The following is a 144,179-nucleotide window of genomic DNA, read 5'->3' on the forward strand; positions in this document are numbered from 1 at the left end:
TGTGATATGTTTTTGGAACCATGGTAACACTGAGGAAACAGTACAGTTTCTGGCACATAGTAGATACCCTTAAATGCCTTTGGGTGAATGAATTAATGTCTGAATGGCAGTATCAAGAAACTTGGGGCTAGGCTATTTATGAATTCTGTCTTCTTGGGGGTATCACTCAGCCTTTCTGGGCCTCAGTTTCCTAATATGAAAGGAGTTCAGTGTAAATGACCTCTTTCTATTTAAAAATGCAACAATTCTGACATGTTTCTAAGCAGAAAAGATGCTCTGGAGCATCGTGGTTGCAAACTAAATGTTTTCCCTAGCTCTCAGTAAGAATACGTTCAGCTGTGGATTCAGAGTAACAGAATCTTAGACTCAAATGGCCTAAAGGACATTTATTCTCTCACAGGGGTAGCGCAGGCTTTGTATTTCAGTGATTCAGCAGCTCAAAACTGTCATAGGAGCCTAGGAGCTTTCAGTCTCTCCGCTCTCTGATCTGCATCAGCTTCATATTTATGCTGGTTGTCTGGAGACTATATGTAAATTGAAGTATCACCTTTTTCACATCCAGTGAGAAAAAGAAATTTCCTAGCCAATACACAATATAATTCCTTCTCTTTAGTCTATAGGGGGCAGAAAAGACCTATGTCCCTCCTTGGACCAGCTGAGTCCCCAGGGGACTTTAATAAGGTGATAGGATTGGACTGATCATCTGAGGTAGAATAGACATGGGTGTCAACTGCAATTGTCTATTTATGTTATTAATCATTTCTGCATTGGATCTTGGGGTGCCAACCACAATATCTACTGTACATTACTAACCATTATGTATTTGGTCTTACAATGGTGACTAGAAGGCAAAATCTACTTTGAAAGCTTTATATACCTACTTATGTGGTAGGTGTTACATTTTCTGTCATTAACTGTGACATACCAAGATTCCGGTTTCAGGTAGATTACTGTATATAGGTGCTATGATATACTTCAATCCATTCCCTTCCCCCTTGATTTATTTATTTTAAATGGACAAAAACTTTATATATTTTTCATGTACAACATCGGTTCATTCTTGGAATCATATAGAAAATCCAGATGAAGTAAACAGTACAGTTCTTGCTGTTCAACAATTTAGGATTTAATTGGAGATGCAAGAAATAAATACCCTAAAAGGTATTATATTAGAATATAAGGAAAGTGCATGTCAAGTGACAAAGGAACCATGACAATAAATACAAATCTCTAGATTGCCATTGTTTACATAGCATTGTGTTAAAAGGTTTATATATGTGATCACATTTAATTCATTGCCTGCCCTGTTTGGAAGAATGTGATATCTCCACTTAGTGGAAGAGAAAAGTAAGGCTCAAATAGATTAAATACCATACCCCAAATCACTTAGAGGTGAGATTTGAATCCAGAGCTTTCCATTTTCAAATCCTGTGCTCATTCTACTATGTGATGCTTTGGAATAAGTGAAAGTAGGATGAGAAACTTCCAATCAATGAATCTTTTTTACCAACTGTTTGGGGGTATTAGGCTAAAGGGGGTGTGGTTAAGAGGAGTAAAAGTCATAGAACAAAAAAGAGGTGATAGTGACAGATTGGGTTCTCCAAGGGAAGAGGTTCAAATGGAGTTTGAGGTGCAAAATATATATTGGGCATCAATATCTGTGAAGGAGAAAAGCAAGAAAAATTGAGCAGAGTAAGAAGTTGAACTGTGATGCAGGCCCAACTAGCCTTGGACAGCCTGGCAGGGAGCACTGGAATAAGTGTTGTCCTGAAGTGCCATGCATCAGGCTGAAAAGCAAGGCCTGGGTAGGTTCACTTTGCTTAGCCACTGGTCACGGGCTACCCTGGGAAGGGCATGACCTCTATGTGCCGGCTCTCTGCAGCTGATGCAGGCCTTGCAGAAGCTGACAGCAGGAAGCTGTCTGCCAATTACGTTCCCTGCAGCTGGGAAGCAAGGCCTTGCTTCAAGGGGAATCTGGGTCATGCTTTTTTGTGTCTACCCCACAGTGATGCCAAGGGCAAATTCTTCCCATATCCTAATTCTGCCCATATTCTAGTTTGTGTCCACTGGGTGTTACTAAAAATTGTGACTGTAGACCTATTTGAGTGAAATGGGTAAGAGCCTGGGAATGATAAGCCCACAGATGTCATTTCCATGCTTGCCAAAATGCTTATAGAGGTCTCGCCCCATTTCTTTTAAACTAGGGTCTCATTTACTTTCTTGAAGAAGCAATTTCATAAATAGGCCACATTGTATTGAAAGACAGGAGGTTTTTTTTTTTTTTTTTTTTTTTTTAATCACATTAGTGACATTGGGTCAAACCAGGTCACCATATTTCACTGTTTTCCTGAAGCTGGTGGATTTCTAGGATTAGGCTCTGCTATGGTAATTACTAGATAGTTAACTGAAGGCTTCTTAAGATCAAAAGTTTACTCCTCTCCTTTGGGGACCCTGGCTGACTCCCTGACTCAGTTGTGAAGGCCTGGTTACCAAAGTGACCTGGAAATGTTTCCTCTCCCACACTGCCTGTCTACATTTTCATGTAATAATTAACAGATATGATAAATCTAAACCACATTAATGCACCCATAAAACAGGGCTGAGAGAGAAGCATAGCTTTTTCTTTCTCACTCAGATATCATGTATAATAACATTCTAAATTGTCTTGCAAAAGTCAGACAGATCTGGAGCCCTTCCTGGGTCTCTAAGGTGCTGGGGTAACTTTGAGTGAGAGGCAAACCCAGTGCAAGTTAGTAGAGATGTTTTCAAGCTGGCAGCATGCGCCTATGAAAGAATCCTCCCAAAGAGGCATTCCAATGGAGTTGCCAGTGGAAGTTATTTTTCACTTCTCCTCCTTTCCTGCCCAGAATATGTCCTTCTCCTTCATAGGCCCCATCAGGCTGCTGGGAATGCCAGGTGAGTGAGAGACCTAAATACAGGCGAAATGGGACCTCATCATCAAACCACATACAACTTCAGCTAGGGGAGGAGGGGAGCTGGCTTTTGGCAGTTTCCACACCAGCTCGATTGGAGTGATAATTGGAGGGGTTGTCATTAGGTACCTCTTAATGGCTTTTTTAAATGTGCCAACTTAAATTGATTTAGTTCCAGGGGTTCTCTGAGCAGTCATAACTATATTTTTAAATAGCGGTTTCTACAAATTGGAATTATCATTTTCTTCAGCCTAAGAATTCCAATGAATCAATTATTCAAAACCAAATTTAATCAAATGCATTTTTCCCCCTTAGGCAAGTATATTTCCCTGGGTCTGCAAAGAAACATGATGTTGCCACCCGATTGGTTGAACAGAACTGATAGATGGGGCTGTCAGAATTTATTGGTAATTTGGCTGCCAAGCCTTGAAAAAACTTGACACAGAACTTACATAATAATATTTAGTGTCAGGTCTTTTGTTTACTTCAGTTTTCCCAAGTGTTGGTAAACACATGGCTTTGCTCTGCTTTTGCAAGTACCCTCAACTTGGTTAATTTGCCTTGCTGGAGGGTGATTTACAGTTGGGGCAATTGTTTTAGTGCATTCGCTCTTTGTTCTCATCATGCCCTATGTACTATGACTTATGTGTATGATGTATGTCCATATGTATGCACACAAGCATTTAAAGTAACCTCTTCTAACTGTGACATTGACAACCTATTTTATTAGATAAGGGTACAATTCTGGCCAATGTAAAAGGACTGAAGGAAGACGCCAGAATATTGGGATATGGGATAAATTAGAAATTCTTTTTGTCGTATTTAGTGGTTCAAAATGTATTGAGAGTGCAACATCAGCCCAAGATTACCAGGATTCATCACTACTTACCAGTTTTGTGACTTTGGGTTAATGACTTCAGATCCTCAGTTTCCCCATCTGATTGATAACGGTGGTATTTTTTTCTTTCCTGGCTAATTGTATGAAGATTATCCATCATTGTCCATTGCCTGGTTATAAAGTGCTCTCTTCGTGTTGAGTATTTTTGCCATCAATTCAAAGTTTAAATGTGCTGTTGAATGATTGATTCACAGAATTCATAGACGGAGGTAACCTCCTATAACAAAGATAAGGCTTAGAGACTAATAAATGATTCTTTTCTCATTTCCACAAGCATTCATTGAGTTTAACATGTGTATAGCACTGTAATGGGATCTGTCTCTAGCCCTTCAAAAACTAAATAATAATAAAGAAGTAAGACCTTGTTCTTGAGGATTCCATAATCAAGATATGATTGGACTAAAAAATACACAAGATATTTTTCAGCATAAAAGTCTATGATTCAGGGTCTCTTCACCTTAAAAAATGGTGATTATTATCTTTTAATAGCTCCAAGGAGCCTAAGATGAATCTAATAGAGAAGTGTGTGGCTTGGAGTTTGAGGCCTATTTATGGAAGATTTTGGAAATACAGCCTGAGCCCATCCCCCTTCTTTACCTCAGGATGCCAGGACTATGCTGGCCCAGTGTACTGGAGTTGAACTGAAGGAGAGAAGATTTCCCCAGATATTAAGGCTGGCTCCTCAGCAGCATGATAGGATTTGTGTCTTAGGACAGATCTCTACCAATAATAATCATTCTAACAGCTAATAATTATAGCATTTGCTGTGTGCCAAGCATTATGCTAAGTACTTTCTATGTACATTGAATTGAAACCTTATATTCACCTTGTGATCTAGGCATCATTAGAATCCTTATTTTTTACATGGGAGGACATTGAAGCTAAGTGGAATAAAATAAATGGCAGATTTGGACCCTCACCCAAGATTGCCAAACTCCAAAGCTCTGTGTGGTACCACAATGGCAACAAAAACTAAGTCCTTTCCCGTCTCTTGTTTTTATCTTCCTCATCTGTAAATTGAGGGCACTTGGTTCAGTCTCTAAAGCTTTTCTAGTTTAACATTCTGTGACTTTATTTTATTTTAATTTTTAGTTATTATGGGCACATAATATTAATAGTTGTATATCTATATAAGGTACATGTGATGTTTTGATACAAATATACAGTGTGGATTAATCAAATCAGGATAATTGGGTTATGTAGCAGCCCATATAGCCTATGGCTAGGAGGAGTGAGAGTTGTAAGAAATACCGTATAGCTCAATAATGGAACACCTGTTTGGAAAGGGCATGGAGAGGGATTTAGCTCTCCTAACAAGCATGAGAGCTTGCGAGATGAGAGCAGTGGTGAATTGGTAGTCTGTACCCCTGTGGTGTTGAGAGGTACGAGATCAGGCTTACATTAGGCTGGAGGAGAAGGCAGTCAGGAGCATGCACATTCTATCACGGACTTGCTTACTCTGACTCTGTCTCCTCTTCTGCCTGCAGAATGCCAGCATGGCGTCTCTGCTGAAGATTACCAAGCTCTGCTAAAGACTAAGGTCTATCTTTCTAAGAAGACTGCTTTACTCTCTCTAAGACTCTCTCTCTCCAGCTAAAGTAGATAGCCCTCAGGCACCTAACAGACCTGAGCAAGGTAACTTAGTGGTCCGCATCCTGAACCTAGTTATGCTGGGCCGAGACCTGGCCAGTCTTGGGCCCTGACAAGTGGTATCAGGAATGAGATGTGACAGATGTCCATGTGATCACCTCATGCATTTATCATTTCTTTGTTTTAGGAACATTTCAATTTCACTCTTTTATTTATGTTAAGACTTGTTGACTATAGTAACTTTGTGGTATAGTCAAATATTGTTCATTCTATGCAATGGTGTCATCATAGCTCACTGCAACCTCAAACTCCTGAGCTTAAGCAATCCTCCTGCCTCAGCCTCCCAAGTAGCTGAGACTATAGGCATGCCAACATGCCCAGCTAATTTTCCTATTTTTTGTAGAAAAGGGGGCTGGACTTGAACTCCTGAGCTTACTCAGGCTGTACTTGAACTCCTGAACTCAAGTGACCACCTGCCTCAGCCTCCCAGAGTGCTAGGATTACATGTGTGAGCCATCTCACACCTGTAATGTGGCTGTGAACCCATAGTTCTTGACAATGCTTTCCAGATATTCAAAGAAATTGAGTGTTGTGATCTAAGTCTTTGGTTTCTATAGCCGTATCAGCCATGGAGGCACCCCAAGCTCAGTAATGCTGTGATTCTTGCTGACTCCTGGTGGTACTGCTGTGATGGTTTGGAGTAAGATATGGGAGAATTCTCTCTTCTTTCACTCTCTGTGCTGGGCTACTGGAGCTGGGGGAGGAGGAGTGATGTGGGTACTCCTCCCTCATGGCCATTGCAGCTAGGACTATTCCAGGTGACACCTGAAGCCAGCCCAGTCTCACCCAAAGCCTTATTGACTGATGCCTGGCTACCTCTAGTGTTTATTCCAAGCCCAGGGGCTTTTTGGTAAGCAGGTGGTAAATCCTGCCAGTACTGGGACCAGCCCTTCAGGGTAGCATGTTTCCTTCTGACCAAGGTAAGTCTAGAAATGTTATTCAGGAACTAAGGCCTTGCCTTAGGGGCTTTAGGAGTCTGCTTGGTACTTTGTTTTATTGTGGCTGAACTGGTATCCAAATCATAAAACAAAGCCCTCCCAACTTTATTTTCCGCAAGTGTAAGAAGACTTCCTAAGCCACATTGCTTAGTTAGGGTCCAGGTGACACAGGCCCTGGCTTTGCTGCCACCACTGGTGTCTCACTGGGTCACATGCATCCCAAGTCTGCTGATTCCATATCAATATAGTTGCAGGAATCTCTCAAGGACTGTATGCTCAAGGAAAGTTGCTTTATGAATTTATGTCAGGCCCCAGGCTGGTTTTTGTCAGTTATTAGTGGGGCTAGCTAGAACTCAGGTTTAAGGGTAGAGGATGTCCCTCTGGCCGGGATGGTTGAAATGATCCCTCCATGGGTGCTGGCAGTATTCTACCCTGTGCTGTTTTGTCTATGACAGGGTGGCCCTGAATTCCAATGCTATGTTCCACAGATACTTCACTCTTTCTGGGCACACAGATTACCTCTCCACTAGTTGCACCGGCTTGGCACTGCTAGGCAAGGGGGTAGAGACAGTGTAGGCAATGCAAGAGCATTTTTTTTCTGCCCTCTACTGTGCCTTTTTCTTTTACATAGTATTAAAACCAGATACTATGATGAGTACTCTGATTTTGGATCTTATGAAGGTGCTTCCTTGTGTGGATACTTGTTGTAAAGAGAGAAAATTGCTTGAGGTTTTTGTTTGGCCCTCTTTCTCTCTTCTATGACTTTAAATGTACAGACTGCTTTATATCAAGTCAAATATTGGTAGAATCCACAGTCACCTGACTCTTCTCCCTAACTACTTCTTCTATTCTTTGATTTTCCCTCAAATTACCTGAGGATAGATTGCAGAGCAGTATATATTTATTTTAATTTCTTTTGAAAATCTAAATTGACCCAAATAAGTTACACATTTTGGACTTTACTTGTTTCTGTGTCTGATTCTGGTCCTGCGCACCTATCCTTGCCTACACTAATATCTAAAAGCAGATCTCTAGGGGCATTTGACAAATAAGGTAAAGCAAGGTAATAGAGACAGTTGAGGCTGAAGCAAGGTAATGGCAAGGTAATGGTTGTACTCAATAGAATGTTTTCAACCAGATTAGAGCTGAAGCTTGAGGAAAAGAGGTAATAGCTAACCCTCTATCACCAGAATTATTTGAGAATTTGTTATTTCTTGGGAATGCATGTTAGTAAATATATTGTGTAATTTTATTCAGATTTAACTTGTCACCTCTTCAGGTTTGATTATTAATGAGGAAACTATGAACTTTGGAGAATGATAAAGCACTCCCTGCTCACTGATAAATGATATGTGAGATCAAATGAAGTGTAAGGACAAAGGAAAAAGAAAAGGAAGGTGATGTAGAAAAATTTCAAGTTCAGTCCATGGAAATGTTTACTGTGAACTTTTGTGATTTCACAGAGATTTTACTCTGTTCCTTAGAATAATACATAATGTAAATGTAAACTTACCCAATGACTGTGATATTTATAACTGAAATAGCATTACAGGAAGCTTTTGAGATCAACTCACTGATAAATATCTAAGAATGGGTCAGCAAGGAAGTTCCATCTTTTATTCATGTTTGTTTTTCAATTCAGTAATTTTAGAAAATTGCATGAAACTCAGCACTTTTATTTCATTATAACTGCGAAACCTCCTAATCATTGGTCTGCTTTCAGCTTAAATGTTGCTATCTGGCTGCTTCTACCTCTCAACTATGTTGATGCTCATGGTTTTAGATCCCAAAGTCATCCTGCACTTCTCTTATAATAGAATTGCTATGGTTAAGGTATTATTTGTTTGACCTACCAATCTCATGTTGAAATCTGATCACCAATTTTGAAGGTTGGACCTGCCAGACGGTATTTGGGTCATAGGAGTGGATCCCTCATGAACGGCTTGGTGCCATTCTTACTGGAGAGAATGAGTGCTCACTCTTAGTTTTTATGAGACCTGGTTGCTGAAAAGAGCCTGACATCTCCCTCCATTCTCTCTTGCTTCCTCTCTCGCTGTGTGATCTCTCCACATACCTACTACACTTTGCCTTTTACCACAAGTAAGAGCAACATGAAGCCAGCCTCACCAGAAGCAGATGCTGGCAATGTTTCTTGTATAGCCTGCAGAACCATCCATGAGCCAAATAAACTTTTTTTCTATAAATTACCCAGCCTCAGGTATTCCTTTATAGCAACACAAATGGACAGTGGCAATCATTTAACATATTCTGTTGTAATTATTTATTTCTTAGTCAGACCTTTTGGCATTTTGCTTGGGACAATTCTTCATTGTATTAAATTATCCCATGTGTTGCTCGCTAAATGTCAGTAGTTTGATTTTCCCAGTCATTTGACAACAAAAGATGCCATCATACACTTTCAAATGCTCTACATGGCTGAATATTTTTCTTAGTTGAGAACTAATTGAAGAATATAAATTCTAAGAAGGCATGCATGATACATATCTTGCTCAATATAATTTATACACCTAACATGCTGCCTGCAACACAAGCATTTCTCAATAAAAGAACATTTTATTGAATGAGTAAAGGTATCTGGCTCTTGGTTGGGGCTGGTGGGAAGAGAGAGAAGATAGCAAAACTGTTTAAAGTGCTAGTGAAGTGAGATGAACTCAGAATGTGCGATGCCTCCAACCAATAATTTTGCTGCTAATTGTGTTTCTCTAGGTCTTTTTTTCAGTTGATACAGTGGTAGAGGAGGGAGAGGGATGGAGAATAGTAAAGTGAAGTCTACATATGTACCTTATTAGGATAGGATGGAGGGCTTCTGGGTCTATATTTCCCTACTGAGTTAATTTTATTTACCTTTGAGGAATCTAGAGATGAAATTTATGAGATAGAGACATGAAGTTATTTTTAGGAGTCATACTAAAATTTTAGTATAGACAGATATTTTTCCCAAGTAAGAGCAACATGAAGCCAGCCTCCTGTTGAAGAGAGTAATTACTATGAAGAGAATAATATTGCTGCATGAGCCTTTGAAAAGCAAAAACAAAGCCTGATGACTTTGTAGCCACACATCTGTGCCTGGAGTCAGAATTGTTCATGTGGGATTGTGTTTGAACTTAGAAATTGGTAAAACCCAAAGACTACAACATTTGAAAGCTGCCATAATAATATTTGAGAAGACAGATTTTAGGAGGGTCCTCTAAGCTATATGTCTTGGTTTCATGGCCATCTGACCCTCCAAGGACTGAGAATCTAGTTTCAGGGAATTTCTGACACACACATACAGTTTATCATGACCAAAGGATGAAAGAAGAAGCAATATTAACCACTGAAGTTAATACATTTGCTAAATATAAGATTTTTCTAATAGCTTCCTAGTTGTCAGGACAAAAATGGAAACTCTAAATATTAAAAGATTCCATTTTAAAAACAGTTTCCTGGTGGCAAGAAAGAGATACATGTTTATTTCACTCCAGTTGATGAAGATTTTACTGTTAACATATTTTAGAAGGTAAGGAAACAGTGGAAACCCTGTCTATAACTGTGTTGTTTTGCTTCATTTAGAGCTTAAAATTTCACAGTGGTTTTAGTGACCCTTAAGGCAGCTGCCTTCATGGCTCAGATGTTTTCTCTCCCCATTTACTTCTATTTCCTTACTGTCAAATGTTGAAATGTCAAACATTGATTGACATTTCTCTATTTTATATTTTGCATTCCAATTTCCCAAGAGAGGGGAATTGTTTGGAATAGTTGGTCACTATGCAATATGGGACATTCTTATTGGTCATAGTTATCAAGGAAAGCCACCCTAGAGGTCACTTCCTAGCATGTAGAACTCCAATCCAACTTCATGTGGCTAATTTGGCTTATGCAAATGGAAACAAACATGCCAGCCCTGGGCAAGAATCTTTCTGTAATAATTACCTCTAAGATAGTGTAATCAACAGGAATTTTGAGGTTTCATGACCACAGGACCATTTGGTACATTCTTCTTACCAGAAGGAAAGAATCTAATGTTAACATTTTGTCCTCTATTCCCCACCTTAGACACACTATTCCTGGGAAGTGTGTGTCTTTATTTAGAGCACAGATGAGTGAATATTTATCCTTTTCTAGTCCCAGATTCCTGGGATTTCTTTTCAAGTAGCAAAACTAAACAGTAGAACAGGTGAGAGAGTCTGAATAAGCAATTACATTATTTTTTGCCTATGATGACTTGACCAGCATCAGTGAGAGAAGCAAAAGGTCTTCAGACTCTAGAAATTGACTAAATGGTATAATCTCAAGTTAACTTTTTTGTATATAACTAAATTCTTCCCATTCCTGGCAGTTTTTAAGTCTCCCAAAGTAGACATTAAAAAGAGAAATCTATCTATCTATCTATCTAGACATATTAGTTCATTTGCGGTGGCTCCACTTCTGGTTACTGTTTGCTTCATTTGCATGTGTTTTTTTTCCCTTAGTTTAATCCCTATTGAAGCAGGAGTGAAATATCTGGAGAGAAACCTTTAGAAAAACCACATTTTCACTTTTTCACCCTCCTACAATGTTCTTGGTTCCTTCTTAGCCTTTTAGTAAAAAAAAAAAACAATGCAAACTATCCCAAACTTGCTTGGATTTCTCTCACTGTATTATATCCCTCATTCATCATTATTTCTGACAAGAATTTATTTACTCTTTTATTTTTTATAAGCAATTTTGATACATTTCCATCTTTGTATAGAATTATTCCCATTTGATTATATTGTTGCTCATTAAATATGTAACACTTTTACAAAAGAAATAACATTTTTCCTGGAATCAACTTCAAAAATAAGGTTTCTATATGAACTCCTCTATAGGGGTTGAGTAGTACAATTAATGAACAATTGATAATGAGTTTTATAGAAAAACTAATATAGTTTAGCTTTTGTCAACATTAAGTATTGAGGAGTTGAGGATTCATGTGTTAGACTGCCTTGAACAGTCCACTTTTTACATTGGTATTCTTTGCCTCGTATTTCCTTTCTATGACGGGTTTGTCCTTTTGTTGTTCTTGTTAAGGATAGTTTCTCATCATGATAAATATCAAGTCAAATAGTGGGACAGGACTTGCTGAATGATTGAGTCAACTCTTGACCACCAATGGCATTGTCAACTATGGCTATCGAATTAATGAGGAGAATTAAAACTCATCTTTCAGAGGTCGAGAAGCTCACCTTTCGGATCTGACATAAGATGATTGATGATCATTTTTCCTCCCTTCATTTTAACATCTTTGATATTGAAAACCACCCACAACAAAACATCATTGAAGATCAGTGACCAGTGTCAGAAAGAAAGAGATACTGTTTAGATTTGCAAGGCAGCACCTTAGCGGAAACTGGGTGTGAGATTATATGCACTGGAATCTCAGCCTGTATGATTAGGTGTGTGATCTTGGACATATCACTAACCCTCTTAAAGCCTTTTTTTTTTTTAATCTATAAATTCAGTTAATCCTATTGCTTTATTTTAGTGATCAAATAACATGATAAACGTGAACATCTGTAAAATCTGTAAAGCACATCCTAAATCTATTATATATGACTATTAACTTTTTTGTTTAAATTTTTCTCTAAAAAATATTATTCTTGATCAAATTTTACTTAAAATAACTCAGTCAAAATTGAGTTGGGTCTGTTAAGGGATATTTCATAGGCAACAGGATACTTCTAAACAAAAGGCAAACAAATTTTTCTTTAAAAAAGGAATGGAATCTTCTCTAATGGTCAACACATAAAAAAATTCTCATTGTCTTTAATTATCAGAGAACTGCAAATCAAAACCACCATGAGATATCACCTACCCCCAATGAGAATAGCCTACATCACAAAATCCCAAAGCTGCAGAGGCTGGCATGGCTATGGAGAAAAGGGAACATTTCTATACTTTTGGTGGGATTGCAAATTAATATAGCCTTTATGGAAAGAAGTATGGAGAATCCTCAAAGAGCTAAATGTGGACCTTCCGCTTGATCCTCAAATCCCATTACTAGGTATCTACACAAAAGAAATAAAATCATTTTTACCGTAAGGACATTTGAACTAGAATGTTCATTATAGCTCAGTTCACAATTGCCAAGGTATGGAATCTACTCAAGGACCCATCAACCCATAAAGAGATTAATAAAGTATGGTACATGTATACCATGGAATACCATTTAGCCATAAAAAAGAGGAGACTTTAACTATCTGAGTTATCTCAAGAACTTTGTTTTCTACCTCTGAAATTCTTTCTTCTGCATGGTCTAATTTGTTGCTGATACTTTCCATTGATTCTTTAAGTTCCCTAATTGACTGCTTCAGTTCCTTCAGCTCTGCTATATCCTTTCTATATTCTTCGTATCATTCATCTCTCATTTGATTCTGTTTTTGGATTTCCTTTTGGTTATTTTCCACTTTATTAGCAGTTTCCTTCATTGTTTCCATCATTTCCTTTGTTTCATCATGTGTATTCTAAATTCCCTTTCTGTCATTCCTAACATCCTCTGCAGTAGCTACCTCATGGTCCCTTGGCGGGGTTGTTCTGGAGTGGTTCTTCATGTTGCCTGGAGTTTTCTGCTGATTCTTCCTCATGAGTGATTTCTTTTATCTGTTTCCTTGCCCTAATTTTCCTTTCATTTCCTCTTGCTCTTTAAGTTACCGTGCCTGTGGACTAAGGTTTTGATGAGTCATTTTGTTATAGGACCAGAAGGATGAGAAGGTTGAAGAGCAAGAAGGGATGAAAGAAAGAAGGAAAGAATGAAAAGAAAATAGAGAAAGGAGGGGGAGAGTGTGGGTAAAAGGAATATTGACAAAAAGAAGAGAGCCACAGAAAGAGGGAGACAGAGCAATATAGGTGACAGTAGGGTACTTTGACACAACCTTAAAAAAACCCCAACCTCTGAGGGTGCCCGGTTGGGTGGTTCCCTTGAGGTCAGCAGCTCTTTGCTAACCTGATCAGACACAATACCCCACCTCCACCAAGTAGAGAGGAAAGACAAAAATGCTATAAATCAAACCAAAACAAGCAAACAGAAAACTTTACAGGGGAAAGACTTCATGAAGAAGACTGCCATGGCAATTGCAACAACAACAAAAATAAACAAATGGGACTTCATTAAACTGAAAAGCTTCTGTACAGCTAAGGAGACAACAACCAAAGCAAAGAGACAACCTACACAATGGGAAAGGATATTTGTATATTTTCAATCAGACAAAAGCTTGATAACTAGGATCTATAGAGAACTCAAATTAATCTACATGAAAAAAAGCCAACAATCCCATATATCAATGGGCAAGAAACATGAATAGAACCTTCTCTAAAGAAGACACACAAATGGCTAACAAACATATGAAAAAATATTCATCATCCCTATACATTAGAGAAATGCAAATCAAAACCACCCTGAGATACCATCTAACCCCAGTGAGAATGGCCCACATCACAAAATCTCAAAACTGAAGATGCTGGAGTGGATGTGGATAGAAGGGAACACTTTTACACTGCTGGTGGGACTGCAAACTACCCCGTTTTCCCGAAAATAAGACATCCTCTGAAAATAAGACCTACCCACAGGAAAGATAAGACGTCCCCTGAAAATAAGACCTAGCGCATCTTTGGGAGCACAACTTAATATAAGACACTGTCTTATTTTCAGGGAAACAGGGTAGTACAACCTTTCTGGAAGGAAGTATGGAGAAACCTCAAAGCACTCAAGCTAGACCTCCCATTTGATCCTGCAATCCCATTACTGGGCATCTACCCAGAAGGAAAAAAATCCTTTTATCATAAGGACACTTGTACTGGACTGTTTATTGCAGCTCAAAATTTACAATCCCCAAAATGTGGAAACAGCCTAAATGCCCACCAACCCAGGAATGGATTAACAAGCTGTGGTATATGTATACCATGGAATACTATTCAGCTATTAAAAATAATGGAGACTTTACATCCTTTGTATTAACCTGGATGGAAGTGGAAGACATTATTCTTAGTAAAGCATCACAAGAATGGAGAAGCATGAATTCCATGTACTCAATTTTGATATGAGGACAATTAATGACAATTAAGGTTATGGGCGGTGAGGAAAAGCAGAGAGAGGGAAAGAGGGAAGGGGAGGGGCCTTGGTGCATGCCACACCTTCTGGAGGCAAGACATGATTGCAAGAGAGACTTTACCTAAGAAATGCAATCAGTGTAATCTGGCTTATTGTACCCTCAATGAATTCACCAACAATACAAAGAAAGAAAAAAAAAGAGGAGACTTTACATCTTTTGTATTAAGCTGGATGGAGTTGAAGAACATTCTTTTTAATGAAGTATCACAAAAATAGAAAAGTAAATATCCAATGTATGCAATACTAATATGAAACCAATAGTTAAACAACTATATTCCCATGTGAGAGAAAACACAGTTAAGTTTGGGGGATGGGGAGAGAAAGAAGAGAGGAGGGAGAGAGACTTGTAAGCTCTCACCTAACAGGCACCATGTAAAGGTATACAGCATACCCCTGGGTGAAGGGCTCAACTACAATTTGAACTCTACTTAACAGTGCAAACAAAGTAACCTAATCACTTTTTCCCTTATATTAATCTGAACTTTAAAAAAAAGAAAATATATTTTGATAGGAGTACTCTCCCAAAAGAAATAAATTTTAAAAAGACATTTTTTTCTTTGAACAATAAAGATTTATTATGCCAGAAAGACAGATCAGAATTCTGAATAGATGTACATATACTTAAGTAATATGGATATATTAGTTATTTCTTCCTACATAACAAATTATCCCCAAAGCTTAGCAGCTTAAACAACAGATGTTTATTTAGAATCTTACAGGTTCTCTGGGTCAGAAATTCTGTTTAGTTGGATGGTTTTGTGTCAGGGTCTCTCGTAAGGTTGTAGTCAAGATGTCAGCTTCGGTGACAGTTATCTAAGGACTTAAGAGTGGCTGTTGAAAAGAGGCCTCAGTTCTTTGCTGGTTATTTTTTAGAGGGCTCAGTTTTTTGCCATATGGCCCTCGCCATAGGATTGCTTGAATATCTTTATAAAATTGCTGTGAGTGATCCGAGAGAAAGAGGAAAGCAGAAGCTACAGTGCATTTTATGACTTAGTTTCTGAAATCACATGCTATTGCTTCCATTTAGGGTTCCCTGATACAATACAAAATACCTAGTTAAATTTGAATTTCAGATAAACAAAAATAACTTTTCAGCATAAGTATGTCTCATGCAATACTTATAATAAAAATATTTGTTATTTATCTGAAATTCTAACTTAACTGGGCATCTCATATTTTTATTTTCTAAATCCAATACTCTAACTTCCTCTTTATTTATTAGAGATTAGTCATTAAGTACAGCTTACATGCAAGGGGAGGGGAATTAAGTTCCAATTCTTAGATCAAGAAGTATCAAGTAATTGGAGGTATGTTTTTAAACTACCATAGTGGCACAGTGGAAAGAATGTGGACTTTTAAGTCTGGCAGACATTTGGTTCAAATTTTATCTTTTCTACTCATTAGCTGTGTCACCTTAGGCAAGTCACTTCGCCTTGCAGAACCTCTGTTTCCCCATGTGTAAACTGGGAATATTAATACCTGCCTGCTAAAGGCTTACACAAAAGCCATTCCCAACCTCCTCCTCCCTTGCTGGATCCCATGATAGAGGCTTAAATGTTTAATACTCATTCTTACCTTTCTTTGCAGCTAGGGATGGCCATGTACCCCAGTTCTGGTTCATAGAAGAGAACAGAAGTGTGCTAAAGTGAAAACTTCTGAAGGAAAGCTTGCACCTTTCTTAGAAAAAAGGGACAGATTTCAACGGACACCAGAATCTGGTGAGTTTAGGCCACATCCCAGTGCCCTGGTAGGAAACTAAGTAAAAGAATAACTAGCATTTCCAGCCTTCTACAGGGGAGATGATCTTTAACTTCTACCTGTACTCATTTGGTGAGTAGTATCACATCCTTCAAAAGAGTTTTGGATACTGAATAGTTAAAATGTGTAACGAATGTTTATTACATGCTCCTAATAAATGATATGGTATATATCAATTGCCAAATAGCTGGTATGCCTAGCTAGTAGCTACATGCAGTTGGTATGAAAATTTTAGAGCAGTTGATGTTTCCTTTTATATAAGAAAGAAGAAAGACAAGAATTTCCTTTCTAAAACTTCCCCAAATCAAGGTGTCTGCAGTGTTGTGGTGTTTTGGGTTTGTTGTTGTTGTTGTTTTGCTATGAGATGAGGTCCCTCTGCGTTGCTCAGGCTGACTTCAAACTCCTGGCTTAAATGGATCCTCCTGCATAGCTAGAACTACATGTGCCACGTGCATTCCACCAGGTACTATTATTGATTCCCACTTACATCTTTTATCCCTTTGCATCATCTAGCAGTGATGCTAAGATTTGAATTTAAAATGCAGAGAAACTTAGAGGCAGAGCAAACACACAGCCAACTACAAGAAAGATTACTCAAGTGTGGTTAATGTTTCCCAAGTGACTACAATTCTTTTTTTTTTTTTTTTATTTCAAGATACTTTATTCTTAAAACAGGTCACAACACTAAGCTTTTGGTCCATTCTGCCACTGTACAAGCTGCAAATGCTTGCTGAGCAGCAGAAGGGCGCTCTTCATAGCATGTCTGAAAAGTGAATAAAAATCCATATAAAACAAATATTCAAATAGTTTCCATAGGAACGCAGATAAGTGTGACCCCATCTCCTAATCTTACATATTGCTACATCAGTGCCAACCCTACTCTTACAAAGACATTTCAAAACTAGCAGTAATTAAGTTAAATGGTCCCTCCCAAATCCCTTAATTCAAGCTAAACTCACAGTGACTACAATTCTTGAAGGATAGTGCTATTATCAGACATCTCTATCCTGACCCCCGAATTCTATATATAGTGTAACTGCTCCCCAGTGGGGGAAAATACAGTTTGGAAGCATAGGCAAATGAACATAATGTTAAGGACCACTAAAATTGGTATATTTTATATATATGTAATTTTATGTTTTCAGACTTTATAGACATCTTGTAGTTAAATGTTGGACAATGTAAAGAGAGGGTAATAACAGTTAAGATGTAGAGATAATTAATGCCTGAAGAAAAAGCAATTCCCTTTGAATAGTATCCTGGGTGATAATGCATTTCTGCCAGATTATCCAATGTGAATAGTTTGCATTGATCACAGCAATGAAGTCATGGAGGCAGTTGTTATACTGTGGTTAAGAGTATAGCCTCTGTAGTTGCCATGCTGTTTGATTTTGAGAAAGTTTTATATCTCATACAGCCTTGATTTTTCTGTCTGTACAATGGAGCTTATAATAGTACCTATATCAAAGGGATTTTCATTTCTTAGGATCAAATAAATTAAATTTTATGTATAGGAAGAGCTCAAAACTATTGCTGATGATTATTCAGGAGTAACTGAAATACGGAAATTGGTAAGAATTATTTCCAGTGGAGGAAAAGGCTGTCTTTGAATAGCTAATTGAAAAGAGCCTGTGGCTTCTACATGTTCGAGCATTATGTGATATACCAGTGAGGCATCTAATTGGTTTGTCATTTGTGAAGTACTGGCAGATCATCAGATTATACCCCACAGCTTAGATGTCTGTGGTAAGCCATTAGAGGCCTAGTGATGAAGTGAACTACATTAGAAAACCTGGTTTAGAGTCATCTTGGCTAGTGGTATAATAATCCTGCATAAAAAATCACCTCAAAGTCAGTGGCTCATAATAATAGGCATCTATTTCTGATTTATATTTGTCTGGGTTAGCTGGGCTTGGCTGAGTTTAAGTCTGTGCCATATGTGTTTCCTGGGATCAGCTTCTAGTTACCTAAGACTTATTCTTCTCAGGGCAAAGAACAGGAGCACAAGAGCACAAACCCAACTGTGCAAGCACATTTCAAGCCATTGCTAGTATCCTGTCTGCTGACATCCTATTGGCCAAATCAAGTCACATGGTAAAGTCCAGGGCAGGGAGATAACTTCACCCACTAGGAGGCCACTATGGCAAGAGTGTAGATGTAAAACTACAAAGAAATGAATAATTGAAATCAATGACTAAATCTAACACAGAGGGGTAACTGTGTTGGAGGTATGGGCTGCATGTCAGTGATTTTCAACTGGTGTACCATGAAAAATTTTAAAGACTATTAACTAAATTATTTTCAAAATAAGTTCAATGTTGATTCTTCCCAGCCATGAGCATGGTATGTTTCTTCATTTGCTGACATCTTCAGCTACTTCTTTTTCTTTTTTTCTTTTTTTATTATTAAATCATAGCTGTGTACATTAATGCAATCATGGGGCACCATACACTTGTTTTATAGACCATTTGACACATTTTCATCACACTGGTTAACCTAGCCTTCCTGGCATTTTCTTAGTTATTGTGTTAAGACATTTATATTCTACATTTACTAAGTTTCACATGTACCCTTGTAAGAGGCACCGCAGGTGTAATCCCACCAATCACCCTCCCCCCGCTCATCCTCACCCTTCCCTTCCCCTCCCTCCCCCACTTCCCCATATTCTTAGGTTATAACTGGGTTATAGCTTTCATATGAAAGCCATAAATTAGTTTCATAGTAGGGATGAGTACATTGGATACTTTTTCTTCCATTCTTGAGATACTTTACTAAGAAGAATATGTTCCAGCTCCATCCATGTAAACATGGAAGAGGTAAAGTCTCCATCTGTATTTAAAGCTGCATAATATTCCATGGTGTACATATACCACAATTTATTAATCCATTCGTGGATCGATGGGCACTTGTGCTTTTTCCATGACTTAGCAATTATGAATTGGGCTGCAATAAACATTCTGGTACAAATATCTTTGCTATGATGTGATTTTTGGTCTTCTGGGTATATACCTAGTAGAGGAATTATAGGATTGAATGGCAGATCTATTTTTAGATCTCTAAGTGTTCTCCAAACATCTTTCCAAAAGGAATGTATTCAGCTATTTCTTTCTCAAAGTTACATAGTTCTCTTTATAGAGATCTTTCACGTCCTTTGTTAGGTATACTCCCAGATATTTCATTTTCTTTGGCACTACTGTAAAGGGAATAGAGTCCATGACTGTTTTTTCAGCTTGACTAGTATTGATATATATGAATGCTACTGATTTGTGAGTTATTGATTTTGTAGCCTGAGATGCTGCAGTATTCCTTGATCACTTCTAAGAGTTTTTTAGTTGAGTCCCTGGGGTTTTCCAGGCGTATGATCATATCATCTGTGAAAAGTGAAAGTTTAATCTCCTCTGACCCTATATGGATACCCTTGATTGCCTTCTCTTGCCTAATTTCAATGGCTAAGACTTCCATTACAATGTTAAATAGCAGTGGAGATAGTAGGCAACCTTGCCTGGTTCCTGATCTGAATGGAAATGTTTTCAATTTTACTCCATTCCATATAATATTGGCTGTAGGTTTGCTGTAGATGGCCTCTATCAGTTTAAGAAATGTCCCTTCTATACATATTTTCTTAAGTGTTCTTTCTGACCATAAAAGGATGCTGGATATTATCAAAAGCTTTTTCTGCATCAATTGAGAGGATCATTTGGTCTTTGTTTTTTAATTTGTTTATGTGATGTATTATATTTATAGATTTATGTATATTGGACCAGCCTTGAGACCCTGGGATAAAACCCACTTGGTCATGGTGTATAATTTGTTTGATGTGTTGCTGGATTCTGTTTGCTAGGATCTTATTGAATATTTTGCATCAATATTCATTAGAGATATTGGTCTGTAATTTTCTTTTCTTGTTGGGTCTTTTCCTGTTTTGGGGATCAGAGTGATATTTGCTTCAAAGAATGTGTTGGGAAGTAGTCCTTCTTTTTCTATGTTTTGGAAAAGGTTAAGTAATATGGGTACTAGTTCCTCTTTAAAGGTTTGGTAAAATTCTGATGTGAAGCTATCTGGTCCTGGGCTTTTCTTTTGGGGAAAATTTTGTATAGTGATGCTATTTCGGAAATTAATTTAGGTCTGTTCAACATTTCCAATTCTTTCTGGCTAAGTCTAGGAAGGTGGTATGATTCCAAGTATTGGTCAATTTCCTTCAGATTTTAATATTTATGAGAATAGAGTTTTTTGTAATATTCATTAAGTATTTTTTGAATTTCTGCAAAGTCTGTGGTTATCTCATTTCTGTCATTTCTGATTGATGAAATTAGATATTTTACTCTTTTATTTCTGGTTAGGTTAGCCAATGGTCTATATATTTTATTGACTTTTTCAAAAACCCAACTTTTTGATTCATTGATCTGTTGTATACCATGCTCATGGCTGGGAAGAATCAGCATTATTAAAATGTCCATACTACCCAAAGCAATCTACAGCTTTAATGCAATCCCCATTAAAGCACCTCTGTCATACTTTAAATATCTGGAAAAACTAGTACTTCATTTTATATGGAAACCAAAAAACCTGGAAAAGCCAAGACACTACTGAAAAATAAAATAAAATCAGGTGGAATCATGCTGCCAGACTTCAGAAGTGATCAAAACAGCATGGTATTGGCACAAAAATAGAGAGGTAGATGTGTGGAACAGAATTGAGAACCAAGAGATGAATCCAGACACTTATTGTCATTTGATCTTTGATAAGCCTATCAAAAACTTAAATGGGGGGAAAGACTCCCTATTTAACAAATGGTGCTGGGTGAATTGGCTGGTGACTTGTAGAAGACTGAAATTGAACCCACACCTTTAACATCTAACAAAAATTGACTCTCACTGGATAAAAGACTTAAAACCTAAGGCATGAAACTACAAAGATTCTTAGAAAGAGTGCAGGAGAAACACTTGAAGAAATTGGCCTGGGAGAGAACTTTATGAGGAGGACCCCCAGGGCAATTGAAGCCATAGCAAAAATACATTACTGGGATGTGATCAAACTAAAAAGCTTCTCTACTCTGCCAAGAACACAGTAAGTAAAGCAAATAGACATCCCTCAGAATGGGAGAGGATATTTGCAGGTTACATTTACGACAAAGTTCTGATAATCCGAATCTACAGAGAACTCAAACTTATTTTAATAAGAAAAGAACAAGTGATCTCATTTCACTATGGGCAAGAGACATGAATAGAATCTTCTCCAAAGAAGACAGGCACATGGTATACAGGCACATGAAAAAATCCTCGTCATCTTTAATCATCAGTGAAATGCAAATCAAAACCACTTTGACATACCATCTAACTCCAGTAAGAGTATCCCACATAACAAAATCCCCAAACTACAGATGTTGGCGTGGATGTGGAAAAAAGGGAACACTTCTTCATTGCTGGTGGGAATGCAAACTAATATGTTCCTTTTGGAAAGAAATTTGGAGAACACTCTGGGATCTAAAAATTGACCTGCCATTGGATCCTGCAATTCCTCTACTAGGAGTATATCCAAAAGAACAAAAATCAGTTTGCAAAAAAAAATATTTGTACCAGATTATTCATTGCAGCTCAATTTGTAATAGCCAAGTCATGGAAGAAGCCCAAGTGCCCATCAACCCATGAATGGATTAATAAAGCTTTAATGCAATCACCATGGAATACTATGCAGCATTAAAAAAGATGGAGTCTTTGCCTCTTTTATATTTACATGGAGAGACCTGGAACATATTCTCCTGAGTAAAGTATCTCAAGAATGGAGGAAAAAGTATCCAGTGTACTCAGTACTTCTATGAAACCAACTTATATTTACTCACACTTTCTTATGAAAGATAGAACACAACTATAGCCCAGGATGAAGGAGAGAAATGGAGTGGGAAGGGAGGGGAGAGAGGAGGTTTGATAGAGGAAGGGTAAAAGGCAGGACCACACCTATGGAGCATATTGCAAGGGTATAAGTCAAATCTGTCAAGTGTAGAACATAAATGTCTTAACACAATAATCGAGTAAATGAGGCGAAAGTTATGTTGATTGGTTTGATGTAACCACATCAGATGGTATAAAAAAAATCAACACATTGCACCCCACATATGCATAAATGTATTCATGATGTATGTGTATTTGACTTATTAAAAAAATAAATTCTACAAATAAATAAATAAAATAAAATAAAATAAAAATATTTACTAAATTAAAAAAAAAGAAGTTCAAAGTGCAGTAATTATATTCTTTTTTTAAAAACTCTTATTTTGGTCAACATAATTTAAATGTGCTACGGAAGTTTAATTATAGGTTCAAGTGTGCTGTGAGCTAAAAAAGGTTGAAAAACACTGCTGTATATTCATAGGTAGGTCACTATACCTTTGTGGGCCTTAGTTTCTTTATTTGTAAAATGACAAGGTTGAATTAGATCAACAGTTCTCAGCCCTGGATATATATTAGAGTCAGTTGGGGGAAGCTTTTCAAAAACACTGATTTTCGGACATCATCCAAGGACATTTATGCTGGAGAGGGATAAGGCTAAAGCATTGGTATGCTTACACAGCCTACTAGATGATCACAGGTACAGCAAAGATTGGGAATGGCTATTTTAGAGTATTTCTAATATTCTAAAACTAGTTTAGGTTTTAATAGGACTGCTTGGTTGGCCATCAAGTCTTGCTCAAGATTGACATGCTGATTGGTAGGGTAAAAAAGCTTGTGTCCTTCAATAATTGCTGAGTTTCCCTCCATAGTATCAACTATATTGTTTTCTCTCGATGTCTTTGTTCAAAGACATTCTTAGTTTCTCCCACATGTCTTCTTCCTCCTCTTCTTTCTCACCTATTGCTATTGCTGGGAAATTTTTCTGAAATAAATGAGAGCTCCAGTGACATTTATCTTCCAAATTTTGTCTAAATTGTACTTCAAATGCTACTTTCCCCTTTATCACTTAGAACTAGCGTCACCCACTTTCCCATTAAGGTTGACAGTGATGATTAACATAACCCCACATCCTGCTACCCTTTCTTCACCTAACCCAGCATCAGCCTGTGGAAGCAGATCTACATTTCCATAAGAGCAACTCTGAGACCCCTTGAAAGGAGACCTGGAATGAAATGCAACATATCATTGATGCATTTCAGAGATGCTGTGGAAGTGATACATGCTTTGGGTAACGACTGATAAGTTCTCATTCTGTGCAAGGACTCCATGAATATTATAGGAGATTTATCATAATTCACCCTGATCTTATTTTATGACTATTTGTTGGCTCCTTCTAGCAAGTTCCTTAATTTTTCTTGCTCACTAATAAGAATTATAACGTTAGGTATGTGAATGAAAGAAAAATTTGTAGATGGCTCTGAGGCCACTGAGAAATTAGTGTGATGAAAATTTTCTATTTTGCCTTTTCCTCCTCTCCCTCATCTTTTACCATTGTACTAGTTAATTAAAGCTATTATATTTCATTGATTCTAAGGTGTATTTTCTCCTCTGGAATTTCACTCCTCTGCAATAAGGATGTATTTCATGGTTAGCGGTATCTTACAATTAACTGACAGATTTTCTTCTTTTCTTTCTTAGAGGCACATGCAATAATGGTGCATCTTAATGTATAATGGTGGCAATGAAATAGGGCTCACCCAGGCTTTGTGCTAAGTCTATTGCATATATTTTCTCATTTAATCCTTATTGATTGATTGATTAATCGGTATATTTACTCTTAAACATTTATTGAGCCAATACAGTTAATAACAATATTTAACATGTTTTGAGCAGGTCAGTACCATGTAAGTCCTTTATATATATTCTCTCTATTTAGCACTTAAGATAGTGGTTCTCAACCTTCCTTATGCCACAACCCTTTAATACAGTTCCTCATGTTGTGGTGACCCCCCAACCATAAAATTATTTTCTTTGCTACTTCATAACTAATTTTGCTACTGTTATGAATTGTAATGTAAATATCTGATATGCAGGAGACCCCAAGGGGGTCACAACCCACAGGTTGAGAATTGCTGACTTAAGATGATACTAGGAGGTAGGTATTGCAAATATTTTGCATTTTATAGGCAAAAAAAAAAGAGGCACACTGGGGTTGAAAAACTTGCCATAATTAGTTGGTAGGAGGCAAAGCAAAATTCAAAACCAGGTTTCTCTTCCTTCAAAGCCTATGCTATTAATCACTACCCTACATTGCCTCAAATTATAATTAACCTTGGTGAAGTACTTTACCAATTAAAATGGATTTCACAAACATCTAATTTAACTCTAGCCTAATAACCTGGCAATGTAATTTCTTTTATATATTTTCCATTTAAAAATGTAAAACACTGGCATGGTGCCCGTAGTACAGCGGTAATGGTGCCAGCCACATACACTGAAACTGGAGGGTTTGAATTGGCCTGGGCCTGCTAAACAGCAATGACAACTGCAACAACAACAACAACAACAACAACAAAATAGCCGGGTGCTGTGGCGGGCATCTGTAGTCCCAGCTACTTGAGAGGCTGAGGCAAAAGAATTGCCTGAGCCCAGGAGTTTGAGATTGCTGTGAGCTGTGATGCCACCGCACTCTAATGGGGGAGACATAGTGAGACTCTGTCTAAAAAAAAAAGAATATGAAACACTGTTAAAATATATTCTTTACAATTTTATTTAAAAGGAATTAGCAAACCAAAGACACAAAGCAAAACTGAAAAGCTGTAGCTATTTCACTTCATTAGGACTGAGAAAAGCTGGATCAGCGTTATCGTTAATTAGTACCCAAGAACAATTGTCTACTTTATATGGAAAAGCAAGCGATTGAAACATATGAGCCTTTGCTCTGAAATCTAACTTTGTGGTTCAAACTAATTAAGGAAAATCCGATCCAAACCAGCAGGATTTTTAAAACAATAGTATAATAGTTTGTAGCATTGATCATTGGAGTTGCTAAATATGATAAATGAACTCAGGCCAATGACTCTTCCATGTAACTTTAACTTTACAGGGAATGACCTGAAAATTTACACTATTAATATATTTGGGTCAAATCTACATGTATTGTCTTGTTATTTAAGTGATTTATGGCAAACAATAAAGACCCCCTGCCCTTCCAAAAGGCCTATATCCGAATGAACAGGGGATTTATAGTTAGATTGACGTTGCTCCCAAATAATTCTATCCCCTTCAAATTTATTAAATAATCTAGAATTCTCTTAAAGTCACAGAATACAGAATCATAGGATTTTATGGACAGAAGGAGCTCTGAGAGGTTGAACGTTTTACACTTACACAGAAGAAGCACAATTGATCCTAGACAGCTATTGCTATTTCACTTCCATTTCTTCTTTGCTGAATGCCTTCTTTAATATTAATTTGTTCTTTCATAAGCTTATAGGTCCCTGACCCCAGAGGGAGTATGTTTAGTGGTAGGTACCTGACTTGGGCTTGTAGGCTTTGGGAAATCCTATTTTCCGGGACCCTCCACTTCTAATCCCCTTGTGATAATCGGAGTGGTGGATATGATATCATGTTTTGATGAAGGATGAGGAATCCTGCTATTTTGAACACTGGGCATCCTTCTCCAACATATCTTACGTTTTATTCAAGCAATGGATTATGCTTGGCCCTGGTTGACTGCCTTTTAGTAAAAGATCTCCAGAGTAAATGAACCACCTACCAACTAGCTAAAGGATTAGAAACTAAGGTGAATAAAAAACGGTCTGTGAAGCTAGTGAATGATGCCCCATGATGATATCAATGTACACAGCTATGATTTAATAAAAATAAATAAATAAATAAATAAATAAAATAAAATAAGCTTCCCTTTGTTCAGCCCCAGACTCTTCTTCCTCTCCTTACCCTCTATAGGACAAAAATATACCCACAAAAAACCTTTAGAGTCCAAAAGACAGGCAATGGTACCTTATCTCAATATTTCGGAAGAGGCCATTATAAAATAAGTTTCTTACTTTAGAAGAAATCCAACATTCTTTGCCCTGGAATTATGGTAGATTTAGGACTGGAATATACTTCTGAGATTATGCATTCTAATTTCTTTATTTTGCAAATGAAAGATTTTGTGAATGGAGTGATTAAATGCCTTCCTCAACAACATACAGCCTATAAATGGCAAATGAAAGACTAGGACATTGTGTTTTGGTCCATTTGTGGTACTATAAAAAATTGCCACAGACTAGGTGGTTTACAAGGAAGAAGAATGTATTTCTTGCAGTTGTGGAGATTGGGGTCTGGGGAGGACGGCTCTCTCCTTCTAGGATGGCACCTTACATCTTGCATCCTCTGGGGAGAACGGTGTGTCCTGACATAGAGAGGTAGAAGAGCCCAAAGGGGCCGGACTCCTTCCGTGAAGGCCTTTCGTGATAAGGGCATCCATCTGTTGATGAAGGCAGAGCCCTCACGAGCTAATACCTTCCCAAAGGCTCCACATCCCAACATGGTTGCCCTGGGGATTAAATTTCCAACACATACATTTTGGAGGACTCATTTAGGCCATAGCATTTGATCTCTTGAATCCCAGCTTGACTTTTTTCCTACAAAAATTCTTTTAGTCAATATTGGAAAATTCTCGCAGTGACAACAACTTCTATAAAACACTTTTCTTGGGAAAACTAGAAAATGATTTTGTCTAGGCTGAAAAAGAGATCTCTAAAAGGAAAATCTGACAAATCTAGTCACAGTAGGAGCATTTTAAAAAAATCAGTAAAGATACAGTTTGAACAATATAAAGCTATTTAACCTAATGAGATGTATAAAATACTATCCCAGTTATGGACTGAATGTTTTGTGTCCCTTCAAAATCCTCATGTTGAAATCGGTAATTCTATTTAAATTAAAGAATAGGCAATATTAACCTATGATGTAGAAATTAGAGAAGAGATTGCCTATCAAAGAGTTTTGATTGCGAAGGTTTACCCAGATACATACATATTTCAAAGCTCACTGAATTGTACACGTAAGATCTATGCATTTAATTGGTATGTAGACTTAGTACATCTAATAAAAAAAACTTTTACCAGAAAAAAAAAAAGAAAAAGAAAAAGATTTCTCTTTAAGACTATGTTTCAGAAATGACCTTTGAGGGCATTTTCCATATTTCTGATTAGTGGGTGTACTAACCTTTAGCAGATGAAAAGGGCAACCAAAGAGCAGGGTAATAATAGAGGAATTACTCTGGCAATTACTATTACAAGTCCCCCTTTGAAAATGGATAGAGAAATCAGTGATGGAAAGCATCACAGCTTATGATAAGAACAGAAATGTCAATATCAACCATATATCATTGGTACTTCCCCTCTCCCCCCAAAAAGTACCTTTTTTTCTCTATAGTGAATGTTATTAAACCTAGGTAATGATTTGGTGCTTGGTCTTTTAAGCAATGTTAACCATACCTTTTTCATCTCTGAAATGAAATTCGTATAACCTAACCAGCTTGCTTTATATAATAAACATAAGTTTAATAAATGATAAGACTGAGTAAATCTCTTTGGTTTTAAGTGACATGTTTGAGTTCTGTTGAGCCTTCCTCTTATAAGAGTAGCTTAGATGCATTTCCTTAGATTATTTAAGTGATGATTCCTGCCTCATGGTTCTATGTGAAATATGATGGAGGAAAAAAGAGTATCTTACTTGAGATGAGAAAAGGGTTCAAGTGATTTTTCTTTAACCTATTGAGGTTAGGACAATCAAATGACAGCAATTGCCAGATGTACCCAAGAGTATGCCTTCAACAATTCCAAAAACACAGGCTTGGCTTGGCTTCTATGGACCTGGTATGCCTATCATATCTTCAATATTCCACTATTAGCCCTTCTTAACATAGTGGAATATTGATTAGACACATTGAACCCTTTATCGTAGCAAGTGAAATTTGCTTTAACTTCCTTTATCTCTCCTAAGTACGCAGTTAGGATAAAAGTTATCTTTTCTCTTAAATGTGCTTTTCTAGATCCCCAAGTTTCTCTTCTGCTTTTTTCCCCACAGACTTAACAATTTTGGTTTGTGGTGACATGAAGTGCCAGAAATAAAAAGACCTTTATGACTCTGCCTTCCATCAATTCACACTCTCACTTGGGACTGTGAGAGTTTTCCTGCAGTCCTTCTTCTCTGTTTTCTCCTTGGAGGAGAAAAATGGTGGCTTTAATAGTAGTCCAGCCATTAGGGCTATCCTGACAATAAATGAGGCCATCTTACGTTGAGATAATTCTCTGAACAAAGATCTCTGAGAATGTAGATAACATTCAGAGTTTTAATACATAGCCACAGAGTACAAAATCCCTTGCTCTCCTGTGCTAGGCTATCCCTGATGAAGGTTTTATCCTTTATTCTGTTATTGGCTTAGCTGCAGGCCCGGATGAACCATATCTCAGCTCTGTGCCAGGCCGTTCCTATCTCTAAAGTACTGGCCCATCATCTTTGACATCTTAACCAGATCTCTTAACCATCTCCCCATTTCCAATTCAGAATGGGACTCTACCTTGACGATTTAACACACCCTATCAAATAAAAATATTTCCACCTATATAGCACTTTTTTAGATATAAAAAGCATATACTTGTTTATTCACAGAAAATTAAATTTTGAGGACTATTCTTTCCCCAAACCTGAAGTGTTCTTTATGAACCAGCTTTTAAGGCATCAGCCCAGCCCTGTCACTTCACTTAAAATATCCGTGTTCCCATTTTCCTCTCTGGAGAGAGAGCCAGAGATGTTTTAAGATTAGTGAAGCCACTACTAGATTTAGATAGTTCCCTGGACAAAAAATAAATAATAAAATATAAAAGGCCTGTGACCTTAAAATAGCATTAGTTATTGTATGGACTTCGTGTGTTGCTGTGCATGCATTTATGCATATGAATTTTTAGTTCTGTTTCCCTGGATATCCCTTTATCAAATTTAATTTTTTTCATTCATTTTCTGCTAATACCCCTTGGCCACATCACAATCCTTGATTTCATACTAAGGCTTTGAGACTGAGAATGAGCTGTGCCGCTTGGTGTAAGTGGGGGTTGTAGTTCAACTTAAGAAGTTCTGAAATTGCCTTAAGCTGTAATCAGAGCAAAGGAGCAAGTGTCAGAGTATTTCTGTCTATAATGGAAATAACTAGAGAAATGCAAAATATTTTTCTCTAGTCCCTTCTAACTAATTCTATGTTAGATTCCAAGGCAACTGTCAATTTAATACCAGGATCCCTTTAAGCAGAAGTTTTGAATTAGAATGAACTCAACAGGCTGCAGGCTGTTAAATGACGGCTGTCTTTCTAAAAGCTCCCTCTTCCCTTTGTTTAAAAAATTAAAAATTGAAATCACATAGTCTAAAATTTCTGATTTTTACCTCCCTAACCCCACTCCTCCAGCTTACTGGGAGCAACAGTACTCCCAGAAGAATGTCTTTATTTTAGTTTTCCTGGAAGCAAATCCCGAGCAAAGGAATTGAATATAAGTAATTTATTTGGGAGGTGATCTCTGGAAACACCAGTCTAGACATGGAGAAGTGAGAACAAGGAGCCAATGAAGGGTATGTGATGAAGAAAATTACCATTGTGAGTAACTGGGTCTTGTTCCCACTGGAGAACTCTGAGAAACTGCCATAGAACACACATATCCCTGCTCTCTCACTGGAGGGGTGAGTAAGCAGGGTATTTACATAGCAGCTCCAGCAACTGCTATCAGATTTGAGTGGAGACATTATGGTGGGAAGGTTGTGCAACTTACTAACAATATGTCCTTAGTGATATCACTTAACTCTTCTGAATTGCATTTTCTTATATTCAAGGAGGAAACAAGGAATCTTGCTTTATAAGATTATGATAGGAATTTCATGCACTAGGGCATTAAAATGCTTTGTAGGTTACAAAGTTGCTGTACAAATGTTACATATTATCAATACAGGTAGAGAATCCATGTTCCACTCCCCCAAAGTGCTTGAAGTCTTAGGAAGTTAAGACATAGACATAAATACATATGGAGGTCTGCCCCTCTTCTTGGCTTTACTTTGTCCAGTTTCCCTCACTTTCTCCACTTGCCTTACAACCAGCCACAATATGAAAACATTAAATGGGAAATTTCAGAAACAGTTCATAAGATTTAAATTGTGTGCTGTTCTGCGTACCATCATGAAAATCTCATTCTGTTCCACCTGGGATCTGAATGATCCTTTTTTCTAGTATATCTACATTATAGATCCTAGCTGCCCATTAGTCACTTTGAAGTCATGGTCTCAGTGATCAGTTCAACAGTTGCAGTTTGGCAGCACTTACCATTCAAGGAACACTTACTCCTAATTGTTCTATTTTAGTACAAAAAAATAGACTTTTTCACACAGTCTATATCAGGTTTAGTACTATCTGAAGTTTGAGGCATCCTTTGGGGGTCTAGGAATGTACCCCCATGGATAAGCAGGACTGCTGTAACTATCAAAGTCAGTGTGTGAGGAGGGGAAAGATGGTGGACTAGAAGCAGCCCGCGTACTGCTCTCAAGAAGAGGATCAAAAGTTGTAGGTGGATTCCCAACTACAGATGGCCTTCTTGGAAAGAGTCTTGTAAAATGCTGGAGAAATGATGAAAGATATTTAGAGTGAAGAAAAAGATGACAGGGTGATTCATTCTGCAAGACCTGTGGAGGCATCCACACATGGGAAAGGGCAGGAGGAGCGAGCCCTGGGACCCATGCTTACCTTGCAGGCACTGTGGCCTGAACTGTGAGGGGGCCCTGAACACCACCACAGACTTCTGGTCTGATCAGGGAGCTGCTTGGAGTCTGGGCAGCAACATTGTACCAGAAAGTGAGCACGCAAGGACCTGGTGGCTACCTTCCTGGGTTACTAAAACTGATGCCATTCTGAGCTCTCAGGTATGGAGTGCCAGGTATACAAGGGGCTTGGCTTGGCTTTGCTTTGCTGCCTCTGCATTGCCCCTACTTGGCACTCTCCTGTGCTCTGCCCTGGAACTGAGAGCTGAGCACCTATCCCTCCTCACAGGGAATGTGAGCAGAACGGGTACCATAGCCACCACCTGAGAAACCTTGTGGGGATTGCCTCTAAAGGCCTGGCCAGAAGGAGAGCCCTGGCTGCCCAATAGCCCCAGACCACAGCCCCAATCCTTTCTCAAAAGGATCTGGTGATGGTAACATCTTATAGGTTTGTAAAATGGGGTCCATGAGGCTCCAAGGAGCAATTTGGAAAGAAAGACCAATTTTTTCCCCCAATGGCAATTTGGATGTAATTGTTTTGTGTGCTGTCAAATTTCACCTTGATTTATTTCTAGTTCTAAGCTATAAGTCAAAAGGCTCAATTTAGTTGCAGATTTGCCATTACTTAACTGAGTGAATTTGGGCAAGTCTTTCCATCTCTATACAAACAAGTAATGGTTGTCATTTATTTGACTAAGTGCTAGGTACTTTGTTAAGTGATGTATACTCACGATCACATTTAATCCTTACATCACCCCTGTGAAGTGGTTACCATCCCTAGTCCTATTTTTCAAAGGAGCAAAATTAGGATTCTTTCAGTAACTTTACTGGCCTGGGGTCATAGAATTAACAAGTGATAGGACCAGAAGTTAAAACCAGTGTTGTCTGATTCCAAAGCCAAGCTTACCTATTATATTTTACTGTGTCAGTTTCTTCAAGTCTCAGCATTCAGCCTTAAATAAAGAAGTAGGACTGGTATATTTAGGATAGCTTCCAAGTTTATGACTGTCCTCTAAGAAGAGCTCATGTTACTTCAGGCATGAAATTAATATCTGAAATTCGTAACTCTGCCATCATCACCCAGCTTCTAGCTAAACATTACTGCAACTTCCCTGAAGAATCTCTCTCAGCCTCACTCTTACTCTGCGGAGTATGGTGGTGGGAGGCTGGCTCTGCTACTCCTACCATCCCTAGGGCTGGCATGTGACTCAGGACCAAGACAATCAGCTAGTTGTTTCCCCAGGCCACAGTGCTTGGTTCAGATTTGGTCATGTGTTTCATTCAGGCCAATAATAATCAGGCTTAAGATTTTTGTTCTGACTTTTGAGGGAGAAACAAGTAGTCTCTTGCACTGAAATTGAAGCTGGGAAGATGCAGGCCCAGAACTGGTAGTAGTCAGCCATGTTGTTATTTGTGAAACCTGGGGGGCGGGGGAAATAGAGGGCAGAGCAGAGACAAAAGTAGGAAGGAGTTGGATACTAGTGTTTGTGATATTCCCCCAAATCTGCCTTGCCTGAAGCCAGGTCTGAGGCTAGACTTTGCAGATAACTGAGCCAATGTTTTCCCTTTGGTAGGTTCAGCTTTCTCTTACTGGCCTCCAAAAGTTAAAAAAAGATCATACTTCTTTCCTTTTTGTTGCAAACCTATCAAAATTTGATTGAATAAGCAATTTCTCCAGGATTGGGTCCTGCCAGAGTGCATGAGGTTTGAATCATCTCTAATTATTGCAGGAAATGTATTATTACAGTGGGTGGAAAGGTACCTAATTTATCATGTGATAAAGTATCTGTTAAGTGGTACGATGAAACTTTATGACTCCCTTCTGCCAAAAGGTTTCCTGATCATTTGCTTGTCTCCAGAAGATGTTAATTGCTAATTGTCAATGTGCATTTCAGGAAAGTGAGCTGCTGCCTGTGATGCCTGTTAGCTTTAAGTGGCAACTCATTTCTGTCCCCTTCATCTCTTTGTAATTACATTTGAACTTTGAAACCAAAAATCATTTAGGTTGAGGCAATATGAGTTGATTGAATGAATTATCTCTGTACTTTTACATAAATCATTATATTTCATTGAATCATAGAATTTTAGGGTTGGAAGAGACCTTTAGAGACTAGCTTTTCCAACTCCCTAATTTAGTAGAAGAGGGACATGGCAGCTAGACATCGGCACAGAGTCACACAGTAGTTAGAGGCTATCAGGGGCCAGAATCAAGATCTCCTGCCATCAATCCAGGGTGATATTCACTATACCACACCACACCACCTGACCCTGCCCTGACATATTGCATGAATGTAAACTAGAAAAGCCTGATAGATATAGTAACTAAGCATGAGACTCCAGATATGAATTTGCCTCACTGATAGCCCTCTGCTCATTCTTTTTCATACCACCTCTAATCTTCTCTGAGTCAGGCTAAAGGGAACATAAATGCCTCCTGAGTAGCCAGTCTAATCAGAAAACCTGCTCAAGAGTTAATGTAAAGTACAGTTTAACACTTAGGAATTTGTCTCCAGAAATTAAGGAATTTATGATGGTTGTGGTGCTAAGAAAAGAATTTTATAAGTGATATAAGGAAACTCACTTTCTCGTTGCAGATGATTTTTGAGTTTTCATTACAGTAGGTTTAGTCCATGCATTGTCTGGAAGTACTGTTAGAACTTCCATTTGTTTCATTGACTACCCTTGAAAAATAAGATCCTAATTATTTATTATATTATGTGAGTTTATCTATTTGTCTCCTTCAATTCACTTTGTACACCAAGATTTCAACTCTGTAAGGGTTACTACCAATAAGGGAGAGTATTACATTTATTTTAGGATCACTGAGTCCATTGTAGACAAATGCTACTCAGCAAGACTGTGGCAATGTTATCTTAAGGTTTCCCTTCCCCAAAACCTTAATTATCACACTATTTCAATACTTTTTTAGAATAAGAAATCAGAGATTGGGGCGGCGCCTGTGGCTCAGTGAGTAGGGCGCCGGCCCCATATGCCGAGGGTGGCGGGTTCAAACCCGGCCCCGGCCAAATTGCAACAAAAAAATAGCCGGGCGTTGTGGCGGGCGCCTGTAGTCCCAGCTGCTCGGGAGGCTGAGGCAAGAGAATCGCGTAAGCTCAAGAGTTAGAGGTTGCTGTGAGCTGTGTGATGCCACGGCACTCTACCTGAGGGTGGTATGTGAGACTCTGTCTCTACAAAAAAAAAAAAAAAAGAAATCAGAGATGAATCAGAAGGGGAACCAACAGGAGACTTAGAAGCCAGATACTTCTTAGGATTTGTAGGGATGCTATTTTAAAGATGGCTTTCACTTTAGGGACAGTAAATAACTGGAATTGCCAACCATCCTGGGGTTGGTTAACTGAGGGCATAGCCTGTCACTCAGTCTCCTAGAGTGAGAAGGGATGGCTGCAGAAATTACCCTTTGAAAATGGACATGTATAAGTGATGTCCCTTTTCTGTGGTCTCTGAAAACCTACATTGTAATTCATCAGTATCACGTCAAAGACAAAATTTAGGCTCCCTGAAATTTTGAGCTCTTGAGAGACAGGTTTAACAAAGGAAAAGTGAGAACTTCGGTTCAGAATAAGAAACATAACCTACCAATTTACAAACTTATATTTTGACACTAAAAATAATCACATCACAAATATCTGTTTTGCTTATTATTAGCAGTATTAAAGTCACAAGAGGAAGAAAGGTAATTTTGGAAGATATTAAAACAAGATCCAATGTAACTTTTTGTAAAGTAAAATGACTAGGAGGTGATTGTACAGTTTTCTTTTTTTTTATTATTATTAAATCGTAGCTGTGTACATTAATGCGATCATGGGCACCATACACTGGTTTTATAGACTGTTTGACACATTTTCATCACACTGGTTAACATAGCCTTCTTGGCATTTTCTTAGTTATTGTGTTAAGACATTTATATTCTACATTTACTAAGTTTCACATGTACCCTTGTAAGATGCACCACAGGTGTACCCGGGACCAGATGGCTTCACGTCAGAATTCTACCGAACCTTTAAAGAGGAACTCGTAACTATATTACTCAACCTGTTCCAAAATATAGAAGAAGAAGAAAGACTACCGAACACATTCTATGAAGCAAACATCACCCTGATCCCCAAACCAGGAAAAGACCCAACAAGAAAGAAAATTGTACAGTTTTCTTAAACAACTAAGAAAGTGTAATTTTGATCTTGATAAACTGGACTTCTAAACAAAGGTGATGATTTTAGGACCCATTTCTCTTTTATGGAAAATCTGTTGGGAGTTTAGTGGATATCTTTTAGAAAATGTTAAATCCTTGTAAAAAATTCTGTCAAGGAAGAAGGAAAACTCCCCACACTCTGCTAGCAGTGAAGCATATTTTATGGACTTGAAATGTTAAAAGTGAATGGACAAGTTTATAGCCGATTTAGTTTCTTATCTCTGCTGCTTTCTAAAGGTTCATGTAGTAAAAAAAATGAAGGGCCTGTTAACAGGAACTCCCCCTTGGAGCAGAGGGTAGGGGTTGAAAAAGAGCAGGGGACTGAGTAGGGTGGCTTTTTAACACAGGTGGCTGATGTTAGGAGGCCTGCCATGTAAACAACAGGAAATGCCCTCCAGAGCCTTTTCACAAATCCACTACCACAAAACAACCACCACCACAACAAAAGCCACATGACAGTGAAAAAATAAAGAAGAGCTAGGTTGTAGGCCTCCAATCACATCTAATGCAAGCTGTCCTAAGGACCCAACAGCTCCCAGGGCCTTTGGGGGCCCACAATCCTGCAAAACTAAGTCACATCAGTGTTGGCCTTTTTTTGATGTCTGTGCAGTTACATTGACCCACATTTAAAGATTAATTAATGTAGTCTTGAACAAATCTTTATTAAACACTTGTTGAATGGTATACTATGGTTCTTAAAATAGTTTTCAAACATGGCCCAACATAACTACATTCTGTCACTGATACAATGATAGATTGTAGACCCTCAATCCAACTAGTTAATTACATTCACATTAGTTAAAACTCTTCATTTTGAAGATGAAATAATTAATTCTACCTTTAACAAATACTTATTCAATACCTGGTGACAGTCTCCCTTCCTTATACTTCAGAAAGACTATTTATGGAGTAACAACTATGTGGCAGGCACAATGTTAAATTCATAAGATGGACATAGTCTCTGCCCTTTGGGAGTTTAAAGTCTAGTGAGGGGACAGGCACTCAGCAAGTAAACAAACAGAATTTATAAATTGCTGTAAGTACTAAGAAGAAAGCAAATAAGGTTCAATATTAATATTAGAAGGAAATAGAAATCTGAGGCCAAGAGGTGGCTCATGACTTGGTCAAGACCACTCAAGAAGTTCATGGTTGACTGGAGATTATAAAATCCATACAGTAATTATTGTGCTTTTACTATGCATTAGATACTGTTCTAGGCACTGGTGAATAGTAGTGAAAGCAACTAAAAGCTCTGTCTTTATGGACAGTAATATAAAGTAAACTTATATTTTGACACTAAAAATATTTCAACTTGTGGTTACACACAATAAGTGATCAAATAAAACATGGAGTATGTCTTATATTTCTGATTACCATGGAGAAATTAAAACAAAAACAAAAACAAAAAAGCAGGGAAAGGGGATGAGGAATGTCACCTGAGGATGATTTGCCATTTTAAGTAGCTTGATCAGGGAAGGCATTACTGATAAAGTGACATTTAGGCAGATACTGGAAAGAAGTAATGGCATGGGCCAAAAAAGCCACATGGGTATCTCAAAGGAGAGCACACTAGCCTTAACATGGTGTACACTAGCCACATGTGGCTGTTTATGTCTAAATTAAATGCAACAAATACAATTAAAAATTTAGCTCCTCAGTTGCACTAGTCATTTTTCAAGTGCTCAATGGTGTCTAATAGCTACTATTATCAGGTGGCACAGATCTAGAACATTTCCGTCATCACAGAAAGTTCTATTGGGTAGAACACAGGAACTAATAAATGTGCAAAGACCTTCAGATGAAAGAGGGTAATGGAGTGTTTGAACAGAAGCAACAATATCCATGCAGCAGTAGAGGCCTGAGTGGGGAAATTGGAGGGCCTGGGGTTTCAGAGGTGGGTGGCAGTGATGAGAGTTCACACCAGGCCTCAAAGGCAACCATAAGAATGTGAGATTTCACCCCGAGTGACATGAGAGTCACTGGAGCATTTGGACCTAAGGAGTTAGGTGCTCAGTCTTATATTTAAGAGGAGTACTCTGGTCACTTTGTCAAGAATAGAGTGTAGGTGCCGTGGGCAAGAACAGGGAGACCACGGAAGGAAACTCTTAAAGTCAATCAGGCAAGAGATGAAGGTGGTTTGATCCAAATGAGAACCAATCTGATTCCGGATATTTTTAAGACAGAGCCAACAGAATTCATCGATAATTCAGATGAGGGGGTGGTGACATGGATCAGGTTTGTATTATTGGAGGTGATAAAAAGAAGCTAGATTCTGATTTTACACCAAAGGTAGAGCTAACATGACTTGCCAATAGAACATGTGACTGATATGAGAGAGAGAAAGAGGAGTTCAGGATGAGTACAAGATTTGAGACTTAATAAAATGAAGGAGAGAGTTGTTCTTAACTGATGTAGGGAAGATTTTGGGTACAGCATGTTTGCAAGAAAGATCAAGGGTTCAGTTTTGAATGTGTTAACCTTAAAATGCAATGTAGACATCAGGACAAAGATTTTGGCTGTTGCATTTTGAAGAACAGAATTCTGGAGAGAGCTCTGAACTGGAGGTAGAAATTTCAGAATCATAAAAATGCAGATGTCAGGAAAACTCTGAGACTGGAGTGACTGTGTATGGAGAATAGGTATAAGAACTGAGCCTAGGGACTCTCCCCTGTGAAGAGGTTGGGGAGAGCAGAAGAAACCAGGAAAGGGGCTGAGAAGGACTGTCTATAAGGCAAACAGAAAATTAAGAGAGTGTGGAGTCACAGAACCCATGGGAAGAAACTGTTTTCAGGAGGAAAGAGCGATCCACCGTGCTGCATGCTGCTCACCATTCAAGTAAGATAAAGGTGAAGCAACTGTGCAATTTAGCAGCACAGTGACCATTGTGTCTTTGTCAAGACTAGTTTCAGTGAAGTGGATTCAAAAGAGAGAATGGGAGGAGAGAAAGAAAAGAGTTTTTCTGTAAAGGTAACTGAAAAATGAGGTAGTAGCTAGAGAGAAAAGTGGGTCAAGATTGTTTTGTTTTATTTTGTTGAGGTGGAAGAAATTGTAGCACACTTGAATGCTGATGAGGGTAATTCAGTAGAGGGAAAATTTAATTATCTTTGAAAGAGAGGGAACAATTGCTAGGGAAACATTCTAAAGCACGCAAGAGAGGATGAGATCTAGTATACAACTGGGGGGAATGAATTTGAGTAGAAGCAAAGACAGTTAATGCAGAAGCAAACTGAGGTAACGAGGGAAATCAGAGCATATGGATACTCATTAGCTGTAAGCAAGGAAATGGGGGGAATTGGGAGGTCGAGGGAGAAGAAAGCATGAAATAATCCTCCCAGGAGATGGGCAGAGGGAATGGATTGTGACATGCAGTACAATTACTGGGTGCCATTGTAGCTCTTCTGAGGTTCATGGCCATGAACTTAAAAGGAGAGCATTTCTAAGGGCTGTAGTTTTCTTCCCCCAGCCATGTTCACCTACGCAGTTATAAATTCAAGGGTGATAAAGAGTTGGATTTCTCTAGGGTAGGGTTTGGTGAGAACAAATGAAAAGAAAACAGAATGTAATGGTATACTGGGCATGTAAGCTGGGTAAGAAGGGAGTAAGGACATGAAAAGTTTAATGGGAGTGAGCCATGTAAAGACATGAAAAGTTTAATGGGAGTGGTGAATATACTTTCTCGAGTGGGTATTTGAAAGGATGAAGTCCAGAGTACGATTGAGGTAAGTGGCTGAGGCTACATAGGGGACAAGGTCTTTGGAAGAGAGGAAAGAAGTCAAAGAATTAAGATGTCATGCAAGTGGAAGGATTATCTACATAGATGTTAAATCATCAGGAATTATGATAAGAATAGTATTGGTGAATATGGCAATGAGTCAGAACCTAAGATCCCCAAGAATAATGAGGAATGACATGAAGTCTAGAGAAGCCTGTAACCAGGAGAACTAGTAATAAGTGGTAAAGGCAGATATTGGGGTGTTTTATGGATGAGTGAATGAGAAAGGTCTTTAAGTAGAATGAAACATAGGCTACCTCAGAACTCTCTTCTTTCCCTAAGTACCTTTATCTTCACTTAATTACCATAAGTACCTTTCCCCTCTGAGTGAGGGGAAGGAACTGGGGTGGAACTGGAGAGTTGGCATTGTTCATGATTTTTGTCATTTGAGAACAATATTGTATGCTTATAATATTCCTGGGTCTTAAAGTTGAATAGACCCACAATTATAGAGGTGCTAGAGAGAACACTGCCCATTGGTGAAAGTTTTTAAGTCTAGAATCAGAGAATCCTATATCCAATCACCTCTTTCCCCACTTACTGGGTGACACTGGGCAAATCACTGAGCCTGTTTTTGTCCTCTATGTTTTCATCTGTGACAGAGTTAATAGTACTGTCTGTTTCATCAAATAGTAATAAGGACTAAAGGAAATAATCCGTTAAGGGTCTTGCATGTAAGATGTATTTGGTAAGCTTTAGCTATTGTGATTAATACTCAGATTGTGATGTTTATCTTAATTTAGCAAGATTTACTTTGCAAAGTGCATTCATTCCCTAGAGTGAGAACCGGTTGGTGCCTCATAGGTACTATACTTGTAATATCGATAGGTACCACTGGGGAGGGAGGGCATATTAGATTTCCCTAATAAGCCTCCTCCCCAAGCTGGCCTAGCAAATTATCTCTATACAAGAGCTGAGAGGAGCCTTTGCTTGTGACCTTGAGGAAACCATTTAACCTTTTGAACCGTAGTTTCTGTATCTGCAAATTGACGTAACATTTCTCTTATCTAGTTCAAGATTATGTGAAGAATTAAATGGCAAGTGTGATCTATAGTATATGGTAAAACAAATTTATGTAAATATAAAATCACAGTATTACTATTACTAGTACTAGCCTTTTATTCATTTCTAATGAATTTGATGACTGTGACTAAAGTGATATTTTTATAACTTATGTTAATAATTTTGCTTTTGTTCTCTAATGAAACTTTTATGTTGATCTCAAAAAGATCCAGTCTCTGGCACCATTGTAGCTAATACACATGTACTTCTGGAAGGCAAATTCCACGAGGACAAAGACTACCTGTCTTATCCCTCATTTTGTTTTCAGTGTGCTGTATAATACCTGGCACATAATATATGCTCATATATCTTTGTTAAATCAATCAGTCAGTCAACTGGCCCTTAGTTGGAGGAAGCCTACGTTTGAAGCCTTATTTCTAATGGCTCCCCACCTTGAAATTCATGCTCTAGGTACATCAGACTATTTATATTTCAAGAACATACCATTTACTTTTATATCTCCGTGCTTTGGTTATACTGCTCTATCAACTGGAATTTCATTCCTGCATTTCCAAATGGCAAAATTCTACTTTTATTAAAAGACAAATCGTAGGCTCGGTGCCTGTAGCATGGTAGTTATGGCGCTGGCCACATGCACAGAGTCTGGTGGTTCGAACCCGGCCAGGGGCCAGCTAAATAACAATGACAACTGCAACAACAACAAAAAGAAAATAGCCAGGTGTTGTGTGGGCACCTGTGGTCCCAGCTACTTGGGAGATTGAGGCAAGAGAATCACTTAAGCCCAAGAGTTTGAGGTTGCTGTGAGCTGTGATGCCACAGCACTCTACCAAGGACAACATAGTGAAACTGTCTCAAAAATAAATAAATAAAAGACTAATCATAAAATAATCTCCTTTTCAAAAATCTTCTCATTGTCTCCATTAGAAATTATTCACTTTCTGCTTTCTCTCTCCAAGGCATTCTGCACATGTAGTTATGTTTGTATTGGCCATAATGTCATATTATAGTGGGATAATATGTTTCATTGTTACATGATGGGTCCTTTGTGGGCAAAGATGAGTCTTTTTTATAATTGTATCTCCAATGGCTAGTATAATACCTAGAAAGTATAACATTCACAAAAAATGTTGGCCAAGCACATAGGTTGCAAGCAGGCTCTGTGTTGGTTATTTTACATGCATTATGTGTTAAACTTTTACACCAACACCCCAGAGGATCATTATTATTATTATTTCAACTTTGTAGATGAGATTACGTTCTTGTCTAAGGTCTCAGTAAGTGGCAGAGCCTATATTTGGTCCTTGATAGTTTGAGTCCAGAGCTCATAATCTTGAGAATTTAGCTACTAAAATGACTGTTTTATATACAGAACTCTTGTCTTGAGCACCTCTCATGTCTCAAGGTGCCAACTTTGCAGATGATCTTTGCGAAAAATGGGATTTGCTGAAAATGTGCATTGCAGAAGTCTGCTGCTTTTACATCAGTGCGGTTATTGCTGCCTCTCAACTTTATTTCTTTAGGCAAAATAAAATCACTTAAAAATTTTTTTTTCTTGAAAACTTAATTTCAACTCCCAGAGCTTCTATGTTTCTAGGGGTGGGGGGAGAATGAGTAAGTGAGGAAGGGTAGGATATTAAGAGTATGGAAGTACAGCTAGGCCTATTTCCATATCCATGATTTTGTATGAAGTGGATCCAGCAGGTCATAGAAGAGCCTTGCTTGATGTTTTCTTTGCTTTTCTGCAAAATTCCATTTTCTTCCTTTGAACTCCTGATATAGGAATCTAGATTACCCAGTTTAGTATTTGACTTTATAGCATCTAGATGTTTTGGGGTTGCAAGATTTCCTAAAGTTCTAAGATTTTAAAAAGTTAGACCTAAGAGATAACTTAGACACCATTTATCCAAGTCTCTCATTTTAAAATGTGGAAATGAGGACTGGAGAATGTAAATGACTTGCCTAAAGTCAGACAGCATGGATGAAGCCCTCGGCACTGGGAGGAGAAATGAGAATCTTAAAAACGCAGAAAATCTCAATCCTTTTTCATTCATCTCCTTTAATTTTCTGATCTTTTCCCTCCACTCCATACTTACTTGAGTCCCTTAAAAAGATATTCTCCCAGGTGTGAACATTAGCAGAGGTATGTATGAAGTCCTCTCAGGCTTCTCTGTCTGTACAGATAATTCCTCATGCAGGGGTTTCCCAGACTGAGTACCCCAGCAGAGGGATGGGCATTTGCAGTGGCATGATGCATAACTAAGATGGCATGGCTGAGGGCAGAATGTACAAGGCAGTAAGGCACGAAAATGAGACGAGTCATCTGAAGGGAATGGAAGGCTAGGAGAGAGGTAGGCCATGAGGCTGAAGTCTATGGACAGGGTCAAATTGGGAAGGGAATGATATGGCACCCCTAGAATAATAGACTATATCGTATGGGGAGTGAAAAGTTACTGCAAGTGTTTAAGTAGGAGAATAATATTATCAAAATTATTCCTTTTACTTTTCTTAAGTTCCCACATAGAGTCAAGCTGGGAATGGATAGATAATAACTTGAACTTATTAAGTTAAAAACAGAAACTGGATTTAGTGGTAAGTTTCCAATCAAATATACACTTTATCCTTTTCAGTGGGGAGATGTGCTTTATTTAATAAAGTGTAGTGGCATTTTTGGACAGTTACAAAGGTTTACACATATGGTAGTTGCTGCAAAAGCTACTCTTTAAAATAAAGGAGTAGGCCAGTTATTCTATCTCACTGTCTTCCAGGCATGCTCATAGGTGAAGAAGAAATGTAGAAGGAGACATCACAGATTAGTAGAGGATGCTCAGAGGAAGTTTAGGGATTCATACTATGCACTTAATCACCAGAAATTGAGGAGTTAGTGGATCTTTCAAATGCACTTTGGCCTTCATTTCTCCTTGGGCTTTACATACCGCTTACATTCTATATTTCTTTCTTTCTATGGATCGTGCCATAAAATAACATTCACCATTAAAAAAAAAGTTTCTAGTTGCCTTATATGATTCTATTATAAATTGACATCCTTCATTTTTTCTGAGTTTGTCATGTAGATGTTTATAAATTCAGCTTTTGTCTTATCTGTGATAATTGTTAAATATATTAAATGTTGTAGAGGATATTGTAAAGCTAAGTTTTATCAATGACATCAACCTGTTTTTATCTGGGGCCTTTTTTCAGTGATAACAGATAAAGTAATCTGTCTCAAATTGCCAAGAACCTGCAGCAAGAAAATAATAGGCTAAGATAAGATCCCTAAAGAGGCATGTCAAAGTATGCTTCTTTTGCCTCTTTCAATAATACTCCTCATGCCTTATTTAATGATTCTGGTGGCAGAAGAGAGGGAGGAGATTAGGCAACACCCTGCAGTCTGGTAGTAGAAGCAATAAATTCCCTGCCCCAATCACATTATTGGGTTTACACCAGCCTGAGACATAGATGTCTACACATATGTCTCTTTGCCTGAGGGCTTTCTCTGATCATTTTCGGCTGCAGGATAGAAGTGCTAGCAAATTAATATCCCAGAAACAAGCTTTAAAAAATAACCTATGAAATGCAATCAGTGTAACCTTGTTTCTTGTAACTTCAATAAATCCCCAACAATAAAAAAAAAAATGTATGAGATTTGGTATATGTATTAGTTTCCTATTGCTGCTATAACAAATAACCACATACTTGGCTTAAAACAACACAAACTTATTATTTTGCAGTTCTGGAGATCAGAAGTCTGACACAGGTTCCACTAGGCTAAATTAAGGTGTTGTCAGGGTTGTGCTCTTTCTGGAGGATCTAGGGAGAAACTGTCTATTTGCATTTTCCAGCTTCTAGAATTCTTTTGTTTGTGGTCCTGTATCACTCTGACCTCTGCGACCTCGGTCACATTTCCTTTCTTAATCTGATTTTCTTGCTTTATTCTCTTAAGGACCCTTTTATTTATTTATTTTATTTTTGCAGTTTTGTCCAGGCTGGGTTCAAACCCTCCACCCCCGGTATATGGGCCCGGTGCCTACTCCTTGAGCCACAGGCTCCGCTCTCTTTAGGAGCCTTTTTATCCCCAGATAATCTGGAATAATCTTCAATTTTATATCATTATTCTTAACTTAATCACATTAGCAAAGTCCTTCTTGGCCTTGCAAAAACATATTCATAGGTTCTGGGGATTAGGACATCTTTGGGGGGCTATTATTTAGCCTGTCTCGGTGTATAAATATACCAGTTTCCTTGTTCCTTGAGTTGGGTAATTCTGAGGCATATGTTCTACTATTCTCAGAATTTCTCAGTGGGATTTAGTTCTAGCTGTTCACGTTGATTACTTGCTCAATAATATACCCTTGCATGGTTCCCATCCATTTCCTGTTTCATTGTCCCATTTCCCTCCCGGTGAGTCCCAGAATTATCTCCCAAATCCAAGTTCTTGTATTCAAATCCTTCTCTCAGGGGCTGAATTTTATACTCAGTTGCTTAACCTCTGTCATCCTTATTAAAAGTGAATTTCTTTTAGTACTCAAAGAATTATGAGACCAGGTCAAAGGGACACAGGGGCCAGCTTGAAGGAACTCTCAGTGGCCAATTATAGGACAATTGGAACTTCAAAATAAATAATGACCATAAAAGATTACAGCCTATTGAATAAAGCAAGAATCTGTGAATCTACAGATAAATGGCCAGGATAACATCAATAAAAAGGGAAAGCTCTTCCTTACAGTCAAAATCCAACTAATAAATGTAGAATGGAAAATGGAATTGTAAAATGGTTATTTGGCAAACATGGTAATAATAACTGATTCAGACAAGAATATTCAATGGATGCCACAATCAGTGGGTGAGAGTTTGATGAATGACAGGATATATACATAATCTCAAAGCATTTTGCCAAAAGATAATTACAAAGGGTAAGAGAGTATTTTTAGCATGTGTCTTCTAGTACATGGTATGATGCATTGAGAGGAACTCGGCTTCACTTCTGTGGGATTCATGCCAAGAGTACAGAACTTGAATGTAATCGTGCAAACGGATATGAAAAAACCAAACTGAGGGATAATCTATAAAATTACTGGCCTGTCCTCTTTAAAAATGTCAATGTCATAAAATATGAAGAAAGATTCAAGAACTATTCCAGATTAAAGGCAACTAAAAAGACATGAAAACTAAATGAAGTACATAATCTTGGATTTTTCTTTTGCTGTAAAGAACATTATTGGGCAATTAGAGGATTATGAATAAGGACTCTAGTTAATAGTACTTTATCCATTCTAACTGTCTTAGTGGTGTAAATTATACTGTGGTCATATAAAATAATATTCTTAGTTTCAGGAAATACACACTGACGTATTTAAGGATAAATGGACATTATCTCTGTAATTTATTCTTCAAGAGTTAAGAGAGAGAGAGAGAGAGAAAACAAATGTAGTAAAATATTAACATTTGAAGGATCTCGTAAAAAGCATCTTGGAATTCTTTGTTTCATCCTTGTCACTTTCCTGCATGTGTTTAATTATGATAAAATTTTTAAATTTTATAAAATATATAAAGCATTTGAATCATGGAGTCATTGCTTTGCTTACCTTGATGATGCTATCTTGTCCTTATAAAGAGAATGTCCTCAGCATTCTTAAGCCAGGATGTCTCTGTCTTTACATGTCCATTTGGAAACCCAAGGATGTATTGACTATTGAGTTTTTAATGCCTATACCAGAGCACTGGATATGGAATCAAGAAACTGGAATTTGCATTTGGCTCAATAGTTGTGAGACCTTTGATAAGTTATTTCACTTTTTTTGTCATCAAGCTATGTCTAGATTAAGGGTTTGAACTAACTGATTCTTCTTTCCCTTCCAGAACATTCATTTATGATTCTCTGATGTCCTTTGGGTGTTTAAACAACTCAATTTATTCTTTCGAATGTGACTCATGATGATTCTGGCTTATAACAAATCCGACTTGATGTGACTATCATGAATTCATATCAAAGAAATTTCCTTTGTGGGGTTATTTATTTGTTTGTTGTAGTAAAGGAAGAAAAAAACAGCTGAAATTTCAACAAAATCATTCTGTTTGTGATTCCATTTATTAGATTTCTCACATGGGAAATTTTGAGTTTAGGTAAATGATTAGGGCTTGAAAAGGACTATGGGGAAAAAGGAGAAAAGTCCTGCTTCCTAAATAAGAAAGTTAAAAAGGACCCAAAACTCTCCAACAAAGAGTTTTGGTTGTGACTCAGTTGACCAAGTATGTCCCATTTTCCACAAAATGCAGTTTCTAGCTTGTGGCACAAAGTAGAGTAATGGTCACATTTACAGAACAGTGCACACAGCAAGTGTCAACAAACATCACAAGACTAACAGTCATGGCTCGGCGCCTATAGCTCAAGTGGCTAAGGCACCAGCCACATACACCAGAGCTGGCAGGTTCAAATCCAGCCTGGGCCTGCCAAACAACAATGACAACTACAACCGAAAAATAGTGAGACATTGTGGTAGGCACCTGAAGTCCCACCTACTTGGGACGCTGGGGCAAGAGAATTGCTTAAGCCCAGGAGGTGGAGGTTGCTGTGAGCTGTGATGCCATGGCACTCTACCCAGGGTGACAGTTTGAGGCTCTGTCTCAAAAAAAAAAAAAAGACTCACAGTCACTACCATACAATTTCTTGGAAAAGAATAGGTAACAATTATTATTAAAACTGAACCGAAAATGGGCACATGTAATGACTGAGGTAATCTGTGACCAATGAGAAGTAGACAAGAATGCCTAAGGGGATCAATGAAAAACTTTATAGATAATTATAGGGGGAATTAGGATGAGATACTTACACTGGTGGATAGTATGGGGGATGGAGTCCTCCCTCTTATTCATGAGGGGGACTCTTTTCTGTTCATTAAAGAAAACTTTGCTTCTGCTCTGTTGCACTGGAGATTCCTGGCTGCTTTATTTTCCTTCCCCCCCTTTTTTACTCCGCTTTCACTTTAACTCAGCTAAACTTGCTAGTTCTGTTGAGTGAATGGACCAGGTCTACTGGACAGCTCAAGGGTCTTAGAGACACTGACAGTAAACAAACTTTATATTAATGACTATTGAGAACAATTCACTTTGTGTAACAGATATACCCTTCATTGCTGAGTTATAATTGAGCTGGTTTATTTCCAAGACCTGTAGGCATCCGTTAGTTCCCAACTTACACTGAAGGACAAAATGAATGGTCTGATGGATAAGGCTAGGAGCAGTGAGATCTGAGCTGAGTTACAGCATCAACCCCACAGCTGTTTTGCTCCTTAATGTTTGGCAGAGGGTAGTTCTCTAGTCATTGTCCTTCCTCTTTCTTAAATAGAGGTAATGAGGCTTGAACCTCTCTTGCCTCTCAGGAGTGCTGCAGTGATGAATGGAGATGCCATTTGCAAACTGCTGTGTGTCCTCTGCTAGGGAGATATTTAAGTAACAAAGCATTCTCATCAGAGTATAGCCAGCTATTGCTACAAAGCCAGCACCAAGGGACTGACTCTTTTCATAGTAGTGTGATCTAGATAGAATGTACCAAAGATATCCTTGTGGGGGAAAGGAATAGACGCCCTTCCCTTTCTTACAGCAGTCATTCTTATCTTAGTACTTTTATTTTTTTCATAGCACATATCATAAACTGCAATTAACCAATTATTTATCAAATAATTTATTATCTAGTTTCCCTATAAAAACAAAAATTCAAGAAGAGCAGAACACAAGTCTGCTTTGTTTTTTAATCTCCTAACAAATAGAAGGGTCTCAATAAAACTTATTTGTTTGAGACAGCATCTCACTCTGTCACCCTGGGTAGAGTGCCACGGCATCATAGCTCACAGCAACCAACCTCAAACTCCTAGGCTCAGGCAATCTTCTTGCTTCAGCCTCCTGAGTAGCTAGGACTGCAGTTACCCACCACAACACCTGGCTGGTTTTTTCTATTTTTAGTATGAATAGTGTCTCATTCTTGCTCAGGCTAGTCTTGAATTCCTGAGTTCAGGCAATCCATCTGCCTCAGCCTCTCAGAGTGCTGAGATTACAGAAGTGAGCCACTGTGCCCAACCTAAATGAAGACTTATTTAATGAAAAAATGAATGAATTATCAAATCCATGATAAAATCTTGCTGTTTTTTGAAATAGGATTTGACCACTTTTGATAAAAAGCTTAAATTACCCATGAGCATTTGAATTTCCATGGCCAAATAGATAATTCCCCAAGCATGTGGTTTTTGAGTTACCAGTTATGGTCAAGAAATAAGTTGACATGTAATGCTTAAGTGGGAGGTCTCATATGTCAACAGAAACTTCTTAAGGAGCTTCAGCATGTATACCTGATAGCAATGCAATGGGTAATTGAGAATGTGAGCTCTTTTTGGATTTGAAGAGTAATTTTTTTGTTTTAGAGGTGGGATCTCATTCTGTCACCCAGGTTGGAGTACAGTGGCACAATCATAGTTTATTGCAATCTTGCACTCCTGGGCTCAAGCGATCCTCTGGCTTTAGCCTCCCAAGTATCTGGGATTACGGATGGGAGCCACCATGTTTGGTGAGGTAATTTTATATCTCTTTATTTTCCTGGTGAATACCTTCTAAGTAATGTGTTACTTAGCTATAAATGTGCACGGGGAGGGGGGTCACATGTTTCATAACTGTAATCTCAGTATTTTGGGAAGCTGAGGAAGAAAGATCACCTGAGGCGAGGAGTTTGAGACCAGCCTAGGCAACATAGCCATACCCCCTCTATACAAAAACTAAAAGTGAACCAGCCATAGTGGCGTGCATGGGTAAGCCCAACTAATCAGGAAGCTGAGGTGGGAGGAGTAATTGAGCCCAGGTATTGGAGATTATTACGAGCTATGATTACGCCATGCACTCCAGCCTGGGCAACATAGTGAAACCCCATCTGTAAAAAAAATAAAAAATGGTATATCATTTTTAAGCCAATAAAAGCTAAGGGGCGCTCCCCACTCAAGGCAGAAAGGAAGTAAGGCAGCAGTAGGTTTCACCTTGCGATTAATCATTGGCTGTAGGCAATTCCCATACTCCTATAGGTAATTGAGTTTGCTTCCATACAAGTCTAAAAGATGGGGCAATTTGTGGGTGAAACCTTCCCATAACTACCTGTGAGCATTTGATTCACCTGTCCCTCCAGCTGCCTTTGTACTGGTGCCACACAGCTTATGACCTGGAGCAATTTGTGAAACGGGGGTGGGAAGGATAGATGCTCTCTATTATTGACTGCATCAGTTCTTTAACGGTAGCTGAAATTAGGAAATAGCCTTTGCTCTTGAAAACTGTGCATTTTAAAAAAACTTTTTAAATAATTCTAGGGGCATCTTTTTTACTTATTTTTTTGGGCACTTGGTCTGTGGTCGTTGAAGGCTATGTTGGCCTTCCTGAAAAAAACAACATCGATTATGTCATTCTCTTTATTCAGAATCCTTCCCGGGCTCCTCTATGCTTGAAGAATAAAGTCTCAGGCCTTGACTCCCTCACAGTTTTCCTCATAACCTAATTTCAGAATGGTATCATGGTTATGAGCGTAGATTCTGGGGTTAAGTAGCTGATCCTGCCTCTTGGGTGACCTTGAGCAAATTGCTTGACCTTTCTAAGCTTCCTGTTTCCTCGTGTATAAAATGGAAAAAAACAATAGAACCTGTCTCATGGGGTTGTTTTGAAGTCTACATGAAATGGTGCATATAAAGCATTCACCATTGTGCCTAGACTAACATATTATAATATGAGAGGGGGTATGATAAGGGCTGAATAAAAGTTTGTTATTTTTATCACTTCTCTCTCCTGATCCAGCAACTGAAATAATTAATGCTGCAAGTGCTTCATCATTTACATTTTCTTTCAGACTTTTGCCTCATGTTTTTGCCTGCTCTTTCTCCCATTCTTTTAGTCTCTGCTACAGTGTTTCCTTGGCCATAAATCTTTCCACACACAAAAAAAAATTGGTCATTTTCTGCTCTCTACAGTTCTAAGTGATGTCTCCTTTATACATGCTCCCTTGACACTTATTCTGAGGTGAAAACAGCAGCCACTTGAATCAAGGATGCTCTTTTGGATGCCCACTTAGGTGAGACCTGGGGAATGCTTCTTGCTTTCTCAGGAGCCTCTGGGATGACATCTTGTCAGTCCCCTCTCCTATGTTATTTGACCCTCATTGATAAAAGGAGCCACTGGAGATCATGGTCAGCACAGAGAAGATGCTAAATAAATATTTATTCGGTGAAAGGCCCTTCCTGTGACTACCTCACCTATCAGTCCATCAGAAGACCTAGTTTTATCCCAAATTGAAATGCCTCAGGAAGTGTATGTGGTGAAATTCCAAAAGCCTTTGAGCTTCAAGTCTGGGGAGAATTCGGTCATATGTGAGATATTGTATAGGCTCATGAATTTAAATTTGTTTTGGGAATTCTACACATGAGGGCTGAATCTTTACAAATTAGTAGTTCTTCTCTCCATGACAGCTATCCTTTTCATTTGTGGTAGAGATTAACAGTGATTGTATGGGAAGTAGAGTCTGTGGTATTTGAAAAGATTATGATGAATTGTTTCTGTCTTGCCATTTTCTTCCCTCACAAGATGGCAGGAAAAACAAGATGAAGTCTCCTATATTTTGAAAAAAATGCTTTTTTTAAAAAGAATAGAAATGGGCTTGGGGGTTGCTGCCTGAGTTTTATTTGGCACAAATTGATCTAGGCAGGGTGTTAGGGTGAAAGCAGAAAGGAGCTTCCCACCACATATTATGGGTGCTAACAGCAAGATTTTCATAGCCAGAATTTACATGACCATAGACTATTCTTCCTTAACAGACTCATTGAAGTAAGGCTTAGGTAATTTTCCTGAGGATGTTGGGTGGGAAAATTTGGGTAGAGAGCTTAAGTTTTCTGGTTTCTGAAATTTGGGAGACCTTCATTTCATTTGCAGCTTTTTATTTGGTTAGGAGAGGTTGGCCAAGTTGTTCTCTTTCCCTGGTCCTCAGTTTCTCCATGAAAAGAAGTATGTTGAACTAAATGGTCTGTAAAGCTTCCTTCACCTCTCATTTATCAGTAAGCCTTGGTAAGACACCATCAGGTTGGAGGCCCCCATTTGAGATAAGTGAGAAAAGCAGAACTCACTGTGAAGAATGTGCCCTACCTAGGGTTCACGATGACCACTGCTAACTGGATGTGCCCCTGCAAGCAGTCTTGCAAACTGTTATGGACTCAATTGTCTATTCCCCTATGCCAAGATCTATTCAAAAAGAATAGAAATGGGCTTGGAGGTTGCCGCCTGTGGTTTTGTTCAACATAATTAATATCATAGTATGTCAGAATGTGACCATGTTTGGAAAAAGGGCCTTTTACAGAGGTAATCAAGTTAAAATGAGCTCATTAGAGTAGGCTCTAATACAGTACGACCAATGTCCCTATAAGAAGAGGAAAAAAGACACAAACACAGACAGAGAGTAATAAGACATGGGACAAGACAGCTACCTACAAGGCAAGGAGAAAAGCCTTGGAGGGGACCAAACCTTCCAATAGCTTGCCTTGGACTTCTGGCCTCCAGAACGGGAGGAAATAAATTTCTGTTGTTTAAGCCACTCAGTTTGTGGTACTTTGTTACAGAAACCTTAGCAAACCAATGTGAGGACTTTGCTCTCCAAGGAAAAGTAGAAATTCTATTGTGGTTGGGGAGAATAGTGGGAAGAATTTGGAGTGAGAGAGGAGTTTGCAGGCTACCCCTAAAATTGTGTTTTGTAAGTGTCCAGTTGTTGAGTCAAAAGGTGGACATACATTCACCCATTATTTAGGAGCAGTGAGAAAATAACAATTAAGAAGTTACCTGGGGCCAGGTGACGTCTTAGGCCCCGAGGATGTGGAATATGTAGAGAATAAAGTGGTATGATCCCTCCCTGATGTCTTCTAGTGGTGGACAAAGTCAGGAGTCATGAAAATTAAGGAGAGAATGGCCTGGGATGAGAAAATATAATGGGCTACACTAACTTAATCTGGGGATTTTCAGAAGCCTTGTCTAAGATGCTCTGAGGAAAGAGTGAGGATTAAGGAGGAGAAAGAGTTAGAGGTGTTCCAGGGAGAGGCTCTGTGTGAAGGAGGCAAGGTATGACTGTGAACCTGAAAAAGGAGCCTAGTGGGACCACAATGCAGAGAAAAAGAAGCAGGGATGTAGAAATAGAAGCTAATGAGGTAGAAAAGGCAAGCAGCTTAATACTTTTTGTGGAGGAAGAGACCAAGACTAAGGCTGTCATTGAATTGTCTGATCCACTTAGCTGATAGCTGGCCATTTTAGACCCAATCAACTATTCTCCAATCTCCAAGAAGTGTTCAAGCCACCACATATTATGCTATTTTCTAGAACTCATGGACAGCACTTCTACTCTGGATATCTCTTCCATATTCCCAATTTAAAAGAAAATTTAAAGAGTAGGACCCTCAGAGTCCAGACCCCTGCTTTTGTTCTAGGTCTCACTTTTTAAGTTCTCTTCACTCTCTGGAATGGATGTTTCCTACAGAGAAGAAAATCTAAATGAGAGAAGGCTTAGGAGTATTTATAGACATTTCAGACAGGTTTGTGAGATGGAATTTCTCTACCACCAGGGTGTCATGTTACAGAGCTGTTAGGGAAGGTGAGAGCTGTCTGCCTCTCTGTGGCAGTATTTTCTACCTACATCATTACTACTGTATGTGGCTTTCTTTCCATCCTCCCAGCCCCCTGGGTGTTCTTATTTTTCCCCAAACTTCTCCCCAACCAGCCACTGGTAGTTGTGGAACATGAGGGAGATTGTGTGTTGATTCTTGCTAGTCATCTCCAAAGGGCAAGATGTGCTGGGAATAAGGAAGTTGGCTGTACTATCTTAAATAAGGCTTCCAGAGTTTAGGGAGTTGTGACAGTGTACCCTACTGAACTATAAAGAATATGTACTCATTGCATGGAGATAGTTTTCGCTCCCAAATCCACTGATAGTTGCTATGTTCCCAGAAAACATAAGCTATTGTGCTGTGTATTCAGAATAGCACCTTGGGAGGGTTGGGGAGGCACTGAACACAAATCCAAATAATCCCAGATCACCACAAGTGGCTCAGCCCAAGCAGATGTCCTTGATTGTATGACTTCCACAAACTTGGAATGAAGTTAAGACAAAATTCCCAGGTTTCAATATGGAAGAAAAAACAGAAAGAAAGAAAATTCAAGACATTCAATCTGTTCCCGAAACCAACCAAATGCTAGCTTGCTCTCTGCAACAGTCCAAAAATCTATTAGCAGACAAAACAAAATATAACCAGGAAGATGCATCTGCTTCTAGCAAAAACTTATTATTCATTCCAAAGTCTAACTTGTAAATGATTTCATTCATTCAGCAAACCTCTATTGACTTTTGGATTGCCCAGTGTTTTTCATTGTCTACAAACTGCTTGTCTTAATTTATGTAGTGAATGGGAAGCTAACTTTAACTTACATTGTCTGCCTAGGGAAATGGATTGAAATTAAAATATTGTAAGACAGTCATTTGAATATTTCTCTGGAGAGAGACCAATAATTCAGAAAACTGGCTTGGACAAATCTCCCAAGGACGAAAACAACAAGAAGTGTAATGTCTACCCATGTACTACTTGTTAAGGGTAGGATTGGGGAGAAGACCGTTTTCTATCAGACACTTCTTACTATCATGAATTTCTGTTATCAAGAATTAATCCAATTAAGAATCCAAAGGAAAGGCAACAGGAATAGATTCTACATTCACAAGTATTTTGTATTAGGTGATGCTACAATGTCCTTGACCTGTTTTACTTTTGGAAACATAGGAGGTGAGTATAGGGGTAGATGCATCCAAGTATGGTTTCCTCTTTATTACTCTCCCTACCCTAAACTTCACAACACAAAAAATGTCAGAATTTTGTCTAGGCAAGTGAGTCCTTAGTTGAGAAGAGAATTTGTACCCTGTTTCCCCGAAAATAAGACCTACTCACAGGAAAGATAAGACGTCCTCTGAAAATAAGACCTAGCGCATCTTTGGGAGCACACCTTAAAATAAGACACTGTCTTATTTTCGGGGAAACAGGGTACTATTAAAACCCCACATCATCAGTTTCAGTTTTTCCAAACATGCACTTTCTATTTTCATGACACCAAAAGAAACCTGCACTAACTGCAGGCCACTGAATGGGACAGACTTAAGCAATTATGGCATCTCACATCTGTTTAATGTTCCTCTCTTACATATTACCACAGCTGAGTTTCCACATGGAGGCCTCAGGGCTTGAAAGGTTTAACAAACATTTCTTGTAAGCATCTCTTATCTCACCAGGAAGGCACTTCCCCCAGTGATTATGTGGAATGGCTAAAAAAAAACCCTAAATTGGGAGCAAAGCTTCATCTGGGCATCATAGGCTCCTCATATGACCCAGCTTCTCCCTCTCATTTCTGCACAAAAACTTGCTATAATTTCTGAACTCCTGCAGCCTCCTCTTTAGTTCCTGCATATTTTTAGTAGCCCCTTTCCCTTCATCAGAATGCCTCCAAAATCTCTAAAACCTTTGGGAAGTCTTCTGCCTTTTCTTGGAAATGTTGTGATCATGGCGATTTGTTTTCTCTGCCTCGGACACCCTCCCTGTCTGGATGTCTGCCTATGGAACTGAGCTCCTATCTTAATTTTGAGCTTCGAGTGAAATTTAAGTTCTCCAAGCCCATCTGGGTTCTTCTTCCCTGTGCTCTTATACTGTTTCGTGCTCTCGGTGTGTTGTCATACTGAATGGTCCTTCAGGTGGATGGCTGTCTTCCTCATGACTGTATCTGGACAGCACAGGCAGGGTAGGTTCATTCTTACGCTCTTGGTGCTTGACCTAGAAAAGGTAAAATGCCTCCGAAATAAAGTTGTTCACTTACTGAATATCTACATGATAGGTGATTATAAAGCTCATAATACCATGCTCTCCAAGACAATTTAATAATATGGAAGATAATTACTTGCATGATATAAAAAAGTGTACAAAACCATATAGACTATGATTCTAATTTTATATTCATAAAGGTGTATATTTTTATAGTTTTATGTGTGTGTATATATATACACACATACAGAGGAAATATATACACAGAGGAAAAAAAAGATTAGAAGGAAATACATCACAATCTCACCTGGTTCTTTTTGAGTGAAGGCGTTATATGCTATTTTAAAATACATATTTCCCTCTAGATTATCTATAGTGAACATATACTGTTATTATGATCAGAAGGAACAAACACAATGTTTAAATGAAGACAGATAGGAACCATCTTATGATGGTAGGAGCATACCTAAGCCAAATGGAATAAAATTTGGCAAAATTAACTATGTTAGTAAGTGTGTGGTATTCTAACAAGAGGAAAAATAGCATGGGAGCATATATTTTAGTTAATATTCAGAGTGGCCTTTTTAATAGTTTCATCAGTAGTACTAGCATAGGAGATATTTAAACCAATTCTTCTCTTAGAAGATTGGAACTAACATGTTTTTAAATTAAGAGCTATTGAAAGCATAAAGATACCAGATTAGGCATAAAACTCCTCGCTAACAGTTCTCCAGAGTTTATCCTCCCAGCATCCCTATCCGCCAGAATGATCTATAGGAAAAGTTAAGATTGGATTAATTTAAAGCATCAGAACAAGACTTTGCTCTGAATGATGTGGCATAGCTTTAAAAAGCAGATCAGAGACATGATTGCAATGTGAGACTAACCTTAATAGTTAAAAAAAAAAAAAAAGAGCAAGGTACATTTTCCCTCTAATAGAAGCCCGTGGCATTAAATGCCATCTTAACAGAACTTCAGGAGGAAGGTCTTTGCAAGATCCTGAAACCTATCCTTTCCTTTGTTCCCGTTCTCAGGAAAGAACCAAATCAACCCTGCCCATGAGATGTCCAGACAGTACATGGTATCGACTTTGACTCTCCCTTGTTCGTTATTTTTTAATTTTTATTTTTACTATTTTTTCTTTTGCAGTTTCCGTTTCTTCTAGTTGTTTGTATGGAGCTGATGCAAACTTTGAAGATTTGCCCTTTACTTTTTCCTCTTTGGCTTGCTGTGATTTCCACATATTGATCTTAGGTTTGGGTCTTAAATTAGACCCTCCTTTTGCTCTGTTTGTCCTGTTGTAAATGCCTGATGTGTTTTGGGGCTACTGTCTACATTCCTGACCTGGATGTAGCTTGTGGGCCATTATATAGTTGGAAACTTGAGTCCCAGTTCTGCTGCTTCTTTTTTTTTTTTTGTAGAGACAGAGTCTCACTTTATGGCCCTCGGTAGAGTGCCATGGCTTCACACAGCTCACAGCAACCTCCAACTCCTGGGCTTAAGCGATTCTCTTGCCTCAGCCTCCCAAGTAGCTGGGACTACAGGTGCCCGCCACAATGCCCGGCTATTTTTTTTTTTTTTTTTTGGTTGCAGTTAGGCCGGGGCCGGGTTTGAACCTGCCACCCTCGGTATATGGGGCCGGTGCCTTACCGACTGAGCCACAGGCGCCGCCCCCAGTGCTGCTTAGCAGCTGTGTCATTCAGCTGAGTTGCTCAGCTCTCTGAGGATGACTATCCACTATTCTTTTTTCTAACATGTGGACAATATGAGCAATTGAGAGGATTCAATGTAAAAAATCTGTGAAGCTCCTAACAGAGGGCTACACAGTAGATGTTTTCCCTCCTTCCCCTTCACTAAGTCACTGTTGTAAAAATGGTGTCCTGTCGGCTATGAATACCTGGTATGTTTTCCTTCTCCCCATGTCTTCTGTTTATCTCAGTGAGATATGCTAATAGGAAGACTCATGTATTATGCAGGATATCCCCTTTATTAGGAATTTATGATTATTCTGTCAGGGCTCAGGCAGAAATTTACTTTGTCAATCTAAGCTTATGGGAGGGGGAAAGTGAGGCCAAGGTGGAGAGGCGAGGCATGAGCTGACCCAATTGTGCCCAGAGCTACTTTTGTGAAATGCATGATATAGATTTTGTTTTATATTAAATATTATATAACTGACAAAATGGCCTATGTTGGGGGGGGCAATTGGATTAATTAAAAAAAAAAAATCTATACCATTTTAATGTCTGATGGCATCCATATAGACTTTGCAAGGAGTGGGAGACCAGAGGATTTCCTAAAATGTATCCACAAATCCCACACCTTTGGTGATTATACAAGAGCCTGGCTGTTTTGTGTGTTTGGGGTATGTCTGTTACTGCCCTTTCATTCACTCAATTTATATGAATTTCACATTTCCCCATTTAAGCTTTGGAGCTAAACATTGAGCCTGTCATTAATTTTATAAAAGCATTCCATGGTTTCCTGTTAAGTAAAATATAAGATTGGAATTTTCTACATAAAAATCGTTACCTTGTTTAATTTTATGAGTGTGTAAAAGAGAGAACAGAATAGTATGGGGCAATTGAAGATTAAAATTCAGCCTGACATAAATATAGTTTGGGTATGAATCTCAGATCTCCAACATATAAGGTTTCTTAATAGAGAAATAAACATTAAGACATAAAGGAAGACTTCAGTACTGTCTCCCAAGAGCTCCCCTATGCATACTTACTTTGCTTTGGCATATGTGCCCTGTGACTTCCCAGCATCTGCTCCCCCTTCCACCTTAGAAGGGTGCTGGATGGAAGGGAAGAAAACCAGGAGTGAAGGGACCCCATCATGGTCACCCACTTACAGAGCTCTATAGCCTCAGGTGAATGATTACTCCTATGGGTCTTGGTTTCCTGATCTATAAATTAGAATAACGTTTTAATTTATCAGACTGTTTTCAGGATTTAATTAAAACCTCAGTTTCTTAGGATCTGTAATACAGATTGGTACCCTGAGATACAGCAATGGTCATAAGGCTATGGGAAGTGCTGAATACCTCATACAGGTTTGGCCATAAAGTCCGGATGCAATTTAAAATTGTACTGTTTTAAATTGCACACAAACTTTATGGCCCCCCTATATTAGTACTGTCCAGTCCCTGAGGAGTTCCATAATACATACAAGAAACCCATTTAATTCTTCTTTTTTTTTTTTTTTTTGCAGTTTTTGGCTGGGGCCAGCTTTGAACCTGCTACCTCTAGTATATGGGGCCAGTGCCCTACTCCTTTGAGCCACAGGCACCGCCCCCCCCCATTTATGCTTTTACCCTGTGTGCTGGGCAATGCTGAACTGGCAAGTATAAAAACCATCAGTTCCCTCACAATCTCATTATTCTAACTATGTATTTCAGTTCCTGACATAGAGTAAAGACAGGAGCTGGTATCAGTGATGGGGAGCAGGGAAGAAAGGGACAGGGGGAATCAGGTCCACACCAGCTTAGATCACATCCTGCAGAGAACCTAGGCCAGAATCATTCTAGAGCTCTGGATGGTGATTCTGAATCATCAATCTTTAAAGAAACATTTTTATCTCCGACCTAATCCCTTTTGAATAAAAAAAGTCTATTTGGAAGCAGGGCTAGAGTAAAGAATTGAGGTGAAGAAAGCATTCTCAGTTGTACTTAGAATACATCAAAAGTAGCTAAATTCCTCTTTTCAGTGAATGGAGAGGCAGAAAGTATGGGTTTCTTGGCAAAGTATTCAACATATAAAATGTTTTCTTCTTTCCTCCACAATGATAAAAACAGTAATGAACAAAGAAAATGCCTTGGAAAATGAATAAAGAGATAGAAAGCAAATACCAAGTAAAGGGTTGACTGTGGTATGTATCCTTAGTAAACACAATGAATGAATAAATAAACAGGAACCACAAGAGGCAGAATATAGACTTTGATACTATGTGTTTGCAAAAGAATAGAGAGGATTCCTTTCTGCTAAATTAGCAACATTGATAATCAAACATTGCATTTGTTTTTATATTCATGGCATCAGTTCAATTTTTCATTAATTAAATGAGTAAATTAAGGAATGCCTGTTTTAAGAAACTGCTCCAAAAATAACCTTATAAAAATCAGGTTACAGTACACTGTATGCCCTGATGGCAGCAGAAAGCTGAAAATATGAAATTGGAAAATGACCTACAATAATCACTTCACTGGTAAAGATGATATAACCTCTATTATCAATCAGGACCTAGTTTGATGTCTAATTTCAGTGACTGTCTAATTCATCAAATTAAATTAAGTACAAATGAGGAAATACTTGGCCAGAGAAGAAAGTACTCTGCCATGTGGCTTTCTATCACCTGAAAACTAATCCATTAGCACAGACAGCAAAAACTAAGCTCTAATACCTTATTGGAGGAGAAAAAAGTAAAAGGAATTTTCTTCCCCCAAACTAGCCTGGCAAAGATGTTTTTGATTATGAAAACTCAGATTTCCTGTTGCTTGCTATATATTCAGAATGGAGAAATGATTGAGTTTTTTCCTTCATTTATTTTACCAATATTTAAGTGCTCATTCTGTGCCAGGTTCAAATCATCGCTTTGCAGGCTAAATGATGCCTTGTAGATTTGCAGCTGCTGGCAGCTGGGTGTCTAATACATCAGTGCTACCCCCTTTCATGGCTCACGGATTAGCTGAGAAGTTATTAGACGCTCCGCTATTCTCTGCAGGTGTTTGAAGACAAGGATTTACTGACAGGAGATGCTCCAAGGCTACATGCAAAGCATCCCCAGTCCTTCATGTTTCCACACACACTTAGCACTACCAACAACGCAGGCACTTTCCTGACTCTCTCGTCTGCCCTGTACTAAAATTTATCCTGAGTAAGTGGGAACTTCAGGATATGGTGCATTTTTTAAAGCAGAGGCACCAGAGGTTATTTAGATCTTTAAAGCAGGAGGCCTGCAGGGGAAGTCCGATCTGGACAAGCTGCTAACTCCCTCTGGGTCCTGGTTTTTCTCACCAATAAATGAAGGTTTGGGGAAAGGATGCTTTGAGTCCTGGTATTTCTTATTTTTTTTACTGCAGCTCACATTTCAGCATCTGACATCCCCCTCCCCCCCAGATTCCTTAGAAATGGGAAGAAGAATGGGATGATCTTTTTGTAAATGACTCACAAAACAAGGTATTTGACAAAGAAAGAAGTCACTCAGCCCACGTTACCTGGACCTTCTCTCTGCCTTCCTTTCCTTGCTTTTGCTCATCTGGCACCTGCTTCCTCTTAGTTCCCTTATATGAGCACAATCTCATCATTCCTGATGTGACAGTGTGTGCCTGGCAGCAGCTACCAGCCTTTCTTTATTTCTCTGACTTATCAATTCAAATTTTCAAATGGGCCCTTTCTTCTCTTTTAAATCCCTTCTTCTTACCCTTTGTGGAACGGCCTTCTATTTAAACCTCGCTCCTTCTGTTCTAAATGTCATACACACATTTCTTACGTAATCTCGAAACACTTAATTCTGGAAAACTATATATTATTTGAATTAAAAATGTCTACAATACAGAAGTCATTCTGTTCTCTATTATTCACTTACTTGCCTGAGTAGATATCTCCATATACTCTGTAGACTAATATAGGCCTAAGCACTTAGCTATTAAAGGAATAACATGTTTAACTCTGTATATCAATGTTTTATACTTCGATGGAGAGTGTGGATACTACAAAAAGCAAAGTCAGGTTTTAGCAAAACTAATATGATGTATATTCTTTTATAGAAATAGCAAAACTATTACAGAAAAGAATATGACATAATATATATATACATATATGTTAAATATGTATATATATATTTACTGTGTTTAGTTATTCATGGGATATAGTAATATACCTTTTGTCTTCATATTACCTCCTGCCCCAACATTAGGTTCTGGTCAGTGATCTTTAAAGTATAGAAATTCTGTTCATTAAAATATCTTAATTAAAATAAGTATCTTTTTCCCTTAGAAAGTGAATTCAAACATTTTAGGGCCTAGCTTTAAAAAGCAACAAGTTATAGCTGATTTATTTTTGGTTGTTGTTTTTATGGATATGAAAAATATTACCACTGCAACTAGCAAGAACTATAAATGATACATTATTGCAAGTGTTCTAGAAAATCAGAACAAAACTAATTTATTATAGTTCTGTCTTCATTATATACCACATGTTGGTGAGTTAAACACAACAAAATTATTGTATTTTCTTTTAAAAGTGTCTACTAAAGATAAAAAGAATAAGGTAACAATTAACATGTAGTTTGTTACATTAAAAAATCTGATATACATATTTCTATTGTCTGTTAGCTTGTTCTAAGCCTCTTTTAACTATTACAAAAGAAAAAGAAGTCATTGTTCAAAGGCAAACATTCAATTCAGTTGATACAACATTACAGTACAGTCAACTAACATCATTCAATAAAGGTAACAAGTCTAGCCTTAGCTTGAGTTAAAAGTCTGCAGACTAGATTGCTACAAAAGGTTCAATGCTGCTTCAAAACTGTTATATAACTTTTTGGAGGACATGGTTCTTTCTATTGATGGCTTCAGAAGAAGGGGTCATGCTACTGGTCAAAGCACAGGGGAACCCCAACCTGTCATTAATCATTTTATTGAGCACAGTAGTTAGAACAGCATTATTGAATTTAGCACAACGAACTAAAGTAAAATAATAATAATATCGTAACAATCATAATAATGATAAGAATAAAAAAACCCCACAAACTGGAAGCCTGGAGCTGCTGCCAGCCGTGTCAAACTCTTGCGATACGCTATACTAAAAAAATTTGAAATATCCACCCGTCCTCTCCACTCTGCCACAAACTAGCAAAGTCAAAAATACAAAAGTCTTCAACTTGTTACTTTTGCAGAATAAAGCAAAAACGTCTTTGTGCTCCTTACTACCAGAAGCAAAATATCCTCTGAGTTACCACATGTAATAGCTTCTGGATGTGTCGACCTGGGTCGGCTTGGTGTCTGCAGAACCATCTTTGTCCTTCTCGCTGTCGCCTTCCCAGAGGTTAATGAGTGGTGGGTATAGCTCATTTAGTGGGATTGAAGAGGTTTTTTGCATATACTTTTTTAGTGAATGGTGGTAATTTTTTCTCTTAAATCTTTTGGCAAAGTACACAGCAATGGACGCAAGGCTAATGACAGCAAACATGGACCCCATTACTGCAGCAAGGGCTGTGCTGGTTTCTTGATCAGAGATGTCCAGGGCGAAGGCGGCATTTTTGGTTGTGACATTTACGCAGGACTTTTGAGTCTGCTGATGAATGTTGGACACTGTCAGACACACTTCATAATCTGTGGATGGCTGAAGATGTGTTAGGTTGTATTCATGGACATCTACTGGGACTCTTGCAGTATATGTTATATGGGGGTTGTCGATCTTCACAGTAGCAGTTGACCATTTTAAGTTGGACGTCATGACATTGGAATTAACTTTCCAGGACACTAAAATGGAATGGGATTCTGTTTGCTTGACATATATTTTTAGCACCTGAGTACCATCCAGAAGGGTCCCATTAACCTTAATTGTTGCTACTCGAGTGTCTGCCCCTTGGACATTCTGGGCAACACACGTGTATCTTCCTGAGTCTTCAATTTGTATGTTAGATATTTCCAGAGTGCCTTCACTACTTAGCTTGTATTTTTCTGAAAGGGTTTCTATAGTTACCTTATTTCCAATGGGAGTGACCCAATAAATTTCAGGTTCTGGCTCAGCCATGGCCCGACAGTCTAGGAAAACCGTTGTCCCAATATCCATGTTTAAGTGATTTGGGAACGTGTCATGAGATATCATTGGGAGGCACTGTTCACTTGAATCCTGGATTAAAACTTCCTTCACCTGCTGCCCTTTGTATTCCGGCGGCATGGCACAGAACATGGATAAGGGCTCCATGAAGCGGATGTTTGTTTTGTTGGAGTTAATCCAATGGATGACACAATCACACCTCAGGGGATTGCTGTGGATACTAATCTCACGAAGATTGGGAAGGGATTCGACTGTCTTTTGGTATACGGCATTCAAGGCATTGTTGTTCAACATCAAGCTTTCCAGGGCAGGAACACTTCGAAAAGCCAGGCGGTGGATATAAGATAGTTTGGGATTATTGGTGGCTTCTAACTTTGTGAGTTCAGGCAAGTTATCTAGGGCATACCGGTCAACAGAAACGAGTTCCCCCATATTATTGATACCCAGTTCCTTTAACCGCAGCATATTTTTGAAATCTCCCTCTTGGATTTTGTGAATGGGGTTTTTATTGAGGTCTAAGAATTTCAAATTTGGAACCTTTTGCAGGGCTAATTGAGGGACTTTGACCAGTTTGTTATCATAAAAAGACAGGCTCTCGAGGCTATCCAAGCCTACCAAGGCATTTCCAGGAATATCAGTGAGATACATTCCTGCCAAAACTAAGCTTCTCAAATTTGAGAGGGGTTTGAAGTTCATATCCAGAATTCCAATCACAGGGTTTTCTCCAATCATGAGAATTTCCAAGTTGGGTGTAGAATCAAACCAGCGACTGTCAATAACCTTCAATTTGTTAGAGTTCAGGTGAAGCCTTAAAAGATTTTTTAAGCCTGAAAAAGCATTAGCAGAAATAGTGCTAATCTGGTTGTGGTTGATGTAGAGTTCTTGAAGGTTGCTGAGGTCTTGCAGACAGTAATCAGTCATCTCCGTAATCTGATTTTCCTCCAAATGCAGAGTGGTGAGCTGGGTCAGGTTTGCCAGCCCTACTTCTTTAATATTTGTAAAGTTGTTTTGGGAGAAATCTAGCTCAGTCAAGTTGAAAAGCTGCTGCAGCTCATCCACAGTTTTTGCAATGTTATTGCTCTGTAAGAGAAGCACTTGTGTGTCACTAGAAAGGTTGCTGGGAATCCTTGTTAAGCGGAGATCATTGCAATCAACGGTGGTGGCTTCTCTGTATGTGGACTGTGGGGTAAACCAGGGACGGATTTCACATACACAAAGTTGTGGGCACTCGCTATTCTGCATGGAAGACTCAGTTAATGAAGTCATTAGCAAGCCCAGCACCAACGGGCAAGCTGCTCCAAGAAAGCTCATCCTAGCCATGCTGGCTTGCTGAGAAACCCCAATTTCTGACACTTGTAAATTTTAATAAAATGTGAACACTATACAGCGATATGTAGGACAGCAAGGAGAAAATGTAAACATTCAAACAAAGTCTTGGCTGAGATGTGTAGAGTTCCAGAGTCCGAAGGGATGGTTTTCTGGAGTTCTCAAAAAGGCAGGAAGCAATTTGGAGTCTTTTACCTGTGTCTCTCAATTCCAGGCATGTGCACAGCCAAATCCAAGTCTGGAGATGTGCCTGAAAATTAGATTAGGACAGATGTTACGTCCATTCCACATACTTTCTACATTATAGCTTTTCTTCTATTTGCTAAAATGGCATAGTCACTCAAAAATCTAATAACAGAAACATTCAAAAGCCATTCAAAATAACTAAACAAGCTTTCAACTTGCAGGACACTGTTACTATATCTCACTTCCTACACTAAAACTAGTTTCAGTGTTCCTTCATTGTTACAATTAAACTGAGACTGCACTGGGACCAGATAAAGTCATTAAACATGCCCGCAAACACACAAGTGCACACCCTCCTACACACACTAGGAACACTCAGAAAAGCCCTTAGAGGTCATTTCTTTAAAAACAAAGATTAATTTAGAAACTACATATAGCCCTAAAAATTTAAAATGTCATGTCTCATAAAAGCAAGCATTAAAGGTAGTTTATTAAAGACTCACAGCTCATTTCTAAAATACATTTTAATTAATGCCTCATTTGTTTCCAGGAATTCTTTCTTTTCTGAATGGAAGAGAAATGTTACGTAGGTGTATTCAGCCAATGCTTTTTTAGCTCAACTATTCTTATATAAAAAGTTAATTCAATATAACTATGAAAGGAAAACGTTAGTTTTTGCTATATTCCAATCATCACATCAGATCTTGACTGAATAAAATATTAAAAGGATTCTATGCCATCATGCCACTGGTCTCTACTAAGAACCCAGACAAGCTTTATACATGTGTATATCTCACATATATGATTACAGTAATAGCATGAGAATGTGACTGATCAATTAATAGATGCAGACCATGGATATGTTTGTTTAACTTCTTGAAGTTTTATTTTCTTCAATTATAAAATGAAGTTGGTCATACATATAAAAGCAGGCATCCTCAAACTTTTTAAACAGGGGGCCAATTCACTGTCCCTCAGACAGTTGGAGGGCCAGACTATAGTTTAAAAAAAAAAAAAAACTATGAACAAATTCCTATGCACACTGCACATATCCTATTTTGAAGTAAAAAACCAAAATGGGAACAAACACAATCACATTGCCTCATGTGGCCTGTGGGCTGCAGTTTGAGGACCCCTGTTTAAAAGTATCTCTTTCATAGGATTGAGAAAATTAAAGAAATCTATGTAAAGCGTTAGCATAATGACTGGCACATACAAAGTGCTCATAAAAGTTAATTATACTTGTTATTTATTATCATCTTATTATATCTGTCATCTATTTTAGTTTTAGTTTTGCTGGGAATCCTTGTTAAGTGGAGATCATTGCTATCAACAGATAAGTAAGAAAAGCTGAGATAATAGATATTGAAACCAATATCTATTGGTTTCAGTAAGATTCTCTGAGGTCAGGTATTTATTGCTCATCTGCTTGCAAAGATAATATTAGAGGTTAACAGTTACAGTTTTCTGCATTCCAGTCAGGGGTAAAAAGACATTATGAATCCAGGGTTTGTTTTGTTCTCCCGAAATGAGCCACTCACTTGCTAAGGTTTTCAAAGTAGAGATTTACCTTTCTTGACATTTGTCTCCCTATGGTGCACTTCAGTTTTTTGAGGACTAAAGAGATTTCAGGCACTAGTTTGTTTTTTTTCCCCTCGTAAGATTACTATGAGGATTCAATAAAATAGAGTATGTGTAAAGCCCAGTGTTCAACCCATAGCAAGCTCTCAATTCATGGTAGCTGCTACTGTTATCCTTTGTATTTTGCAAAATAACCAGTACTAAATTTTATGTATTTAAGCCAAATTTTAGTATAAAGAAAGAAAAAGTCCTACAACAGTTTTGTTGTTTTATAAAATATTCAAGCTATGTTACTGGTCTAACAAGATAAAAATCATCCCATCATCCAGATTCTGCAAAGTCTGAGGCAGGAGAAGGAAATGATGGCATGATTATGCTGCGTGACCCTGGATGCTGCTCATCTCTGGGGGAAGAAACACATTTGTCATTCCTATCTCTCCTCCCCACCTGCAAATCTGGTCACTTTACCATCAATTATGTAGTCACACACCACATAATGATGTTTTGGCCAATGACAGATTGCATATACAATGTGGTTTTATAAGATTATAATTCACAAATTTTTTACTGTACCTTTCCTATGTTTAGATACACAAACACCTACCGCTGTGTTACAATTGCCTACAGTATTCAGGACAGCAGCATGCTGTACAGGTTTGTAACCTAGGAGCAATAGACTGTACTATGTAGCCTAGCTGAATACTAAGCTATAGGTTTGTGAAAGTACACTCTGATGTTTGCACAATGATGAAATCATCCAATAACCCAGTCCTCAGAATATATTTTCATAGTTAACTGATGCACGACTATATTTGCAAAACTTTTCAATAGTAAGACTTGCTGACTCTGACTTTTATCAGAAAATTCTATAAAATGAAAACATACCTCAGAGACTAACATCTTACAATTATTATTAACTCCATAAATTTATTTTACTCTCGTTTCTATTTAGAGCAATCCTAAAACAGGTTGCAATGGCCACAATAAATGTTAGGAAAATTTGTTCCACAGCCATTCCTCGATCTTAATTTAAAATAAAAAAGAATAAATATCCCTTTCATAACTGTGATGGAATTTCAATTAATTTTAAGGTTTTGATTAAATTTAAGAAAATGTACCAAAAACTAGAATATGTATTAGAATCATTGAGACTCCCCAGTCTATTACTATATAAAAAGCTTTTGTGGGCGATAGCTTGAATGAATTCTTACAGGTAAGGCCCCCATTTTTGTTTAAATTACATGATTTGAGGTAATTATATTGAAATATTCAAGCTGTGTTTGACATATACATATGTCTTTTTTTTTTTTCGAGACAGAGTCTTACGTTTGTTGCCCTTGGTAGAGTGCGATGGCACCATAGCTCATAGCAACCTCAGACTCTTGGACTCAAGCGATTCTCTGGTCTCAGCCTCCCAAGTAGCAAGAACTACAGGCACCCACCAAACACCTGGCTATTTTTTAGAGATGGGGTCTCGCGCTTGCTCAGGCTGGTCTCGAACCTGTGAGCTCAGGCAATCCATCTGCTTCAGCCTCCCAGAGTGCGAGTATTACAGGCGTGAGCCACAACGCCCAGCCTTGACACATACATATCTCTTTAAAAACAACCAATCAACCAACCAACCACAGAAAGCCAGATTGTTAGATAATTATATCAAACACTGCTTTTCCTCTCACAAACCTAAATATGACTCCTTTGGGAGCACAGAAGAGAACTTCCTTAACACAAAAGGAGGTGTTTAAAATACTTCTATTTGTATTCCATTCTGAATTCTCTTTAGCATATTTCACTGGCCTATTTTATGAATATGACAGTATACATAGAACAAAGCTTTATAGAGTCCATACGCCAGTTTAGATATTTAAAATGTAAGGCATTTCTCAGGAGCTAGTCACTAAATGTTTAAAAAATAAATCTATTATCACAAGAAAAGAAAACTACGGGCCAGTATTCCTGATGAATAATGAAGCAAAAATTTTCAACAAAATACCAAGCAAACCAAATTCAACAGCATATTAAAAAAATTATACACCACTGAACAAATTAGATTTAAACCCGGAATGCAAGGAAGATTCCCTTTATGAAAACCAATGAATGTATAAGACAATGAAGAAATAAAAACACATGATCATCTCAACTGATGCACAAAAAATACCTGACAAAATTCAACACCCTCTCATAAGAAAAACACTAACAAACTTGAAATACAAAGAAACTACCTCAGCATAATAAAAGTCACATATGAAAAGCTCACACTTGAAGTTATACTTAAATAGTAAAAGGCTGAAAGTTTTCCTCTAAGAAACAAGGAATAAGAAAGGGATGTCCATTCTTTTTAAAGGAGAATTTTATTTATTTTTATTGAAAAGTACATTTATTTCAGGTTAATGTGTGGGTAGAAACAACCAGGTGAAAATATTTGATTTTCTATTCTTGACTTAGTACTGGAAATCCTAGTCAGAGTAATTAGATAAGAAAAAGAAATAAAAGGCATCCAAATTGGAAAGGAAGAAGTTAAATTTACACTTTTTGCAGAGGACATGATCTTACGAGAAGGAAACACTAAAGATTCTAACCCTAAATCTATTAACTAATAAATGATTTCAGCAAATTTGTAGGATACAAATCAATACACGAATGAGTTTTGTTTCTGTCAACTACTAATCACCGATCTAAAAAAGAAATTAAAACAGCCCATTTACAATTGCATCAAAAAGAATAAAATACTTAGAAATAAACCTAACTAAGGAGGCAAAAAACTTGTACACTGAAAACTGTAAAAAATAACTAAAAGAAATCAAAGATGATATAAACAATGAGAAGATGTCCCATGTTTATAGACTGGAAAACTTAATGCCATTAAAATGCCCATATTACACAAATAATTTTCAGATTCAATGCAATCTCTATCAAAATCTCAATGGCAATTTGTACAGGGGAAAAAATCCTCAAATTCATAGGAATCAGGAAGTCCTAAATTACCAAAATCTTGAAACTGTGTTAGAGATGTCACCCTTTCTGATTTCAAAATATAACGCTATAGTAACCAAGATGGTGTGGTATTGGCAGAAAGACAGACATATGGACAAATGGAACAGGGAGTCCAGTAATAAGCTCTTCCATATGTGGTCTAATCATCTTTGACAGGGTGCCAAGACTACACAATGTGGAAAGGACAGTCTCGTCAACAAATGGTGTCAGGAAAACTGGATATACACATCCAAAAGAATGAAGTTAGGCCATTACACCATATATAAAAATTAACCCCAAACGCTTTTAAGACCTAACTGTAAGACCTAAAAGTACAAAAATCCTAGAAAAAAACACTAGAGAAAAACTTCAGGACTTTGGGTTTGGCAATGATTCCATAGCTATGATAGCAAAAGCATAGGGAACAAATGCAAAAATAGACAAACGGGGTGATTTAGAACTTAAAAATGTCTGTCCATCTAGAGAAACAATCAATAGAGTGAAAAGACAATCCACAAAAGGGGAAGAAATATTTTCAAATCGTATATATGATAAGGGTTAGGATCCAGAGTTTATAAGGAACTCTTATAATTCAACAACAACAACAACAACAACAGCAACAACAAAATGACCTGATTAAAAAAATAAGTAGAGGACTTAAAACAATTCTCCATGTAAGATATACAAGTGATCAAAAAGCATATGAAAAAATTCTCAACGTCACTACTCATAAGATAAATGCAAATAAAAGCCATAATTAGACATTGGGACCTTTGCACACTGTTGTTGGGAATGTAAAATGGTGCAACCATTGATCAAGAGATAGACACAACGAAAATGTCCATCAGTAGAAGAAATGATAAAGAAAATGTGTCATATGCTTACAATGGAATATTATGCAGCTTTTTAAAAGAAAGAAATTCTGTCATATGTTACAACATGAATGAATCTTGAGGACACTATGAAATAATTCAGTTAGAAAAGGACAAATACTGTATGATTCCATTCATATGAAGTCACTAAAGCAGTCAAAGTCAGAGAAAATAGAAAGGTGGTAGCCAAGGGCTGGGGGTGAATGGAAGAAATTAGTGTTTAATAGCTACAGAGTTTCAACTTTTACAAGATGAAAACGTCTAGAAATTTGTTGCACAAGAATGTGAATATACTTAACACAGCTGAACTATACCCTTAAAAACGGGAGATGGTAAATTTAATGTTAAGTGTTTTTTACCATAATAAAAAAGAAAGCAAATCCATTATAATTCAGGCCAATTTTTATCACATACACAAGTTAATTATCTTAAATTCTGCAATAAATAAAAAATGTCTAGCATGGTTTAAAAACAAGTGAAATTGCTTTGTTCTAGGAGAACAAAGACCTGTAAGACCTGTCACATGTGAGAAGAAAACACCCTGCTAATTACCAGAATGATGTTCTCCAAACAAGTCTGGCAGTTTAAAAAAACAATCCCTCAAATAGTAAACCAAGGCTTTAAAGGCCCAGAATTGGCAAGGTACACATTTTAAAAGAGTCCTACAAACAATTATACAATTAGATTCGATTTTTTTCGCCCAACAAGATATGTTTGGGACACTCTGCTCTGAATATAAAATTTCAGAGAAAATGGACTGCATTTCCATCTAAGTTCATCACCGTCAGTGCACTTGGCAACAACTCTCATTTTCCCCACAGAACTGTGTTAGATGAGATTTAGTTTAAAAAAAAAAAAAAAGACAATATTTGGTGGGATTTAGAGCTAGGAGTTGGGAAAAAGAAATATGCATTCAGAATAGGATGTTACGACTTTTCAACTTTAAAAATGGTATGAAAGTGGTACACATTCAGTAGAAACCACACTTCAGAGCCCATACAACACCATTCTGGTTTTCATTTTTAGTACAGTATTCGATTACATGAGAATTCAACATTTTATTAATAAAATAGGCTTTATGTTAGGTGACTTTCTCTAATTGTGTTTAGACTTTGTCTAAAAGTGTTCTGAGTATATTTAAGGTAGGCTTTAATGTTTGGCAGGTTAGGTGTATTAAATGGGTTTTTGACTTAATGATATTTTCAACTTATAATGAATTTATCTAGATGTAACTATTGTTAAGTTGAGGAACACCTGTACATGAATTCTCTGTGTCTCAGATTCTGTAGCTAAACTTAAAGCCAATTATACATAGTGGGCCTTCAAGTACTTATTGGAGTCTCCATAATGCATTAAGGAAACAATAAAATGTATCCCTTTGAAAATTATAATAACTAAATGATTCCCTATGTGAAAGTATTCAGCGTAGGGCCTGGAAAAAATGCAGCACATAGTGGGCCCTCAAGTACTTATTTGAATCTCTGGAACTTTATCAAGTTTGCCATTAAATTTCATTTTCATCCTGTTATTGGGAGGGAATGAATGAACAAATTGTCTCTAAGATGCTTAGGTATGGCTAATGTTTGGTTTTACTTGTCATTTCCAGTATAGTTTTCCATCAGTATCGATGGAATTAATAGTGTTAGAAATCCAGAGCCCAAATATTACCTTAAACTAAATTAAAAACCTAGGCAGGAAAATTATAAAACACAAATCTCCATCCTGAAAATTAACATCATTCATAAGTAGTGTAGACACAGTAATAAAGAAGTAAAATTTTGATCCCCAAATGAAGAAAAATGTCTTGTTTGGACATGTGCTTTTATGCACGTTTTCTATGGTGACCAAATTCATGTTATGTAGAAATGTTTTGAAAAACTATTCTTTTAGCCTTCTCAGTCTCCAAATAGATCCAGAGCTAATGCAGCATTCAAACTTGCTTATTTAAATTTAGGAATGGATTAAACATTGTGAAATATGATTTTTGTTCAAGGAAGCTTTCCTTCTGGCCCTATAAAATTAAGAAATGCATTGCCTTGACGCAAACTCTCCCTCTAGCCACTCCCATGGAGGGAAGGGTAAAGCCAGACTCCATTATGTGGACAAGCTCCCGGAAGGATCCCTCTGTGCTGAAGCCTACTCTGCCTTCTGCTGCAGGTCCAAGTGTTGATAGTTACACCTATAAGGGCTTTAAGCTGTTTGAAACAGGAATATAAGCTGTTTGAAACTGGAAAGAGTTAAGAATGTGGCTTCTGGAGAGGCAGACCTGGTTTCAAATTCAGCTCTGTGACCTTGGGCAAGTTATTGAAGCTTTCTAAGTCTCAGTTTCCTCTTTTAGAACATGGCGATCATAAAACTTACTTTTCAAGAGTGGTAGAAAATTAAAATGAGATGTCAAATGTAAAGCCTTTGGCAGAGGGCCTGACACATAGTGAGTGCTCAATAGATGTTTGTCGTCATTACTTCCAGGTTTGCTGTCTCATATTGAATCTGAGTACTGAGTATTGTTTTTGTGGGTATTTGGGGATGAAAGGCAGGAATGAGTAGTTGAAATCAATTGAGGGTGCCTTTTGTGGTATCATCCGCTCTAAGTTCTAAACCTTAAATAATGTAGATGGCTAGTGCAGATGGAGCCAAAGAGAGAAACTCTATAGCAAATTCTTTATGGAGTGTACATTTTATTTCCCTTGGGAAGGAAAAGAGGGCTTCATAAATACATTGTGAATGCTGAATCTACATTGACAAAATTTAAAGATGTTCATATTTCTTAGACCTTTGCCTGGCCCCGACCCTTTCTGATTCTTAGATTTCTTTTCTTCAACCATTTCCCAAAATTATGTTCCTGGTTCACACATGACCCAAAACCAAACACCCTGTAGCATGTGTTAGTGTTTGCTGATGGAGGGCGCATATTAGAAGAACAACTATACTAGTCTCCATAATGCATTAAGGAAACAATAAAGTGTATCCCTTCGCAAGGACTTAGTAGAGCTTGCTTAGGCTCTTTTGCATAAGGAACTATTCCTAAGAGCCCACGCATCATTCATCAGCAAGCACTGCAGCCTCCTGTCTGAATGGGTCAAGCAACAGAACAAGGATGCCCTCCAGGGAAAAGATTCTTAATTTTGGCTTCACCACAAACTTTCTGGACGACCTTGAACAAGTCATGTAACTTTGTTTCCTATTTTATGTATTTTATGGCAAGTGGTTTGAGAGTAAAAGTAGTCACAGCTTCTGAGACCAAAAGGAACCCCAGAAAGTCATCTTATCAACCCTTTCTATGAGTTTCATGGAAAGCTATATTGCCAGCCCTTTTCAGAGAGGCCAATTCTTCCTCACTCTCCCTCTCTCTTTCCCTTTTTTGTTATTAAATTGTTACAGAGGGTTGGAGGAGTGTGAATATGCCAAAGATCTCAAACTTATAATGGCTTCAAGGGCCAGGTAGGTCAAGGTAATTGAGTCAACCCAGTAGGAAGCAGTGGTCATATAAAAAGCAGGAGAGTTCATGAACTCCAAAAGGTCTCCAAAAATGTTTTAGCTGTGCAAGCCAAACAGAACCCATTTGCTTTCCGAGTCTTTTTATGGCCCTGGCCAGTTTGCAACCTCTGAATTATGTAAGTATAGTAGCACCTGTAATGCTGAGCTAAAGGGAATGTGTGATCACTAAATGATTACATATAAATTTTCAAATATTATTGGCAAATACTCCATATGTGGGAACCTGTAATTACAAACTCAGTTTATTATGATGAAGAAAACGTTTTTTTTTTTTTTGTGCTATTAAAGCATTACATTCACAAAAATTCACTTGACGTATCTTTCTTTTGGAAAACCTACTTAAAAGGGCAAATAGAACACTAGTTATCCCCTGGGTGATCCAAATTGACCCAGTTAATTGCCAGGGGAACAAAATAAAATCCAAGTACCTTGAACCCCGATTCAGTGTTTATATGAACATTTTAAATTCCTGTGGTGGTTTTTCTGGTTCCTAGAGAAGACTTGATTATCTTTTCCCTAATTTTGCTTTCTTTTTCCTTCTCCCATTTTAGTATTATTAGTTTATTAATAGGAACAAAAATTTGCTAGTGTGCTTGGGTGAAGCTTGGGTGCTTCAATGCAAATGTGTTAGTTTGCATTGAAGAGGATGGGCACAAGTGATCTGTTGATTCCTCCTGTTTTCTTCCTCGCTCAGACCAGGGTACACACTGCAGGTACAGACTGGGTCAACATCTCTGAGAAAAGCCCAGAGGCACAGCTGTTCTCTAAGCTGAGCATAAAAGCTAGGGTCACAGTTCAGTCAATGTGTAAGAAGACGTGCGCATGGACAGACAGCACGTTAGCCCTTCCAGGGTTGGCCAGGCATGGTAGGCAGGGGAGGACTAGACTAGATGGCTTAAAAATTACACAGAAAATTTACAAAACAAATGAAAAATGAAAAGCCAAAAGCCCAGTGCTAACTGGCATGAATCTAAATCCAAGTAGATGGCTTGGGATGGTCAGGAAGGGAACTTGTGGAAGAGCCCTGGGGAACAGCGCTGATCTCAGATTCTGACTTGGCTTCAGCTGATCCAAGGCAAGCAGGCAGAAGCACAAACTATTAAAGTTGGAAAAGGCCTTGAGATCACCTGGCACATCTACAATCACCTAGTACAGAGGACACTTCAGAGAGATGAGGTCACATATTTAGAGGACAAACTTGACTATTCCCAACCTCCAAGCACATTGTACTGTATGCTACAGAACCCCACATGGCTTCACCTAGTCTAGAATTAGTTTAAATTCAAATTCTTTACCACTTGGACAGAGTCTATAACCGTTTGAAGGGCATTGGCCTTTAGTGCTCCATTAATCAACATTTATTAATGGCATAGGAAAACATCATTCAATTTAGGGATAGTTCAATGGCTTTTTTTCTTTAATAAACTCCATTTTGACATTTGGTTAGGTAGATCGGGATAGGTTAGATAACACAGTTAATTATGCTAATGACCAACTTTTCCAAAAAATTAGTCAGATCAGTTAAATAATGGTCATTGATTTTTTTTAACATGGCAGCAAATTGATCATGTTGATCTGTGGTACATAGCATGGCCAAATTGCAAGTTTAATTTTTAAAATGCATCAATTAAATTTCTCTTAATTTGGTGATGGAATGCGTGTTGCAAACTCTCGAAAGCAGGGGTCCTCAAACTGTGGCCCACAGGCCACATGAGGCGGTGTGATTGTGTTTGTTCCCGTTTTGGTTTTTTACTTCAAAATAAGATATGTGCAGTGTGCATAGGAATTTGTTCACAATTTTTTCTTTTAAACTATAGTCCGGCCCTCCAACAGTCTGAGGGACAGTGAATTGGCGCCCTGTTTAAAAAGTTTGAGGATGCCTGCTCTAAAGGCATATAAAGTCAAAAAAGGGAAGTGTATAGAGAATTCGAAATAGGAATTGGTACTGGGCATTCAAGATAGGAGACCCCTCATGAATATCAATATTATAATATAGATATAACTAACTTTACTAATAGACTTATTTTAATACTATGTAAAAGACTAATCAGTATACTGTGTGACTTACATGTATATGGTGTAAAGCATGATCATCTCTATTTTTCATGAAGAGATTAAGTTATTGATCTTAAGTAAGCCAGTAATTATGGGCATAGGGTTCATGCCCTAATGCTATCTAACTCTGAATCCTGTCTGGTTTTCAAATATGGTTTGCGAATCAGTGAAGTACAGAGATCGGGGTACAGGATCAAGAGTTAGAGGGCCCAGGTCCTAGAAAGTAGGTTCTATGAGAAACCAATGAATAGAGATATTAAGTAACCTGTTTGTGACACAACTAGAAAACAATGGAGGCAGGAGTCAAACTGAGTCATTCCAGTTTTAAAGCCTATGCTGTAAGTACCACCTCCCACATGTCACATAGTCATCCTAAGAATGTCCAATTATAAATCAAATGAATGGGACTATCAATGAAGTTGGAGGAATATAGGGCCATTGCCTATAAGCATTTATTTACAGCTCTTGAAGGTAATACAGATTCTTTCCAAATGATTTGACCTCAAAAAGTCACAGTGAAGACCTAGGGACAGTTTACCTGTTTGCCAAATAGCTTGGGTACCACAAAGACATCCTCTATTCTTTGGGAAATGGTAGAGTAGATTCTAGAATACTAGGAAGATCTTAAAGCAAAGGCAGTTTTTATTGAGTCTTAAGTGAGAATATGATAGGTCTCAGATTTCTAATTTATTTTATTTTTATGTACAAGTACCCAAGCAAATTTCAAATTTCCTTCTCCCTCAGACAAAACAATGGGACAGGACTCAGGAGGTTCAACCTACAATCTCCCCAGGTATCAAGTGACTACCTTCAAGATCCAATTATTCCCTTGTCAGCTCATTTCCAGGATGTATTTTCTTTTTCTTTTTTTTTTTTGTAGAGACAGAGTCTCACTGTACCGCCCTCGGGTAGAGTGCCGTGGCATCACACGGCTCACAGCAACCTCTAACTCTTGGGCTTACGCGATTCTCTTGCCTCAGCCTCCCGAGCAGCTGGGACTACAGGCGCCCGCCACAATGCCCAGCTATTTTTTTTTTTTGTTGCAGTTTGGCCGGGGCTGGGTTTGAACCCGCCACCCTCGGTATATGGGGCCGGCGCCCTCCTCACTGAGCCACAGGCGCCGCCTCCAGGATGTATTTTCAAAGGCAATGTCATTTTTGAAGGTAAGAATAAAGTCACACCTTATTTTAATAAGACAATGCTAATTAAATCTTTGCATTCCAGTTACTTAGGATTTCAATTTTGCAGTTTAATGATAAGCCTCTTTAGAGGATTCTCCTCTGCAAGCACTGTGTTAAAAAGCACATATCTTTCTATACCTTAGAGAGGCTGAATCACACCCAAAGCATTTCTAATTGTCTTGGAAAGTTTTCCAAACAAGTTAAATGCTTCACCAAAAAAAAAATCAAAAAAATAAAACAAAAAATGGGCATCCACCAAGAAAAGGGCTCAGGAAAGACAGGAAGTATCCTTTCCACATAATAAAGTATTTTCTAACCTTATAGACACTTCTCATTTTTTCACTTCTGAATGTTCACTGTAGCATAGTTTTGGCTGAACTATGTAAGAACTAGTTGTAAGAAGAACGGCACTGAGTGCTTATTAAGCTTTTATTATGCAACATGCACTGAGAGCTTTATATAAATTATTTCATTTAATGCTCACAACCCTATGGAGTGAGTTTCCTATTTTTATGGATGTCAAAATGGAGACTCAGGAAAATGAAGTAACCTGGCTGAAGTCCTGGAGCCAGTGCAGTAGAGTGGCAGAGGTTTTCTGTGAATCCAGGAATCTGATGCCAGAGTCGAAATCACACCCCCTTCCTATCGCAACCTGCCTGGGCAGGGAAAATCCTTGCCAATATTTCCATATGTCAGTGTGATAGTGTGAGTCTCAAGGAGTAGGGAATTTGTTTCTGTCTTGTCCAAAATGAGACATCTAAGGTCATAGTGGGCACTCAATAAACAAATAAGTAACAGAATCAATTAAAATGTGCTTTCATGTGCCCAAATATGGCAACAGTTTTAAGCTTGCAAATCCTCACAGTCCTGCTGCATCTCTGGTTCTTTTCTACTATGCTTTAAAAAAAAAATGCCTTACTGTAACAAAAAAAAAAAAACAAACCTTGCAATTTAGCTGAAATCTGCTCCTCATCTATCTTAATGCTTATGATTGAGAAATGCATGCTCTCTTATCCATCCTTTGCTCTCGACTCTGATGAAATTGGGGTCAGTCTAAAGGCAAGAGGTCCAATAAAACGAATTGAACCAGATTAATTTAATTAAATTAAAAAATACCCATTGAGTATTTACTATGTCACAGGGTTAGGAAGCCCAGACCCTGTCCTCAAAGAGCTTATAATCTTATGACGGAGACTAAGATTAATATACAAGTGTCTCTGTAAAAGGAGACAGATGTCAAAAGAGAAGAATAAAGAGATATGTGGATCTATGGAAGGAGAGATGAGAATTGCCAACCTGTGATTGTTCCATCAGTACCATCCAATACAATTTCCTGCGATGACAGAAATATTCTGTATCTGCACTGCCCATCAGCATGGTAGCTCTTTGAGTGGCTACTGAGCATTTGAATTGTGGCTGATGGGAATAAGAAATAGATTTTCTTTTTTTTTCTTTTGACAACGAGTCTCACTCTGTGGCCCTAGAGTGCTGTAGCATCATCATAGCTCAGAGCAACCTCTGTCTCCCGGGCTCAAACGATCTTCTTGCCTGAGCCTCTCGAGTAGCTGGGACTACAGGTGTGTGCCACTTTATCCACTTACTTTTTCTGTTTTTAGTAGAGACAGGATCTTGCTCTTGCTCAGGCTGGTCTCAAACTCCTGAGCTCAAGCAATCTACCACCTTGGCCTCCCAGAGAGTGCTAGGATTACAGACGTGAGCCACCAAGCCCAGCCGCTGAGAAATAGAATTTTTACATTTTATTTCCATTCATTTCAATTAAATTTAAATAGCCAGATGTGACCAGTGGCTATACCACATCAGGCAGCGCAGCCCTAGATATTCAAACTTAGCTGTTTATTAACCTGGAGATCATTTTTAAATGCAAATTTTTGTATCACATGGAGATTTTTATGAAGTGGGTCTGGGATGGGGTCTGGGAGTGTATGTATATATTAAGCAGCTTCACAGAGGGCTGTAATGCCAACCAAATTTGATTACTCTAGCCATAGGCCTGGCTCTAACCCACCACCACTCACAGGCTTAGAGGGTCTAGCAGGCATGTCAGCTGCTGCATGGTAACTGCAAAGACACAGCTAGACTTGGATTTCCTCTAAGCCACTCTATTCCATTCCTCTCTAGTCAATCATCACAGCATTCTCAGAGGTGACCTAAAGTCTTGGATTGAGGTCCAAGTTTATATTTTATTCATCATGCTAGGCACTGCATTTTACACATTGACTAGCCTGCACGTGCTCAATGAATGTTGGCTAAATCAATCAAGGTATGTCTCAAGATACATTTAAACAGTCTTCCATTTACTGGGTTTCTCTGTGCTACACCAGTGAGAACAAAGGCTGTCTGAAACAAGTATATGGATAACAGGAGTGCAAACAGCCAGAGCAGGAAAAGCCAGTGTACTCTTAAAAAGTTCACATAATTTGAATCCAGAAGGAAATGTATAGGGATAGAATTCTTTTGCCCAGACTCTCAGGATGAGGCAGACAACAGTTTTCAGAACAGAGTTCCTGTCAGGTATCACAGTGTTCCAGTGCTCTCCTTACTACTGTATTTCAAAGTCATAATCAGGGAAGAACATCTTGCATAGAGAAATAACCTAAACAAAAAATATTTAACCCTATACCAAATGTCATTATTCTTACCATATTTCCAAAAGAAAAGGCTGCTTACAATTGTTCAGAAATGAAGAGTTTTGATAGAAAGTTTGCTGCACAGGACCTAGCAGAACTGGGCACTCAGACATGGTTGTTGAATGAATACATAAGCCAGGTAAGTTAACGTTATGAATTGAGATAGTGACAGAAGACTCAAGAGAACAAGACATCAACCAATAACTGAACTATTTTTATTGCTCCTTTTAGTACCAGCAAATGCAATGATATCAAAAGTACCATGAAATCAATTAATTTTAGTCTTTTACAGATTATTTTAATTTGCTTCCTGTACTAGGTCTATATGAAATAATTGCTTTGTAATTAGCAGCATGATTAAATGTTAAATAAATGTTAAATCTTTGGTTTGGCAGCCTTAATATGCCTAGAAGGCCCAGTTTCATTCCTTTAGTACTTCACAGTATATTGCTTAGTATTTTCACTTCAGACAAATTTCACCAAGTCCTGTTAATAAATGTTGCATAAGGAGCTGCTGCTATAATGGCTTTGTATTGTAAATTCAACACTACAGATATGCCAATGAAAAAACAGACTCATCACTGTGGGCAGTGTAAGTGCCGATATGGAGGCTGCTAATAGCAAGCCATAGATTCTGGATGCTAACCAATTCAAGCAAATTCCATTAGACTGTATCATGTATCAGATTCTCATTTGCTCTCAGACTGAATTAAAGTTCAGTTTGTAATAGTGAAAATAATTCTCATCAAGAAAATGGCAAACATTTTCACATCCATTTTAGAACATTTCTTACATTTTACTTTGCTGAACTAAAGCTCTGTACTATCTTTCCTTGATTTCTTTTTTTGCTTTTTTCTTTAGTGTCATAAATGCAAGTGTATGAAGATTTACACAAAGACTTAAATTCTTTATAAAGAACTTGTGAGAATTTAAAATATTAAAAATGATCCAGTTATATAATAAAATCCACCATGAGTACCTATCAGAAGTCTTCTGCAATTTTCATGATTTTTCTTTTTTTCTTAAATTTTTAATCCAGTAGTCGTCTTTATTATCTGACATTTTAACTTTTTTTTTTTGAATTCTGGAAATATTTTATTTAGAAAAGATAATCATTAATTTTAAGATTTTTAAGTTTTCTTTTTTTGAATGTCACACTAACTTATATGTAAGATAGTACCAAATAATAAAAGTATTCACGTGCTGAATACAAAATAAATACAAAGTAACTGAAAAACAAATTAGTTGTCCATTGATTCACTTTGTTTTCCCCTTGTGCATCTTCTGTTTTATTTTTCTTTGCCTTTTGTAAATCCTTTTCTTCCTTGCTTTCAAATCCACTTTGGGCTCGGGTTTTACCCACTGGATTTCTATCGGTTTTTCCTCAGCTGGTATAACAAACACATCTGCAGTGGGATCATGGGGAACAAGTGTCTTTGGCGCTTTCATTCTGCACCTCTTTCACTTGCTGTTTCTCTTTGTATTTTGCAGCTGTGATGGATTTTATGAGATGTCAATGCATGTTTGGTGACTGGTAGTGAGGATTTCCATATAAAGTTGGTCCTCCAAAACTTTCTTGGAAAATTTTTACGAGATTTAATACAAAACGAGGTCCTATTTCTACAAGAGCAGCATCTTCTTCTATGATCTGAAAGTTCTGAAACCATATTCTATTATCCAAAATGGAGAAAGTAAATACATGGTCCACAAATGGTTGGCCTTTCGGATGATACCATGGTGTACTAAAGATCTGAATTAAGAGTTCTTTTAACAAAGCATAATGTGGTAACTCATCAAAAGCAGGGTCAAAAGACAAAAGCCGAGAACCTTTCAAACAGTTTCCAGTCATCTTTAGTTCAGCGAGGGTATGAATATTTTGAACAAGGAATTTAGCAGATGGCGCATGAGGTGAATTTGGAAGCCACATATAGAGATCCTGTTTTTTCTTAGCTTCAAAATAGATGCATATTACAGTTTTTCATTTCACAGACCTCATTAATCACAAATAATTTATCTTCATAATCCATTTTAGTATCTGCTTTAGAATGAGGCATCAGTGTTCTCAAGTCCTACATCAAATGTCTTGTTCTGAAATTTATTCCTCTGGAAGAAAAGATGAGAATCCGTTCCTTATTTTTCCACTTGCCCTTGCAAACGGGGCCTGGGATATGGTCTCTCTCTTCCTTCTTCACTTACTCTGCAGCGACTGCACCCCCCAGCTGGCATCTTTTTCATTTCTTTTTGGCTTCTTTGCCTGAGCCACCAGGTCTCCACATCGCTTTCTCTTGGTTGCCACCATTTTGCTCCAGCGCCCACGTTCAGGGCCTCCATTTTAATTAAAAAAAAAACAAAAAAACGAAAAACATCCAGTGTCCTTAGATGGGAGCCTTTAGCTCTAATCTAGTGCTATTTCTCTGAAGTGTCTGCCTAGAATTTGCCAATTAGAAGACTAAGTAAACACTGTTTAAACTTTGACTGAGAAAATGTCAAGAACATATCCTTTTCACATTAAAATGTTCCTTTAAAATTTGAAGACGGATATATATATGGCACTGTCTATAGCCTTAGCGTAAAGGATAAAGACAGTAGTGTTCAGGTGAATGACATTATTTGTCCTTTGACTTGATAGAACTCAAGCAGACTGAATGCTGTCTTTTTTAAAGAAGCAAAATAAAGCCATCTGTCCCTGAACTCTTAAACTAAACTTGGTTTCAAATTCCTTTTCTAAACTATTTTTGTATGTACGTATAACTTTATTCTAATAAGGACTTAAAGAATTTGATTTTATTAACCATTGCACGTAAAAGGTGTGCCTGTCTGTTCTAACCTTCCCTCTGAAGGTTGGGGGCCACTGTGGATCTCTGAGGAAGGGTGTCCCAATGGCCAAAGACAAGGATGGGGAGAGGAATACAAAATAAAAATCATAGCAGTTGCTTTACCTATGTTTTCGTACAATAGTAGGACTGACCATCAGCTTAACGGGTTTTCTAGGTGGCAGATGGTGGAGCTTCTTAGCCTCCATAATCATGTGAGCCAGTTCCTGTCATGAAGCTCGCTCTCTCCCTCTCCATCCCTCCATCCTACTGGTTCTCAGTAGAATCACGACTAATCCAATGGTGTCAAATTCCCACAGGTAATAGATGAAAGAGCTGAGATTAAATCAGCACATGTTCCTTTCCATCTCAATTGTCCTATTGGACTTCCAAGAATATACTACACTATTCTCTTAGATACAGAGACACTCAGATGAACACTAACTTGTAGAGTAAAACATTGGCTAATTAGAAGATAAGGTTCAAGGAATTTGCAAATTTAATTTTCTGGTTTAATTTTCTGAAGGTTTTCTAGAAGGCTTTCAGTTTTAAACTTTAATATCTACTTTCTTGCCTTTGATAAGGATAGTTATATATTCTTTTTAAAGATAGTTTTCTTCAAGACCCCAATAATGAACTCATATTGGAATTTATTTTTTAATCTAAAGCCCTGGTTAAGTTATTTTCTTCTCATTTTCCCCTTTCTTCTCAAAGTGGACTCCAGGGGGAAAAATATCTAGTTAATTAGGATTTCTTCTAATCAAGTTTTCAAATTGTTTTGGCAAATTAAAATCAGGTGAAAGCTACCTCCCTGAATTTGAAATAGTTTCTTATTATAGATTTTCCTTGATGCCAGTGTGTTCCCATATCTTAGTATGCATTTGAAACTAATGGTCCAAAACACAAAATGCTCACACGGTGGATGACCTGGACACCATAAATCCAGCAGTGCACATTAGTGGGATGGTCTTTAATCATGCAGTTTAGGCCTTGTGTAATCAAATGGTGCGAAGGAACAGCTGATGACATTAAAATGCCAGCAGGCATAATATTAATAAATCATAGCGCATTCTGTAGTTTCTCTTCAATGCATTTATTAAATTAAAAGTAAAAAGAGCAATTTGAATCGAACATCCATATTGTCATTTATAACCATTAAAATAGAAAGTAAGCTACTGCTATTACAAGATCATGTTTATTACCTTACCTCTTTACCTCCTGGTTTTCTAATAGAAACTATAGTTATGCTTTGAACTTTAAATATAGAAATTATGCTTTAATGAAGCAAAATAAACTTTCTAATAGAAACTGTAGTTGTGCTTTGAACTCAAATATAGAAATCATTTTTTAATGAGGACCGACTAAATAAAAAGGTTATGTCTTAACAAAATACACTATAGAATAAATTGCAGTGCAATCTTGTCTGTCTAGGACTACCATGCACCTTAGAAGTTTCTGTAGAGTTTTAGGTTTATGGGGACCTAATTTAAACTATGGAATGCTCAAATGGCTACAATATTGAGAAAATATTTTTAATGGTGGTTTATTATTACTTGAAATTATATTTAAATGAAGATAATAACAATTATAATTTGAAAACAACACTAAAAGCTAAGAATTATTTTCTTGGAGAATTAAGCAACTTTAAGTACTAAGCTTCAGCAAGTTGGCATAAAATTGTGAGAAGTAGCTTCTTTCCAGTTCATGGTTTTCAAGCCTCAAAAATCTAACCAGCACATGTTAGCACTCACCAAAAAATTCTAGGCAGAGAAATGTTACCATCAACATGTATTTGGTAATTAGGGTTTTGTATCATTCCAAATGCCCACAGCAGTGACAGCAATGAATTGGAATAGTGTACTGAGCAACTTTTCTGCTGTGTAAGGCACTGGGGCAGGGGGAGACGGGGACCTACAGAGCATCCCAGGAGGAGGGGGAATGGTGTGCACAGAAGTGGTATTCTGAGCCAATTACAAGCATTTCTTTCTCAATCTGAGTTCAGAGACATCATGTTGGTAAATTAAAACTGGTCATACAAATCAGGTCTTATCTTTTTGGAGGGTAGGCTCTTAAACATTTACCAGCACACCACCAGTAAAAGAGAACCAAAGCAGCCAACTTGGAATAGATCCATGGATTAGAACTATTTTATTTTGAATGGGATTAAAGTTATGCCACAATAGGAATGGAAACTAACAGAAAGGGAGGGTGGTGTCTCTAGATGTGGAGGGCCTTTAACACTTCACTAAGAACATTTCTCTTATTTCTTATCTTTGTTAGAGACCTAGAAGAAACAGATGGTACATTCAAAAGGGAGTGAAAAAAGAAAGGTTTTTAGAAGGGACCATTTACAAGACATCTTAATCCATTCCTGTTGCCGTAACAGTATACCTGATAATTGGATTATTTATAAAGAACAGAAATTTATTTTCTCACAGTTCTGGAGGATGGGAAGTCCAAAATCAAGGTGCCAGGAGAGCCAGTGTCTGGTGAGGCTGCTTTCAGCTTCCACCGTGGTGCCTTCTTACTGTATCCTCACATGGTAGGGGGCAAAAAGGACAAAGGCTGTATCCTCACATAGCAGAAGAGATAGGACAAAGGGGCCTAGAGCACTTTCTTCAACCTTTTTTATAAAAGCACTAATCCATTCAAGAGGGCAGAGCCTTCATGGCGTAATCACTTTCCTAAAGGCCCCAGCTCTTAACACCATCACCTAGGGGTTTAAAGTTTTGACATAAGAATTTTGGAGGAACAATACATTCCAACCATAGTACAAGAGACAGGCAAGGTTAAGGTCAACCTACAAAGGATGGTTGAGCATCCCTGAGCTAACTACTGCAGGAAGCAGAATCCAGCAAGAAATGAGATGATGAGGGACTCATTTATGGATATAGTCTATACACATCTGATTCCCAGCGTGCACAGCAAAGTGGAAGGGCATTGAGTACAACTGGAAGGGCACTGAGAATATACCAGCACGAATCTCATCACCAGTGAGGACCACTAAATAAATGCCTTTTCTCGGGGGGATTATGGGATCATTTCCCTAATTCAGAAAGAGTAATCTAGCAGCTGTGTGTAAGACAGACTGGAGAGGGAACATAATGGCTATGGGAAAACTGACTGAGAAACACAGTAAGCTAAATAAGAGGTAATGAGGTCTGGAATTTGGATTGTAGTGATAGGAACAAAGAAGGGTGATAGTTAAGAGACATTAGGGAACTACTACTAGAGAACCATCTATTAGATATTACAGTTGACTAGATGAGAAGCAAGGGGAGGGAAGAGTTAAAAATAATTCTAAGATGATAGTGATAATGGTTCCCAGAACACCGGAGAGCTCCTTTTGGAAGTGGGATGACCTTCTTTTGAGTGATTAGAGGGTGTGAAGGGAAAGATGGAGTAATTTCATCCCAGGTTGCCTCCCTCCTGGACTAGTGTGCAGTGGTCTCATTCTTCTGCAGAAGGCAATGTCTTTCTTCTTATATTAATAAATATAAGAACTGGCTTCTGTACAGCCAGTTCATTATGAATCCTGGAAACCACTGCATTTCTCTTGCTCTTTTAGTGATATTGTCATTTTCAGGTTGAAAATATCCAGCAGGTGTTTAGAAACATAGCACTGGAGTTTGAGGGTGAGGTTATGGTGGCAGGAGATTTAAGAGTTTTTCTCATAAAGATCTAGCAGAAGACTTAAGATTTCAAGGGGCATAGAGAGAAAAGCAGACTAATAAAAAAAGGTGCTGCAGAGCCAGAGATTTGCTGCTATAAAGCATGTAATGAAGAATAACTCTTTACATCTTACTGAAAAATAACAGAATATATAACTCCACCATCTTTTTGGAAGATGGTATATGGTAATATTACAGTGTCTAAATTTAGTTATAAGTTGATATAAATATGGAACTAAAACAAATTATTACGGGGGCAACATGCTAACTCAGTGTTGAAATTATCTCTGTATTATGAAACATAGTAATTCAGATCAGGCAGAAAAGTAAATCTTTCCACTGAGGACGAATCAATAACAACTGTTAAGGGTCATTAGAGCCCTAATGAAATTACTCCCCATTTAAATCTCATGGAGGATCTGGTACACACAACATCAGTCACTTCATTTCATGTTAACACCAGCCAGATGTGGCTAAGTGTATTTTTACACCATGGAGATCACGAACAAGAACGACATTCTACACATGAATCATTTATTTGTATGCCAAGCAAGAGAGATTTTGAGCTATCCCCAAACTAGCATAAAAAAAGAAAATGTACACCTGTGAGCAACACAGGCGATGTGTTAATTAACTCATGTCTTAATCAGAAGTTCATCTATTATACAATAAAAAGGAAAATGTATTATAGGAAAGAAAAATGCAATGGAAGCAGAAAATAAAAGAAGGTAAGCTAACTTACCAGACACTATGTCCCACATTCACACAGAGTATATGCTTCTATTTGCACAAATCTATAATGTTACTTTTTTTAAAACAAGATTCTCAGATTCAGAAAAGTTAAGTCAACATGCTCAAGGCCACACAGAAATGGAGGAGAGACTTTCTCCCCGGTGTGCCCTTTAGCTAATGGAATTTGGCATATGCTGGTCCGCATTTCAGATACTGGCATGCTGCTCAGCCAGCCAAGACTCAGTAGAATTGTTCTTGCGATTTCATTCTCCAGCAATTCAAGCTTTCTGTTATGGTGCCACATCTCTTCTGTATATAACAACTTCTTCTTTGGCTGAACTTTGTATAAATACTGTCTGCTTTGAATTCCAAGTGTGCTTCATAAGTAAAGGGAAAAGAAGGTCCCCATTTCTTCTTTTCTAAGCCATACTGGTTTTGTCTCCGTCCCTCAAACCCACCAAGGTCTTTCCAATCTCTCAGCCTTGGCTTACAAAACTCTCCTCTCTCCACACCCTTTGCCTGGCTAATGCATCTTTGTCCTTGTGAGTCTGGTTTACTGTCACTTCCTTAGGGAGGTCCTTTCTCAGAAGCCTCCATGTTATTTTCTCCTGGCCTCCTGTACTTCTTTTTCACTGTACTTTATGCAGCCATAATTTTACGTTTACTTGTATGATGAGAGAATTAGTTTTATCTCTCATCAGAAGACAAGGTCCACATGAGAAGGGAGCACGTATCATCTGTTTTGCTCACCACTGTATTCCTAGCTCATAGAAAAAGATCTGCACACAAGTGGTGCTGTAAATATTTGTCAAATGATTGAAGTGAATGACTGTCATGTTTTAAGAACTGTACCAAGTGCTTTTCCATATATCCTAGTAACAGCCCTAAGGGTAGATATTATTGCTCCATTTTATAGGTGAGAATATCTGGGGGTCAATAAATTGAGTCTTTAAACCAAGATTGAGCACAGCTGATATGTGATAGAGTTGAGATTCAAACCCAGCCTCCTCTGCTCGGAATCCCTGTTTTTCTGCATTGTAGAATTTCTACAGACCATCACTTTGTTATTTGTCTTGCCTCTATTCACTCGTTATCTCCCAAATCAGTCTGGAAGCTCATTTGGGACAAAAATAACACCACGTACATTTTCTTCATCCCCTGTGTCATCCTGCTAATAGCACTTGATAGTCTACATGCATTTAATGAATACTTTTTGATTAATAACACTTCCTTGGCAATAATATCATAAAAGCATTCCCAAATGAGTTCAACTTTCTATAATAACCTCTCTAAAATAGTACCTCAGTAACATGAGTATAATAAATGAACTACTCATTTTCTACCAAACTAAGGAGACAATAACCTTGTAAAAATTATTTAAAAGCAGCAGTATAGCTAAGTGAAATGTACATATGATATGGAAACCCCTTTCCTCTTTTATTGAGTGAATATTTGCTAAGTGTATTTCCCATGTGCCAAGTGCTTTTATAGATTCAGTTGTATTTTTTTCCCTTAAGAAGCCCTTTGGTAGGTGATGGTATTATAGCGATGTATAATAAAGAATCCTGAATTAAGATGACACATGCTATACTTGAAGTGAGGACAAGGAGATGTGGGAAAAATCTGTGACTAACTCAGTCTGGAAGAAAACCAGAGAGACTATCTGTTCCTACACATACTTATTAACTATAAGATATTGGACATGTTTCTTATCTCAGGCTTTCCCCCACATCTTTAAAATGGAGAAAATATTTAACTCCTTGGGTTGGTATGTGCTCTTCTCAGTATGCTTAGAAAATTACATTTATCAGGCCCATGAGGATAGCCAGGTGACCAGCTGAGTGGTACCGGCTGTCCTCAAGAGCTAAGAGTATAATGACCTGTAAATCTAAATACAACCATTGGGAAGCACTGATTTTGAGGATTAAACAAGACAAAGAATATGAAGTTGCCTAAAATGAGAGAACACATGTAATATTCTCAACTCTCCCATTCACGTGCAAGTGAAAATCTGTTAGGTGAAACATGGTAGGTGCCATAAAGGCTAAGTCATAGCAACCCTACGTTAGTCCAGAGGGATGTATCTAAGGGGTCATACCTGACTTGGCTTGCCTGGTGACTTTCTCTTGCTTTGTGACTGACCCTGCTTACAGGAAGACTTGGTTGTACTGCACCAATGTTTTAATCTGGTTCCACCCAGGAGCCTTGCGATTTGGTCAAGAAACAAGATGATGTTATGGTAAGATGATGGTGATACTAAAAATTAACAATAACAATAGCAGCAGCATTGTTTATTGAGCACTTAGAAGATGCTTAGCACTTGCTCTGAGAATTTTACATGCCCCAACAACTATGTTATTATCACAATGGATACAGTAAGATTAAGATTTGGGGTCTGTTAGTTACAACATCTGAAATTCAGCTTCCCTTTGTGGAATGACAGCTCTGAATCTAACCGAGTCTCTCTGGTTAGAAAAGGTGAATCCATGAATTACAACTCAGGGGTGTTATAATATTTTCAGAGAAGAAAGAGAAAGCAGATACAAAAGAGAATCTAGAAACAAACAAAAAAGACTCTAATGTATTTATCTGTTTGCCAGCTCTTTCAAAGCATGCCAGCTGACTCAAAATTTCTTGCATGTCTAGACAAAGATAAAGCTCTTTTGGGGTCTACCACAACAGGTGACAACCATGTGAACTACTGACTTCATAAAACATCTAGTCTGAATCTTCCTAACCCTTAAACTTTCTGCACTTGCCTCTGAATTAGCATCCTCAGAATGTAGACACAATAGCACGCAGCATTGTTGAACGTCAACATACTACTACTACTTGTAGACATAGCTCCTATTTACAAAGTACTAACCCTGGTTCAAGAACTGTGTGAAGGGTATCATATGCATGGTCTCATTGAATAATTCCAATGATTCTAGAAGGCAGATAACCATTATTATCTCCATTATGCAGATGAGGATATTGAGGCTCTGTGAAATCACTCTAGATCACAGAACTGAGATGTAGTTTTGAAACTAATTCTTCCTAACCCTAGGATCTGCCTTGTTACCCACTCTTTCCCCTTTCGTGGGCTGCATGTCCTTTAACACTATGGCAATGATTGGCATATCAGAAGGATACCTTAAAGCAAAACAAAATTTAGGAGCAAATCTCACGTAGTAGTTTTTAATGTTGCTAGCAGTTTGATGCTCTTGTAAAACACATTCAATAATTTCTATAGGATTCAGCAATCTACTTAGGTTTGCTAAATTCTGTAATTTTTTCAAAATGAATCATTCTCTCCTATATATTCTCTAGAAAGATGCTTTTTAATTTTTAGAAATCTCCTAAATTTAGACAATGATATAACTTAATATGCAGTGTGATGGCAATGGTTTGACTAAAATCTTTAGATATACATTTTTATCTATTTAAAATTATTTATCTTAAATGTTTTAAAAACATGTTCCATTAATAATTCCAACATAATTTTAAAGCATTATTCAATAAAGATTGGTTAAATAAAAATAATAAACTAGATTTCAGAATTAAAAGTAGTAAAAATGATTTATTTTATATAGGCTTAATATGGAATTATAGGATTTTCCAAGCTGACTATGCTATGAGAACTAATCTGGTCCAGTCCTTTTATTTTATGGTTGCAAATTAAGAGGAAGAAATATAGCCAAGGCTTTAACAGTGCAGGTGTAGATAGACAGATGCAAGTTCAACCCCTGCTCTACCACTGACCAGCAATTCTATCATTCAGAAAGTCACAGAGGCAGTTCTTGGAAGTGCCTTGCCTGTAAGGCAGGAATGCTGTGAGGATTCAAATAAAAGACTCTGTCCTCTGGAACAGAAGTATATTCATTCATCCATTCACTCCACAAATATTTATTAAGTACACCACAGTTATGTGACCTTGGACAAGTTACTTAATTGCTGTCTGCCTAAGTGTCTTCAGCTGTAAAGTGGGTGTCTATGTTATTGTTGTTATAAAGATCAAAAGAATTAATGCACGTAAGGTATCTGTGATAGTTCATAATACATTGGAAAGATACAAATAATGTTGAATATCATTATCAGTCTGCTATTACTACTATGGTATGTTAAGAAAAATAGTGGGGTCCAGGGATATAATTGGGGACCCCTATTACTATAAGGCATAAAGCTAATCTCTCACTCTATTGCTCAGTCCTTGTAGTGAAGCCATTTGGTCTACCCTTCATGCATGAAGAAAAGAATATCCCACCAGCACCTGCCCATATACTTTGTGTTTTCCTTCCGAGGGCTTGAGGTGACCTGAGTTTTCACCTGGGCTCCTGAGTGAGAAAGGATGAATTGCTAAGTATGTGAGGAGGTTGGCTGTGTCTCTGTAGAACAGTGACACTAACTGGTCCTTTGGGGAGTTGAGCTTTACGTGCAGTCCTCATTGCACAGGCCACAGCTAGAATAAAAATCCAGGCATTGCCATTCCACTGCCCCTGTGGTTCTATTATGGTCTGTTAATGTAAATTCTGTTAGTGTCTTGGAAATTCTCAAGACACGGCTGAAGTCCTACTAAAGCCTATTCATGATCTTGGAAATCACAGAAAATGAAAAGAATCTTGAGTGTTCATGTAGCTTCTCAGTCTTCTAGTAGAAAAATAGTATACTATCCGAGATAAGTGAGAGAAGTCAGTACACCTTTAAGACCTTGAGGAAAGATCGCATTCTGATGTGCAAGTCTTATTTAAAAAACAAATATTGGGCAGCGCCTGTGGCTCACTGGGTAGGGCGCCGGCTCCATGTACAGAGTGTGGCGGGTTCAGGCCCAGCCCCCGCCAAACTGCAACCAAAAAATAGCCAGGCATTGTGGCAGGCGCCTGTAGTCCCAGCTACTCAGGAGGCTGAGGCAAGAGAATCGCTTAAGCCCGGGGGTTGGAGGTTGCTGTGAGCTGGGTGACGCCACAGTACTCTACCAAGGGCAATAGAGTGTGACTCTGTATCTACAAAAAATAAAAAAAAAATGAAATAAATAAAAAGCAAATATTGTAAACATAAACTTCTCGGTATGACATCTGTCCTCCTGTTGTACGTGTATCCACGTGTGTGTGCATATGTGAGTTATATATGCATACACTGGTCATCCTTCTCTGGTAGGAAAGCCGAAATGCCCCTGCCAAAGAAAAAAGGAAAAATAAAACAAAACAAAACTATGCAACAATTATATTTTTTCCAGGCAGAATATCCTCCATTCTTTCCGTATGCTCAAAGTTATCTCATTTTTAACTTTAGCATCACCGTCCTACAAACCCTTCTTCCCAGCTTGCCACAAGTATTGTTTTAAGCTGTTAAGGTCAGTTGAAGATATATCAGAGAGGGGTCGATTAATCCTCAGTGTTTGGGAAATGCAGCTTAAGTTCCCCTGCATGATACTTTTTAATTGATAGACCCCCAGGGTCTATGCTTTCTTTGGTAACCTGAGAGCTACTACAATGCCGAGTCATCTTGTTACCTGTGCTCCCTGGAACAGCTGGAAAAGGCACGGGGCGTGACAGGGCTGGGAGCCTCAGGTCCTTCCCTGCCCCAGTCCTTCTCTAGATGTATGACCTTACACAAATTCAACTTGTGCTAGGAAGAGCAGCCTTGCAACCTTTCTTCTTCTACAGACAGACCTTCATGATATATTAAGTGACTTGTCCATGGTCACAATGAACCTCTCCTGGCTTTTGTCTCTTAGTCACTAGGAAAAAAAGGAGAAACAACAGTAATATCTGGTATCTAAAAAGGTGGTAGGTGAAATGAGACAAATATGTAAGGATTCTGCAAAATTTACAATTCTAAAAGATGAGGCAGTGTTAGCTTTGTCGACTTTACAGTTAGTGCTGTCCCCTGTTTGTTGCTACTGACCTTGTTTCCAGCCTCCTCTCCTGTCTAGTCAAGACACACTGAATTCGGACTGAGTCCTACACAGAATTACAACTCCCATCTTCAGTTTAGAGTTCTTAACAAACTTGAGGAGTCTACCCTCTCTCAAGCAACCATCCAACTCACTTATGTTCAATGAGGTTAGATCGAAAACGTCTCCTGTTGAGCACTTGTGTTCCAGCGAGAGCCTGTTCTGTGAATTAACAGGTATGTTTCTCAAAGCCTTTGCTGACAGCCGATATCTGAATGAAGATTCCTTCTGTGCTTTTGTAGCCTGCACTCACAAAGTCACAGTCTACTACATGGCCCCTGTCAGTAGCCTGTCAGTAACCCCTCCTGAGACTAACGCTCATTGAGGACAGAGGTAATGTCCTCAGTATCCCCAGCACTACCTGGCACTGGGACCAGATAATTCTTTGTTTGGGGGGAACTTTACTGTGCTTTTCAGGATGTTTACTGTCATCTCTGGCTTCTACCCACTAGCTGCTAGTTGTACCCACCCTCAGTTGTCACAACTGACAAAAAGTCTCTGGATATTGCCAAATATACCCTAAGGGGCAAAATCACCCTTGGTTGTATTCTTCTATGCAGAATGCCTTTTTCTTACTGGGCAATCAATACATATTTGTAGAAAAATACCTGGATTCACAGAAACAAAATGCTTATGATGGATTCAGTGTACAAGCTACAGAAAAATCAAACTAACATCTCTTAGTTTTAGTGCCACCCCAAATGGTTGGCATACAGCTGGTGTATAAATAAATATAAATATATAAATAAATGTATATTTATTGGGTGAACAAATGTTTGATGATTGTAAACAGCTTCCCATATCCTTGGAAAAAAATTTTCCCTCAAGGAGACCTAGGTGAAGTGGTGGGGAACTGTCAATATTAGTGGGAGAACACACACACACACACACACACACACAAAAAAAAAAAGAAAGAAAAGAAAAAAACTCTTGACATTAGGGTCAGAAAATTAAATTACCTTATAGAAAGGTGGGGACTGTCCCCCAGACCATTAGCTCTCCACATAAGTCTAGCCCGTGGGGGCAGAAATCAAATTCTTTGCAATGGTAATATCAGAAACATCTACCAGCATTCCTAGACTCATGAAAACACAACTCTGCCAGGGCTGTGAAGCACCAGGAGGGTTGCAGGACATGGAGAAGGTCAGACATTGAGTCATCAGTGTCATTGCTGGGAACTAAGCCTGTGCGTTCCTGACTCTCTGTACAGTACTTGATTACATTGATTATTATGGATGCAAATTAAGACTTATTACTTTTGTAAAATAACAAAGCAGGCTAATGACATTCTCTATTGCCATTCTAACACTTTTTTCTAAAGGGGAAAATTATAGGCATGAAACCAATTAAGCCACCTTTCTTTGTAAAGCTCTTTTAGTTATCCTAAGTATGATTCTATGTGCTCACTGCTTAACAGTGCAAAGTGTTTTTTTTTTAATCTCCTCGTCTTGCTGAGATGGATGCTAATATTGGTGCTGTCCATTTTTCCCTGTACAAATTGAAAATCACTATGCTAATACACTATCTCACACAGGGCAGTCATAAATAGGAATAGGAAGAGCAAATATTTTGAAATGAATATTCAGTGGATATCTTCCCGTAGAGGTTAGGCATTGTTGGAAATCTTTGTTGCCAAGATTACCCTTTCCTGGACACAATGATAGGATGGCTCTCCTCATGAGTGAAATGATGGCTCCAGAAAACAATGGCAGACTAATTTATGTGTCCCCCAAACTTTAAATAGTTGTCTTTTACTCCCAGGTCTACAAAATATCTGCCACAAAAACCTTTCACATAAAAGGATATCATGTTACATGTATATTGTTAATGAAACCATGGTAACCAAAAAATGCCACCAGTGTCTGTTTCATACACAAATGAGGGGACAGCTGTGGAGTCCACATGTCTGCCAGTAGTATAATAGATGCAAGCTAAGAGAGCCTGGGTCAGAAAATTACAACTCATTTATATTAATCAGAGCTTTCAAATAACATTCCAACCTCTGAGCTATGAACAGGGTAAATGGAAGGCAATAAGCCACTATAAAAGCAGTTTTCACTCCACAGATTTTAAAACTAAGTGCCTTCAGCTGATGCAGCAGCATTTTTAGAGAGTGCTCTGCAGTCAGAACAGACAAGACCTTTGGTGAGTATCATTGCCAGTTTAAGTTTAACTTCCGTGTTTCTCTGGCATGATCAGTTCATTAGGTACAGTGGCTCCATGCAAGTTAAATGTTTATGTTAGTTGTGGTGTTGGATGCACAGCTTCCATAAATCTTTTAGCAACCTCACTGATTATGTGATTATGGTAGTTGGTTCTTCCAGCCCTATTCACCCAACTCTGTTATCTTACAAATGCGGAAACAGGGTTGGCAGGGTTGAGATATTGATCCAAGATCACCTAGCTATGACTGGATAATAGCTTGCTTACCAACCAAACAACTGATAAAATTGCTAATAACTTCTACTTTGGCTGGAGCACTTGAAAACATTCAAAAAGTTAAAAAAAAATAATAATATGTAATCCCGCATATTTTTTTCTTAACGAAAAACCTATAACATAAATATGGCATATATTTTAATTATTCAATAATACGCTTAACAGAGTGCATATAAACTCTGAAAATATATATCATATTTCCATGGATTGTAATGCAATGTCAAATCATTTACTATGCATTTGTCTATGATTTGAGACTGTGAGGCTATCCATAAAGTAGGTGAATGGTAATGTGCTAAATCAAACTTAAGAAGACTTTTAGAATGAGTGGATCCCATAATCACTAAAGTATTAAATTTTACAGATAGAGTTTAACTTTTGTTACTATTATGTACTTTGAGCCCAACCAAGCAAGAACACATGTTTTTCTGACTTTACATACAATTATAATATCATCTTACATAAAATATGAATTAAAGCTCTTTTCATGAGTAAAAGATACTTGCATTGTTTCTAGAAACATATCATTCCAAAGGATATGACTCCAAAATATGATTCTAAAATGGAATGTTTTTCCTCCAAATTGGCTTAGTTCAAAATAAGTGTTCAGCATAATTTTTAAAAATACCATATTTGAGCAACTTCATATTAGTGCTCAAATGAATCATTATCTTGTAGTTTAAAAATAAATTTTAAGAACGCATTGTGAAACTGTAGTAAAAATGACATGTGTGCCCTATAATTTATCATATTTTATTTGTAACTTATGGTTTATTTAAGGTAGCATAAAAAGCCCACCATTCTGATTACTTATTATTTATAGTCAACACTGGTCTGAGAAGTAGCAATATTTCTTTAGTAGGTGGTGTATTCCCAAGAGTGTTACTGCTTTAGAATATGAGGTAATGGCTCTAGTAGTTGAGGTCAAGAAAGTAGCCTTAGCACAGCCTAAACCAGAAAGAGATCAATGGTTGAGGTTTTTCCTTGCTTTTTCAGAATTTCACATACTAACCAGAGCTTCCTGGGGTTATTTTTCAGGATCATGGTCTGTAATTGGCTCTGGTCTGAGATTTTTTATTTAGCAGAATAATCCTTTTCTAATAATTAAGTACTTTATTGCTTTTATTTACCAAGGAATGAGCTCTAACTTTTCATTAGATTTGCAAAATAAATCTAATAAATCAGGCAGGATAACAGCCAAAAATAAGGTTTTCCAAAGTGACTTTAGTCACTTTAAAGTCACCAGGTTTGTCTGAAAAAATACCTAGATGACAAATTTACAACAAAACGGTTTACAGTCTAGTGAGACAATGTTATGTTTCTTTTGTTATCCCTCAACTCCATCAGGAAGAAAGAATCCCAAGCTCAAGCATCAAATAAGAGTTTATTACAATTATTTGCTACCTTCTAACTTCTTTATAGCCATCAGACAGAAAATGCAAACTTGACTGTAAAATTTTCTCACTTAAATTTGATTCAATTCATTTTTCGCCTCTTGGGAAAATACTACCTTATGTGTAAAAGGCACTGAACCATCAAAAATAACTTAAGGAAAACATGTAAAATAGCAGACTAACATCTGTTGCCCACCCCGCCCCTCAAATACAGAGCCCTCCAAAACAATGTTGTCTTTTTTTTTTTTTTTTTTTGGTTGTGTTTTAGTGTCCCTTTCAGTGAATATATAGAATACAGGAGCAAACGCTGTTCAGTGAATAGGTTCTTTTTCCCTTCAACAGAGTTTGAGACTGACAAAAGAAGAGGCCACTGGGGCTGGTTTGTCTGTAGGTATAATCGCCAGCCTCACGTGCTGCCCACACTGTCTGCCTTTTGTTCAGCGGTCACACAACACCAGGAGGTGAACAGTGCAGTGTGGTCAATCAGCTAATGTTAGCCAAGGCAGCTAATGTTAGCTTTGGGGTCCTGTGCACAACTGCCTCCCAGTTCATTGTTTTTTTTTTGTTGTTGTTGTTGTTTGTATGTGGGATGGTTTCATCAACTGCAGTTCTACAAGTTTGGTGCCTTAAGAACCAAATGAGTTTGATTACAACAGACAACATACTAATGTGATTTTCATGTCAATGACAATTATCTTCTACCATACCAAATATATCTGAGGATGAGGAACAAATGTGAGCAAAAAGGTAAAATTAGCAACAACAGCAAAAAAACACACACACAAAAAGAAAAGAAACTCTAAAAGTTGAGCTTGGATGCAGAAATTACTTCAAGCTACCAGAAGTGGATTAAAGTTACTGTATGCTTCCTATAATCATTTTCCTAACTAGATTAGAATATCTAGCTTGAATGCTGCACAGCCAGGTAAAGAGCAAGCCATACTTTGAGCTTTCAATACAATAGCACTCAAAGAATTTGGCTCTTGAATAAAGGTGTCAGCAAGCCATGGAATTCCCAAACAGAAAAACTCACACTGAGTCTTTATTCTATTTTCTTAAGGTCTATTGTTAACTGAAGACTCCTTGTCTTTTCAAATTCCTTCATGTGAATGGATGAGGCCAGACATCTGCCAGGATCCGCTCACATTTGCATGCAAATCAGAGACTTCAGGACACTCGAGGCCCTGGAACCAGAAACATTTTTACTCTTGATTTATACTGATCAAAGTACCTTCCTGAACTTTCCATGCCTCTAGACCTAGATTTTAAAAATGAAGTAATGAGCATATTCGAGTAATATTAATTCTTTAGACTGTTTTGGCGAAGCAAATTGCAAAACAAAACACCAGAAAATCCTACAAGCAATAGCCCAAATCATCGAATTCGAATTTCACTTTTCCTTTATTATCTAGGTCTGGGGATGAAAATACTTACGGTGGGATGGGATTTAGAGAACAGTCCGTTTTCTGGACTCTTGGCCTTTGCCTGTGTGGTTCCAGTGCCTCATTTACACTCCGGCCATGCATTCAATCATGGCCAAGCACTGCTCTTGGACTTGGGGCTACAGCGATGAACACAGGCAGGCAATCTCCCAGTCCGCGTATCCACGTCGGCTCCCTTGCAACCGTCCCGGGACGGGCTTTCCCAACTGTCCCGGGCGCGTGACGGTCCGCAGCTGGACTTTTCCACCCGACTCCAAGCTGCCAAACCGGACTCCCTCTGCGAGGGGCGGTCGCCGCGGGAACCTAGGAAGCACCCAGCCGGCGGCCGCCTACACCCCTCTCCACGCTGCACAAAGGACTCTGGCTGGCAAACTTTCCTGCTCCTGACCCCGGCGGAACTGGGAACGTAGCGCCGCCTCCACTCCTGAAGGGGACCGAGGCTTCCCTGACATTTCAGCATCTCTGGCAAGCCTCCTGAAGCTGCCAACCTTTCTGTGCTCAAACGCACCGAGGGAGGGATTCCCCCCCCACCCCGCTTAGACTGCCCGTTACTTGAGTAGATTCCTAGATTCTTCCTAATGCTTTGACTTCAGTACACCCAACGCTCCGTGATTTACTCCCGTGCCTCTTTCTCTTACCAAGGGTACCGCCAAGGTTTGCTGCCTCTTGTCTCTCGGCATACCCTGCCACCTTGCTTCCCTTCTCTCGGCCCTCGGTCCAACTCCCTGGGCCCCTCTTCCGCGCTCGTCTCGGGCCCCAGCTGCCTTCCCCACTTCACATTCCAGCAGTCCTTTCTCCCAATCCCCGGGCACCACCCTCCCACTGGACCTTCTCTAAAATCCAGCGGGCTCGGCTCCGTCTCTGCTTTTGCCCATTTTTGTCTAGCCTTTCTTGAGAACTATCGCTCTCCCTATGTTTTTTCCCTCTGTGTGTGTGGGGTGGGGAGGACTAGATTCCTCCTTGCAGACTTCGTCATTTTCCCCAACCCCACGAGCCGCGCCCCCTCGTTCCCCTTAGGCCTGTGATCTTATCCCGCGGTCCCCCAGACCCTCTAAGGGTCCGCCGCGCCACCAAGTTTGCCTCGACTTCCCCTCACTGTGTCCTACACCTCCCAGCGCACTTACCGCGGGGCCCAGCTGGCGGGGCTGTCGGGTGCGCACGGACCCGGCACCGGCGGCGGCAGCAGCAGCAGGAGGAGGAGCAGAAAGAGGAGCCGGACCCGCTGAGCGGCGCCTCCTTCCCAGCCCGCAGCGCTCACTGGCTCCTCGGGGGACCGCCGGCAGAGCACCAAGATGCCAGGCGAGGCAGCGACACCGGCAAAGCGGCCGCGCGGGGCCGGGCTCAATCCCGCTCTTGGGGGCCTGGGCAGAGGCAGGCAGGATTGGAAAGGAGAGTAGAAGTGGGGTGCAGAGGGCGGGGCAGAGAGCGGCCAGGTCCAGAGGAAGGCTCCCCAAGCGCCTAGCGCTGCTGCTGCGCGGTTGCCGCCGCCGCCGGCCCCTCTGCCCTCCGGGCGGGCGCTGTAGCCGCGGGCGCACGGGCCTCGCGTCGCTCCCCGGCTCGCTGCCGGCGCCCTCGGTGCGCCCTGCTTTGTGCTCCCCGCAGCCCGCGTGCACCTGGTGTAAGCAAAAGCGGTCAGCTGATGGGCTGCGCCCGGATTGGCTGCTCCGCCGTCTCCTCCCCTCCGGTCCGACCCCCTTCCTGGCCTCCCCTTCCCGGCCTCCCTCCTCCCACACCCGCCCTGGCTCAGCCCGGTGCTGGGGCACCATCTGTAGCCCGCCCAACAAAGGCGCAGCGCGGCGGGCCTTGGGTGTCCGGGCCTCGCTGCGCCGCCGCCGCCGCCGCCGCTGCGGGGAGCATCGGCGACTGCTTTTTGTCTAGGGGACAGCCGACTGCGGCTGAGTTAGGGACGCAAGGCACACTGCCGCTTAGTAGCAAAAGACAGACCAAAAATCAAACGAAAAACAATGTTAGTGCTAGGCGGCCAGCGAGGCACAATGGGGCTACCTCTCTGCGCAACGCAGAACTCGAGCTCAAGGGCTGAGAAGCAGACAAAATTCAGCCCAGCAGAGAGCCAAGTTTCAGTATGAAATCCGATCCGTGGTCTGAAAAGAATGGGGATTCCTTGGGTTGTGTGTAAACGCCCGGGTGGGCAGACGCGTGCAGCGGTGGGACTGGTCAGCGCCCTTGCCGCGGGCAGTAGCATACCAGGGCTTGATGTCCAAGTCACTTCCGATTTAGGGAGGCTGTTAGAAAACATTTCTGAAACTTTGAAATTACAGCTTTCAAATTGGTTAGGTGTGAAGGTTGTATTCAAATATGCTAGGGGAGGATTGAGAATGGTCTGTTTGAAGTGGAGAGTGAAAGGAGGGAGGGAAGGCTGGGAATGGGTCTTTGGCAACTGCATATGAACTGAGTCTCAACTTCAAAGTGGCCAACCCAGAACAAGGCTCAAGAAAAGACTCCATACTACGTGTTAAGGGAACCTGCTTTAAGCTAGAAACCAATTAGTGCTGCAGCAACAATAAAAATAAATAAATGGAACCTGATCAAGTTAGAAAGTTTCTGCACAGCTAAGGACACGATCAACAAAGCAAAGAGACATGTTTCAGTGGGAGAAGATATTTGCGTACTATGACTCTGACAAAGGGCTAATAACCAGATTGCAAAGAATTAAAACCAACAAAAAAGAGCAAACAATCCCATTAAAGTCCGGGTGAAAAACATGAACAGAATCTTTTCTCATGAGGGGAGATGAATGGTCAAACTCATGAAAAAATTATTGTTTCTAATTATTAGAGAAATGCAAATCAAAACCACTTTGAGCGATCACCCAACCCTAGTGAAAATGACCCACATCACAAGGTCCCAAAGCAACTGATGCTGGATTGGTGCAAAGGGAACGCTGGCACTGTGGTGGGACTGCAAACTAGTACAGCCTTTATGGAAAGAAGTATGGAGAGTCCTCCAAGAACTAAAAGTAGACTTCCCATTTGATCCTCAATCCCATTACTTAGGTATTTACTGAAAATAAAAAGAGTCATTTTATTATAAGGACCTTTGCATGCAAATGTTTATAGAACCCAATTTGCCAATACAAAGATATGGAAACAATCCAAGTGCCCTTCAAGACGTGAATAGCTGAATAAACTGTGGTATATGCACACCCTGGAATACTGTTCAGCCATGAAAAAGATGGAGATTTTGTGTCTTTTGTTACAACTTGGAGGGATTTGGAGAATACTTTCTTAAGTATCACAAGAATGGAAAACGAGGCACCCCATGTCCTCAGTACTAAGTTGAAACGGGTAGACTAATAACAATGTCCACACATGAGAGAAAAATGCAATTAAATTCAAGAAGGGGGGAGGGTAAGAGAGGATTTAGTAAGTTCTCACCTAATGAGTACAATGTATGAGTAAACGGGACTTTTCCTGGGTGAAGACCACAACTATAACTGGGGTTTTACAAACACCAAGTGCAACCTAATTGTATATACCCTCATATTAATCCGAACTAAATTTTTTAAAAAGAATAAGAGAAGAGTTCTCTGTGGATTCTGGTTATTAAACCTTTGTCAGAGACATAACCTGCAAATATCTTCTCCCATTCTGAGGGCTGTCTGCTTGTTTTACTTACTGTGTCCTTGGCTGTGCAGAAGCTTTTTAGTTTGATCAGGTCCCAGTAATGTATTTTTGAAGCTGCTTCAATTGCCCAGGGGGTCCTCCTCATAAAATACTCGCCCTGACCGATTTCTTCAAGGGTTTTCCCTGCACTCTATTCTAGTATTTTTATAGTTTCGTGTCTTAAGTTTAAATCTTTAATCCAGTGAGAGTCTATCTTAGTTAATGGTGAAAGGTGTGGGTCCAGTTTCAGTCTTCTGTAGGTTGCCAGCCAGTTCACCCAGCACCATTTGTTAAATAGAGAATCTTTTCCCCACTGAGTATTTTTAATTGGCTTGTCAAACGTAGAAGCAAGAAAAGAACAAGTGATCCCATCGCAGGCTGGGCAAGGGACTTGAAGAGAAACTTCTCTGAAGAAGACAGGCGCACGGGCCTATAGACATATGGAAAACTTTTGAATTTTTTGAAGGCACAGGATAAATTCATTAACAGTAATTATATATTCTTGATCCGGATAGCATTTCTTGCTGTCTTCCACAACTGCCTCATAATATTTGATGCTCCTGTATGCCCATAGAACTGTCACTGGAGAGTCATAGTATATCTTAGAAGGCTCTAGAGAAAATATTAGGAGTCATATTAGAGGGTCAATGAAGAGTAGAGGAACAAGTAGACCCAAAGACCCATTGCTGTCTGTAACTGAATAAGATTTAAGAACTTTCAAAGCAAGTTGAGTCTGGAAATTTACCCAAGTTTTATAACATGATTTCGTCTCTTTCCCTCATTTTTTCATTCTGATTATATATAGTATAGAGTTTGTCTGAGAGAGGGTGGAAATACAGAACTTAAATGATCGGAGAAAGACAAAATGCAGGTTTTTTAAGGAGTCTCTTTTTGGTTTTCTGGCCTGTCTTCCTAGGAGTGGAAGAGGAATAGTGCCATACCCTACAAGGTAGAGCCTCACAGAGGGAAGTCTTGGGTGGACAGATGAAGCAATTAGTGATGGTGAGGAGTTAGTCTTGGGAGGCAAGATGTATAACAGCCTCCAGGTTTGGGAAGAGACTTCATGAGAATGGTATGAGTCAGACACCAATGTATGAACTTTGAAACCAAACCACAGCGCTCCAATTTATGACCCATGTCCCTGTGGGTGAGTCACTTTATCTTTTTAAGCCTTATTTTTCTTGGCTGTAAAGTGCAGTTTAATAACAGTATCTATTCCAAAGGATTATGATGGTTAAGTGAGAGTAATCATGTAAAATACTCAGGGCAGTGCTTAGTATATAGTAAGCATTCAGCAAATGTAAGCTCTAGGCGTTATCAGCCAGGTGTTGAAGACTAAACCAAGACATTAGGTTAGACAGGTGGAATGATGATTCAGAACTGATACATGTGACAGAATATTTAAAGGCTCTAGCAGCTCCCGTGGAAGAAATGGACTCTGTATTCCTGCTGTTCAATTCATTTCTTTTAAAATCAGCTTATCATTTATTTAAACTGTAATAATTTCCCTCTTCCCCAAAGCAAAGGTAAGAAAAGAAGTTTTGCCTATTTCTACTTGACCCCTCCATTCATCTGGCTCCAGATAGAGGAAGCATTATCATTAGGAGGAAACATGTGTCAGAGATGGGAGAAGGGACTTGGGCAGAAGGGTGGGGATTGCTGTGGACCAAAGAGGACAAATAAGTATAGCTCTTCAAAGAGTCTGAAATTTGGTCTAGTTATTGAAACTTTGGTAAATTGCCTAAGTCGTTAATTGGTCCATATTTTAGAAATTGCCATTTTATAACTGCAAAGGGACTATTTTGTTTATTGACACTTAAAAGCATCTTATCATCAGGATGAGTGAAGAGGAAACACCAGTGAATGCACTGGCATAACTAAACCAAATAATACACTCCCTTGTTTCATGCTTCCAGAGCTCCAGGCCATCTGAATTACTCCTACATGAGCTTACCCAATCATGCGGTCCTGAATTTATTAGTTAGTAAAAAGGGATCTTATCTTAGTATTTATTTGTTAGGGTGTTGTAGAAGACCTTGGAGTCCTTGAAGGAGAATGGAAATAGAGAAAGCTCCAAAAGTTCTCGAGATGCCAATTATTACTGTCGATATGAAGGGCTCTTGCCCCTGGAGTTAACTGCGTTGAAACACTACAAACCCCTCTGGATTCATCCAAAATCCTCTTGAGGTTCTTTACCTTTGGTTTGAAGGAACATTATAATTGGTATTAGCCTAATTGTACTGATCTATGTGGTAAATAAGGGGAGGAAAAAAGAAAGGTGAAACTTTAGAGGATGATCATATTTGAATAGTCTTTAGAAAGAGCATCTGTATTTTGAGAAAAAATTATAATTTTCTTATAAAACCACAATTTTACAAAGTTGAAAATAGGTCTGTCTTTCTAATTGAAATATTAACAGAGAGCTAGTAGTCAATGTTTCTTCCAACCTCTAAACTAATATTATAGTTTTAATATTTAATACTTATCTTTAACTTCCAGCACCAAGCTCTTACAGGTTGATGACTATGCAACTTATAATTATGTGACTGTTGTGATCATTGTTAACTTTCATGTCAAGTGTGTTATTTCTCTAAAAACTTTTGACAATTGAATGGGTTTACTACACATACATAGTTCCTTTTCTTCCAGTTTTGTGTAGCATGTGAAATCATTCCAATATACACGAAAAGCATTAAACTAAGATTTTGTAATTAAAATGAGTTTTAGCATTTAAGGTTAATAACTTTATATTGATATGGAACTAAAGTAAACAACCATCTTAGTTTGTGTGGGATTCTGTGAGCTATAGTCCTTGAAGTCCTCTCAGGACACCCCTCAGTCTTGGGTAAATCAAGGTGGCTATTAAATTTCAATAGAGCTAATATTAATAGGTTTGTGGGACTGCTACAATTTTAGTTGAGTTACACCCTTGCAGATACACCAAATAATGTTTTATGCTGGATGAAGAAAGGATTCTATTGCCACTTGTAGAATTTAATTGCTGCGGAGAACTTGACAATCATCAAATCCACTTTCCTTATTTTATAAATAGTTAAGCTAAGCCCTAGAAAAGCAACTCTCTCAGTCTGTTGACAAAGTCTACACTCACTGGAGACAGGGACCATATGGCTCGCTCTTAACCCAAGACTATAATATAATATATATTCAGTAAACATTTTTTGAATGACTTAAATCAATTGATAAATGAATGCCTTTATGTAATTGCATCCTATTATATCATAAGCATTTTCTTCATAGCATTAAAAACCTTTTGAGCTATGATGATAATAGCTGCATAATTCCTGTTAGTGAGAAATAAGGGCTTTATTGATTATTTGCTATAATGTGTTATACATGTGATAAACACACTTGATAAAAAATTCCATCTTGGTTATTGATCTGTGGATATAAACTACAGTTTGAATTATCAACTTAATAACATACTCAACTTTTTCTATTTTCATTGCTATTGACCTTTATTCAGCCAGACCTTACTAAAAAAACGCTCAAACTCCTGGGTTCAAGCAGTCCTCCTGCCTCAACTTCCTGAGTAGATGGAACTAGAGGTGCCCGCTGTGACGCCTGGCTAATTTTTCAATTTTTAGTAAAGACAAGGTCTTGCTCTTGTTCAGGCTGTTCTCAAATTCCTGAGCTTAAGCAATTCTCCATTTGCTCTCCATTCTGATTTTTCTGTGTAACAGCCTAGTAATGTTGCCCGTATTGAGAGAGGCAGCAAGGTGAAGAGGTTAATAGCCAGCACTATTTTTTTTTTTTTTTTGAGACAGAGTCTCACTTTGTCACCCTTATTAGAGTGCGGTGATGTCATTGCTCACAGCAACCTCAAACTCATGGGCTTAATCGATTCTCTTGCCTTAGCCTCCCAAGTAGTTGGGACTACAGGTGCCTCCCACAATGCCTGGCTATTTTTTGTTGCAGTTGTCATTGTTGTTTAGCTGGCCTCGTCTGGGTTCAAACCCAGCAACCTCAGTGTATGTGGCTGGCACGACAACCACTGTGCTATGGGTGCTGAGCCATAGCCATGGTTTTTTGATTTGCACTATCTGGGTTTATCTTCCAGCTCAACACATTGTGTGAATTTAAGCAAGTTACTTAAGCTCTTTGCGCCTGAGTAGTACCTATATCACCGAGTCTTGTGAGGATTAAAGAAGTGTATATGTCCCTAGCATATACCAAGCATTTACTAAATATTAATGTAGTAATTAATATGATGCTAACTGCCAGAAAAAATAAACCAAAGAACCTTAGTGGCTTGAATAAGGCAGGGTTATTTTACATTCATGTTACAGAGTATGGTCCTGGCTGGGTGGCATCTACTGGGTCATTCCAGGCCTAGGTGACTTCCTTTTTTTGGTTCTTCCTCCTCTATATCAACAGACTCCTTTCTATTAACACAGAAGATGAAGAAAGAAAGAGAATAAAAGATCACATGGGAAAATTCTAGGGTCCAGCCTAAAACAATGGCTCATGTCCCTACGGACGAGAACTCAGTTACATAGCTACACCTGATAACAAAAGAAGCTGGGGAATGTAAACTAAGTATGTGCTTAGAAAGTAGAAGAAGAAATTTTGCAACATATACCAATCTATGGGTAGCAGAAATATAGTAACATCTCTTCTACTGTTGTCCATTCCCTTATTTAGTCCTCAGAGTAAGTTCAGTAAGGTAAGAGAGAGGAGATGACTAGTTCAGAATCATAAAGCAACTAAGAGGGTGTTACTATAGAAAAAAGACGTGTGTGTAGAACAGCTACTGGAGGAGTGCTTTCTAGTTCTCCATTCAGCTCAAAACTGTTCTTTGTTGATTGCTAGCCTGATCACCATCAACACATTGCCTTCTCAGGTTCCCAGGGACGTCAGGCAGGGAGAGCAGGCCTGCCAGCTGCCCCCACCAGCAGCTTATACTCCTTTCTCTTTCAGGAACATTCCTTTTCTTTCAGTAACCATAAAATTTTAAGGAAGTTCAGAATTGTTCCTCATAAGAAAGTGCTTAGGGACTATAGTGCTAGAACTTGCTGCCTCTATTATCATAATTTAAAATCCACCCTTACTTTTAGTGCAAGGGGTCTATGAGGCTACCAAAGAAAGATGGGCAGGTAGAGTTGACACAATTGGTTTATACACATTTTGCAGAAACACAAAGTTTACAGAGTTTCCTCCACGTTTCATCTAGCACCTTCCTTTGTTGTTTGTCTGAATTTTGCCTGTGCCTTATTTTATTTTTATGATAGAAGACTCTCATACTTTTGATCTCTGAGCACATTAGCAGTCTCTTTTTGAGTAAAACATTTCCATGTTGCATTTTCATGGATAACTAAGTATTCACCTACCAGACTAATCATTTGTTGAAATCCTTATATTCTTGAATTCAATTCACTTTATACCCTAGGTCTGTGTCTGTGTCAGGACTTTGCATCATATACAAGCCATCTTTTGGAAAAGAGGCTTAGTTTTGAATTTTGTTACTTTGAAGGAAAAAACTTGCAGATAGATATATGGTATCTAAATGGTGATTTATCTTATTACTATAAGCATGGTCATATTGCATTTCAATTCAGTAAGTACCATAGGATTTTAGAGCTAAAAAGAATCTTAGAGGCAATGTGGAACAACCCTTTCATTTTATGGGTGAGCCTCAAGAAGGCTAACACCAAGGCTAACACTTCCATCTACCTCAGAGCATCTGAAATTTGACTGGATTTAAACCCATACTCAAGGTACACTGCTGATAAATCAGAGAGCTAGACCTCAAATCTAGTTCTCTCAATTTTCAGATCAGGGGCCTCTGATATTAGTGTAACTAACTGGGGTTCTCAGACCTCTCAGAAGTTCATGGATATACTCTTTAGAGTCTGCAAGGTTGCTATGTATGAACCCAAAAGCACGGGCAGCAAAAGCAAAATAGACAAATGGGACTACATAGAAAGCTTTGTATAGCCAAGTAAATGATCAACAGAGTGAACAGGCAACCTAGAGAAGAGAAGAACATGTACAGCTGAGAAAGGGTAAATATTCCAAACATGCAAGGAACTCAAACAGTTTCATAGTAAGAAAACAACCCAATTCAAAAATGAACAAAAGATCAAAATCGACATTTCTCAACAGAAGATGTACAAATGGCCAAGTATATTAAAAAATGCTCAAAATCACTAGTTATTAGAGAGATGCAAATTAAAACTGCCATGAGCTAAATGCAAATTAAAACTGCAACCTCACATCAGTGACTCTGGCTTTTATCGAAAAGACAAAAGGTAACACATGTTGGCAGGGATGTGGAGAAAAGGGAACCCTTGCACGCTGGTGGTAGGAACATAAATTAGTGTAGCCAATATGGAAAACATAATGAAAGTTCCTCAAAAAATTTAAAAATAGAACTACTATATCATTCAGCAATCTTACTACTGGATATATATAGATAAATTTTAATTTTAATTCCAATAATGAATGAAGAATTAATATAAGGATAGTCTAAATCACCTGGGTTATCTTATGTTTGAACATAGGTAAACAAAATCTAGTGCCAATGTCAATGTTTGTGTTTATGATGATGTCAATGCCAAGCAGTACCATGTAACGTCTCTGGACGAAGTAAAAGAAGAACAGTGTGATTTTAACATAGAAATGATGTTTTCTCTCCAAGTGAAGGCTAATTGATGTCTTAGCATATTCTAAGAAGATTCCACAGAAATTTACTGAGTTATAAGTGAGGGGTTAAAAAAAGAGATGAGCGAACTAGTAATCTAAATATGTAAGATAGAGAAAGACAGAGAGAGAGAGGAGAGAGAGAGAGTCATGAAGGGAGAGAGATTGGGCATGAATACGCTGGTGCCTTAATTTTTGGGAAAAAAGGGAAAAATTTGGTCATCTATGGCATGAGATTGATGATTGAATTTAAATCTAACTAGTTTGGTAGTTTGAGCATTTTTGCCCAAAACAGTTCCATTCAGGCAAAATTGCTGTTGTGAGTTGAGGTATGTCCCATATAGATTTATATGTTGAAGCTCTAACCTGCAGTACCTCAGAATGTAATGTTTTTATTTTTAGAAATAGGGTCATTGCAGGTGCAATTAGTTAAGGAGAAGTAACACTGGAGTAGGGTGTGTCCCTAATCCAATGTGACTTGTATCTTTATAAAGAGGGAAATATCAGGGTGGTGCCTTACAAACCAAAGAACAGCAAAGATCATCAGCAAACCACCAGCAGCTAGGAGAGAAGCATGGAACAGACTCTTGTTCACAGCCTCAGAAGGAACCAACCCTGCCAACACCTTGATCTCAGAGTTCTACCTTCCAGAATGGTGAGAAAATAAATTTCTGTTGCTTAAACTACTTCCCTTGTGGTGCTTTATTGTGGCAGCCCTGAGAGACTAATACAATGGCCATATGATAAACTGCGCATATTTAAAGTGTATCATTTTGACCCCTGTATACACTTCTGAAGTCATTATCATAATCAAGTTAATGGGTAATGAACACATCCACAACCTTCAAAGGTTTCTTTGTGCCTTTTGTAATCTATTCCTCCCTAGCCTCCATTCCCTGCAACTTACAACCTATCCCTAAATTTAGGAATGAATATTTTCTAGAATTTATTTCACTTGGCACAATTATTTTGAGATCTAGCCATGTTCTTGCATGCAATAATAGTTTTATTTTTATTGCTGAGTAGAACTTCATTGTATGAATATACCATTGTATATATTCATCTATTGACGGACTTTTCCCAGACTACCAGTTGGCTTCCCTATTAAAAACCCTTGAAGGTGGTTGCCACTGGGCAGGTAGAAACTCTTAGATGATCTCAGTTACCATCTTGTTTATCACCTTATACCAGTTTTCCAGGCTTAATTCACACACTTATGTTACCCACTCATACGGTTTGAGTAGGCAACCTCTGCTGTGTAAGTTGCTTCAGAATTGTCTACTTGAATATGTTAGTCATACATTAATACGTACAAATCTCTAAAGAGTCCTGGACAAAAGCACTTTATTACACATTTAGCACTTTATCACATTTTATTAGAAAAACAATGTCACTCACAAAAAATAATAACATTTGAAAGTCAACAGCAGAGGATTTGAAAGATAAATGAGTGTGCCATTGACTGTCTCTCCCTAAAACGTCAGAGTAAAGACATCAGGATGCCCTGGTGCTGCAGTTTCTAGGTCCAATCCAACTGTTCAGAGAACTAATTTGCAAATGGTGGACAGTGTAGACCATTTTTTCCTGATGCCAGGATAGTGGAAGTCTGTCTGAGAGGTTAGACTGTGGTGGCCTACATGGTGTTGGTGGTGTCCAGTGTAGACTACACTGGCCAACTGTTCTTGCTTGCTTTTGCCTCAGTTCCTGGGCAGAAAACAGAGTACAGATGGAACTTGGGACAAGTGACTTGAATGCCCTCTAGGCTGTTCCACCTGAAATCTGAAAAGAATCTGGAGTTGAAAAACAGGGAGCAATTTTCTATAGACTTTCCCCCATTGTAGGTAAGGTTTTGTTTTAATTACAACAGTGGATAGCCCTTATAAAATATGGTAAAATTTTTGCATGAATTCCATGTAATTCTTCCAAAAATCCCATGAAATAGTTAGGTTTTATTATCACTTTTATTTTTTCAGATGATATCATTAAAACCTTAATGAGGTTAGGTCACTTATTCAGAATCATCAGGTTGATACAATACTAGAGCTATGCTATGATCCATAGTCTCTGATTGTATCTATGTTATAATACTATGATCTAGAAGGCCTGTACTGGTTTGACTCTGTTGGTACAGATACTACACCTGTTGGGGAAGAAACTTAAAAATTAAAAAGAAAAACAAACAAACAAAAAATTGAAGTAGTGTTCAAGGAGCTATCTCCAGATACCTTAATTCTTTCTGAAAGGAGGAATATGAGGAATAAGGCTCACATTTTATTAGAATAACAGTGTCACTCACAAAAATAATACCATTTGAAAGTTAACAGCAGAGGATTTGAAAATTTTTGAAAGATAAAGGACAATGAAAGTTCAATTTGTGACACTGGAGCTTTCTGACTAGTACATGTGAAGGGCTAGCCATAGGCCACCTAGCTGATTCTTAAGAATTGAGAAGTTATATGGGCTGTGGTCTGCCAAGGTCACTTCTTGGAATATTGCCTAGTAAGCTTTATAGTGAGAACTGTATTCTAGATGCAATTTTACCACTGATAGCTTTACTTCTCTGATCCCCCTCAAGTTATTTATGTAGAATCTGTGGTACATGTTTTCATGCTTTTTCCCTCCAAGAACCTTTTGGTTAAATTAAATCATAATGAAACATCACATCAAGACATAAAAATGAATTTATTCAGGTTCTCAATTGCAACAACCAAATCTACTCTAGCTAAGTAAGCAAGAAGATATTTACTAAAAGATACAGTTAGACTACAGGATCTCTGGAAGGCGTTGCCCAGTAGATGTTGCCCAGTCCAGGAAGATAGCTGGAGAATGTTCCCCTGACCTACCATGTGCCTGTTTTGATGAAATCAACATCGTCACAGCCTCCCATTGCTTGTTATCTATCACAGTATGATCTGGTAATCAGAAATTCTGGACATGTCTCCCAAGTGATACTAGCATTGTCCTTGCCAAAAGAGCTGAGCCTCTAGCATTTGGCTGTCTTTTTATGTAGCTCTTTTGTGCCTCTGTGTTTGACAAAATCTAGGCCTGATGTAAATAGGAAGCCAGCCAGAAAGGGGTTCAACTAGGCTCCAAACGGGCCAGCTCATAGTACCTTCCATCTGTACTCATTGAACATGGCCAGACCAGGAACCCCTACTCAGCCTCCTATTGTCACTGTTCCTTAGGGATGATGGCGCCTTGTTAGCTGGTTACTCATTGAACAGGTCTGCAGATCAAAGTTAGCAAATCACCAAACTGGACTATTCTAAAGTTCTGTAGTGCTAAAATTCCATGATTCTATGCATTTCTATAGTTACGTTAAAGTAGAGGTGTTTAAACAGTATTTCATTTTCCCATAGATCTTGGCTAATTCCAATATATTTCTGTGATTATCAGTAGTTAAGAATATTATACCAAAGGAATATGGCTTCTTCTACATTTACAATTTGGTTGATTTCCTCAATTAGGTTTATCAGGACAAGAACATCCAGCCGTACAGAAGGAAAAGAAAGGGAGAGTAAGGCAGAAAGGGGAGAACATTTGACAAAGATGAATGTGATTTCTTTAAAAAGAAATTAAATCTAAAGAAGGGTAGATTTGGGGCCTTTTAAGGGAGGTATTTTTAAGTTAAGAGTGCTTTCAGAGGCAGTTATAGGAAAAATGCCTATGGTGTTTGGTACAAGTTCAGATTTACAGACCCCCAGTACAAAGCTCCAAAAATCAAAAGAAAGAGTAGGCAAACTTAAGCTACTTTAAATTATACGGAAACTCCCTATAATTTGGCTGTCTAAAGACTCTCAGCTGTTAGAAAACAACTAAGTTATCATCAAAACACCACAAAGACATCAGAAGTCAGGTAGTCCCATATTAGGCATGGTATGTCCATCAATTGTATGATAACTCGGGATATACTATGTCATGTTGTCTAAGATGTTGAAGTCTAAATTCAATCTCTTTACCTTAAGAAGCTTTAGTTAACTTGTCCATAAGAAAGGAGTAATAGTAGCAACTGCATCATGTTGTTGCAAGGATTAAATAAGATAACGCATGTTAAATTATTAGTACATTGCCCAAGGCAAAATAAATTTTGTCTAGTACAGTAATTGGGGAAATCACCCTGGCCTTTGTTCCTTCCGAGGCCCAGATGGTATTGGCAGCTGAGCAATGATTCGGGGAGGCTGCTGACAAGGAGAGGACATGTGGTTCCACCAGCTTCTAGTCTATAAGAAAGAGGTATGATATTTATAAGTAAGCCATCAGCCCACAAGTTCACCCCCATCACCAAGACATAAAGACAAATAATCCCTCTTCCTCAAGTCTTCCTTAACTTTTTAAGGTGGCCCTTGCTATTTATTATGGATGAATTTAATCTACATTTGACTCAATAAACCTTGAACAGGCATCACCTACATGTAAAGTGCTGCAGCTGATGAATTGGGAGACCAGACAAACTTGGACATTAATTCATCAAATGTTTGTTGAATTTCTACCATTTTCTAAGAACTGCTTTTGGTTCTGAGTTATAGTTAGGTCCACATGTGGGCTGTGGTGGGGACATGGTGCATGATGTTAAAAAAACAAGTGTCAGGATAGACTCTGCTTATAAATATGTGGAAAAAGTACAGTTAGGGTGACTAAACATCTCACTTTGCCTGGGACTGAGGGGTTGTCCAGGACACGAAACTATTCTTTTTAAAATCAAGACTAAGTGATGTACTAGGGTGTGGTATTTTGGTGCTAAAATCAGGAAGGTTCTGGCTAAACCAAAACAAGTTGATCATAATGGGTTTTGATCCTCTATTGGACAGCCTCTCTACCTTTAAGGAATTTTATTCCCTGCACTCAGAGTGGAAAGCTTTGAATTGGTATGCATCAGTGATGGAGTACAAAGAGGTTTAAAGTGGAATTTAAGAAAGCCGCTCAGACTCTCCATCTAGTTCTTGCTATTGTGGTGACTCTGGTCAAATTGATTACCTCTTGAAATCATCTATAGAAGCAGGAATACCTATTTTCCGGGAGTTGAACATGTTAAATGAGATAATATGTGTGCAGTGCCTGGATCAGAGAGGGAGTGCAATCTCTTTTAATTTTCTATTTTTGACTAAGAAAACAGACTACACTGGCTAAAAGTTAAGAAGTTTCACATACATACGCTTGTGCCTGTGTTAACTGTTTACCGTTTGTTCTTCATGTATTACCCTGGAAATGCTACTTAAATATTTCAATTTGGTATGTTCCAAGTTACTAACGAGTTGTAAACTCCAAGTTACCAACAAGTTGTAAACTCCTCCAGTGCAAGAATGATCTTTTTCTTTCTTGGGTATTTCCTAAAAGCTTCTAAAACTTGGCATAGTCAAATTTTGCAAGTAGAAATAGCTGTGATTGATTTGTAATGCCTTGGGAATAAAATAAGCAGCAAATATTTAGTTTATTCTTTATCTGCTTTTTATACCACAAGTCTACCACCATGAATGTTAATATATGTATATGTGGAGCCAACTCAGATCATATCCTTTGAAACCTCTCTATTACCTAAATTATTGCATTTCAATCCTTTTAACTGTGTGATTTTCTTGCCATATGCAAATACAATGGCAGCAGAAGGTGACAGAGACAGGACAGATGTATACCTTGCCATGTTACGCAGGCAGAAATCCTCTGTGCCCATAAGCCTGAGAAAACAGTTGAAATGTCAAAGCTAACAGTGGGGCCTGGAGTTTATAAGCAGCTACAAGCCAGCTACGTGCAACCCTACATTAGCCAAAAGGAGCTAAACTTCTTCGTAGTTTCTAATTTTCTGCTAACATAATGGATTAGCTGGTCTCCTCATTTGGGAAATTCTAAAGTGCTTTCTTTGAAAGTACCAGTCAGGAGAGGAAATATCACCCATTAACAGCTAGTTTGACCCTTTCTGTATTAATTTCCCATCTCACTTTTCCTACTTCCCTCCAAGTCTTCCACACTGAGCAGCTATGTGGAAGACTGTGACTCACTTCATGCCAAATGTGTATCCAGCATCCTGTCGTCCTTGTATGATGGCTGTGCTGGTCTTCACATCAGGTCTCTGTTCCCGATGACTTAATGAGCTGACCTGCACATTCTTGTGGCTCAAGGCTGCAGATTCAGAAAGATGGCTCACCACTGGGTCATTGGGATCACCCCCTAAACCAGCCTGGAGAGATCTTCCAAAATCACATAATTAAAAACAACACCTTCTGATGCTTGAAGATTGTTCCTGAATTTGTGCCCATGGATTATAAGGGGTACTCTTCAATGTTTTATTTTTAGGGTGGCAGAAAGGAAGGGGCCCTTCAAATGAGTTTCTATAATTGCTAAGAGAACTAATGTGACATTGAACTTCATTACAAGAAGTTTTGTTCTTGAAACAAGGGAGGGCAGAAGTTTTAGCCAGAACATGAGCAGCTGTATTTAAACATTACCTATTTATTCAATTAAAATCTATGACATGCATCCTGTGAAAGGCACTGTGCTGTAAGAAAGACAAAAATAATAAGGAACACATCAAGACAGATATACATTGTAGTAAATGAGAGTTCCACGACGGGGCCGCTGCTTTCTTTCTGTTTTGGCTCATGGGACTGCCAGATTGTTACTACAGCAGTCACAAATCCAGATGTCTACAGGGGGCTGGCAGATCAGTGAGTAGAGTGGCCTGAGAAAGACTATGCCAAACGGCAGAGGAAGTGCCCTGTAAAGTGGGCAGCTGTTCTTCAGTTCTATTAGATTGTCATCTTGGGAGAATGTCGGTCTGATTTTGCCAAAGGAAACAGGAAATCCAGAATTTATCTGAAACAGTCACTTTAAAATAGTGTCAAGATGGCAGCTAATTCAAAATTTTGAAAGCTTTATAGAAGAACTTTATTCTCTTTGGGCTACATTCTCATGGGGGTCTAGTTCGTACATTCTGTACTAATAGGTAGTGTTCACTCCATCAAGGTATATTTATCAAGATTTAGATAGGTTCTTAAACTTGACATTTAACATAAATTATCAATTGGTGTAGGTGACCTGAACCCAGTACTAAGAATTACTCAGTTTACTTGGTATACCAGGTTGGTGAAGGCAAATGAGTGACATAGGTATGATTCAAATGATTTTGGCACAGAGTAGGGGGAGATGGTCTCCACTCAGAGTGGAAAGTTTTAGCATATTAGCACATGTCCTTGAAGCCTATTGCACTTCCACTGGGACAAGTAAGGGGAATAAAATCCCTTGGACTCTCTACTTGCTAATTTGAGGGTTATTAAGGCTATTTCTCTGGAGAATCTCTAGGATGGATTTATGGTGGGCTCAGGCCAAATTCTCTTTGTTTTGAACTTATGTCCACAACACCACATTCAATACAAAGGAATTTGCCTTCTCGGTGTCCAGGGAAAATAAATGCATGTGCTTAATTACTGGGTTGGTAGCTCCTGAGTAACTTCTGTAATTAGCTGACTAGAACCTCTTTTCCTCATGGACCACAACCAAATTCCATCTCTTTACCTGGTACCTCTATCATGCCAAGGATAAAAATGCTCCAACTAAACCATGTACAGGAACTAGCCACATTAATAAGAGAAGCAACGGGCCATTTTCTCATTAGCTATTAATTATGTACATTAAATTTTACAATACTACATCTGGTAATGGTTACCACTTTATTCCATCAGGTGGAATAGAGAAGGTAGAAGGTATGCATATACGCTTTAGTTGCATTTTAAAATTTAATTTGTTTCTTTAAATTGGCATATAATAATTACACATGTTCATGGGGTACATAATGATGTTTTGATGCAATGTTTTGATATAATGTGTATTGATCAGATCAGGGTAATTAGTATATCCACCATTTCAAACATTATCATTTCTTCGTGTTGGAAACAGTTGTATTTTTTTTAAGTAAAATAAATGAAGTAATAGTTGACATTGTCAATGAGAAATGATCACTCTAAAGTAGTGTAGATGTCACTGGCAAATGTGTTCAGATTTGCCTTTCCTAGAGTTAGGGAAGCTAGAACTCAGGCAGAACTGTCACCTACACAGAAACTGAGTTAACTATTTTCTTCATGATTCACGGGGATTAGGCAGTTTTCTTATTAGCAGGCTGTCCCACATTAGCATAGGTAAACATGATTACTGTGTGTGGGAGGGGTTGGAGGTTGGCCATGAGATGGACATTTGAAACATCATTAGCTGTTGAATTTTTGATCTTTTAACAAATTTCTTCATGAGAAATTAGTGACTTTTTAATATTTTTAAGCAATAAAAAGGAAACTTATGTTCAACAAATATTTATGGGTGATTAATATACTTTTGACAAATCAATCACATTTTCAGCATTTATAATTTTTTTCTAATGGGGTATTAAAGTTTTGGGGCTTTCTTTATCTATGTTTATGCAAAGTATGTTTTCTAAGTTTGTGTGTGCTTTCTATGCACTAATTACTTAATAAATATCAAATTGTTGCTCATCCCAACAATCTTATGAGGTAAATATTGTTATTCTGTTTTATAGGAGTTCAGGCTTAGATTAAATAAGGAACTTGCTCAAAGTCTTGCAGTTAATGACTTAGTGCCAGAAGTTGAACCCATCTCTGTCTTATTCTCATAGAAACATCATTGCCAGCTATGAAATATCCATGTTACACTGTTTTCCCGAAAATAAGACAGTGTCTTATTTAAGGTGTGCTCCCAAAGATGCGCTAGGTCTTATTTTCAGGGGACGTCTTATTTTTCCTGTAAGTAGGTCTTATTTTCGGAGGATGTCTTATTTTCAGGGAAACAGGGTACCTATTTATATATCAGAGAAATCACTTGTATATATTTATATTTACTTAAAATATAGTTAATTTGAGGCTAGATGTTTTTAGCAAATGCATTTTGATTGGGGAGTTTACATTTAATAGGCAAAGAAATGGTGCCAAACCCAGGTTTCCATTAAATTTGGAATTGAATGGAATTCAAATACAATTGCCACCTGTATCTTTAGGCAAATAAACTGACATAATTAAGTGGAAATTACTCTTTTCATTGTAGAAATATGCTAGTTGGAACTGTGCTGTTATATTGTGAAGATCTATTTTGAGACGTGAATGCAGAACCTGTTCTGCCCTTTCTATGTACCTGGGCTCGCGGAACTTTTAGGCAACTCATTTAGAACCAATGTTATCAAAATGGCTATGTCAAAATGCATGTAACTGAAATAAAAGCAGGTACTTCACATACTCCAGTGCTTTTTCAGTTGTTCAGTGTTGCCTTAGAAAAGAAATATAATCCACTGATCAAAAGTAATTTAGACAATTCAAATTTTTATTATATCTCTTAAATAATGTCAAGGCAGATGCGATTAGAAAATCTTATCAACTTTTATTAAAATAATCTTTCCTTAGGCCTCCTAAACGCAATATCTCTCAGACCAGTCGTTGACCTTAAAATTTTCTGTCTCCTCACTATCAACAATTTCTCCAAATTTTTTCGTCTATAGTAAACAAGTCCTTGTTTTTAATACATCACCCATTTTTCTTCTACCACTTGTTTTTTTTTTTTTTTTTTTTTTTGTAGAGACAGAGTCTCACTTTATGGCCCTCGGTAGAGTGCCGTGGCCTCACACAGCTCACAGCAACCTCCAACTCCTGGGCTTAAGCGATTCTCTTGCCTCAGCCTCCCGAGTAGCTGGGACTACAGGCGCCCGCCACAACGCCCGGCTATTTTTTGGTTGCAGTTTGGCCTGGGCCGGGTTTGAACCCGCCACCCTCGGTATATGGGGCCGGCGCCTTACCGACTGAGCCACAGGCGCCGCCCCCTACCACTTGTTTTTTTCTGTTACTGGAATTTCTCTGCCCAGTCCTTGATCTTGGAAAATTGAAGAATGAATTCATAGACCACCACAAGTAAGTGACAGGACTGATTTAATTATAGCTATGATAGATAAGAGGAGAGTAAAAGCAAAGGCTCCAGCACGGGGGAGGAGGTCCCGATCAGTCCCCAGTTTTGGCTTGCTGTGTTCGGGTTTGGGAAATGGAATGTATGTGTGAAATGTATCACAGCCATTGGCACCAGAGGCCTGTGGGAAGAAGGTAATTTGTAAACTGCCCTTGTATAGAATGGGGTCTTGTTTGGGGCCTTCTGCTCCTCCTGGGGAGGGGTGGCTCAGATAGAATGTTGATCGAACTCATTTATGAGCCTGCTTAGTCTCAAAATGGAATCTAGGTCCAGCCCTAGGTGAAGGGGACTTGCATCTCTTCCATGAATAAGTCATAACCTTTGTTTTTTATGTATTTATTTTTAAATACTGCCTGTCTCTAGCCATTACCCAGATTCTAGGAACTAAGCTATCAAAGATGGAATTACCCAGATTCACAAAACTCTAGGAACTAAGCTATCAAAGATGGAATTTGCATAAGAGGACAGAGGCAGGTAAGGCTGAGAATATCCCTACTTTAATTATTTTTGCTCCAGACAGACATACCCCAACATACTGTATCCTCCCGGTGGGCATGACTGAGGAACCACATGAAGTTCAGTTTAGGCATGAGAGTCAAGGGTGGCGAGAGATTCAATGTTGAAACACAGCATTGAGGTGAATATTACAATATTATTTCTTGCGTCATTTAAAAATAACATTTGATGATTTCTGCTTTAGGCAGCATCAAAATAATCCCATGCCACAGTGACTTTGGCAGAATGTTGTTTGCCCTGCCTTTGAGGCACACTGGTTTTCTTGCTTTTCTCTTTTGCACTTGTATCAATCTTTCCCAACTTCTAGATATCAGATCAAATGTCAGGTTAAAACTGTAGAATGTCAGGTTAAAAGGTCATGCACTGCAAAAATTCCCGCATCTCAAACCTAGGCTACTTTTTTTTTTTTTTTTTTGTAGAGACAGAGTCTCCACTTTATGGCCCTCGGTAGAGTGCCATGGCCTCACACAGCTCACAGCAACCTCCAACTCCTGGGCTTAAGCGATTCTCTTGCCTCAGTCTCCCGAGTAGCTGGGACTACAGGCGCCCGCCGCAACGCCCGGCTATTTTTTGGTTGCAGTTTGGCTGGGGCTGGGTTTGAACCCGTCACCCTCGGTACATGGGGCCGGCGCCTTACCAACTGAGCCACAGGCGCCGCCCCACTAGGCTACTTTTCAAACTGCACATTTTCGTATTGCACTCCCAGAGGTTGTCATTTATTCATTTGCTATGAATCTCCAAAATCTGCATTAAAAAAAAAAAAAATCTTCCTAAATGTTTATGTCAACCACTGAGGTCTTTTGTAAATTCTGATCAAATCCACTTCCTTCCATCTCACCTGAATCCCTTCTCCCTGCAGAGCTCCCTGGCCAGACTAAGGATAGTGTTGGCCGTGGTGAAGTGATTGGTCAGACACTGAGCTAATGGCTTTCCCTAAGTATTCTACTTAATACATACATAACAACCTCAAGAGATAGATAAGACTATTATGCGCATTTTCCCTCAAGCTGTTGAATGTGCTGTGAACTCACTCTTATCTACGTTTTGCTCAGGTATTGTTTCAGGACATCTGCCTAATCCACAGCCATGGCTACATACCTTCCCTTTGTGCTTCTGTGACATCTGTGCTTACTTCTTTTCTTCCATATTTTATTGGGAAGACAATACGATTTAACAGCTATGGGGGTGGACTTAAATCTTGGCTCTGCCACTTTCTGGTAGTGTTGCTCTCAGCAATCTAAACTTGCTCTGCACCAATTTCTTCATCTCTTCATAAAAACAGAGATTTAAAATAGTACCTCCTCTTAGGGCAAATGTGAAGATCAATGTATGAATGCATATTAAGCCCTTAGAATAGACCCAGAAAGGAAATAAATGCCTCATAAAAATTACCCATTATTATCTAATTACACCAAATTTTAATTGTCCATTTGCTTGTCTTTCTCCTGTAACAGGCTATGAGCACCTTGGAGGCAGAGATTAGTATATCTTGCTTCATCTATCTTAAGTGTCTGTTGCCAAGGCTTAGTAAAAACTGCTCAATAATTGGTTCTTAATGTAATTCTAATCTGTAAAAGGGTTCAGAATAAAACATCATGAAGTCCTTCAGCTCCTGTGCTACATCTCTGAACATCTATAATTCTTCTAAATGATACCACTTTATATTCAATTAAATGGACCTATAAGTTTACCCACTGCTTTACCTATCAGACGAGCCTGGATTTGCTTACTGTTTCTTTTGCTCTCTGTATGATATTGGGTAAGTCATTGTACCTCATTGTTCTCATCTGTAAAACTGAGATGATACATGTTTCTTACAGAGTATTGTAAGGATTAGCAATATTGTACAAAGGGCATATTTTATAGTACCTGGGATAGAAAAGATGCTCAGGAAGAGGTAGGTATGCTTTTTATTGCATGAAAAGAATTTCAACACAAATGTTTGTTGATTTGGTGTTGGCCACTAAGTACAGGCATACATTGGAAATATTGAGGATTCTGTTCCAGACCACTGCAGTAAAGTGAATTGCACAAATTTTTGGTGCATATCAAAATTATGTCCATTAAGTATGCAATAGCATTATGTCCAAAAAGCCTAATGAATGTACCTTCATTCATTGAATTTTAAAGGTTAATTCTTTAAAAAGAATTAATTTATAGGGTCACCTTGTAATCCTAGTGCTCTGGGAGGCCAAGGCAGGTAAATTGCCTGTGCTCACGAGTTAGAGATCAGTCTGAGGAAGAGCTTAAGAATAGCCTTGTGGCAGGTGCCTGCAGTCCCAGCTACTTGGGAGGCTGAAGCAAAAGAATTGCTTAAGCCCAAGAGTTTGAGGTTACTGTGAGCTGTGACACCATACCACTCTATCAAGGGCAACAAAGTGAGACTCTGGCTCGGTGGGGGAAAAAAACAAAATTATTGCTAAAAAATTCTAGCAATAATCTGATCAAGGTGTTTGGGGTCACCAGAAGAGGGTGTTTTGGTGCGAAGAAAGTAGAGACTTGACACTAAGTCTGTGTGTGGGGACTGAAGAACTCTAGGAGGAGCCCTCCCGAATAAACCTCTTGGGTTTGTATTTATTATTACAAGCAGGAAAAAGTAATTAAAAGTTACTTATCGGACATCAGCATTGAAAAGGGGGGAATATGGAAAGTGTCAAACAGAATGTTTCCAATTTGTTTTGCAATATCTCAGAACTTAAGCAAGAATTCTGCCTCTAGCATCGAGAGACCTTTGGAATCTAAAGAATCTGTATCATAACCAGTAGGCCTCATATTGCCACACCTCCTCCCTTGGAGGCCAGTTTTCTGACCTCCTGCAGGCACACGACTCACATGCCATTCTGTGATTCTCCAGGTCGCTCAAGCAGAAAGCAAGTCCTATGCTAAAGGCCAGGGCTCAGTTTCCTCTACAATCTGAGCCTTCAATGAATTATAATCTTTTTTGCTGGTGAGTGTCTTTCCTCAGTGTTAATGGCTACTGATTGAAAGGATGAGGTTGCTGAAGGTTGGGGTGGTTGTGGAAATTTCTTAAAATATGACAGCAATGTAGTTTGCTGCATCAATGGACTCTTCCTTTCAGGAAATATTTCTCTGTGGCTTGTAGTGCTGTTTGATATTATTTTATTCAACATAGAAATTCTTCGGAGGAGGGGGGAGACAAGATGGCGGACTGAAGCCAGCTTTCAACAAAGGCTCCTGTCCAGAAGGAGAGTTAAGGGATAGGAATTTAGTAAGTATCCTGGTGGACTTGAGCCTCACCAAGAGAGAAGGCTGAAGAACGCACATCAACACCGCTGAGGCAAGTTGTGATCAGAAGGACGCAAACAAAAGGTACAAAATCCACCACCAAGCGGACGGGAGTCCCCCTCCCCCATGAGACCGGCTCTAGAGCCCCAAAATTGAACAAGCGGGCAGAAATTAAAGGCCCTCCCACTACACTCCACGGGAGAGACCTTCTAAAAACTGGACCTACCTCCCCTACTGGGGTGCCGTGGCGTTCTCCTGCCGGACATAGGGCTGAATAAAACTTTGGGAATCCTTTGCCGGCAACCCTGAATCCCCGGCACTCCCCTCCCGCCCACTGAGGTCTGGACACCTGTCCCCCAGGACTTCGGATCCGTGGGTGATTTCTCAAGGGGAGTGGACAGTCCCCGAGTTGCGACTGGTCAGCATTGACTCTGAGGCGCGCCGAGTGAGGAGAGGGCACCGGGCTGAGGGGGAGTCACGCCTCGCGGCACTACCCTGCGGTGCAGTGCACCAACCCTCCCCGGGCATACGGGGCCCAAGACTGAATCAGACTCTGGCCTCCCCGCTGAGAGCTGAGAGCCCCTACTCTCACTCGGGGTCTGAGGGCCTATCCCCCAGGAGTTCGGCTCCTTGGGTGATTTCTCGAGGGGAGTGCACAGTGCCTGAGCTGCGTCAGATCAGCGCCGACTCTGGGATACGTGAGCGAGGAGAGGGCACTCTGCTGAGGGGAAATCAAGCCTTGGCGGCACTTCCCTGCGGTGCAGTGCAGGAGCCCTCCCCGGACCGTAGTGTTGCGTAAAACTGAATGAAACTCTAGCTTCCCCCCGCCCCACTCCCAATCGGGGTCTGGGGGCCCATCCCCCAAGAGTTCTGATTCTTGGGGGATCTCTTAAGGGGTGTGGACCCAGCACAAACTGCGGCCGCTCAGTGCTGACTCTGGGGCGCGGGACAGAGGAGAAAAGGGTCACCTGAGTGCCCACACCAGAGCAGCAGTTCCCTGGAGGTAGATCACCAGCCGTTTTTTCTTTAACGGCAGAACGCTCACTTCTGGATATTCTGAGGCCACACCCCCTGTCTCCCTGGGCAACCAGAGGAGGCCACCGGTGACACGGCTCACAAACCAGGAAGCCTCCAGGGCGGGGCCGACCCAGAGAGGTGTTCAGACGCAATTCTCCAACAGCAAAGACGTTTGAACTCAAAACAGACCGTCTCCTGTAGGCGACGACAGGAACAGAGACAGAACCTCACAAAGTTGTCTGTTCTGTTCTGTTCTGTTAGCAGCATCCATCAGGGACGGGGCTAAGCCTGAGTGAACACCTCCTTCCCATCACCTGCATCAAACACTCAAAGATGTCAGGCCCCATCTCCTCCTGCTAGATAGCGGCAGTCTGCGGGGGCCTGGCAGACTTCCTTGCGATTCAGGCAGGTGCAAACCCCTGGAGTGTCTGTTCACTGCAGGCAACTGGGTTAGCCATCTGCAGAGATACCAGTGACTGGGTCCGACGGAGGGGCAAAGTGGGGAAGGAGACGTCAACCTTCCTAGACTGCTCTGTTTGCTGGGTGGCTCCTCCTGACTCCACGCTGCACTGGGGTGAGCTGTCTCAGAGGGGTCACCAGGCCCCTGTGATCCAGTTCCCAGAGACCTCTTGAACCCTTCCACCCGAGACAAGTGCCGATTGAGACAGTTGATTCGGACCTTTTGAACTGGGCTAATAGACTGAGGACTTTTCAGGCGGTGCCCTGGGTGTGTGATTGTAGGAAGGTTTGATTCTCCTTTTCCAAGGGGCCAGAGGTGGGCAGGCGGGGTGACTTAATTGCTGATTTTTCCACACAGCTGAGACTTCAAGCCAGAGTAGAAGTTGCAATAGGATCGAACAGAAACCAGCTGAAAACAAGACAGAACCACTTTGCTCCACCACACCAGACAGGGCAACAGTTTCTCAGGCCACAACTCTGTACGGGCCCTCGATAAAACCCCAGGGGAAAAACCAAAGGGAGTAAACCATGGGGCGGAATCAGCGGAAAAACTCTGGTAACATGAATAACCAGAATAGATCAACCCCCCCAAGAAAAGATACGGCAGATGTGATTGAAGATCCCATTCATAAACAACTGGCTGAGATGTCAGAAGTCGAATTCAGAATTTGGTTTGCAGACAAGATTAATAAAATGGAATTAGGAATTCGAGGAGAAATTCAAAAACTGTCTCAAGAATTTGACGAATTTAAAGACAAAACCACCAAAGACTTAGACACACTGAAACAAGAACTTACAGCCCTCAAAGATATGAAAAATACAGTAGAATCCCTCAGTAACAGAATGAAGCAAGCAGAAGAAAGGATTTCTGACATTGAAGATAAAGTCTTCGAACGCTCCCAATCTCTCAAAGAGGAAGAGAAATGGAGAGCAAAAACGGATCACTCACTCAGAGAGCTCTCAGATAATTCGAAAAAAAACAACATAAGGGTTATAGGAATTTCGGAGACTGATGAAATGGCTGCCAAGGGCACAGAGGCCCTTCTACATGAAATTATGAAAGAAAATTTTCCAGACATGCCTAGAGAATCTGAAATTCAGATAGCAGACAGCTTCAGAACCCCAGCACGATTCAACCCCAATAAGCCATCTCCCAGACATATCATAATTAGCTTCACTAAAGTTAACATGAAAGAGAAGATTCTCAAAGCAGCCCGGCGAAAGAAAACTATAACGTACAAAGGTAAGAATATTAGAATAACTGCAGATCTCTCTGCTGAAACTTTTCAAGCCAGAAGAGGCTGGTCATCAACTTTTAATCTCCTAAAGCAAAAAAACTTTCAACCCAGGATCTTGTATCCAGCTAAACTGAGTTTCATCTATGATGGAGAAATTAAATACTTCAATGACATTCATATGTTGAAAAAATTTGCCATAAGTAAACCAGCTCTTCAGGATGTTCTCAGACCTATCCTCCACAATGACCAACCCAATCCTATACCACAAAAGTAAACTCACTCAGAAACCTCGGATCAAACTCCAACTTCCACACTGGCGAAAGGATTAAAAATGTCCACTGGACCTTTGAAAAACTCGATACCCAAAATTCCACCAGACTTATCAATACTCTCCATCAATGTGAATGGCTTAAACTGTCCTCTAAAGAGGCATAGGTTAGCTGACTGGATACAAAAACTTAAGCCAGATATTTGTTGCATACAAGAGTCACATCTCAACTTAAAAGACAAATACAGACTCAGGGTGAAAGGATGGTCATCCATATTTCAGGCAAATGGTAATCAGAAAAAAGCAGGTGTTGCAATTTTATTTGCAGATACAGTAGGCTTTAAACCATCAAAAGTAAGGAAGGACAAGAATGGTCACTTCATATTTGTTAAGGGTAATACTCAATATGACGAGATCTCAATTATTAATATCTATGCACCCAACCAGAATGCACCTCAATTTATAAGAGAAACTCTAACAGACATGAGTAACTTGATTTCCTCCAGCTCCATAATCGTTGGAGATTTCAACACTCCCTTGGCAGTGTTGGATCGATCCTCCAGAAAGAAGCTGAGCAAAGAAATCTTAGATTTAAACCTAACCATCCAATATTTAGATTTAGCAGACATCTACAGAACATTTCATCCCAACAAAACTGAATACACATACTTCTCATCAGCCCACGGAACTTACTCCAAAATTGATCACATTTTAGGTCACAAGTCTAACCTCAGTCAATTTAAAGGAATAGAAATTATTCCATGCATCTTCTCGGACCATCATGGAATAAAACTTGAATTGAGTAACAACAGGAATCTGCATACCCATACAAAAACATGGAAGTTAAATAACCTTATGCTGAATGATAGCTGGGTCAGAGATGAGATTAAGAAAGAAATCACCAATTTTTTGGAACAAAATGACAATGAAGACACAAACTATCAGAACCTCTGGGACACTGCAAAGGCAGTTCTAAGAGGGAAATTTATAGCACTGCAAGCCTTCCTCAAGAGAACGGAAAGAGAGGAAGTTAACAACTTAATGGGACATCTCACGCAACTGGAAAAGGAAGAACATTCCAACCCCAAACCCAGTAGAAGAAAAGAAATAACCAAAATTAGAGCAGAATTAAATGAAATTGAAAACAAAAGAATAATACAACAGATCAATAAATCAAAAAGCTGGTTTTTTGAAAAGGTCAATAAAATAGATAAACCTCTGGCCAACCTAATCAGGAAAAAAAGAGTAAAATCTCTAATATCATCAATCAGAAACAACAAAGACGAAATAACCACAGACTCATCAGAAATCCAAAAAATCCTTAATGAATATTACGAGAAACTTTATTCTCAGAAATATGAAAATCTGAAGGAAATAGACCGATACTTGGAAGCACGCCACCTTCCAAGACTTAACCAGAATCAAGTGGAAATGTTGAACAGACCCATATCAAGTTCAGAAATAGCATCAACTATACAAAACCTCCCTAAAAAGAAAAGCCCGGGACCAGATGGTTTCACGTCAGAATTCTACCAAACCTTTAAAGAGGAATTAGTACCTATATTACTCAACCTGTTCCAAAATGTAGAAAAAGAAGGAAGACTACCCAACACGTTCTATGAAGCAAATATCACCCTGATCCCCAAACCAGGAAAAGACCCAACAAGAAAAGAAAATTATAGACCAATATCACTAATGAATATAGATGCAAAAATATTCAACAAGATCCTAACAAACAGAATCCAGCAACACATCAAACAAATTATACATCATGACCAAGTTGGTTTTATCCCAGGGTCTCAAGGCTGGTTCAATATACGTAAATCTATAAATGTAATTCAGCACATAAACAAATTAAAAAACAAAGACCATATGATTCTCTCAATTGATGCAGAAAAGGCTTTTGATAATATCCAGCATCCCTTCATGATCAGAACACTCAAGAAAATTGGTCTAGAAGGGACTTTTCTTAAACTGATAGAGGCTATCTACAGCAAACCCACAGCCAATATCATATTGAATGGAGTTAAATTGTAATCATTTCCACTCAGATCAGGAACCAGATAAGGCTGCCCATTGTCTCCATTGCTTTTCAACATTGTAATGGAAGTTTTAGCCACCGCAATTAGGGAAGAAAAGGCGATCAAGGGTATCCATATAGGGTCAGAAGAAATCAAACTCTCGCTCTTCGCAGATGATATGATTGTGTATCTGGAAAACACTAGGGACTCTACTACAAAACTCCTAGAAGTGATCAAGGAATACAGCAGTGTCTCAGGTTACAAAATCAACATTCATAAATCGGTAGCCTTTATATACACCAACAACAGTCAAATTGAAAAAACAGTTAAGGACTCTATCCCATTCACAGTAGTGCCAAAGAAGATGAAATATTTGGGAATTTACCTAACAAAAGACGTGAAAGATCTCTATAAAGAGAACTATGAAACTCTAAGAAAAGAAATAGCTGAAAATGTTAACAAATGGAAAAACATACCATGCTCATGGCTAGGAAGAATCAACATTATCAAAATGTCCATACTACCCAAAGCAATATATAATTTCAACGCACTCCCTATTAAAGCTCCACTGTCATATTTTAAAGATCTTGAAAAAACATTACTTCGTTTTATATGGAATCAGAAAAAACCTCGAATAGCCAAGACATTACTCAGAAATAAAAACAAAACAGAAGGAATCACACTACCAGACCTCAGACTTTACTACAAATCGATAGTGATCAAAACAGCATGGTATTGGCACAAAAACAGAGAAGTAGATATCTGGAATAGAATAGAGAACCAAGAGATGAATCCAGCTACTTACCGCTATTTGATCTTTGACAAGCCAATTACAAACATTCAGTGGGGAAAAGATTCCCTATTTAACAAATGGTGCTGGGTGAACTGGCTGGCAACCTGCAGAAGACTGAAATTGGACCCACACCTTTCACCATTAACTAAGATAGACTCTCATTGGATTAAAGATTTAAACTTAAGACATGAAACTATAAAAATACTAGAGGAGAATGCAGGGAAAACCCTTGAAGAAATTGGTCTGGGTGAGCATTTCATGAGGAGAACCCCCCGGGCAATTGAAGCAGCTTCAAAAATACACTACTGGGACTTGATCAAACTAAAAAGCTTCTGCACAGCTAAGAACACAGTAAGCAGAGCAAGCAGACAGCCCTCAGAATGGGAGAAGATATTTGCAGGGTATAACTCTGACAAAGGTTTAATAACCAGAATCCACAGAGAACTCAAACGCATCAGCAAGAAAAAAACAAGGGATCCCATCGCAGGCTGGGCAAGGGATTTGAAGAGAAACTTCTCTGAAGAAGACAGGCGCACGGCCTTCAGACATATGAAAAAATGCTCATCATCTTTAATCATCAGAGAAATGCAAATCAAAACTACTTTGAGATATCATCTAACTCCAATGAGACTAGCCTATATCACAAAATCTCAAGACCAGAGATGTTGGCGTGGATGTGGAGAAAAGGGAACACTTCTGCACTGCTGGTGGGAATGCAAATTAATACATTCCTTTTGGAAAGATATATGGAGAACACTCAGAGATCTAAAAATAGATCTGCCATTCAATCCTGTAATTCCTCTGCTGGGCATATACCCAGAAGACCAAAAATCACAACATAACAAAGATATTTGTACCAGAATGTTTATTGCAGCCCAATTCATAATAGCTAAGTCATGGAAAAAGCCCAAGTGCCCATCGATCCACGAATGGATTAATAAATTGTGGTATATGTATACCATGGAATAGTATGCAGCCTTAAAGAAAGATAAAGACTTTACCTCTTTCATGTTTACATGGATGGAGCTGGAACATATTCTTCTTAGTAAAGTATCCCAAGAATGGAAGAAAAAATACCCAATGTACACAGCCCTACTATGAAACTAATTTGGGGCTCTCACATGAAAGCTATAACCCAGCTACAACTTAACAATAGGGGGAAGTGGGAAAGGGGGGGGTGGGTAGAGGGAGGGGAATCGGTGGGATCACACCTGTGGTGCATATTACGGGGGTATTTGCGAAACTTGGTAAATGTAGAATGTAAATGTTTTGGCACAGTAACTGAGATAACGCCGGAAAGGCTATGTTAACCACTGTGATAAAAATGTGTCAAATGGTTTACGAAGTGAGTGTATGATGCCCCATAATCATATCATTGTATACAGTTATGATTTAATAAAAAAATTAAAAAAAAAAAAACATAGAAATTCTTCCAATATTAGAGCCAATCTTTTCAAGCCCTGTTGCTAGTTTATCAACTAAGTTTATTTAATAAGCTACACCCTTTGTTATTTCAGCAATGTTCAAGGCATCTTCACTAGGAATAGATTCCCTCTCAAGAAATTATTTTCTTCACTCATCCATAAGAAGCAACTCATCATCTATTCACATTTTATCATGAGATGGTAGTAATTTGATCACATCTTCAAGCTCCACTTCTAATTCTAGTTTTCCTGCTATTTTTACCGGATCTGCAATTACTTCCTCCACTGCAGTCTTGAACTCCTCAAAGTCTTCCAGAAAGGTTGAAGTTAACTTTTCCCAAACTCCTATTAATGTTGGTACTTTGACCTCTGCTCACAAATTGTAGATGTTCTCATTGGGATCTAGAGTGGTGAACCATTTCCAGAAGGTTTTCAATACACTTTGCCAGATCCATTGGAAGAATTGGCTGTAGCCTTATGAAATATATTTCTTAAATATTAAGACGTGAGAATCAAAATTATTCCTAAATCTATGAGCAACAGAACAAATGTTGTGTTAACAGGTATGAAAACAACATTAATCTTCTTATACATTTCCATCGGAGCTCTTGGGTGACTAGGTGCATTGTCAATGAGCAGTACTATTTTGAAAGGAATCTCTTTTTCTGAGTGGTAACTTTCCACAGTGGGCTTAAAAGAAACCATGCTGTAAATCGATGTGTTGTCATCCAGGCTTTATTATTTTATTTTATAAAGCCCAGGAAGAGTAGATTTAGTGTAATTCTTAAAGGCCCTCAGATTTTCAGAATGACCAATAAGCATTGGCTTCAACTTAAAGTCATCAGCTACATTTAATCCCCTAACAAAAGTCAGCCTCTCTTTCGAAGCTTTGAAGCCAGACATTGACGTCTTCTCTCCAGCTATTAAAGTTTTAGATGGCATCTTCTTCCAATAAAGTCTGTTTCATCTCCATGGAGTGTTTATTGTTTAGGATAGTTACCCCAATTAATTATCTTAGATCTTCTGAGTAACTTGTTGAAGCTTTTCCATCAGCACTTGCTGTTTCACTTTGCAATTTTATGTTATGGAGATGGCTTCTTTCCCTCAGCCTCATGAGCCAATCTCTGCTAGTTTCAAACTTTTCTTCTGTATCTTCTTACCTCTGTCAGCCTTAATAGAATTGAAGAGAGGTAGGGCCTTGCTCTGGATTAGGCTTTGGCTTAAGGGAATGTTGTGGCTGGTTGGTTCTATCCAGACCATTATAACTTTCTCCATATCAGCAATGAAGATGTTGTACTTAACATTTATGTCTTCAATAGGGTAGCTCTTTTAATTTCCAGGAAATTTTCTTTTGCTTTCACAATCTGGTTAACTGTTTGGCCTAAGAGTTTTCTCAGCTTTCAACATGGCTTCTTCACTAAGCTTAATCTTTTCTAGCTTTTGCTTTAAAATGAGAGGTGTGCGACCCTTCCTTTCATTTGAACACTTAGAGGTCATTGTAGGGTTATTAATTGGTCTGACTTCAATATTGTTGTGCCACAGGAAACAGGGAAGCCCAAGGAGAAAGAGAGAGAGAGAATGAATCCAGGGAATGGCCGATTGGTGGAGCAGTTAGAACACACATTTATTAAGTTCACCATTTTATATGGCCATAGTTCATGGCACCCTAAAAGAATTACCATAGTAACTTCAAAGATCACTGATGACAGATCCCTATAGCAGATAAAATAATAATGAAAAAGTTTGAAATATTGCAAGTATTACCAAAATGTGACACAGACATGTGAAATGAAAAAATCCTACTGGACAAATTTCGGTGCTGATTGACTTGCTCAATTCAGGGCTGCCACAAATCTTCAATTTGTAAACAATGCAATATCTGTGGAAACAAAACAGGTATACCTGTATTCTTCATGGGCTTGGCCTGCAATATTTTGGGTTAGATTTCTTTAAGCATTGTTATGGTTGAATCCTGTACCTCAAAATGATGTGTTGAATCCTAACCCTTAAAGCCTCAGAGTGTGAACATTCTGAGACTACGGCTATTTCAGATGTCATTAGTTAATGTAAATTCATATTGGAGCAAGATAACTTCTAATCTGATGTAACTAGTGCCTTATAAGAAAAGGAGAGAGAGACACAGGGAGAAGAACACCATGTGACAACAGAAGCAGAGACTGGCATGACAGGGCTGCAGGCCAAGGAACACCAGTGGTTGCTGCTCCAGGAGAAGCTAGGAAGTGCTAAGGATGGATTCTACCTGGAGTGTCAGAGGGGGCATGGCCCTCCTAAATTTTTTGACGGGGATTTTCAGTCTCTAGAATTGTGAGAGAATCAATTCCAAATTTTTAAAAGCCACCCTCCTTGTGGTACTTTGTTATAGCAGTCCTAGGACATTAGTGCAAGGACTATGCTAAACTTAATGACTAGTACTTCCTAAAGTTACTCTAGAATAAGGGGACCATTTGTGTTGGTGTTCCAAAGTGAGCAAATTGAGGTAGTCCATAGATGCTGGATTTTTCTTACCTAAAAGCAATTGTTTTTCTTACCTAAAAAAAGATTGTTACTATAGAACAGCCAGTCAACTTCCAGGGAATAAGAGGTAAAAAGAAACCCTTGGTCTATCTCATTTCCCAGAAGCTTTTCTTCTTTTTTAATTTTCTCCTGAACTTCCAAACTTTTTGCAAAGACATTTGAGTCCCAAGAGGACCAGAGAGCTCTTAGTCATACTTGTTCAGAAAGATAAGAAAATCCTGTTTGCATTTACTATTTATGAGTTGCGGCTTTGTATCCTCACGTAACCATGCGATGTTCTGCTTTTAAGAACCTGAAAATGAGATGAGACTCATTACTTTTTAATGTAAAGAGGATGGTGGCAAATTCTGCAGTGTAATAAGCCACTAGTCTGTCACTCTTGCCCTTAGCATTGTCCACTTAGAAATTAGCAAACTATACACCATATTTACAAACATAATGTTTTGACATACAGGCAATATTTATTTTTTTATTTTTATTTTTTTCTCTATGACCTTGTGCATTTATGCAGCTTAGCATCCAAGTGTTTAATTGAACTACATGATTCATGGGAAAATCTTCAGCTTTGAGCTATTTCCTGGTACTAAACTCAGGAGCACATTTTTCCATGAAGCACACATTAAATGAGACCCATTAGCTTTGTTCTCAGATTTGTCTTTCAACAAGGGGGCTGCTGCCATCTCTGCCGCTAAGTTCTATCCAATTTCTAAGCCCAAAGAGAATGAAATTGAAATAGTCAAATGAATTAAAGTAAAAATTCTCACTCATTTGTTTAAAATTAACCTTATGGTTATCCAAAATATTATAGAAGAGAATTTAAGTTGAATTTATTTTTAAAGGGCTCTTCTTCTGAGGAAGAAAAATGTTTAGTGTTGTAGTCTAAAGTAATATAATTGAGAAGCTAATCTTGTCTTGGAAAAGCTGCCGTACTCTGCTCTTTGCACACACACGTTCAACACTCATGTATCCCTCCTAATCTCAGCTTCAAGGAAAGTCTTAAGTTATGGAAAGATGAAATTCTCTTTTTGATGGAAGCAATTCTACATTTCCTGGGATCAATTTTTGGCCCAGGTTATCATTACGTAGTTATGATTTAGTCAGTGTTTTTTTTTTTTCCCTTTATTTATTTATTTATTTATTTTTATTGTTGGGGATTCATTGAGGGTACAATAAGCCAGGTTACACTGATTGCAATTGTTAGGTAAAGTCCCTCTTGCAATCATGTCTTGCCCGCATAAAGTGTGACACACACCAAGGCCCCACCCCCCACCTCCGTCCCTCTTTCTGCTTCCCCCACCATAACCTTAATTGTCATTAATTGTCCTCATATCAAAATTGAGTACATAGGATTCATGCTTCTCATTCTTGTGATGCTTTTTAGTTTAACATTTTCCCCTAGAATTATTCTGAAACAGCTATATTATCATAGAATTGTTTTCTATTTTTTTTTTTTTTTTGGTAGAGACAGAGTCTCACTTTATGGCCCTCAGTAGAGTGCCGTGGTCTCACACAGCTCACAGCAACCTCCAAGTCCTGGGCTTAAGCGATTCTCTTGCCTCAGCCTCCTGAGTAGCTGGGACTACAGGCGCCCGCCACAACGCCCGGCTATTTTTTGGTTGCAGTTTGGCCGGGGCCGGGTTTGAACCCGTCACCCTCGGTATATGGGGCCGGCGCCTTACCAACTGAGCCACAGGCGCCGCCCCCATAGAATTGTTTTCTTATCTTGAAGTCCATTTTCCATTGTTTCTGGTGTTATCTACCTCTGTTCCCTGACACACTGAATAAATCACTTTTATCATTCATTCATTCACCTATTGTCTATGCTTGTCTATGTCAGACTAAGGCCTACTGCTTATATTCGTACCACTTGCAATCTAAGAAAGTTTTTGGAATTTTAAATAGTATGGAAAGAAATAGAAAGCAGAATAATATTTTGTGACATGCGAAAATGTTATGAAATTCACATTTCAGTGTCCATAAATACAGTTTTATTGAAACAGGCCATACTCATCTGTTAACATCTTGTCTATGGCTGCTCAAAGGCTATCCTCATAGCCAGTCTAGGAACTCAGAAGTTCTGCCTCCTTCTTATAGCTCCAGATTCACTGGCATTGCCTTAAGGCCTCTTGTACATGTGCATTCCATTGTCTTGGATCTGTTTTTCTCTGCTCTTCCCAGCCTTCTTTGAGTGATACTCTAGTATGGCTCTGCATGGTTTCATCCCAAATTTGTTTCTTTTGGGGTAGATAGATCTACAGCTCATAATGTAGCCCTGCCTATATCTACTTCCAGCCTTATCTGCTTGTTTGGCATTCCTTATGTCCGGAAGGGGAGCTTGGACAGTGATGAGATAAAAATCAGTAATTTTATTTAAAGAAGAATTGTCTCTCAACTTGGTGATTTCTTATTTTGAAACTTGAATCTAGGAACCTGCTTTCATAATTGTTAAATTTCTTCTGATTGTGTTTTAGCCAGGCATTGCTGTCTGCAGAAATGGCCTTGAAACTTCCTTTTCTTGGCCATTATACTGCTATCTTTCTCAGAGTTGTGTCTTATATAGATTTTTTTTTTTTTTTGGAGACTGGTATTCTACATTTTAATCTGATGTATTGATTAAAACATTCAAGAGCATTGATCCCCCAAAAGAGCTTTGTGGCACTATCCTAGAGACTTCTCTCCAATTTGTTATTGATCTATTAAGTAGCACTCAGTGGGAATGGTTTGTTCACGTAATTACAAATTCCCATAACAACACATGATTATAGAAGACTGTCAAATGCTTTGCTAAAATTAGGATAAACTATATCTAAACCCTTCCCTTGTACCTAGGTTAGAGGTTCTGGCCAGGCTTTCCATGAGTATAGAGGGTCAAGAGAAAAATTTGTGGAATCAGACAGACCTGGGTTCAAATTCTGTGTCTGTCACTTTATTTAGGAAAGTATTTCTCAACACCTCAGTGTGGTGGCGAAGCTTTAATAAAATCATGGCTGCACTACTAAAACAATTATACCCTAGAAATGGAAGCTTTAATTACTACCAGTAATTAAATGATCAAGAAAGGAATGAGATTAGCTTAGAATGACTTGTTCTCAGGAACTTCGCATTGGCACCCAATGGAAAAGAAACTTGTTTGTAAATGTCCATGCATTATTTTTTGACCATTGGTTCTTGTGGTTTGCCTGTGTTTGATGTTCGTGTATATTATCCTAGGATTTGTAAAGTCTTTGCTTGGCTAAAATATGTCATCCTACATCTCTGACTCCAATTCCTTTGCAAATCTCCTATTCATTAAATTCTTAAATATTACTGATGATCTTTTTATTTTATCCCTTAGTCCTGTATATAATTAGCTTGAACATGTGGATATGAACATATGGAAGCAACCAGGTATTTCTGTATCATCTCCTTTTGCAAGGCTTCTCTTCAGCTGAAAAACCTGATCTTGAGTTGAGAGCTCAGGATCAGGAGAAAAACCCTCTAGAAACTGGTTCTCCTAAACTAGCTATGTCACCTGAGTTATCTAACTTCTGTTAGCATTTGTTTATTCCTCTGTACAATAATTGGGTTCTACCAGAGACTTTCTACAAGTTCCCTCTTATTCTAGAATCTTATAATCACAAACAATCTATTGCACATATATAAGAAACCCTTGGAGCCATTTATAAAGAAGAAAGATGTCTGGAATAATTCAAGATGACCTTGAAAATTAGGGTGGTATGTAAACTCTAGGAATTTAGAGAAGGGAGGGATCTGTGGGTGTCAGATTTTTGGGATAGACTCTGTAGATGAAGCATAACCAAAGTAGAGGATAAAGATGACAAAGGGTTGATGTCAGATTTTTTTTTTTTAATTATCTCCAAAGTGTACTTCAGTGCAAGGTATCTACCCGCCTCTCTTTGGAATATTGCCTTGACCTTATTCAGAAGTACTAACTTCTACTTTGATCTCAGAACTGAACGAGACAGTGCCAATTATTGCCAAGCACCCTGTTTGAAATGGCATGTAATTGTAGTTGGAGTGAAATAGCATTCAACATGTAAGGACTTGTTAAGAAAGGCAGAGCAATTTTGAAATGGTCTTCTGGCCTCCACAGCATTTGTTTTTCGCAACATTTGAAGGCGGACGATTCAGATAATTGCTACTAAGTGTTTGCTTCTTAAGGTTCAAACAAGGCTGAGAGAAAAAAACAGGGGAATAATAGATGGCCTCAATTTAGGTTCCTCTCTTGAAGGATGCAGTGAAATGTGGTGGTTAGGGATATAGGTTGTGGAGTTAGATCCTGGACCCACTGTTCCTTGTTTGATGAGGTTGGAGACTTACTTAACTTTCCTTTGTTTTAACCTCTCTTTCTTCATTTGTAAAATGTGCATAATGTGATACTCATAGAGGTTTTGTAAGGGTGAAATATATTATCATATATAGACCTTAGACTAGTTGTTAGGTTGGAGAATATAACCACTAAATATCATTAATTATTATATTTTGTGCTTTTGTATTCTCCCACAAATGCATACATGTTATTAAAATGAAATGAAATATAGAAATAGGACTTCATAAAAACTTATGAAACATGCTTATGAAATAGCATGAAATGGAAAGGAGAAATGTGAAAAATGCTGAGTACTCCTATAGGTATAAATTATAATATTCAGAACTTTGGCCACAATTAGTCCCCCTTAATTTATAGGGGAGAGGACTGGACTCTCTCACAGTCATTCCCACCATGCCTCTTTACTTCTGAATTCAAATTGTTACATAATTTTTTAAAAAATCTTAGAATTTTAAGTGATCTCTCTGGCCCTTAGCAATCATTGGGTTATATGACTATAATGAGTGATTTTTATCATTTCAGATTAATTTGTTCATTATCATTGAAATGTCAGTAATTAAACATGGAAAAGAATGCCACAAATATCAAAACATAAGCAACAGTTTTGCCTAATTTGTGAATTTGTTTTAATAGATCAACAGTGTAAAGGATTTAATTATATGATAAAATAATAAATTGTTAAAAACCATTAAAAGGAATACTTGATGATAAATGCATTGTGGTGGGACTTTTGGCAGAAAAAAAAATTATTCTTAAGTGTTGAATGGGTCTAATAGATCCTCCTCTCTCAGAATTTCTGTAACCCTTTTGTCTTGGGTTAACTTAGTTGTGGGAATTAACATCCAAGAATATAGTAGGTGAGAGATTACCTGTGGGAATGAAGAAAGCATAAAATGGTATCAAATAATTGGGGGCATAGAGAAAGAAATTCACCTGTTCTTGCAAGGAATCAACTGTCTCACTGTAAAGCACTGTATACATTCTTAATTCTATAGCAAAATTAAGAGCTAGTTCTTCAACTCTGTGTTTTCTATTCTCTTTCTCTCCACAGCTGCTATTGTTGGGGACAAACTGAGGTGCTGGTGGGGAGCAATAGAAAGAAATGACCAGATGAACTTAGTGCAACATCCATATAAAGTTTAGAAAAGGAAGCCTGGACAGCGAGAGCTCTTTGGCAGTGAATGCCTCTTTGCTTGGTGTATTTAAAATGGGAATAAGCAAAGTACTAGAACTACACGCCATGTAAGAATGCCACTTTGGCAGGAAGATGGGTTAGACGCCTCAGCAGGATTTTTCTATATCAAAGTCTTCTATTTCGGTAGCACAAGGCATTAGGTCATCAAATAGTATAGTGGGAGTATTTTTTGCTTCTGCAAACTGGGTAGATTTGAACAATTGGAAACATAGCCAAAAAAGAGCTACAAAACAAAGGCTTGTGCACAAAACTAAACAACCTCAGTTTCACAGTAAGCCCCTTGCTAGATGCCAGGTTTCATTCTGGTCCATGTAGGTCACCTGTGATCTACTGAAAACTGAATAGACTCAACCTTCCTTAAAGATTTGGATTATGCTGTAGAGAAGGCATGAGCGGTGTTTGTCACCTGAACAGTTCTTTGTCATTCATTTGCTACCAACTGTATATTTTTGCTCATGACATATAACTTGACCCTTTTCTGAAAACCCCATTTTTTCTTACTTGATCACAGTTGAAATGACACAAAGCCTGCTCATGTATTTCTCCCACAAAAGGATTCAAAGCCACTGAGTATTATGGAAACCAAATTTTTATAACCTTTTCAAGTGTTTTGACGTATAACATCCTTACGTTAGACCTCATTTTCACCTCCTGCCTGATTATCCATCATCACCTTGAAGGAAGAATGTTCTTTTCTGTGATCTTTTTTCCTAAAATGAGCATGCAAAGGAAAGGCCACCTGTTGCCATTTAGAAGTACACTTTTTCTCTAAATCCACTTGATATTTCAAGACTTCATTCACATCTGCTACTTCGTGGTAACATTCCCCCGGCCTTTCTTTTTCTTTTCTTTCTTTTCTTTTTCTTTCTCCTTCCTTCCTTCCTTCCTTCCTTCCTTCCTTCCTTCCTTCCTTCCTTCCTTCCTTCCTTCCTTCCTTCCTTCCTTCCTTCCTTCCTTCCTTCCTTCCTTCCTTCCTTCCTTCCTTCCTTCCTTCCTTCCTTCCTTCCTTCCTTCCTTCCTTCCTTCCTTCCTTCCTTCCTTCCTTCCTTCCTTCTTTTCTTTCTTTCTTTCTTTTTCTTTCTTTCGTACTTGGTTTCAAGAGTGGTGCCATGTGGGTCAAAACTTAGCCGGAATGAATGGTGTTAAAATTCCTAAGCTTAAGGTTGTTTTAGGCTTTCATCTCATATAGAGGAAAGGGTATATGATCACACTGTGCCCTTTTTTAAAAATATATGAAGCACATTCCTTCTCTTGTTTGATCGGCTAGAAGTGACTGTGTGGATAACTACATTGAGATTGGCTATTTGTGGACAGTGAAGAAAAAAAGTCCACACCAATTTGGCATATGTGTCATGGGGGAGGGATTAGGCAGTGTCCTGTGCTGGCTTCTTCCAGAATGTCATTCCTATCCCAAACACACTTCCATTCCTAGCTGAGATAGTAGGGTGGCCATGGAATTTGGCAACCACTTCTGCTTAGCTCATTAGTCCTCTTTCCACTCTCTATTCTCTTAGCCTGGTGGATATTCAATCCCTGTGCATTTTCCAAACAAAGAAGAGCAATTACTGGCCTGTACTAAAGACTTAGACAGCGTGATATGTGCTCATCAAGATAAATATCTGCAACCCTTCTCTCTGGGACTCCGGGGGTCTTAGTCACCAGAGAGTTTCAGGTTGCAGCAATATTTGCTCTTGTGCACTTTCAGAGGCCAAGGTAATTCCCTGGCCTGCAAATGAGGATAAGAGGCTGGTTGCAGGCTGGGCAGATAAGAGCATGTTATTCCATTCCAGAGGTTAATGGGAATTGTCAATGTGGTGGTGATTTTTCCAATCCTTTGTTCCCATTTTGACAGAGGATGTGGTCTGGGCCAAACTTAGGATCCTATTTCTAAGAACACCTGTTGCTCCATGGATCAAATGTAAAGAGATACTTCTTGGGAACGCCTTCTATTCTAATAGCACCATGTCTGTTGTGTTCTGTCTACATTCCTGGCATAAGCTTTCCTCTGGCCTTTGGTCACCAAATGGCTAATCTTCTCTTTGCTGCACATTGTTGTCCTGTGAAATTTTAAAAATATTTCTTTCTTTTTGGTTTCTTAACAGGGTATATAAATGACAGAAGTATATTTCAAGTCAACACAAATATCTCTGCCAGCTTTACCAGAGAGCTCTGGATAATAATAATTCATGATGGAATCAAAGTTAAAGTTCATTTTTATATTTGTATTTAGGATGCAGTCAATCAGACACATGTAAATATACCTACTCAGTATGCAGGCATCCTCCCTCTGGTGTCTTCACTCTAAGTACAAACCTGGGGAAATCTGGCCCCTGCAATTGGAAATGATTTGTACCCAATAACTGAATGACTCACATTCATTTTCAGTAGATTTTTCCCCTTCAGTTTGTCTGAATAGCTGCAAATGGATTCTATTATTTTTAAAAGGAAAATATTTAGTGGACCAATGTATAACATGACAGGTACCATTTAGCCTAAAGAAAGCAATTTACAATAATCAGGTTGTTTCACCTGTAAAAAAGGAGAGGCATCTTGAGAAAATAAAAAGGCTTGTTGGCTTTGTTTTGAAGGTATCAGCCTTGTGTCCTTTGTTATCTACTATGATAATACCATATCCCATTTACTGAGTGCTGACCAAGTGCCACGCATTGAGCTAATTTTGTATGCATGATCAAAGTTAACCCTCATGGAAATTTCTGAGGTAGGTATAGATTTCTGTTTGATGGGTGAGTATAATGACTTAGAGTGATAGAACTACTTGTGGAGGTGACATAGCTAGGAAGTCAAACTAGGATTTGAACTTGAGTCTCCTGCTTTCATTGCTACATTCACTCCTAGACTCCAATAAAGCAACAGACTTGGTCTTCAGACAAACTGAGGGATTTCTTTCCAGTTTCTTGATCTCTCAGGCCTTCTTATTTTCCTGGACTTGCCTGAGATCATGAATATGTGTTCCTAACAATAACGAGCCCTTGCTGAGGAGAGTGCAGCTAGGATCCCTATCTCCTGGCTTCTAACCACAAACTCTGTGTTTCATCACCCTCCAACAGGAGGTAAGACATTGGCAAACCATTTTCATACACTTACCCCTCCCCACCACTCTCCGTCCCATCCTCTTTTGCTGCTATGTTTATCTTCAGAGATAATATGCCTCCTTGACATTTTATTGCATGTTGATTTTCTCTGTCATATTTCCCCAAATAGAACAGACTTCTCCCTGGAGAAGAGAGAATTTGTTTTATTCCTTATTGTATCCTCAGTACCTAGAAGAGTATCCTGCGGAGCAGACTCTCGCTAGCTAAATATTTGTGGGATAAATGAATGAAGACACAGACCTTCACAAGGCTTACTGAAAAAGTCCCATTCCCTTGTACTCATCCTTCACATAACATATATGAAGAGCTGTGGGTAGTTTTTATTATTCTAGAAGAAGTGGGTTTGGGTTTTTGTTTTATAAAAATGACTTAATACATCATCAATATAGCAATGTTTCACATTCAGAGCATATCTGTCTTTTTGAAGCTCAAGCTAATTTGTAATTAAATACACTGCAGAAATACTATAATTTATCATGCAACATTACAGTACTTAAAAGCATTTCTTTTCCCCCCACACACTCTCAGCATGAAAACAGAAAAAACTAATTTTAAATATCTGTTTTGTTGCATTACTTTAGCTTTTTTGTCAAACCTCTTAAATGTTCATTGAATTTAGGGCAGAATGTGTATATTTTATCTTACTTAATAGGCTCAGATTAGCCAAGTTCAAAAGGTAGAGGAAACTCATGCTTCAGTGAAGTTCATTATCTTTGTAAGAGAGATAAAACAGAGTTCTAGGGTTCCCTAAAATCATCTGGCCCTGGCTACTTCCTTAACATGGTAGGGTGTTTAAAGATTAGGATTCAGGCTATATTACAATCCTTCCCAGGAAGCAGTATTTACAAAGGTGTGAATGTTGAAAGGTTAAGGAAGTTCATGTGGGTGTGCAATTGTTTATCTATTGGTTTTATATTAGTATTGGGTATACAGCACACTTCCTGGGTGAAGGGCTCAACTACAACTTGAACTTTACAGAGCAAATGCAGACAATGTAACCTAATCATTTGTACCCCCATATTAAACTAAAATTAAAAAAAATTATAAAGGAAAGTTTTGATTTGCATTTTTCTGATGATTAAAATGATGAGCATTTTTTCATGTGTTTATTGGCCATTCATCTGTCATCTTTGGAGAACTTTCTATTCAAGTCTCGCACCCACTTATGGAGAATGTTGTTTGCTCTTTTCTTATTGTTTAAATTGAGTTCTAGAAACTAATTTTTGGCTTTCATATGAAAGCTATAACCCAGTTATAACCTAAGAATTTTGGGAATGGGGCGAGAGAGGGGAGGGAGGGGGGAGGATGGGTGGAGGGAAGGTGATAGGTGGGATTACACCTGTGGTGTATCTTACAAGGGTACATGTGAAACTTAGTAAATGTAGAATATAACTGTCTTAACACAATAACTAAGAAAATGCCAGGAAGGCTATATTAACCAGTGTGATGAAAACGTGTCAAACTGTTTATAAAACCAATGTATGGTGCCCCATGATCGCATTAGTGTACGCAGCTATGATTTAAAATTAATAAAAAAAAAAAAAGAAAAAATACATTGAGTTCTAGGTAGATTCTAGTTATCAGGCCTTTGTCAGATTTATAACATGCAAACTCTTCTCCCATTCTAAAGGCTTTCTGTTTGCTTTGTTTGTGGTACCCTTAGCAATGCAAAGGTTTTTTTAGCTTGATCAAATCCCAGTTACTTATTTTTGATGTTGCCACAATTGCCGGGGGCTGGGGGGAGAGGCGGTCTTCCTCATAAAGTTTTTCCCAGTCCAATATCGTCAAATTTTTCTCACATTCTCTTTTAGAATTTTTATTGTTTCATATCTTAAATTTAAATCTTTATCCAGAAAGAATCAATTTTTATCAATGGTGAAAGGTGTGGATCTAGTTTCAGACTTCCACATGTGGCTAACCAGTATCCCAGCACCATTTGTTAAATAAGGATTCTTTTCTCTAGTGCATGCTTTTGTTAGACTTATCAAAGATCAAATGATGGTATGTGGCTGGGTTCATCTCTAAATTCTCTATTCTATTCCATAGATCTATGTTTCTATTTTTGTGCCAGTACCTGCTGTTTTGATCACTATAGACTTATAATCTAACCTGAAATCTAGTCACATGATGCTTCCAGATTTGAAGATTAGCCCACCTCAGAAAGTCCCCAAACTACAGATGCTGACATGGACATGGAGAGAAGGGAATACTTCTACACTGCTGGTGGGATTGCAAACTAATACAACCTTTATGAAAAGAAGTATGGAGAATCCTCAAAGAACTAAAAGTTAACCTTCCATTTGATCCCGGAATTCCATTACTGGATATATACCCAGAAGAACAAAAATCATTTTGACACAAAGATATTTGCACCAGAATGTTTACTGTAGCTCAATTCACAATTGCCAAGTTGTAGAAGCAACCCAAATGCTCATCAACCCATAAGTAGATCAACAAATTACGGTATATGTATACCACGGAGTACTATACAGCCATAAAAAGATGGAGATTTTACATCTTTTATGTATACCTGGATGGAGTTGAAACACATTCTTTTTAGTAAGGTATCACAGAAATGTTAAAATAAATATCCAATGTACTCTGTACATGCTTACATGAATAATAAAACACAAATATAGTCTAGTATGGAGGCAGGAGGAGGAAGAAGAGGGAAGGCAGGAGGATGACTGACAGAAGGAAGGAGAGCTTTTCGCAGGATCTCACCTAATGGGCACAATTCATGGGTGTATACCATGTCCCCAGGATGGATGGTTCTCTTACAAGTGGAACTTTTCCTTGGAAATGAGAACAATGTAATCTAAAAATTTGCACCCTCATATGAATTTGAAATTTAAGAAAAGTTAATGAGATTTTGGTGCTAGAGGGAAACATGGGAAGAAAGTATTTTTATGCTCCTAATGTTAATCTAGGGAATGATTTTCCTCACACTTGGATAAGGGGGAAAGCTTTCTCTTTGTTTTACAAGGCAATCTTGATCTTCTTTATGTATGTAAATGGCTCATTCCTAAAGGGTTTTCTCAGCCAAGGTTATCAGCCCTTTCGCTTTTACTCCATCATGACTGGAGATTCCTTTGTCTTTTCTTTTCTCACCTTCTCACAATGAGCTTTTGCTGTGTGATTTCTTTGGAAAGATCCAAATTCTCATTGATTCCTTTTACTTTATAGTGTTTACTTAACGGCAAATGATCAATGTTGAGTTAAATGGGGAGGAAATCATCTGTATAGTTACAGTTCTTTATATCTCCTCAGCACATGTTTGCATATTTTAAATGCTAGCATTGCGGGTTATGTTGGATAAGCATTCTGGAGTGTCCATGTGTTCATTATTTTGCAACATAAAGTAAAGATACTCAATCCTGGAAAATTGCTTTCAGAGATTGAATATGTGTCATGTCTCTTAACTCATGTTTGTTCTTTTTTTTTTCATATTTGTTCTTAATAAAAGGCATTACAGGAGGAATATTCCTGCTGTAGATAAACTCTTTATTATAAAAGTGGGTTAAAACATATTGACATTTATTCTTTTGGGAAAAGGCTATTCTGGAAGACTGTGTGTGTTTAATATACAGCTCAATAGAAACCAGTTAGATTGACTTCTTCTGAAAAGGTATGGCTCTTTTACAAGAAATTCAAGGGTTAAGAGCGTGGCAACTCAAAAAGACAGATCTGGATTTGAATTGTGACTTAGTTTTCCTGCTTCAGGCAAGTACTTAATCCATCTCTGCCTCCCCTTGCTTCCTCATTTATAAAATGGGAATGATGATAGCACCAGTCACCACAAAGCCAAGCACATGAGAAGTCCTCAGTTTATGTTAACTGCTGTTGTTAATTCAGTTAGCAAATAAACATATGAGGTCTGAGAATTACATTTGCAAACTTGCCACTGTACGCTTACATCAGCAGCACTGTATAAACAGCTCAGTAAGGCTTCATAACCTTGGTATATCAGTGTCTCACAATTGTGTTCCTGTCAACATGTGACAATGTCTTGATAAGTGGCATTCATTGTTGTTGCCTGTTTTTGTGTGTAATTGCAAAAATGTCAGAGCTTGAACTAGAGCAATGAACAAACATTCATAAATTTCTTGTTAAACTTGGCAAGAGTGTTAGTACAAGTTTATGGGCATAATGCCATGAAGAAGATGGCAGTCTATGAATGGTTTAAATATTTTTTTGAGGGGAGACAAAGTGTCACTGGAAAGGTCAGCGTAACCAGTAATGAGCAGAACTCACAAAACAATGCAAAAATTTATGAAATTGTGTGTAAAAATCATCATCAGACTATGAGAAAGCATAGAAGAACCAGTAAACATCAAGAGAAGGAGGAAAATCTTAACTGAATATCTTGGCATAAGACAGGTGTGGCTCTCACATCATGACAAAGCACCAGCTGACA

The 144,179-nt window shown here is 38.6% G+C and overlaps 1 protein-coding gene and 1 pseudogene across 2 annotated transcripts; both read right to left on the bottom strand.

Annotated features, from left to right (window-relative positions):
* Positions 1-60,996: 60,996 nt before the first annotated feature.
* On the bottom strand, positions 60,997-98,628 carry LRRN1 (leucine rich repeat neuronal 1). Of its 2 annotated transcripts, XM_053600270.1 has the most exons (3): positions 98,504-98,577; positions 96,971-97,121; positions 60,997-64,212 (listed from the first exon to the last, which is right to left on the bottom strand). In XM_053600270.1, exon 3 carries the CDS (start codon positions 63,954-63,956, stop codon positions 61,806-61,808), a length of 2,151 nt encoding a protein of 716 aa, XP_053456245.1. In that variant the 5' UTR covers positions 63,957-64,212; positions 96,971-97,121; positions 98,504-98,577; the 3' UTR covers positions 60,997-61,805. The 2 variants fall into 2 exon arrangements, with proteins under 2 accessions (XP_053456245.1, XP_053456244.1); XM_053600269.1 differs by lacking the exon at positions 96,971-97,121 and having other exon boundaries at positions 98,504-98,628.
* On the bottom strand, positions 80,211-81,252 carry LOC128592376 (ribosome biogenesis protein BRX1 homolog; annotated as a pseudogene).
* Positions 98,629-144,179: the final 45,551 nt, after the last annotated feature.

Source organism: Nycticebus coucang, chromosome 8 (genome assembly GCF_027406575.1).
Source record: "Nycticebus coucang isolate mNycCou1 chromosome 8, mNycCou1.pri, whole genome shotgun sequence".
NCBI classification, from domain to species: Eukaryota; Metazoa; Chordata; class Mammalia; order Primates; family Lorisidae; genus Nycticebus; species Nycticebus coucang.

Coding starts and splice junctions, on each gene's coding strand:
- LRRN1 (XM_053600269.1), bottom strand. CDS start 63,956: ATGGCTAGGATGAGCTTTCTTGGAGCAGCTTGCCCGTTGGTGCTGGGC.